This window comes from Coregonus clupeaformis, chromosome 17 (genome assembly GCF_020615455.1).
Source record: "Coregonus clupeaformis isolate EN_2021a chromosome 17, ASM2061545v1, whole genome shotgun sequence".
Taxonomy (NCBI): domain Eukaryota; kingdom Metazoa; phylum Chordata; class Actinopteri; order Salmoniformes; family Salmonidae; genus Coregonus; species Coregonus clupeaformis.
This window is the reverse complement of record NC_059208.1, coordinates 45,610,926-45,755,104: the sequence shown is the minus strand read 5'-3', so window position 1 is coordinate 45,755,104 and position 144,179 is coordinate 45,610,926. Positions and strand designations below refer to the sequence as shown.

General features: G+C 45.2%; 4 protein-coding genes across 44 annotated transcripts in view; all 4 read right to left on the bottom strand.

The window, feature by feature from the left end:
• Positions 1–482: 482 nt before the first annotated feature.
• Positions 483–18,268, bottom strand: LOC121586622 (programmed cell death 6 interacting protein). 3 transcript variants are annotated; one of them, XM_041903461.2, is made up of 18 exons: positions 17,943–18,268; positions 10,839–10,893; positions 10,572–10,641; positions 7,232–7,359; positions 6,761–6,914; positions 6,552–6,652; positions 5,780–5,911; positions 5,296–5,518; positions 4,505–4,628; positions 3,594–3,771; positions 3,409–3,520; positions 3,102–3,271; positions 2,766–3,014; positions 2,484–2,618; positions 2,173–2,267; positions 1,835–1,952; positions 1,152–1,339; positions 483–961 (listed from the first exon to the last, which is right to left on the bottom strand). In XM_041903461.2, the coding sequence occupies exons 1-18, from the start codon at positions 18,146–18,148 to the stop codon at positions 736–738; spliced, it is 2,664 nt and encodes an 887-aa protein (XP_041759395.1). In that variant the 5' UTR covers positions 18,149–18,268; the 3' UTR covers positions 483–735. The 3 variants fall into 3 exon arrangements, with proteins under 3 accessions (XP_041759395.1, XP_041759396.1, XP_041759397.1); XM_041903462.2 differs by having other exon boundaries at positions 1,152–1,336; XM_041903463.2 differs by having other exon boundaries at positions 5,780–5,896.
• Positions 18,269–23,823: 5,555 nt separating this feature from the next.
• ubp1 (upstream binding protein 1) lies at positions 23,824–44,719 on the bottom strand. 4 transcript variants are annotated; one of them, XM_041903467.2, is made up of 17 exons: positions 44,582–44,719; positions 43,735–43,950; positions 41,118–41,275; positions 40,850–40,926; positions 39,460–39,565; positions 39,277–39,383; positions 39,020–39,172; positions 38,780–38,890; positions 38,502–38,609; positions 32,649–32,752; positions 32,511–32,565; positions 32,289–32,382; positions 32,100–32,190; positions 25,356–25,474; positions 24,593–24,735; positions 24,109–24,160; positions 23,824–23,967 (listed from the first exon to the last, which is right to left on the bottom strand). In XM_041903467.2, exons 2-17 carry the CDS (start codon positions 43,848–43,850, stop codon positions 23,930–23,932), a joined length of 1,632 nt encoding a protein of 543 aa, XP_041759401.1. In that variant the 5' UTR covers positions 43,851–43,950; positions 44,582–44,719; the 3' UTR covers positions 23,824–23,929. The 4 variants fall into 4 exon arrangements, with proteins under 4 accessions (XP_041759401.1, XP_041759398.1, XP_041759399.1 ...); XM_041903464.2 differs by lacking the exon at positions 44,582–44,719 and adding an exon at positions 44,373–44,491; XM_041903465.2 differs by lacking the exon at positions 44,582–44,719 and adding an exon at positions 44,373–44,491 and having other exon boundaries at positions 32,289–32,379.
• A 3,125-nt stretch (positions 44,720–47,844) lies between these two features.
• clasp2 (cytoplasmic linker associated protein 2) lies at positions 47,845–112,666 on the bottom strand. Of its 34 annotated transcripts, XM_041903468.2 has the most exons (45): positions 111,775–112,666; positions 105,789–105,867; positions 103,840–103,943; positions 102,150–102,241; positions 101,279–101,354; positions 98,243–98,340; positions 95,721–95,791; positions 84,627–84,764; positions 81,060–81,136; positions 80,657–80,895; positions 80,328–80,463; positions 80,089–80,159; positions 77,993–78,052; positions 77,793–77,870; positions 77,533–77,700; positions 77,290–77,330; positions 76,019–76,168; positions 75,357–75,380; positions 74,883–74,900; positions 74,558–74,656; positions 74,243–74,269; positions 72,652–72,678; positions 71,241–71,420; positions 70,529–70,573; positions 69,513–69,620; positions 69,003–69,065; positions 68,209–68,315; positions 68,003–68,026; positions 67,706–67,861; positions 67,125–67,216; positions 66,893–66,956; positions 66,135–66,197; positions 64,867–64,869; positions 62,550–62,713; positions 62,350–62,428; positions 59,921–60,064; positions 59,659–59,802; positions 59,077–59,183; positions 58,708–58,849; positions 54,943–55,126; positions 53,159–53,355; positions 52,953–53,081; positions 52,517–52,723; positions 49,665–49,781; positions 47,845–49,475 (listed from the first exon to the last, which is right to left on the bottom strand). In XM_041903468.2, exons 1-45 carry the CDS (start codon positions 111,970–111,972, stop codon positions 49,398–49,400), a joined length of 4,668 nt encoding a protein of 1,555 aa, XP_041759402.2. In that variant the 5' UTR covers positions 111,973–112,666; the 3' UTR covers positions 47,845–49,397. The 34 variants fall into 34 exon arrangements, with proteins under 34 accessions (XP_041759402.2, XP_041759403.2, XP_041759406.2 ...); XM_041903469.2 differs by lacking the exon at positions 64,867–64,869; XM_041903472.2 differs by lacking the exon at positions 68,003–68,026.
• A 6,606-nt stretch (positions 112,667–119,272) lies between these two features.
• Positions 119,273–144,179, bottom strand: part of fbxl2 (F-box and leucine-rich repeat protein 2) — a 34,106-nt gene continuing 9,199 nt past the window's right edge. Inside the window, exons 4-14 of one of the 3 annotated variants that reach the window (XM_041903505.2) lie at positions 132,020–132,094; positions 126,754–126,848; positions 126,437–126,601; positions 124,481–124,607; positions 124,311–124,385; positions 121,050–121,180; positions 120,877–120,937; positions 120,713–120,757; positions 120,531–120,587; positions 120,197–120,409; positions 119,273–119,904 (exon numbers count right to left, since the gene is read on the bottom strand). In XM_041903505.2, coding sequence (XP_041759439.1) covers positions 119,797–119,904; positions 120,197–120,409; positions 120,531–120,587; positions 120,713–120,757; positions 120,877–120,937; positions 121,050–121,180; positions 124,311–124,385; positions 124,481–124,607; positions 126,437–126,601; positions 126,754–126,848; positions 132,020–132,094 — 1,152 coding nt within the window. In that variant the 3' untranslated portion in view covers positions 119,273–119,796. The remainder of the gene's footprint in view (positions 119,905–120,196; positions 120,410–120,530; positions 120,588–120,712; positions 120,758–120,876; positions 120,938–121,049; positions 121,181–124,310; positions 124,386–124,480; positions 124,608–126,436; positions 126,602–126,753; positions 126,849–132,019; positions 132,095–144,179) is intronic. The other 2 variants (XM_041903506.2, XM_041903507.2) reach the window with 2 other exon arrangements.

The window sequence follows — 144,179 nt, the reverse complement described above, 5'->3', positions numbered from 1 at the left end:
GGACTTAAATAAAGAATTAACGCAATAATTAGAAAAATAATATAAAAAAATACAACAGAGGAGCTGGTTAGTGGATGAGTATGTAGAGAGGGAGTAAGGGTAGAGGGAGGGAATGAGGGAGAGAGAGAGAGAGAGAGGGTAGAGGAGTGAGAGAGAGAGGAGAGAGAGAGAGAGAGAGAGAGAGAGAGGGTAGAGGGAGAGAGAGAGGGTAGAGGGAGAGAGAGAGGGGGTAGAGGAGGGAGAGAGAGAGAGAGGGGGGTAGAGGAGGGAGAGAGAGAGAGAGAGAGGGTAGAGGAGGGAGAGAGAGAGGGTAGAGGAGGGAGAGAGAGAGGGGTAGAGGAGGGAGAGAGAGAGGGGGTAGAGAGAGAGAGGGTATAGGAGGGAGAGAGAGAGAGGGTAGAGGAGAGAGAGAGAGAGGGTAGAGGAGGGAGGGAGGGAGGGTAGAGGAGGGAGGGAGGGAGGGTAGAGGAGGGAGGGAGGGAGGGAGGGAGGGTAGAGGAGGGAGAGAGAGAGAGGGTAGAGGAGGGAGGGACGGAGAGAGGGAAGGAGCGAAGGTGGAGTGCTAGAAGTGCAATGTAAGTAAGTAAGGGAGAGGAGATAAGGATGGAAGGAGGGAGAGAGTGATGGAGAGATTGAGGAGTTATTGCTGGGGGTAGTAGCATGGTTTCTGCTGTCGGTTTGAGTAGGGATAGCAGAGGGGAGGTATGGAGGAGAGAGGAGTGATAGATAAAGTAGTTATTGTTGTGGGTAGTATGGCTGTGGTGGTGGTTGCTGGGGCTGCTGTTGGTAGATGTAGGGGTGCTGCTGTGTGGGGGCGGCCCCGGGGTAGCTCCCTTGTCCGGGTGCTGGGGCCTGCTGATAGGGGACGTAGGGCTGCATGTTGGGCTGCATAGTGGGGGGCATGTTGTACTGGCCGTACGCTGCATACGGGTTATAACCCATAGGCATCTGGTAGGCATACCTGGAGACACAGAAAGAGAGGTTAGTGTGTATGTGAAAGAGAAGACAGGGAGAGTTAGAAGAGAGAGAGAGTTAACAGAAGTGAGACTGCAATGGAATTGAGACTGGAACAACGGACGGGTTACAGCTCTGCAACTCACACAGCCTGCCAACTGGGACAATAACGATATTGATTGATTTGATTGACTCACCCGGGGTATCCCTGGTATGTGGGGTAAGGCGGTCCCTGGGCCATTGAGGGAGGGGCCATGGGTGGGGGGTTTACTGGTTGAGGCTGGTTACTGGGAGGGTTGCCTGGTGCGGAGGCGGCCTGGGTAGTGAAGGCAGGGGGAGGGGGCCGCTCGGGTGGCTGGGCCTTCGCCTGGGGCTGCTGGGGCTGCTGGGAACGGGAGAGGAAGATCTGAGGTCAATAAAAATCATAATCAAAATAGATAAATAGTAAACCTTATGACAACTGCTGATAAACATTTAATTGATTGCTTGAAAAGGGATATTTTTACAACGTCACAATAAGAGACACTATTACAGTCATGTCTCTGTGGTGATTGAGGGAGTTGGATCAGGCTGAACCGGGGTGCACCGGGCTATGGCCCGTCACGACTGGGTAAAACTGCTCAAATCAAACAGTCATATCGTAAGTCATTACTCCACGTGCTTCACATACGTCACTCTGTTGAGCCAACTTCACCATCGGCTTTGGATGGGGCACCCGACACACCCGGGAGGCAGCCCGGTTACAATGCAATCACTTTCACCCGATGCAAACTCCGCCTACCCAGTGAACCGGGAAAGTTTAATTGAATTCTCTTTGGCACAGAGCTGCCCTCTGATTGGCTCCTCCCTCCAACCTACCGAGCTGTGATTGGCTACTTACGAAGACGGTCCTAGGTGCGGGGGTTGGTCCGGCGGCGGTGGGGGTGGGGTTAGTCTGGTAGGCGGGGACAGAGAAGGACGGGGCGCTGGGCTCCCTGGCGATGCTCTGCTGCAACTCCCTGGGTGGATAACCACAACAGCAGCAATGTCAGTCAGCGGTCACCACGGCGACCCCAACATCAGTTGCTAGTCATGGTCATTTCTAGTTCACATGAATCACCAATCACATAAAAACATGATGTAATCAATGATATTTCATTAATAAGACAATGCAGTGATTATTACAAATATTCACAACAATTGACGCATCGTTATAGAGACAACATCACCACCACATACTTCAGTAGTTCATCCCGTTCTGTCTTGCGGGCAAAGACGATGTCACTGCACTTGTTCTGGAACTTCAGCAGGATCTCTGTGAGGTCATTGTAAAACTACAGAGAGCGAGAAGGTGATTGGTCAGACAGAGACAACCAAAGTCAACCAATCATCAAGCCCTTGTCAAGTTCAATCGGTTGTGTTTTTCCGGTGTTAGAACAAAAATGTGTATTGTTGGGTGACACTGTCTTAGAAACAGCCCTCCTTTTCCCTGGACAACCCACCCATTCCCTAGAGACAACCCTCCCTGCCATTCCCTAGGCGACAGTTACCTTGGTGCCCTCTCTGAGGTTGTTGGTGATCTCGACGTAGCTGTCGTGGGCCGAGGCCAGCTTCTTCAACACCTCCTCACGATCATTAGCCTCCGAGTTGGACTGCTTCAGACTGGAGAACTCCTGGTGAGATGCCTGGGGGTGAAGACAATCAACAATTGGAGAAGGAGAGAATCAATAACGTAACATTTCTCGCCATCTGAAAAATGTTTTTGTGGAAAGTGTGTATAGGTGTGTTTAGGCGAGCGTATCTCTCTGTGTGTGTGTGTGTGTGTAGCCTACCTGCACATTGCCCAACAGCTCTTCCTGAGAGCGGAGGCTGGCCTGAACCCTCTGGCTGTAGCTGCCGTATGATTGGTCCAGCTGGCTCATTGATAGTGCCTCCTCATTGATGGCCCCGTCCTGAGCCAGAGCCGTCAGGAAGCTGGAGGACATATCAAAGGTCACGCCCTTAATCTCCGCCTCCAGCACCTCCCTCTCTCTCTTCACCTCCTCTAGCTGGGACAGCTGGGAACGCAACACACTCACAACCTAGAGGGAGAGAGGAGAATACATACTGTTAGAACACACACACGAAAAGGATGTACACTGTTAGAGCACACACACTCCATCCCTCACCTCGCTGCCCTGCAGTGTCTTAGCAGGGTTGGCTGAAGGTATGGCAGCGGTGAGTTCAGCCTCAGGTTTACAGAGCAGAGCGATCATCTCACAGTGTGTGTTATAACGCTCCTTGACCACCTGGTCAGCCTGCACTGCCTTGTCCAAAACACTACGGAAGTTACCACCCTCTGGCCCGCCGGAGGTGGAGGGGAGGTAGAGAAGAATAAATAAATATCATTTCATTCCAAGGTAGTACACAACACACCTATCAGTATGTTTGTTTTTGGATGTGTGTGTAGGCATGAGTAGGTGTGTGTGTGTGTACCTGCTCTAAGTGGTTTGTAGAGGTCTCCAGAGGGAGTTCTGTTCCAGCGTTGGCTGAACTTGGATCTCAGCTCGCTGTCTGTCGACTCCTCATCATCCAGCATCTTCAGAGACTACAAACAAACACACACATTATACAATACATATCATGGGTATATGAACATGTGTGTGTGTGTGTGTATATACCTCATCCAGGATCTCTCTGTTGCGTGTCAGTAGTTCCGGCAGGTCTCGGATCAGTTGTTCTATGCTCTGCAGCCCCCCCTGCTGGACGATGGCGTGGGCCTTTTCAACAATGGATTGTGGGATAGAATCTCCAGACAGGTCCTCCAGAGCCGCAGGCAGGTTCAGAGACGCCAGGACACTGTTGTTCAATTATGAATTCATTATCAATATAGACATGCCAACACACTGTTTAATTATTAACACATTTCACCACCAATAAAGACTACGTACACTGAGTATACAAAACATTAAGAACACCTGCTCTTTCCATGACAGACTGACCAGGTGGATCCAGGTGAAAGCTATGATCCCTTATTGATGTCACTTGTTAAATCCACTTCAAATCAGTGTAGATGAAGGGGAGGAGACAGGTTAAAGAAGGATTTTTAAGCCTTGAGACAGACATGGATTGTGTATGTGTGCCATTCAGAGGGTGACTGGGCAAGACAAAATATTTAAGTGCCTTTGAACAGGGTATGGTACTAGGTGCCAGGCGCACCAGTTTGTGTCAAGAACTGCAACACTGCTGGGTATTTCACGCTCAATAGTTTCCTGTGTGTATCAAGAATGGTCCACCACCCAGAAGACATCCAGACAACTTGACACAACTATGGGAAGCATTGGAGTCAACATGAGCCAGCATCCCTGTGGAACGCTTTCGACACCTTGTAGAATCCATGCCCTGACGAATCGAGGCTGTTCTGAGGGCAAAAGGGGGTGCAACTCAATATTAGGAAGGTGATCCTAATGTTTTGTACACTCAGTGTATGATGATGTAACAGTGCGCTGTCGTCTTTATTGATATATGTATTCAAATCAATAGAGTTGCCAAACACTATTCAATTGTTAAATGATAAAAGTAACATCCATACCCGTTGCAGAGGTTGGTAGCTTCCCTCATGGTTCCCACCAGTCTGTTGACAGTCTCAGCCTTCCTCTGGCTGTACACACTCATACTCTGCTGCACCGCCATGGGCACCATCTTCTCAAACAAGTCTATACAGAGAGACACACACACACACGTCAGAAACAAACCCACACATTTGCAAATTCTATTAGACATCTACACAAAAAGCAAAAGCGTGTGTGACAGAATGTGTGTGTCCCACAACAGTGAACTTGGTGCTGAGTGGTTGTGTGTGTACTCGTTCTCTCACCAGTTAACTTGGTGCTGAGTGGTTGTGTGTGTACTCGTTCTCTCACCAGTTAACTTGGTGCTGAGTGGTTGTGTGTGTACTCGTTCTCTCACCAGTGAACTTGGTGCTGAGTGGTTGTGTGTGTACTCGTTCTCTCACCAGTGAACTTGGTGCTGAGTGGTTGTGTGTGTACTCGTTCTCTCACCAGTGAACTTGGTGCTGAGTGGTTGTGTGTGTACTCGTTCTCTCACCAGTGAACTTGGTGCTGAGTGGTTGTGTGTGTACTCGTTCTCTCACCAGTGAACTTGGTGCTGAGTTGTTGTGTGTGTACTCGTTCTCTCACCAGTGAACTTGGTGCTGAGTTGTTGTGTGTGTACTCGTTCTCTCACCAGTGAACTTGGTGCTGAGTGGTTGTGTGTGTACTCGTTCTCTCACCAGTGAACTTGGTGCTGAGTGGTTGTGTGTGTACTCGTTCTCTCACCAGTGAACTTGGTGCTGAGTGGTTGTGTGTGTACTCGTTCTCTCACCAGTGAACTTGGCGCTGAGCGGAGGTGTGATTGCGGTAGCCTTGACCAGCGCTGCCTTGCCGATGTGTTCCAGGTCCTTGACCTCAGGGACGCGGTCGTGGTAGATGAAGTCGTTGTCCTTCTTAGCGGCGGTCAGAGCACGGCTGATCTTATCACTAAGGTCTTTCACACTGACGTACTCATCATAGCGAGATGCTACTGTCTTCACCAGCTCTGTAGCATGCTGCAGGGATGGAGGGAAGGAGACAAGAGGAGTGAATGATAGTTGGATCCGTCGCACTGTCAATCATAAAGGGAGGCTAGACTCCACTAACTAGTGTGATGAGGGATGGAGAGAACAAGAGAATAGAAAACAAAGTATGAAGACTTTGGTTGAGTGGTTGTGTTTATTTGGTCATAGGAAAATCACTACATTTTCAGGTCGGGTACACTGTAGGAACCACCGGGTTAGGGTTGCGCTGTGTGTGTGTGTGTGTGTGTGTACCTGCAGGCGAGCGATCTCCTCCCCAAAGTGTTTCTTCTGCTTGGCGAGGATAGACTGGTGCAGCTCAGCGTTGGCCTGCATGATGCAGTGTTTAGCTGCCAGCACCGGAAACACCTCCTGGAAATAAATATACTGACCAGGGAGAAGCAACCACAGAGCAGTGCGCACACATGCGCACACACACGGGGCAAACCATCCACACACGGGGCAAACCAAGGGCAAACCAAAGAACAACACAAACACCGCCAAGAGCAAATCACGAACGAGTTTCACGTCACGGAAGCCAATCAGGAACACACGCACACACACCACCATGCAGAGAGCGGAGGATAACGGGAGAGAGAACAAAACAGGACAGGCAGTGAGTGATTAACCTTTCTGCAACATTCACCCAAACTATAATACAGAGAAGTGTGTGCGTCTGCAAAGTCCAGCCCATGTGTTCCCACCCCAGACCGTGTGTGTGTGAGCGTCTTTTAGTTGTAAGACAGGTCAGTCAGATTTCAAACACACATTCAGAAGCCCATTATTAGGTAGTGAGAGACCAATAAGAACGGGAGTCAGACGGTGAAAGCGCCAATGAGAATACAGCCCAAGTAGTGAACAAGAACAACCAATGAGAAAACAGCCCAGGTAGTGATTAACAAATCAGAATGGAGACTGTATGGTAATCAACCAATCAGAACAGAGATAGTGAAAGTTCCACACCCTGAGTGTTATCCTTATTTGTCTAGTAAGAAGTTCACACACACACACACACACTTCTACATACCTTGGGCAGGTTCTCTTTGTACTGACACTGCTTGATGGCGTCGCTGTAGAAATCTGCTGCCTGATTGGCCAGTTTAGCGATGATGGCGTCCTTCATCTTATCTGTAGGGAAAATGATACAATGGTTACTCGAATCATGCACACACACACGTGTAAAGTGTGTGTATAGCATGTGTGTGACGTATGTGTGTGTGTGACGTATGTGTGTACCTGACGTAGCCTTGAGAAAGAAGACTTCCTGTGCCTGAGCCAGCATGATGAGACTGAGGGTTCCTACGGTCTCAGGAGATATGTCCATAGTAGGCTCTCTGTTCAGAGCCGACAGCACTGTGTCCTTAATGTGACCAAATGCTCCACTCGCCAACTGGAGGGGGGGTGGTAGAAAGAGGGAGAGACAGTATGACAGAGAGAGATGGATAGAGACACAGACAGAGGGGGGAGGGTATTGGTTATATTATTACTAAGTAGTATTTAAGTATTACTATAATAAAAGGTAGTAATTGGCTGTAATATCATTAGCAGTCCTGTAGTAATACCTGGTGGTAATATAAGTACTATATATTTTGGTAGTATTTGCCTGTAGTATTAGTAGTACTGTAGTAATTAGATGTGGTATAAATAGTAGTGTTACTATAGAACCTGGTAGTATTTGGCGGTATTGTAGTATTACTATAGTAGTACCTGGTAGTATTTGGCTGCGGCCTTCAGTCCTTCATCGCTGTCCAGGTTCTGTTCTGAAGCGATCTGACTGGCCAACGCTGCTCCATTGAACAACACACACGTCTTCTCATAGCCCAGACTGGCCAGGGCTAAAACACACAGACACACACATTATACAAATACACAGCCATTCCTGTTCATCATGCTTCAGGCATGAGGCTGACATACCTCACAATAGTGTTAGCGAGATACAGCGAGAGGTGCGAGACAAAGCTGGGCTGGCGTGTGCTACACACTGTATATATATATTTTCTGTTGTATTTTTGACTTTATGTTTTGTTTACCCCATATGTAACTCTGTGTTTTTGTTTTTTTTAATCGCACTGCTTTGCTTTATCTTGGCCAGGTCGCAGTTGTAAATGAGAACTTGTTCTCAACTGGCTTACCTGGTTAAATAAAGGTGAAATAAAAGAAAAAAAAAGAAAAAAGACAGGCAATCATTTAGGTATGTTGCAGGGTTTCCATTAGGAAAATTTGGCGCCGGACATAGTGACCTGAAATATTTAATTTCTCTGACATTCGAGAAATGTACCGGTCGTCCGTATGCATTGGGTGCGTAACCCATTAGGGTGTCCACCCACGCAGTCAGCGCCATCAATAAACAATGGATATTGACCAAATGAGCCACATTTACGTGTCCTTAAAACCAGCCTTTTAACAAATTACAAAAACACTATTCCTTGCGTTTTGATGTTTAGCATATGCAAAACTTTATAGTCTATTGTTTTTTTGGTTTTTACTTTCCTAAAATATAAAATTGTCCACCTTACAGTTCAGCTGTCGGAGATTTGAGCAACAAATGCATAACGACATTGCATGCATATACAGTGGGGAGAACAAGTATTTGATACACTGCCGATTTTGCAGGTTTTCCTACTTACAAAGCATGTAGAGGTCTGTAATTTTTATCATAGGTACACTTCAACTGTGAGAGACGGAATCTAAAACAAAAATCCAGTAAATCACATTGTATGATTTTTAAGTAATTAATTTGCATTTTATTGCATGACATAAGTATTTGATCACCTACCAACCAGTAAGAATTCCGGCTCTCACAAACCTGTTAGTTCTTCTTTAAGAAGCCCTCCTGTTCTCCACTCATTACCTGTATTAACTGCACCTGTTTGAACTCATTACCTGTATAAAAGACACCTGTCCACACACTCAATCAAACAGACTCCAACCTCTCCACAATGGCCAAGACCAGAGAGCTGTGTAAGGACATCAGGGATAAAATTGTAGACCTGCCCAAGGCTGGGATGGGCTACAGGACAATAGGCAAGCAGCTTGGTGAGAAGGCAACAACTGTTGACGCAATTATTAGAAAATGGAAGAAGTTCAAGATGATGGTCAATCACCCTCGGTCTGGGGCTCCATGCAATATCTCACCTCGTGGGGCATCAATGATCATGAGGAAGGTGAGGGATCAGCCCAGAACTACACGGCAGGACCTGGTCAATGACCTGAAGAGAGCTGGGACCACAGTCTCAAAGAAAACCATTAGTAACACACTACGCCGTCATGGATTAAAATCCTGCAGCGCACGCAAGGTCCCCCTGCTCAAGCCAGCGCATGTCCAGGCCCGTCTGAAGTTTGCCAATGACCATCTGGATGATCCAGAGGAGGAATGGGAGTCATGTGGTCTGATGAGACAAAAATTGAGCTTTTTGGTCTAAACTCCACTCGCCGTGTTTGGAGGAAGAAGAAGGATGAGTACAACCCCAAGAACACCATCCCAACCGTGAAGCATGGAGGTGGAAACATCATTCTTTGGGGATGCTTTTCTGCAAAGGGGACAGGACGACTGCACCGTATTGAGGGGAGGATGGATGGGGCCATGTATCGCGAGATCTTGGCCAACAACCTCCTTCCCTCAGTAAGAGCATTGAAGATGGGTCGTGGCTGGGTCTTCCAGCATGACAACGACCCCGAAACACACAGCCAGGGCAACTAAGGAGTGGCTCCGTAAGAAGCATCTCAAGGTCCTGGAGTGGCCTAGCCAGTCTCCAGACCTGAACCCAATATAAAATCTTTGGAGGGGAGCTGAAAGTCCGTATTGCCCAGCGACAGCCCCCGAAACCTGAAGGATCTGGAGAAGGTCTGTATGGAGGAGTGGGCCAAAATCCCTGCTGCAGTGTGTGCAAACCTGGTCAAGACCTACAGGAAACGTATGATCTCTGTAATTGCAAACAAAGGTTTCTGTACCAAATATTAAGTTCTGCTTTTCTGATGTATCAAATACTTATGTCATGCAATAAAATGCAAATTAATAACTTAAAAATCATACAATGTGATTTTCTGGATTTTTGTTTTAGATTCCGTCTCTCACAGTTTAAGTGTACCTATGATAAAAATTACAGACCTCTACATGCTTTGTAAGTAGGAAAACCTGCAAAATCGGCAGTGTATGAAATACTTGTTCTCCCCACTGTATATGCCTATTGGCTTAGGTGTCCACTGTATGATATTAATATTTAAAAGATAAATATAAAAAGAAAAGCTTAGGCCTAGCCCCAGAGACAGATGGAGATATGCCAGTGGCATAATACGACAGGACATTTCTTTATCCTTGTCAGAAAGGCTTCTGCGTCTGCTATACAGATATATACAGCTAATTCATACATTTTCTATCAGAATATTTTTTTATAAAGATCAGCATTATATTGTTAGATTATAGGAGTAACTCTGGTAGGCCTAAAACAGTGCAAGTCAGTTGGATTGCCGGTACACACTGCCTTCATCTCATAGGCCGGCAGTATAATAGGCTAATAGCCACACCAAAAGTAAGTAAGTCTAGCCGTTGTTTATAGGGAAAATACAAGCAGGATATTATTATTGCGGCAAACACAACATTACAGTTGGAACTTAATTTGGCCAAAGAAAATGGCTCAACAGAATGAAACAAAACACTTGCAAACGTTTTTCAATCTTAAAAGCTTTGAACAGGCTATGACAGCAATATGCTAATTATATTTATTTTACAACAGGCATACTTATAACCTAACTAAATACGGAGCACACAATTAAAAAGACAAATCGAACTGAAATTAGCCAATGAAAATGTCTCAACAGAATGATACAAAACATATTTTGCATATTTAAAGAACTGGTTTAGATGAATAAATAGGCCTAAAATAATAACAATGATATACAATAATAATGACAAAACAAATGATTATAAATACGAAAAACACACATCATACAATATTACTGGCTCCTACACCTACTGGAACAACCATGCCTGAAGGCCTCATTTGTGTGTGTGTGTGTGTGTGTGTGTGTGTGTGTGTGTGTAGCGTACCTAGTTTGACTGAGCCCCCGAACAGTGAGCCCTTATCAAAGGCATCTTTCCATGTGAAGGTTAGACACAGCTGCAGGAACACATAAAGAGAGATTAGCAACATTATCAAACAAACCTTACTTTTTTTATTAGCGGTTTCATGTGTGACGTAATTCTCTGTACCACGCAGACACATACTTTATTCTATTGTTGTCTTCCATTGTACTGTTGTGCATTCCCCTCAGCAACAGTGTGTATTTTGTATTGACCGGATGAGGTTATATGTACCTGGTTTTCAGAGAAGGGAAACTTGGGCTCCACGGCACACAGCTGATCATAGTACCTACAGGAGAAGAGGGAGAACACACTTTTAGTGTTTGGACCAAACAGAAAAGAGAGGTGTGTACACTGTGTTATTGACCAACTAGGTTTGGGCGGAATCCAGATTCTCATATCAACCTTGTGCTATTCCAGGATATTCGGTAATACTGGCACTGAACATAAGGGGCACAATTTCCAAAACCCACTGATACTCTGTAATCCGTTACCAATGCTAACAAGTACATGTAAACTTCCACAGAGAATGCTAACTAACTGCTAATGAGCGCATCGCAAACATTTTATTCGGTCTCTGACCTAAAGTATTTGCAGTAACTCAAAAAAGCTATCCACAGTTTGCTGCATGCCAAAACAAACAGTGCATTCGGAAAGCATTCAGACCCCTTCACTCTTTCCACATTTTATTACGTTAGAGCCTTATTCTAAAATTGATAAAATTGTTTTTCCCCCCCATCAATCTACACACAATATCCCATAATGACAAAGCAAAAACAGGTTTTTAGAAATGTTTGTAAATGTAATAAAAAACGGAAATATTACATTTACATAAGTAATCAGACCCTTTACTCAGTACTTTGTCAAAGCGCCTTTGGCAGCGATTACAGCCTCGAGTCTTCTTGGGTATGAAGCTACAAGCTTGGCACACGTCTATTTGGGGAGTTTCTCCCATTCTTCTCTGCAGATCTTCTCAAGCTCTGTCAGGTTGGATGGGGAACGTTGCAGTACAGCTATTTTCAGGTCTCTCCAGAGATGTTAGATCGGGTTCAAGTCCGGGCACTGGCTGGGCCATTCAAGGGCATTCAGAGACTCGCCACTCCTGCGTTGTCTTTTCTGTGTGCTTAGGGTTGTTGTCCTGTTGGAAGGTGAACCTTCACCTAAGTCTGTGGTCCTGAGCAGGTATTCATCAAGGATCTCTGTACTTTGCTCCGTTCATCTTTCCCTCGATCCTGACTAGTCTCCCAGTCCCTGCTGCTGAAAAACATTCCCACAGCATGATGCTGCCACCACCATGCTTCACCGTAGGGATGGTGCCAGGTTTCCTCCAGATGTGACACTTGGCATTCAGGCCAAAGAGTTCAATCTTGGTTTCATCAGACCAGAGACTCTTGTTTCTCATGGTCTGAGAGTCTTTAGGTGCCTTTTGGCAACCTCCAACTGGGCTGTTATGTGCCTTTTACTGAGGAGTGGCTTCCGTCTGGCCACTCTACCATAAAGGCCTGATTGGTGGAGTGCTGCAGAGATGGTTGTCCTTCTGGAAGGTTCTCCCATCTCCACAGAGGAACTCTGGAGCTCTGTCAGAGTGACCATCGGGTTCTTGGTCACCTCCCTGACCAAGGACCTTCTTCCCTGATTGCTCAGATTGGCCGGGCGGCCAGCTCTAGGAAGAGTCTTGGTGGTTCTAAACTTCTTCCATTTAAGAATGATGGAGGCCACTGTGTTCTTGTGGACCTTCAATGCTGCAGAAATGTTTTGGTACCCTTCCCCAGATCTGTGCTTTGACACAATCTTGCCTCGGAGCTCTACGGACAATTCCTTTGACCTCATTGCTTGGTTTTATGCTCTGACATGCAATGTCAACTGTGGGACCTTATATACACTACCAGTCAAAAGTTTGGGCACACCTACTCATTAAAGGGTTTTTCTTTATTTGTACTATTTTTTACATTGTAGAATAATAGTGAAGACATCAAAACTATGAAATAACACATATGGGATCATGTAGTAACCAAAAAAAGTGTTAAACAAATCAAAATATATTTTATATTTGAGATTCTTCAAATAGCCACCCTTTGCCTTGATTTTACATTTACATTTGAGTCATTTAGCAGCTTGATGACAGCTTTGCACACTCTTGGCATTTTCTCAACCAGCTTCATGAGGTAGTCACCTGGAATGCATTTCAATTAACAGGTGTGCCTTCTTAAAAGTTAATTTGTGGAATTTCTTTCCTTCTTAATGCGTTTAAGCCAATCAGTTGTGTTGTGACAAGGTAGGGGGGTATACAGAAGATAGCCCTATTTTGGTAAAAGACCAAGTCCATATTATGGCAAGAACAGCTCAAATAAGCAGAGAGAAACGACAGTCCATCATTACTTTAAGACATGAAGGTCAGTTAATATGGAACATTTCAAGAACTTTGAAAGTTTCTTCAAGTGCAGTCACAAAAACCATCAAGCGCTATTATGAAACTGGCTCTCATGAGGACCGCCACAGGAATGGAAGACCCAGACTTACCTCTGCTGCAGAGGATAAGTTCACTAGTTACCAGCCTCAGAAATTGCAGCCAAAATACACTGCTCAAAAAAAAAAAGGGAACACTAAAATAACACATCCTAGATCTGAATGAATGAAATAATCTTATTAAATACTTTTTTCTTTACATAGTTGAATGTGCTGACAACAAAAATCACACAAAAATGATCAATGGAAATCAAATTTATCAACCCATGGAGGTCTGGATTTGGAGTCACCCTCAAAATTAAAGTGGAAAACCACACTACAGGCTGATCCAACTTTGATGTAATGTCCTTAAAACAAGTCAAAATGAGGCTCAGTAGTGTGTGTGGCCTCCACGTGCCTGTATGACCTCCCTACAACGCCTGGGCATGCTCCTGATGAGGTGGCGGATGGTCTCCTGAGGGATCTCCTCCCAGACCTTGACTAAAGCATCCGCCAACTCCTGGACAGTCTGTGGTGCAATGTGGCGTTGGTGGATGGAGCGAGACATGAAGTCCCAGATGTGCTCAATTGGATTCAGGTCTGGGGAACGGCGGGCCAATCCATAATATCAATGCCTTCCTCTTGCAGGAACTGCTGACACACTCCAGCCACATGAGGTCTAGCATTGTCTTGCATTAGGAGGAACCCAGGGCCAACCGCACCAGCATATGGTCTCACAAGGGGTCTGAGGATCTCATCTCGGTACCTAATGGCAGTCAGGCTACCTCTGGCGAGCACATGGAGGGCTGTGCGGCCCCCCAAAGAAATGCCACCCCACACCGTGACTGACCCACCGCCAAACCGGTCATGCTGGATGATGTTGCAGGCAGCAGAACGTTCTCCACGGCGTCTCCAGACTCTGTCACGTCTGTCACATGTGCTCATCTGTGAAGAGCACAGGGCGCCAGTGGTGAATTAGCCAATCTTGGTGTTCTCTGGCAAATGCCAAACGTCCTGCACGGTGTTGGGCTGTAAGCACAACCCCCACCTGTGGACGTCGGGCCCTCATACCACACTCATGGAGTCTGTTTCTGACCGTTTGAGCAGACACATGCACATTTGTGGCCTGCTGGAGGTCATTTTGCAGGGCTCTGGCAGTGTTCCTCCTGCTCCTCCTTGCACAAAGGCGGAGGTAGCAGTCCTGCTGCTGGGTTGTTGCCCTCCTACGGCCTCCTCCACATCTCCTGATGTACTGGCCTGTCTCCTGGTAGCGCCTCCATGATCTGGACACTACGCTGACAGACACAGTAAACCTTCTTGCCACAGCTCGCATTGATGTGCCATCCTGGATGAGCTGCACTACCTGAGCCACTTGTGTGGGTTGTAGACTCCGTCTCATGCTACCACTAGAGTGAAAGCACCGCCAGCATTCAAAAGTGACCAAAACATCAGCCAGGAAGCATAGGAACTAAGAAGTGGTCTGTGGTCACCACCTGCAAAACCAGTCCTTTATTGGTGGTGTCTTGCTAATTGCCTATAATTTCCACCTGTTGTCTATTCCATTTGCACAACAGCATGTGACATTTATTGTCAATCAGTGTTGCTTCCTAAGTGGACAGTTTGATTTCACAGAAGTGTGATTGACTTGGAGTTACATTGTGTTGTTTAAGTGTTCCCTTTATTTTTTTGAGCAGTGTAAATGATTCAGAGTTCAAGTCACAGACACATCTCAACATCAACAGTTCAGATGGGACTGTGTGAATCAGGACTTCATGGTCGAATTGCTGCAAAAAAAAAAACACTAAACCACTACTAAAGGACACCAATAAGAAGAAGAGACCTGCTTGGGCCAAGAAACACGAGCAATGGACATTAGACAGGTGGAAATTTGTCCTTTGGTCTGGAGCCCAAATTGGAGATTTTTGGTTCCAACAGCCGTGTCTTTGTGAGACGTGGTGTGGGTGAACGGATGATCTCTGCATGTGTAGTTCCCATCGTAAAGCATGGAGGTGGTGGTGTGATGGTGCTTTGCTGGTGACACTGTCTGATTTATTTAGAATTCAAGGCACACTTAACCAGCATGGCTACCACAGCATTCTGCAGCGATGCACCATCCCATCTGGTTTGGGCTTAGTGGGACTATCATTTGTTTTTCAACAGGACAATGACCCAACACACCTCCAGGCTGTGTAAGGGCTATTTTACCGAGATGGAGAGTGATGGAGTGCTGCATCAGATGACCTGGCCTCCACAATCCCCCGACCTCAACCCAATTGAGATGGTTTGGGATGAGTTGGAAGGCAGAGTGAAGGAAAAGCAGCCAACAAGTGCTCAGCATATGTGGAAACCCCTTCAAGACTGTTGGAAATGCATTCCAGGTGAAGCTGGTTGAGAGAATGCCATGAGTGTGCCAAGCTGTCATCAAGGCAAAGGGTGGCTTATTTGAAGAACCTCAAATATAAAATATATTTTGATTTGTTTAACACTTTTTTGGTTACTACATGATTCCATGTGTTATTTCATAGTTTTGATGTCTTCACTATTATTCTACAATGTAGAAAACAGTAAAAAATAAAGAACAACCCTTGAATGAGTAGGTGTGTCCAAACTTTTGACTGGTACTGTAGACAGGTGTGTGCCTTTCCAAATCATGTCCAATCAATTGAATTGAACACAGGTGGACTCCAATCATGTTGTAGAAACATCTCAAGGATGATCAATGGAAACAGGATGCACCTGAGCTCAATTTCAAGTCTCATAGCAAAGGGTCTGAATAGTGAATACTTTTTATTTTTAATAAATTTGCAAAAATGTCTAAAAACCTGTTTTCGCTTTGTCATTATGGGGTATTGTGTGTAGATTGATCAGGAATGTATTTTATTTTATCCATTTTAGAATAAGGCTGTAAAGTAATAAAGTACGTACATACAGAGTTTGCATTTCCGGGGTACATTTCTATTTGTTCCATTACACTGGGGTAGTTAATGTGGAAAGTGCGCACCTCAAGTATTTGATGGAAAACAAATTATTTGTACAATTCTGTCCCAGCCAGGTCTGCTGGTGACTAGACTAGTGCTGCTGACACAATGGCTGTGTCTGCAGGGCTGTGAAAGGGATATGGAATACAAGGCCCGTTGCCATAGCTACTTGGCTCGCTCTGTACATGAGCTGAGAGCCAAGAAGAGGCTACAATGCTAAGATTCACCTCCTAGGCACCTACCAACTCTGTATAGCAAAGCATAGCCAGAATGCTAACATAGGACAGCAATAGCATGACCCTATACCACCTTGTAGCTAGCAAACCTATGCTAACATTGAATAAGTTCCTCCAGCAAACACTCCTTAGAGCAAACAGAGATGCTAAGGCTCTATTTTAACACACTAGTATTAAATAATGCTCTGTGGACAATACAAGGCTAAACTATTAGTCAATTGACTCTATACAGGGGAGCAAAGTCTAAATCCTGCTCATGTCACTTGTAGCCTACTGTATAGAATAGATGACTGGCTGGAGAAACTGAGGATAGAAAGTCAGAAAAGTAAATAGGTCATCACTCCAAAATGCGTGTGGTAATATCACAGGGGACTGGAGACATCTTCTTTGGTAGAGTAGAGGAGGTTTGTTAACCAAATAGCAGTCCCGTTTCCTCCATGGAACTCTATGCAAAACATCCCTACCATCTCCCAGTGTGGGTTGGGGGTATTCTTTTTAGATGAGATGGCTCGGATTTAGCTGAATAGTGCCTCCGAGGCAGGCAGGTGGACTATATTATATGTACATGATATAGCATAGCCTATTTCTATTCTGAAAGTTATGTCGTGTTGCATCCTCCCACCTAGATCTTGGTTCAGTTGAGTATCTATCAAGAAGCTATAGTGAGGGACCTTCCAAGAGGTCTGAGTCTTTATTGCACAGGAGGTAATGTTAGACATCCTGAAACCTCCCCCACATAACCCTCCTGAAACTAACGTTACTTGTATAATGTTGTAATAACATAACAAACACTAGCTAGAAACATGGAGATTTTGTAATTGGTCTTCATGGGTTTGATGAAGTTAGAGAATTTGACAATGACACATTGAAATTTGATATTGCCTGGTCAAACTGACTCATGCACTGTGGTCTGAACGCAATCATGGTTACATTAAGACACCGTGGAGCTGACAAAGTACCTCAATGCAGGGATGGGATATGCCACTGTAATCCACATGTTACCTTTATCCACACTGCTCCATAGAGAAGATTCAAATACTGCTAGTTTTCCCAGAAAACTGCCCTTTTCATGCTAGTTAGCAAAATGGCTGCGCATTGTTAGAATGAGGACTAAAGGGCATTTTTCAATCCTCTCGATGGAGCAGTGTGGATAAAGGTACATTTTGGAGTACAGTGGTATATCCCATCCCCATTTCTCGCACAGGCTTTATGGTGTCTTAATGTAACCATGATTGCGTTCTGACCCCAGTGCACCTCACTGTAAACAAGCGTAAGTGTAGGGTCGGTAACTTCTGGCAAGGAAATAGCCATTACTTAATTGTCACTGTTTTATGCTAACGTTTATTTGAATTGGCTAACATAAAAGTTAGCCAACTAGCTAGCTAAACAAGCTAGGTAGCTACTTTGCTAATTGACAGCAGGTTCATTTCACATGGGGAACTCGTTATTGAGCAATTACAGTAACATCATATGGACATTGATTGATTGTCAATGCGTTAACTTGTCATAAGTTGTTAAACACATGATTCAAAAGGAAAAAGTGCTTCCGAGAATTTCAGGGTGCGGCAATGGAGTTATAATTAGCAGCCTAGCCCTTTCCGCACAGGTGAAATAGCTAGCTAACTGTTAGGTGGTTAACTGGAGTTAGCTAGTTACGTTAGTCTGGTAGTATTTCTAACCTCATGAGGATTTCCAGCGAGCTTTCGTGTTTGTCGAGCGGCCTCCCCAGAGCACTCTTGCGCAGCTTGTTCAACTCCTCCACAGATCGGATGTACTCAGCTTGATCCTCGCCCGTCGGGTATGACGCCGTAACAAATTTCGAGAGCGGTTTAACTAGGTCGACTTCAGACGACTTCTTTAACGGGACAGAAATAAAAGTCGCCATTTTCGGCCAGCGAAAAGTAACAAATAAAATGTGAGAAGGCAGCTAGCTATCAATCAGCCAAAAACAACAAGCGACTCTTCACTTCCTGGATTCTACTGCGAAACGTCAGAAGACGTTGACGCATAGAGGGAGCTGCGCAGACGCAGTGAGGGCCAGACAGGGGCAAGACAGGTTTCTGATTATATCTCGATTTCAGATAGACAGGACACGCTCATATGCAATTGCATAATCAAATTATATTGTATGTTGTTGGAAGGGCCCAAAACATGCCTATTCACCCCAAAAAAATATCTAGGTGTGCATTTTCCCCCTTAATTATATGGTACGCTTACATTTATGGCTACATTTAGACATGAACATGACTAGGATTTTATTTTATTTTAAGGTGCAATATGCAGAAATCGCTCCGCCATTTCCTGGTTGCTAAAATTATAAAAGTTCACCTAATTTCAGTTATGTGGTCCTCTGTAGCTCAGCTGGAAGAGCACGGCGCTTGTAACGCTAAGGTAGTGGGTTCGATCCCCGGGACCACCCATACTATCTAAACTGCTGTGAAATATATTTTAAATAACCAAAAATATTGTATTTTCAGCTGGTGTACAAAACCAAAAGTACAAGAAGCAAAAAGACACTTAAGGGAAGCATAGAAATAGCACACATAGAACATATCTACTGCTTCTTAGACTTGCTATCAATGAGAATGACAGATTTATAACCCATGTGTATGTGAATTTGGTCTGGTTGCCCAAAAGTTACATATTGCAGCTTTAAATACATCTATTCATGTTTTCCATACAATCTGTGATATCATTCATAGCATGTTATGGTACGTGGCCCTTATAAATAAACACACACACCATCTTTATGAAATAACTTTATTTCCAGAACAGAAGTGTGTGTGCATCTCCAGTTCGACTGTAGGCTGTACAGAAACACAGTGATCACCTCCTCACTGACACACGGAGACAGGGAACACAGGTTGCTAGAACTGGGACCGGTAACACTGTATTACGTCTTTTTTTACACATTTCTGTGTGAAAGGCTCCCAGCATTCTGTTTTTGACCCAGGTCTGTAGAGCTGGGGTGTATATGTTCTGAACGTTGCAGATAAAAATAGAATGAATAGAGCTGACATGAATCCCTACTTTATCTGACAGACGATCATATCCGTTCAACACCATACATTTATATCTGAACGTTCTGTAACGATGCACCCTCCTGAATAGGCCCCTGTGCTCCTCAGTCTCTGGTGTTGTTGAAGTAGGTGACACTCAATGTTCAGTGTCACTTCTACATTATTAATAATATTCACTTTATTTCTCCCAGGTTCAGTGAAGAGCGTGGTTCACAAACTACACACTACATCAAGTTGGACTTCTGTGGTTTTCAGTGCAGACTTGGTCTTTTATTTCTGGGGGGGAAAAAAGGGAAGACTGGGCTACACTTTTTTTCGGACAAAAAAAAAAACCTTCCTACTCTCCCCCGCCCAACTCATGCTCTTGACTAAAGGCAAACTATGCAGGGTTCATGCCAAGAGGAAAAGCAGTGATAACTACTGAAATTATTAAACTAAGTTAGCCATTGCAATAATTGCTAGGAGATAAACACATACTCACACAGTCACACAGTTTCCACTGCCTGCAGTCAACGACTAACTATACAGCCAGTGACAGATCTAAGAAAACATACAGGGTTTCCAGCCCATCCTGTCAGGGGTGAAGGAAGGCCACACATTGGATAAGCCCCTGGTTTCACTACCAGACACACAACCTGGTTCTAACATCTACTTCTTCCCAAATCAGTTTGGTCCATTTCAGTGAGTTTATTTAAGCCATATAGTCTAGAGATGCTTCCTCCTCACCCCTCTCCTTCATGCCAATAGTCAGAGTATAGTCAGTGTGTGTGTCCACTCCCCTACATATTTATTTGGACAGTGAAGCTAAACCTTTTAATTTGGCTCTATATTCCAGCATTTTGGACTTGAGATCAAATGTTTTATATGAGGCGACAGTATAGAACGTCACCTTTTATTTGAGGGTATTTTCATACATATCAGTTTTACCATTTAGAAATGAAAGCACTTTAAGGTCTCATAAGTATTTGGACAAATTGAAATAGTGTATTAAATGTAATAAAACGTTTAGTATTTGGCCCCATATTCCTAGCACACAATGACTACATCAAGCTTGTGACTCTACAAACGTGTTGAATGCACTTGCAGTTTGTTTTGGTTGTGTTTCGGATTATTTTGTGCCCAATAGAAATGGTAAATAAAGTATTGTCATTTTGGAGTCACTTTTATTGTAAATAAGAATAGAATAGGTTTCTGAACACATCTATACTAATGTGGATGCTACCATTATTACAAATAATCATGAATGAATCATGAATAATGATAAGTGAAAAAGTTAGAGGCATAAATATCATACCCCCCCAAAAATGCTACCCTCCTGTGACTGGTAATGGTGAGAGAGCTATGCATGTTTTGGGGGCATGATCTTTGTGCATCTGTAACTTTCTCACTAATTCACAATTAATTCATGATTACCCGTAATCATGGTAGCATCCACATTAATGGTGTTCAGAAACATTTAAGATTCAGATAAAAAAAAATTAAAAAAGTAAGACTACAATACTTCTGACACCTTCAAATGGGGGGACTAGATACATAAAGTGCATGCATTTCTAAACGGCAAAACGTATGAAATACCCTCAAATAAAAGGCGACATTCTGTACTGTCGCCTCATCAAAACATTTGATCTCAAATCCCGGTGTATAGAGCCAAATTAAAAGTTTGAGCTTCACTGTCCAAATAAACATGTAGTGGAGTGTATGTGTGTGAGAAAAAGAAAACTGACCATAGCAAACAGTGAGAAGTATGGCATCAGAGACACATTATCTTACACAACAGCCAAAACAAAGAAACTGCCTTCCTCAAAAGACAAACTAAAAACGATAAAAGAGACAGTAAAAATATGAAATGTGTCATTTAAGAGACTTGAGTGGGGTGAAACAACTATCCATGATGCTTAGACATGTCTATGCAGGCTAGGTCTTCAGTGGAAATCCCCTGTCCTGCTCTGAAATATTGCAACGAAGTCTCAGTATTAATCTGTACATAAATCTGAGACACTTCATTTAGTATATGTTACGTTTCGTATGGTATGCATTAATTTGTGGATGTCTATCATCCATTTCTTATGATATGTTACGAATTGCAATTTGTTGTGGCTAACGTTAGCTAGGGGTGGTTAACATTAGCTAGCTTGCTAACAATATCTAGGCTAGGGGTTAGGTTTAGGGATTAAGGTTAGGAGTTGGGTTAAAGGGTTAAGGTTTGGGGAATAATTAGCTAAAAGGGTTAGGGTTAGGGGAAGGGTTAGCTAACATGCTATGTAGTTGCAAAGTAGCTAAAATGTAGTAAGTAGTTGAAAAGTTACTAATTAGCTAAAATGCAACAATTGTCCTTCAGATTCGAACATGCTCCTTTTGTTTTTGCTTTAAGTAACCTTCGGTCTTATGTAACACTATATACACAAAAGTATGTGGACACCCCTTCAAATTAGTGGATTCGGCTATTTCAACCACACCCGTTGCTGACAGGTGTATCAAATCGAGCACACAGCCATGCAATCTCCATAGCCTGAAAATTGGCAGTAGAATGGCCTTACTGAAGAGCTCAGTGATTTTTAATGTGGCACCGTCATAGGATGCCACCTTTCCAACAAGTCTGTCCGTCAAATTTCTGCCCTGCTAGAGCTGCCCCGGTCAACTGTAAGTGCTGTTTAAGTGGAAACGTCTAGGAGCAACAACGGCTCAGCCACGAAGAGGTAGGCCACACAAGCTCACAGAACAGGACCACCAAGTGCTGAAGCGCGTAAAAATTGTCTGTCCTCGGTTGCAACACTCACTACTGAGTTCCTGCCTCTGGAAGCAACATCAGCACAAGAACTGTTCGTTGGGAGCTTAATGAAATGGGTAGTAGAATGGCCGAGCAGCCGTACCCAAGCCTATGATCACCATGCACAATGCAAGCATCAGCTGGAGTGGTGTAAAGCTCGCCGCCATTGGACTCTGGAGCAATGGAAATGCGTTCTCTGGCGTGATGAAGGCTCTTTCCTGTTTCAGCAGGACAATGCCCCTGTGCACAAAGCGAGATCCATACAGAAATGGTTTGTCGAGATCGGTGTGGAAGAACTTGACTGGCCTGCACAGAGCCCTGACCTCAACCACATCAAACACCTTTGGGATAAATTGGAACGCAGACTGCGAGCCAGGCACAATCGCCCAACATCAGTGCCTGACCTCAGTAATGCTTGTGGCTGAATGGAAGCAAGTCCCCACAGCAATATTCCAACATCTAGTGGAAAACCTTCCCAGAAGAGAGGAGGCTGTTACAGCAACAAAGGGGGGACCAACTCCATATTAAAGGCTTTGGAATGAGATGTTCGATGAGCAGGTGTCCACATACACTACATGACCAAAAGTATCATACTAATTTGAGTGTCCCGGATTTACATTTACTATGTTATGTCTAGTCTATGAGAGCAGTCTGTATATTATGGTATCAGACCTGGTTCATATGATTCATGAACCAGAAGAACAGGCCCTGTTAGCATTCTGTTAGCCAGTGTCTAACACCCCCAACAGTCCACAAAATCATTACTTGATTGGCTAAGATGACCCCCATCCTCACTAGTTCTAGAATGTCTGGGAACAGATCTAGAATGTTCAGATCTAGACTATTGGGTTCTACACAACCACACAGAGACTGTTGTGTTCTAGATCAGGGGTGTCAAACTCATTCCTCGGAGGGCCGAGTGTCTGCGGATTTTTGGTTTTTCCTTTCAATTAAGACCTAGACAACCTGGTGAGGGGAGTTCCTTACTAATTAGTGACCTTAACTCATCAATAAGTTACAAGGGTGGAGCAAAAACCCGCAGACACTCGGCCCTCCTTGGAATGAGTTTGACACGTTTTCTAGACAGTTTGTTCTGTTTGAGTTTGTTAGTTGCCAGCTCTGCTTCCGTGGAAGTGGTCGAGTCTCATTCAAAGCGAATGAGACGCAAGACTCTGGAGCATTGGACTCTGGAGCATTGGACTCTGGAGCATTGGACTCTGGAGCATTGGACTCTGGAGCATTGGACTCTGGAGCATTGGACTCTGGAGCATTGGACTCTGGAGCAATGGACTCTGGAGCAATGGACTCTGGAGCAATGGACTCTGGAGCAATGGACTCTGGAGCAATGGACTCTGGAGCAATGGACTCTGGAGCAATGGACTCTGGAGCAATGGACTCTGGAGCAATGGAAATGCGACGCAAGTGGCTGGGTTCCGTCTGTCTGTCCATCAATCTGTATGTTCAAGTCACATGGAGTTACAGCATCACAGCACTGACTGACTAATGGCCCTGGCCTAGCCCTGGCTGAAGCCTATAGCACTGCCTCTATGAGCCTCTCTGTGGGGGGGGGGGGGGCAGCCTAACCATCCCCCACTTATAAAACAATAAAGAAATGGAGAGAAAAACACGCTACAAGCCTCCCTCTCTATCCCCTCTCCTCACCCGTCTCTCCCCCTCAGTAATAGTGTTTTCAATATGAAACAGTGGTCACACCCGCGTCAGATTCTAACATTAACATGGCTTCAGTTCAGTCCCTAGGTCCGTCTGCCTTACACATAGCAATCTGAACGATAGGAGAGAGTGTGAGGGAGGGAGGCTGCTCTGCTTGTCACGGAGGGAGGAGTGTTGAGTGATGTCATCACACTCACATCCTCCATCGCTACTTCAAAACCAGGTGGAGCCCCTCCCCCGTTTCATCTAGAGAGATAGAGAAAGAAAAAGAAAGGGAAAGAGGTAGTGTTAGCATGGAGGCCAAACAAAGAAAACATAAATAACTAGAAAAGGAAAGTTAGACCAGAAATGTCTCGGGCCAGACACACAGTCAGACTATCAACATACCTTTGAGTGTGCCAATGAGAAAGCAGCTCTCGTCAGGTAAGTTGTAAACCACCTGGGGAACAACATTAAATAACTTCATCATTAAATACTCATTAAAACAAGGGCTGTTACTGTTCATAAATCTTTAATAAAAATAATGTACAAAAAAAGAAAAATATTTTATAACTAAAACACAATGTAATCAGTCATGTGATAAAGAATTAAAACGGGTAGATAACTCCAATAGCTGTGATGCGCAGTCTGTTTGGGGGAGTGATTTGAATGGCACACTTCCTGAGTGAGCTGAAGGGGGACGGGTTAGGGTGGGACACAGCATTGTGTAACAGAGAGGCAGTATGTAAATGTAATGCAAACACCCGATCGACAGATCACTGATGGACAGAGAACATCAGCTCTTCCTGGTCAAAGATAACATTCACACAGGATGTATAGGTGTAGGTATGTGTGTGTGTACCTGTTTTCTCAGCAGTGTGTGTGTGTGTACCTGGTCACTCAGCAGTATGTGTATTCCTGTGGGTCCTTGTCGGTAGACCTGGTTGATCTGTCCCAGTGGAACGCTACACACACACGCCATCTTCCTGATCAACTCAGCCGCCGTCAGCTCCTCCAGGTATAGAGCATGGTACACTGCAGACACACACAACCCCATTAAAACACACACACCCACATTAAAACAGACACACACGCTGATGCTTCTATAATGGAGACACACAGATGAGTATACAGTATATTCCAAATGAGTCCTCCCAGAAAAGGTTGCTTTATCCACTAGGAAACAATTGTGGTCGTATAATGCCAAACTACTATCATAATTCTTTATGAAAAAGGGGAAAGCACACATGAACAGGAATATTTATTTCAGCTTTAGTTCATTTATTTTTTCCACTTTTAAGCCAGCAACATTTCTGGTTATACATATGCTTTCCCCTTTTTCTGAGGAATTATATTCTCTCTCTTTAAAGGGGCACTCTGTAGTTCAAACAATAAGAAAGCAGTCACCCCGCCAGTGTTGGTAAATAGCTGACTGACCATCCATGAGATCAAAACGACAAAGAAACCACAGGAGGCTGCTTAGGGGAGGATGGCTTATAATAAAGTCTGGAATGGAGTGAATGGAATGGTAGCAAACAAATGGAAACCATGTGCTTGATGCGTTCGATACCATCCCATTTATTCCATTCCAGCCATTACTATGAGCTGGTCCACCCCAATTAAGGTGCCACCGGCCGCCTGTGAGACAACCGTACCATATAAGTTAGGCGAGTCACTGTGCTCTCCGTTCTCACTGTCGCAGCGTCTCTCCAGCAAGGGGCTCTCCACATCACACTCCTGACACACATAGATTGTCAACCTGGGACGCACCGACCTGCAAGAATACTTACACGTTATACACACACACACACACACACACATTAAACACAGATAAACAGGAACATAATCGGAGATGCACACATTCACATATCCTGTCTAACAACCTCTCTAGGGTGTTCACCCACTCTGCCCAGGTATCAAACACTCTGCCCAGAGTGGGTGAAAACGCGCTTTGGTGATAATTTCACTTATACATTTTTAAAATACATTTTACCAAGACAAATATGATTATTCATGTTCTGAATCGTTCAGTGGGGTCTTCTTCTAACGTGTCATTGACATTATATGCAAAAAGTCGGATTTCGTAACCTAATACATCCGATAATAAGCACCGAGCTCTTTTGACATAATGGTGCAGGTTTCTCGAACAACTTTTGAGGATTTTACATTTTGTGGTCGTCGTCTTCAAAGTTTTTTCTGTGGGTCGCAAAAAATGCTAAATTAGCATTGTAAATGTAAAATGCTTTGACAGTAAAAAGCTTGGTATACAGTGCATTCGGAAAGTATTCTGACCCCTCATCAATCTACACACAATACCCCATACATGACAAAGCGAAAACATTTATTTTTATTTTTAATTGTGCAACTGTATAAAAAATTTAAAACAGAAATTCCTTATTTACATAAGTATTCAGACCCTTTGCTATGAGACTCGAAATTGAGCTCAGGTGCATCCTGTTTCCATTGATCATCCTTGAGATGTTTCTACAACTTGATTGGAGTCCACCTGTGGTTAATTCAATTGATTGGACATTATTTGGAAAGCACACATCTGTCTATATAAGGTCCCACAGTTGACAGTGCATGTCAGAGCAAAAACCAAGCCATGAGGTCAAAGGAATTGTCCATAGAGCTCAGAGACAGGATCGTGTCGAGGCACAGATCTGGGGAAGGGTACCAAAAAATGTCTGCAGCATTGAAGATCCCCAAGAACACAGTGGCCTCCATCATTCTTACATGGAAGAAGTTTAGAACCACCAAGACTCTTCCTAGAGCTGGCCGCCCGGCCAAACTGAGCAATCAGGGGAGAAGGGCCTTGGTCAGGGAGGTGACCAAGAACCCTATGGCCACTCTGACAGAGCTCCAGAGTTCCTCTGTGGAGATGGGAGAACCTTCCAGAAGGACAACCATCCCTGCAGCACTCCACCAATCAGGCCTTTATGGTAGAGTGGCCAGATGGAAGCCACTCCTCAGTAAAAGGCACATGACAGCCCACTTGGAGTTTGCCAAAAGGCAACTAAAGGACTCTCAGACCATGAGAAACCAGATTCTCTGGTCTGATGAAACCAAGATTGAACTCTTTGGCCCGAATGACAATTGTCACATCTGGAGGAAACCTGGCACCATCCCTACGGTGAAGCATGGTGGTGGCATCATGCTGTGGGGAGTAAAGTACAGAGAGATCCTTGATGAAAACCTGCTCCAGAGCGCTCAGGACCTCAGACTGGGGCGGAGGTTCACCTTCCAACAGGACAACGACCCTAAGCACACAGCTAAGACAACGCAGGAGTGGCTTCAGGACAGTCTCTGAATGTCCTTGAGTGGCCCAGCCAGAGCCCGGACTTGAACCCGATCAAACATCTCTGGAGAGACCTGAAAATAGCTGTGCAGCGACACTCCCAATCCAACCTGACAGAGCTTGAGAGGATCTGCAGACAAGAACGGGGAAAAACTCCCCAAATATAGGTGTGCCAAGCTTGTAGCGTCATACCCAAGAAGACTCAAGGCTGTAATCACTGCCAAAAGGTGCTTCAACAAAGTGCTGAGTAAAGGGTCTGAATACTTATGTAAATGTGATATTTCAGTTTTTTATTTTTAAGAAATTAGCAAAAATGTCTAAACCTGTTTTTGCTTCGTCATTATGGGGTATTGTGTGTAGATTGATGGGGGGGGGGGGACTATTTAATCAATTTGAGAAAAAGCCTGTAACGTAACAAAATGTGGAAAAAGTCAAGGGGTCTGAATACTTTCCGAACACACTGTACGCTGAGTGCTCCGTTGACATTTCAGAGTTTGTTTTTGTGAGAAATCTTTGAAAAAGAACAGGAATTTCGCATTAATATGAAAAGCGTATACTAAAATATGAAAATACTACGCTATATTGTTTTATGTCCTGCGGATTCGAGCCCCCCCCATAAAAAAAAAAAAAAAAAAGTGGTTGTCCCACGGACTATCCTAAGTTGAATGCACCAATTTGTAAGTCGCTCTGGATAAGAGCGTCTGCTAAATGACTTAAATGTAAATGATTTGACCTCAGTTCGAGTTTTCATAATTCTCGCACAGCATCCAGTTTAGCTGACGCAATGCTATTTTCCTGTATTAAAAAAACTATAATATCTGCCTCCATTGTTTTAGTCACCCTAATTTTGGCCATCCTACAAGGGTAAAAACTGCAATAGCTTTTTAACGGATTTGGAGCATTGGTTTTCTTAGAGGAGTACACAATTCAAATATAAGCAATTAACCAAAATGTTGGTTATTTTTGGTTTTTAAACAACTAATTAACCGATGTCCATTCAATTATTTGAATTCCATTTAGTTCGGGTTTTTTTCTGTGAGCACATTGCGCTGCAGTTTCTCTAGAGATAAATCAGATCATGCCCGAGCTGTGCAATGTAGTAGGGAGTTGTAGTTCCAACAGGCCAATGTTCTACATAGATTAGCACAGAAAAGGTGATAATTAACTACAATGATCATAGTTCATTGCGCCCCTCTCACACACCACCCCGTCCCCCAACCCATCTCTCACCCTCCCTCTCACCCCTCCCTCTCTCACCCCTCCCTCTCTCACCCTCCCTCTCTCACCCTCCCCTCCCCCCTCCCTGTCAAAAATTTTATAAATTGATTTGCATGTTAATGAGGGAAATAAGTATTTGACCCCTCTGCAAAACATGACTTAGTACTTGGTGGCAAAACCCTTGTTGGCAATCACAGAGGTCAGACGTTTCTTGTAGTTGGCCACCAGGTTTGCACACATCTCAGGAGGGATTTTGTCCCACTCCTCTTTGCAGATCTTCTCCAAGTCATTAAGGTTTCGAGGCTGACGTTTGGAAACTCGAACCTTCAGCTCCCTCCACAGATTTTCTATGGGATTAAGGTCTGGAGACTGGCTAGGCCACTCCAGGACCTTAATATGCTTCTTCTTGAGCCACTCCTTTGTTGCCTTGGCCGTGTGTTTTGGGTCATTGTCATGCTGGAATACCCATCCACGACCCATTTTCAATGCCCTGGCTGAGGGAAGGAGGTTCTCACCCAAGATTTGACGGTACATGGCCCCGTCCATCGTCCCTTTGATGCAGTGAAGTTGTCCTGTCCCCTTAGCAGAAAAACATCCCCAAAGCATAATGTTTCCACCTCCATGTTTGACGGTGGGGATGGTGTTCTTGGGGTCATAGGCAGCATTCCTCCTCCTCCAAACACGGCGAGTTGAGTTGATGCCAAAGAGCTCGATTTGGGTCTCATCTGACCACAACACTTTCACCCAGTTCTCCTCTGAATCATTCAGATGTTCATTGGCAAACTTCAGACGGGCCTGTATATGTGCTTTCTTGAGCAGGGGGACCTTGCGGGCGCTGCAGGATTTCAGTCCTTCACGGCGTAGTGTGTTACCAATTGTTTTCTTGGTGACTATGGTCCCAGCTGCCTTGAGATCGTGTAGTTCTGGGTTGATTCCTCACTGTTCTCATGATATAATATAATATATATATATATATATATATATATATATATGCCACTTAGCAGACGCTTTTATCCAAAGCGACTTAGTCATGCGTGCATACATTTTTAAGTATGGGTGGCCCCGGGGATCGAACCCACTACCCTGGCGTTACAAGCGCCATGCTCTACCAATTGAGCTACGAAGGACCTGATCATTGCAACTCCACGAGGTGAGATCTTGCATGGAGCCCCAGGCTGAGGGAGATTGACAGTTCTTTTGTGTTTCTTCCATTTGCGAATAATCGTACCAACTGTTGTCACCTTTTCACCAAGCTGCTTGGCGATGGTCTTGTAGCCCATTCCAGCCCTGTGTAGGTCTACAATCTTGTCCCTGACATCCTTGGAGAGCTCTTTGGTCTTGGCCATGGTGGAGAGTTTGGAATCTGATTGATTGATTGCTTCTGTGGACAGGTGTCTTTTATACAGGTAACAAGCTGAGATTAGGAGCACTCCCTTTAAGAGTGTGCTCCTAATCTCAGCTCGTTACCTGTATAAAAGACACCTGGGAGCCAGAAATCTCTGATTGAGAGGGGGTCAAATACTTATTTCCCTCATTAAAATGCTAATCAATTCATACAATTTTTGACATGCGTTTTTCTGGATTTTGTTGTTGTTATTCTGTCTCTCACTGTTCAAATAAACCTACCATTAAAATTATAGACTGATCATTTCTTTGTCAGTGGGCAAACGTACAAAATCAGCAGGGGATCAAATACTTTTTCCCCCTCAATGTACATCTGGCAGGAGGTTAGGAAGTGCAGCTCAGTTTCCACCTCATCTTGTGGGCAGTGTGCACATAGCCTGTCTTCTCTTAAGAGCCAGGTCTGCCTACAGCGGCCTCTCTCAATAGCAAGGCTATGCTCACTGAGTCTGTACATAGTCAAAGCTTTCCTTAATTTTGGGCAGGTATTCTGCCACTGTGTACTCTCTGTTTAGGGCCAAATAGCATTCTAGTTTGCTCAGTTTTTTTGTTTATTCTTTCCAATGTGTCAAGTAATTATCTTTTTGTTTTCTCATGATTTAGTTGGGTCTAATTGTGTTGCTGTCCTGGGGCTCTGTTTGTGAACAGAGCCCCAGGATCAGCTTGCTTAGGGGGCTCTTTTACAGATTCAACTCTCTGTAGGTGATGGCTTTGTTATGGAAGGTTTGGGAATCTCTTACTTTTAGGTGGTTGGAGAATGTAACGGCTCTTTTCTGGATTTTGATAATTAGTGGGTATCGGCCTAATTCTGCTCTGCATGCATTATTTTGTGTTTTACACTGAGGATATTTTTGCAGAATTTGGTGTTTGTCCCATTTTGTGAATTCTTGGTTGGTGAGCAGACCCAATACCTCACAACCATAAAGGGCAATGGGTTATATAGCTGATTCAAGTATTTTTTGCAAGATCCTAATTGGTATGTCGAATTTTATGTTCCTTTTGATGGCGTAGAATGCCCTTCTTGCCTTGTCTCTCAGATCTCTCACAGCCTTGTGGAAGTTACCAGTGGTTATGATGTTTAGGCTGAGGTACGTATAGTTGTTTCTGTGCTCTAGGGCAACAGTGTCTAGATGGAATTTCTATTTGTGGTCCTGGGAACTGGACCTTTTTTGGAAAACCATTATTTTTGTCTTACTGAGATTTACTGTCACGGCCCAGCTCTGTCAGAATCTGTGCAGAAGATGTAGGTGCTGCTGTAGGCCCTACATTTGACTTCAGATTCTAGTAGGGTGAGGCCGGGTGCTGCAGACTGTTCTAGTGCCCTTGCCAATTCGTTGATATATATGTTGAAGAGGGTGGGGCACAAGCTGCATCCCTGTCTCACCCCACGGAACTGTGGAAAGAAATGTTTTTTTTTTTGCCAATTTTAACCGCACACTTGTTATTTGTGTACATGGATTTTATAACGTCGTATGTTTTTCCCCCCAACACCACTTTCCATCAATTTGTATAGCAGACCCTCATGCCAAATTGAGTCAAACGCTTTTTTGAAATCAACAAAGCATGAGAAGACGTTCCCTTTGTTTTGGTTTGTTTGTCAATTACAGTGTGCAGGGTGAATACGTGGTCTGTCGTACGGTAGTTTGGTAAAAAGCCAATTTGACATTTGCTCAGTACATTGTTTTCACTGAGGAAATGTATGAGTCTGCTGTTAATGATAATGCAGAGAATTTTCCCAAGGTTGCTGTTGACGCATATCCCATCGTAGTTAATGTTGTCAAATTTGTCTCCACTTTTGTGGATTGGGGTGATCAGTCCTTGGTTCCAAATATTGGGGAAGATGCCAGAGCTGAGGATGATGTTAAACAGTTTAAGTATAGCCAATTAGATTTTGTGGTCTGTATATTTTATCATTTCATTTAGGATACAATCAATACCACAGGCCTTTTGGGGTTTGGAGGGTTTGTATTTTGTCCTGTAGTTCATTCAATGTAATTGGAGAATCCAGTGGGTTCTGGTAGTCTTTAATAGTTAATTCTAAGATTTGTATTTGATCATGTATATGTTTTTGCTGATTGTTCTTTGTTATAGAGCCAAAACGATTGGAGAAGTGGTTTATCCATACATCTCCGTTTTGGATTGATAACTCTTCGTGTTTGTTTCATGTGTTCCAATTTTCCCAGAAGTGGCTAGATTCTATGAACTTCAATCAAATTGAGCTGATTTCTGACGTGCTGTTCCTTCTTTTTCCGTAGTGTATTTCTGTATTGTTTTAGTGATTCATCATAGTGAAGGCGTAGGCTCAGGTTTTCTAGGTCTCTATGTTTTTGGTTGGATAGATTTCTTTCTTAGATTTCTCTCACACACCCCCCTCTCGCTCGCTCACACACACACCTCTCTCTCTGACACATCCTCCTCTTGCTCTCTCAAACACACACACACAGACCCCTCTAACCCCCCCCACTCTCTCACACACCCTCACCTGGATCTGAGTGTGTAGAAGAGTCTGATTCCATCAGCAGCTCCACAGATCTGAACCAGGTCTTCCCGGGTCAACTTCATTAAGTCACAACCTACACATTACAACAGGTTCACTTTAATAACTCCTACACAATAATCTACACAATGCAAAGAGTGGTGTGTGTGTGTGTGTGTGTGTGTGTGTGTGTACCTGAGAAGTGGGAGAAGAGTCGTGCGTATGTGTTGAAGCGGTTCTTGACAAGCCACTTCTGAGCCTCCTTGATGGTAGCTGTAGGACTGAGCTGCTTTAGAGGGGGAGATAGAGAAAGAGAATAATGTGTGTTGGGGTGGGGGGGGGGTGGGGGGGTAACAATGAATTTCAACAAACCTAAACTGGATTTGAGACACGTCCATGTGTGTGGTGTATACTAACCTCTGTGACAACTTGGCTGACAGGGTCTGTCTGGTGATTGGGTGACGAGGGGCCACTGGAATACAACAGTCATAGTCAGCAATCTCTCACTACGTCCACAGACTTTTCTCAATCTCTCACACACGCACACAGGCCTACCTGTCAGGTACAGAGGAGGCAGTGTATGTGGAGAGAGGTGTGGAGGAGAAGGAGGGGCCAGCTGTCTGGGGAGAGCTGATGTAGGCATCAGGCCACGGAGAACACTGACCAGAGAGGAGAGAGATGTGATTACACTACTAAGCATTACCGTCACCAACTACCAAGCATCAAACAACTCCACATATTATATTAACTTCCTTGACAGGACGATAGAGGATGTTTATATAATATATAGTGCCTTCAGAAAGTATTCACACCCCTTGACGTAACCCACATTTTGTTATGTTACAGCCTGAATTTAAAATTAATTTAATTGAGATTGTGTCACTGGCCTACACACAATACCCCATAATGTCAAAGCGGAATTATGTTTTTAGAAATTAATTACAAATGAAAAGCTGAAATGTCTTGAGTCAATAAGTATTAAACTCCTTTGTTATGGCAAGCCTAAATTAGTTCAGGATTAAACATTTGCTTAACAAGTCACATAATATGTGTGCAATAGTGTTTAACATTATTTTTTAATGACAACCTCATCTCTGTACCTCACACATACAGATAAATGTAAGGTCCCCCAGTCGAGCAGCGAATTTCAAACACAGATTCAACCACAAAGATCAGAGAGGTTGTCCAATGCCTTGCTAAGAAAGGCACCGTTTGGTAGATGGGTTAAAAAAATATATACAGTACCAGTCAAAAGTTGACACACCTACTCATTCAAATGGTTTTTCTTTATTTTTACTATTTTCTACATTGTAGAATAATAGTGAAGACATCAAAACTATGAAATAACACCTATGGAATCATGTAGTAACCAAAAAAGTGTTAAACAAGTCAAAATATATTTGAGATTCTTCAAATAGCCACCCTTTGCCTTGATGACAGCTTGGCAATCTCTCAACCAGCTTCACCTGGAATGCTTAAAAGAGTTCCCACATATGCTTTTCCTTCACTCTGCGGTCCGACTCATCCCAAACCATCTCAATTGGGTTGAGAACATACAAGAAGCCAGAAACATGTTGAGAAAGGATGATGAGAAAACAAACAGAAAGAAAGTGGACTGGTCCACGGGACCTCCGCCATACACCGGTGAACAACATCCACAGGTGTCCGGAGCAGTATTCCCGAAGGAGAGAAAAGGACCCGAAAGAAGCAGGAAGAATCAAACAAAGGGCAGAAACAAAGCCAAACAGATTGGACTGCTATGGAGAGCTAAGGGAGACCTTGGGAAGAATGAAGATGACAAAAGAAGACGACGGGGAATCTCCGGATGAAGATATGACAAATATCGAAGCAACAAACGAACTAATAGGAAGAGAAATATACAAAATGACGAGAAAATTGAGGGAAAAGGAAGAAAGGGAGAGAGAACAGAGCTGGGTTAGACAACAGACTGACAGGGAACTAGAAGAGGAGGAAGAAGGAGCAGCGGCTGAAATATGGGGGGGGGGGCCTGTGACCAAGAAGTAAGGGAGGAAAGAGTGCGGACTAGGAGAACACTGGAAAAAACCTAAAAAATATGAGGGGCAATATCCCATTTTAATAAAAGGTACCCAGGCACATTATGTTCCATGGGGATCGCAGGACCTGGAAGGATTGGTTGCCCATCTGCCAGATTTGCATGATGGGGCAGGAAAATGGATAAGGACCTTTGAGGAACAAACCATGGGGAAACTGCTGGCTGTGGGGGATCTGAAGGCACAGTTGGCAAGGGTGGTAGGAAAGGCAAAAATGGAGGATATACTGGGGAACAGTGACCTGAGGAGAGGAGTGACAGACCCGCAAGGAGACGGGATGGACTTTGACTCACATCGCCTTGAAGTCTCACAAGACCCCAAGTCACTACAAGGGTGGACACTGGGGGAAACGGAGAATCCAGCTGCCTATCTACACGAACAGATGAAACGATGGAGACTGGAAACAGAACGGGGACCCACTAATGACAACTATTTTCCGAAACTCAGTGATAGAGGCCATGCGCCAGCCAGTGAAAAGCAGGCTGGAGGATGTGGTAGGAATAACCTCAAAGTCACACAAAGAATTCTGTGACCATGTGATACATGCAGTAGAAAAACACAGAAAGGATGAACAGAGACTCACAGAACAGGGGAGAGACATTCAGAGAAAGCTGACTCAACTCCAACTGGAAGAGCTGACAAAACAGAGGGAAGAAGAAAATCCAGGCTCCAGTAACAGCACCTATGACTGAGACAGGAATGGTGGCTGCAGTCTCCTCCGGAGGGCCACATCTGATTCCCGCGCCACAGGCTCAAGTGCAACCCACACCACCAGTAGTGAATGTGTATGCACAACAACCCCAGCAATGGAACAATAGACAACAAAAACCTCTGCAAAACAATCAAAAAGGAGGAAACCGGGGCCCACAAGGGAATCTGCTGGGGATACCAACAGCCAGGGCATACCAGACGAAACTGCCCCACAAACCCCTGGCAACAACAGGGGAACAGAAACCAAAGTAATTGGAAACAAACTGGCGGCTGGCAACAAAATCAGAAACAACTCCAAGGTCCTGTGAATCCATGGGCAGGGCCTAATCAGGGGTACTAGGGGTGCCCAGAGAATCCTACAGGGGAGGGTCAGTTTCCAGTGTTATCTACGCGAGCTGATTAAGAACCTATGCTGCAGGTTCAAATAGAAAACAGAGGCACACCCATGATGATCGATACCGGAGCCACTTACACTTGTGTAAGTCCAAATTATGCCTCTCGCCTCCCCATGTCTGGCAAATATGCCAAAACTGTAGGATTCTCGGGATAAACACAGTTAATTCCAATGACAGCTCCAGAATTAGACTGGCTGTTGGCAGAAAAAGGTGGAGTTTGTGTTATGTTTGGGGATGAACGTTGTACCTTCATTCCCAATAATACTGCTCCGGATGGTTCATTCACTGAAGCAATGACTAAGCTCAAAAGGACTACATAAAGAAATTAAGGACAATGCTGGGCATGACGCTCACACTTGGGATTGGATGGACTTAACTTTGGGAAAGTGGGGAGCAATGTTTACAAAAATAGCAATCATGATAGGCATAGCACTTGTAGTAATGGGAATGGTATTTTGTTGTGTACTGCCTTTGTTAAAATCACTCTTGATCCAAACCACAGTAAAGCAAATGACTACAGACAATTGTTAATAATTCACCCAAAGATATACACCCTATTCAGGAAGCTCCAGGACAGTATGTTAATGAATATGGAAAGCCCTGCAATATTAAAGGAGGACCAATGGACTGCCCATTTGGGAATCCTGTGTCTGTATGGTGTTGTCCCTTGGGGTGGATGGGCCTGTCATGGTTACAAAGCTCAACAGCAACAATTGGAGGTTAGCGTAGAGTGAAACCTTCCGGACTTGTACCCAGTACCTGATTGGGCTCCTCGTCCTCATCGTGATGGGTCAGACAATGAGGAAGATACATTGGTCTGAATATTTGTTCTTCTAAAATGTAACCACAGATGGCAAGGCTAAGAATAAGTATATGCATATGCTTACACTCATTATGTTAACTTTTGTTTTATTGGTTGGGACTTATTTAAGTCCCAAAGGGGGGATATGTGGGACATTTTTGGTTAACTACTCTATCTCACTTAGGGGCGGACAACATAAAAACCAATTATATTGATTATGCATGTTGTAGAATGAAATGCCTATATGCCTTAAATGCTTATGGATTAAGAACCAATTAAAGGGTTAAAACAGAGCAGAGACATTTCTTTAGTGCAAATGCTGTGCTTCTGGTAATAGATGGTTCCCTCTAACTCCCTGCAGCTGGTCTGGGTATGTCAATGACATGTGATGGAGATAAAACGTCTTGTTGTAGCTGTGTGGAGATTGGAGTAACAATGGAACTAGTGTTATCACTTGTTTGTGCTTATGATCTGACACACATAGCCACATGCACATAGTCACAAGGAAAAACCATAACCACAAGGTCCTGGGAGGATGGCTGTTGGGGAAGGCTTAAATGTATGTGGTTGAGAATGAGTCACGCCATGACATGTTTAAACCATGTTTAAGTATTGATTGATATGTTTTATAATGTGTTATGAAATGATAAGGGTAAAACAGAATGAACATGATTGATACTTTGTACTTCAGAAGCATGCCTGGATAGTGAATATAGTCAATACAGAGTGTGATTGTTCTTTAACGTACGTATGTATATAATTATTTGAGTCACGCCACCAATATAATGAGATAAGTTAATGAGTTTTTGGTTACTACATGATTCCATTTGTGTTATTTCATAGTTTTGATGTCTTAACTATTATTCTACAATGTAGAAAATAGTAAAAATAAAGAAAAACCCTTGAATAAGTAGGCGTGTCCAAACTTTTGATTGGTAGTGTATATAGATATTGAAAATCACTTTGAGAATGGTGGCGTTATTAATTACACTTTGGATGGTGTATCAATACACCCAATCACTACAAAGATACAGGAGTCCTTCCTAACTCAGTTGAGAGGAAGGAAACTGCTCAGGGATTTCACCATGTGGCCAATGGTGACTTTAAAACAGTTACAGAGTTTAATGGCTATGATAAGAGAAAACTGAGGATGGATCAACAACACTGTAGTTACTCCACAATACTAACCTAAATGACAGAGTGAAAAGAAGGATGCCTGTACAGAATAAAATATTCCAAAGCATGCATCAAGTAAAACTGCTAAAAATGTGGCAGAGAAATGAACATAATGTCCTGAATGCAAAGCGTTATGTTGTTTGGGGCAAATCCAACACAACACATCACTGAGTACCACTCTTCATATTTTCAAGCATTTTGGTGGCTGCATCAGGTTATGGGTATGCTTGTCATCGGCAAGGAACAAGCAGTTATTTTTAGGATAAAAAGAAACAATAGAGCTAAGCACAGACAGAATCCTAAAGAAAAACCTGGTTCAGTCTGCTTTCCAACAGACACTGGGAGACTAATTCATCTTTCAGAAGGACAATAACCTAAAACAAGGCCAAATATACACTGGAGTTGCTTACCAAGACGACGTTGATCGTTCCGGAGTGGCCTAGTTACAGTTTTGACTTAAAATCGGCTTGAAAATCTATGGCAAGACTTGAAAATGGCTGTCTAGCAATGATCAACAACCAACTTGACAGAGCTTGAAGAATTTATAAAAGAATAATATGCTATTATATTGTACAATGCAGGTGTGCAAAGCTCTTTGAAATGTACCCAGAAAGACTCACAGCTGTAATCGCTGCCAAAGGTGATTCTAACATGTATTGACTCCCGGGGGTGAATACTTATGTAAATGAGATATTTCTGTATTTATTTTTCAATACATTTGCAAACATTTCTAAAAACATGTTTTCATTTTGTCATTCTGGGATATTGTGTGTAGATTTTCAATTCAGGCTGTAACACAACAAAATGTGGAATAAGTCAAGGAGTATGAATACTTTCTGAAGGCATTGTAATAGGATATACAGTGCATTCGGAATGTATTCAGACCCCTTGACTTTTTCCACATTTTGTTACATTACAGCCTTATCCTAAAATGGATGAAATGGTTTTTCCCCCCTCATCAATCTACACACAATACCCCATAATGACAAAGCAAAAACAGGTTTATATAAATGTTTGCAAATTTATAAAAAATTAATAACTGAAATATCACATTTACATAAGTATTTACATTAAGTATTTTATTTTGGTATACATTTGCAAACATTACAAAAAAAACTGTTTTCGCTTTGTCATTATGGGATATTGATGTTTTAATCAATTTTAGACTAAGGCTGTAACGTAACAAAATGTGGAAAAAGAGAAGGGATTTGAATACTTTCCGAATGCACTGTATAATATATAGGACGCTTACAGTGCCTCTCTTGGCCAGCGAGTCCCCACAGTCAGCCGGCAGCGTCCGCTTGCTGGACTTCTTCAGCTCATAGTCTCCTGCCTCCTCTATGATGGGCTCCAGCCTCATCTACACACACACAGAGTTTCACATAAACATTCACACTCACAATCTGACCACTAAAAAAACTTGACTACTGATACCGGTAAGTGGACTTTCAATACATGCAAACTCAGTTTAAGTGTATTCTAGTTTTCCAGTCCTGATTAAATGCCATTCAAACCCCCAGACTGACTAACCTCTGATAGTATGGTTGTGTCGTAGGAGGGCTGGTACTTCTCCTTTTCCTGAGACGGTCGTTTCTCCATCTTCTCTCTGTCAGTCTTCTGTTTCCTGTCTGCCCCCTTTGGCTGGGGGGAGGAGAGAGAGCGAGAGAGAGAAAGAGGGAACGCGGAATGTTAAATCAGGTGCAGCCATGTCATCTGCATGTCAAAGTGTTTAAGTGTGATTGACTGTGTTCAGAGAACATGTGTGTGTACCTTGAAGACTTTGATTTGGCAGGAGGCAGAGTGGAGGTGTTCAGTGTACTCTCCGTTGTCTCCCTGTCTGAAAGTGTCGATCTGGATCCTGAAGGGAACTCCCTTCTCCCCTCCATGCTTCCTAGGGGTGAACTCTGTACTGATGCAGTGGACCTACACACACACAGATGGAAAGAATAGAGACAAAGAGGAAAGTCAATGTGACTACAGGGAAGTGTGTGTGTGTGTGTGTGTTTGTGTGGATTGATGTGTGTTACCTGTACAAACACAGAGGCTCTCTTGTTGAGGTCCCAGAGGAATTCGGCAGCGTTGAGCTGAGAGGGGTTGGCCTTCGCCTCCACGATACCCACTGACAGAGGGATGTCTACACACACACACTACAAATTAGCATTACATACAGATACAGAATGAAAAACAAACACACACTTAAGTGTTCTTACCGATATCTAGGAGACGGTCTCCAGGGCGATTCCACTTCCAGCCCTCCAGCTGCTGGTGCTCTGTGTACTGGAGTCTCCTGTCATGGAACACCACCCTAACGATGCTCTACACACACCACACAGTCATGGAACACCACCCTAACGATGCTCTACACACACCACACAGTCATGGAACACCACCCTAACGATGCTCTACACACACCACACAGTCATGGAACACCACCCTAACGATGCTCTACACACACCACACAGTTATGGAACACCACCCTAACGATGCTCTACACACACCACACAGTTATGGAACACCACCCTAACGATGCTCTACACACACCACACAGTTATGGAACACCACCCTAACGATGCTCTACACACACCACACAGTTATGGAACACCACCCTAACGATGCTCTACACACACCACACAGTTATGGAACACCACCCTAACGATGCTCTACACACACCACACAGTTATGGAACACCACCCTAACGATGCTCTACACACACCACACAGTCATGGAACACCACCCTAACGATGCTCTACACACACCACACAGTTATGGAACACCACCCTAACGATGCTCTACACACACCACACAGTTATGGAACACCACCCTAACGATGCTCTACACACACCACACAGTTATGGAACACCACCCTAACGATGCTCTACACACACCACACAGTCATGGAACACCACCCTAACGATGCTCTACACACACCACACAGTTATGGAACACCACCCTAACGATGCTCTACACACACCACACAGTCATGGAACACCACCCTAACGATGCTCTACACACACCACACAGTTATGGAACACCACCCTAACGATGCTCTACACACACCACACAGTTATCAAACACCACCCTAACGATGCTCTACACACACCACACAGTTATCAAACACCACCCTAACGATGCTCTACACACACCACACAGTTATGGAACACCACCCTAACGATGCTCTACACACACCACACAGTTATCAAACACCACCCTAACGATGCTCTACACACACCACACAGTTATGGAACACCACCCTAACGATGCTCTACACACACCACACAGTTATGGAACACCACCCTAACGATGCTCTACACACACCACACAGTTATGGAACACCACCCTAACGATGCTCTACACACACCACACAGTTATGGAACACCACCCTAACGATGCTCTACACACACCACACAGTTATCAAACACCACCCTAACGATGCTCTACACACACCACACAGTTATGGAACACCACCCTAACGATGCTCTACACACACCACACAGTTATCAAACACCACCCTCACAATGCTCTAAAAACCACCGCAACAATCATAACACAACCACAAAGAAACCCCACAAACAGAAAGGCTGAAATCTTAACATTTCTGACCTTGACAGTCTTGTTGTTAATCTCTGGTAACTCTGCCAGCTTTCGGTTGTCCAGCATACGGATCTCATAAGACTGGCCTGAGAGACAGAAGGAGAGACAGAGGGGGTTAAGATGAGGTTTGAGTGATTGTGTATCTCTACTGTTTGAAAACAGACAACATCCCTTCTTGCTATTGGTGGGGAGCTATTAAACATTACCGCGTGAGTGTGTGTTTGTGTACAGCATCGTTAAGGTGGTTTCCCATGACAGGAGTGTGTGAGTAAGTCACCTTGGTTCAGGTAGGTGAGTGTCTCATCGTGTAGTTTGACAGCAGGGGAGGTGGCAGCACAGAGAACGTACTGGAAGGGAGGGTTGAGACTGCTGCTCTCACAGTCTGAAGGAAGACTGGAGTCCTCCTGTTTAAAGATGGGCAAGGCAAGCACATCACTGGAGAGACAAAGAGAGATGGCAGGAGAGAGAAGAGTAAGGGTAAGTAAGACTAAGTAGCCCTGTTGAAACAGTAACAGTTGGAATTGTCCCACTGGAAAATACTTTTCTGTTCTACAACACACGAGCCAGTCTGACATAACCTCCACACACACACTTGGCACCAGCTCCAGACAGACTGTCCTCAGCTCACCCCAATGGATCCTAGCGCTAGGCAGAAGTGTGTGTGTGCCCAGGCAACCAAAGTCTCCCCTATATGCCAAGAAATGTGGAGCATGCTCCCCGGAACAGCTCAGGTTAATTAAGTTCACTTTGAAAAGGTGGTGGGAGTTGGCAGTCTGAATTCAAAGTTCACATAATGCTCTATGGCCAAGTCAAGCTGTAGAACACCTTGGAGTAAAAACTAATAATCTGACAAGATTGGAGAGCTGAACATTTATCACTAAATAGCTTGAATAGCTTCCATTTATAGCAGTGATGTCAGATCAGTGAAAGGGGGAAGACAATATGCATTGAAGGGAGAGAAAGGAGGAGTGAGAAAGGAAACATTTTTGAACTATTGGAACAGACCATAGTGCGAATTACAGGGGGGTCTAAGCCCCCCTGAATGAGAGATGAGTAAAAAATGCAACAAAATGCAACAAAAGTCAAACTTTGAGGTGTCTCTAAAGCTAATTTAAGCACAAAAGATTATTCCAAATTAAACTAACAACTCCACCGCCATGTCATAGCTGGTAGAGCACGGCGCTTGTAAAGCCAAGATAGTGGGTTCGATCCCCGGGACCACCCATACACAAAAATGTATGCACGCATGACTGTAAGTCGCTTTGGATAAAAGCGTCTGCTAAATGGCATATTATTATTATATTATTATAAACAACAACAAAAAAAATCCATGTGGGTGCACTTGTCATCCCGGGAAGATCCCGTATTTCATTTGATATTCTAGTCATTTAGCAGACGCTCTTATCCAGAGCAACTTACAATATTGAGTGCTTATATTTTCATACTTTTTTTACTGGTTCCCTGCGGAAATCGAACCCACAACCCTGGCGTTGCATGCACTATGCTATACCAACTGACCTACAAGTTGGAATTTCATGTGTCCCAACTTTTCTTTCTACAAAAAAGGTCCCTATTGTCAGTAAGACACCAATTAATTAAGGTTACAAGAGTGTAGACCCAATGACAATCGGCAAATGTCATTACACTTTTGGGTGTTTTGTAACAGAGGTCTCATTCCATTAATCAAATGGCGCACATGCAGTTTGGATGCTGGAATTATTTTGCAGTGGATGAACATGCGCATGTAGCCTACTTTTTGAAGTGATTTGTTTGACAATACGATGAAAACGTAATGACTGGCTGTGTTCTTGCCAAAGTAAAAGGTAGGATTTTTAAAAACCGTTAAAACAACATGTCTTTACTGTTAGGCACATAAAAAACTATTGCACGCACAAGCACGTGCACACAAACAAGGTCCCACATTTAAAAAAAAAAAAGAGACCCCCGAATGTCATGGAATAATTCACACTCTGGAACAGACCCCTCTCATTAACACAGCTGCTGCAGACAGTGTCCTGTATTCTCCCTGTCCCACCCTAGCCCAACCCCAATGTCTCCTGCATGGCATGCCAGTCGCAGAGCCGCTGCCCCACTCCACATTGCTGCCAAGGAAACTGCATCTGCTTCCTGACACACGAGGAGCCGGCTCCACTGACAAACTGAGACATTCTGTTCCTACTGAGCACCACAGCTGCTCTCTAAACATGGGAGACACACACACACAGGGAGGATCCTGATAAGACAGCTGACAGTCCTGGGAACTCTTATCCCACAGAAACACAACCTCCTTCACAAAAACACATCTGTGGGGAAAACACACATGCACACTTAGGGCTGTTGCGGTGACACTGAAGTAAGGGGTGTGTGTGTGTGTGTCTTTTCCTGACTGTTCCATAGTGGATGATCTGACTGGTACAGTTACAAACTCCCCTGAGCATCCCAGCTCATTGCTGCCATAGCAACCCCACAGTTCCACCATGTTGTCATCACTCCGAGACATGCCACTGAGCCACCCAGAGAGAGGTGGTGGGGGAGAGCTTATCCCCACTCCCTCCCTGTGCTTAGGGGGTTTATGTTCCCTACATTCTGCCGCTGCCTCTGTCCACTCCCCACACACTCCCCCTTTGTGTCTGGTAGGTATTTAAGCCCTCTGTCCTCCGTGGCAACCTGCTGTGATGGCCCCCTCCATCCCAACACACTCCAAAACAAAGACCAACACGCACACTGACACAATACCACACAGAGGGGATGGGATACCACACACACAAAATGTAATTCCTCCGTATTGGGTAAATCCCAGGGTTTAGGACACAGAGTGGGAACAGTTTGTACCTTCCATCTCATATCCAGACACACTGATATATCTATATTGTATACCAAATGGTCTCTCTAACCTCATACTGTATGCGCCAGCCCCCAGCTCCTGCCCGATGCCCGACAGACTGGCATCGAAGTCGTGTACCAGCCCTGACTCGATGGTGGCATCGTCCATCTTCAGCACCCAGGCCATGGCCCCCAGCTCCTTCTCCTCCGCCTCCAGCCGAAGGGCCGCCAGCTTGCCTCCGGGGAAGGGACCGCAGTTAGCGGGCGAATAAACCGCTGCTGGTGGACTAGAGAAGATTTAAGATAAAGTTAACCAAAGTAGCTAGCTAGGTAGTTGTGTTAGCCACTACTGGCTATCTGCAAGCTACTGGTGGTTGGCTAAGAAGCTTGCTAGTTAGCTGCTATTAGATAACTACTGTAGCTAGCTAATTGAAGATCGAAGAACAGTGAATTGATAGCGCTCCACTAGCCCGATTATATATCGCCATAATTGGCTAGAATATGGCTGACAAGTGAAAGTAGAAATTTGGATTGATGTGAAGCCAACAACCAGACTAACTAGCTAGGTAAAGTTAGCAGATAGACGTTAGCTAGCTAGTTAACAACAGATCCACAACCATTACGACGCGTTGATTACCAGCATGCTAAATAACCCTTTGCTAGCGAAACCCTGCACCACTAGCTACCCAGCTAGCGCTAGTTAGCTCACTTGCGGTCCTCAAAAGTCAATTTCGCCGGCGACATGGCACACCGTCACATCCCAAGCCCAGCCATAGCTAGCCACCTAGTTAGCTAGCAACATTACGTAATTGCAGGGGGGATGTTGTTGACAGTCCACACACAGCATTCACACGCAATGTCCGTCTGAATTAACTAGCTAGCATTAACAGGCTAGTAGCATTAGCAAACTTCACTTGCTTTTGATTCACGGATGTTTGGAATCCTCCTATGCGAAGGTCGTAGCCAGCGCTTCCTGTGCCCTCCGAAATCTCTCTCCTTTTTTCATCGCGGACTTGTGTGACCAGGGCTACAGTTCCCGGCCGGTTAAATAAGACTCTTTAAACATCAGAAGAGTGGCGGTTGTCACAGAAGTAGCAAGCATAAACATGGCTTCTCAACAGACTATGCCCTCACAAAACCAAAAAAAAACTTCCAGCAGCAGGAGATGCCACAAAGTCTCTGGGCCAATCAGAGAGCCGCTCTGGTGCCAAGCGAACCCAGCTCAGCCAATGGGCTCCCTTAGAGCATTCGTCAACCCATCTACGTTATAACACGGATGTGACCAGTTCATACCAGGCACACGCAACCCATCACATACATTGACATAATCATAATACACAAATGCATAATTCAACCGAGACATAAATCAGTGAAAATACTCGGCTACTACAGACTAGCATGTTCACACCCCTCTGCTCCCAGAGAACAGTGTGTTCCTATTATAGAAAAGAGAGGAGTGGATAGATGCAGTGTTGGACCAAGGCCAACAGAAGTGAATTCAGAGGTATTTAGTGGGAATGATTGTAGTGTGTGTGTGAGATTTGGGATGGGGACACAGAGGCTCTTTAGTACACATATGTTGACCCCTAACCCTGTGTAGCGCAGTTGGTAGAGCATGGCGTTTGCAACGCCAGGGTTGTGGGTTCGATTCCCACGGGGGGCCAGTATGAAAATGTATGCACTAACTAACTGTAAGTCGCTCTGGATAAGAGTGTCTGCTAAATGACTAAAATGTAAAACGTGTCTGGATGTCATGCTGTCAGAGGTCAGTGTGCATTTATAGAGAACATAAATCACAGAGGTGAATCTTCACTCCTGCAATAGCAGGATTACCCACCCTTATCTTGAGTTAATAATCAGATAATGTCACATATTAACAACCTGTGAATACAGAAACTGCTATGAACCAATATTGTGTTATTCCAATATCCCATGCCTCACATACAGTGCATTCGGAAAGTATTCAGACCCCTTCACTTTTTCCACATTGTTACGTTACAGCCTTATTCTAAAATGGATTTAAATCTAGACACAATACCCCATAATGACAAAGCAAAAACAGGTTTATAGAAATGTTTGCACATTTATTAAAAATAAAAAACAGAAATATCACATTTACGTAAGTATTCAGACTGTTTACTCAGTACTTTGTAGAAGCACCTTTGGCAGCGATTACAGCCTCAAGTCTTCCTGGGTATGACGCTACAAGCTTGGCACACCTGTATTTGGGGAGTTTCTCCCCTTCTTCTCTGCAGATCCTCTCAAGCTCTGTCAGGTTGGATGGGGAGCGTTGCTGCACAGCTATTTTCAGGTCTCTCCAGAGATGTTCGATCGGGTTCAAGTTCGGGCTCTAGCTGGGTCACTCAAGGACATTCAGAGACTTGTCCCGAAGCCACTCCTGCGTTGTCTTGGCTGTGTGCTTAGGGTTGTTGTCCTGTTGGAAGGTGAACCTTCGCCCCAGTCTGAAGTCATGAGCACTCAAGGAGGTTTTCATCAAGGATCTTTCCCTCGGTCCTAACTAGTCTCCCAGTCCTTGCAGCTGAAGAACATCCCCACAGCATGATGCTGCCACCATTATGCTTCACCGTAGGGATGGTGCCAGGTTTCCTCCAGACATGACGCTTGGCATTCAGGCCAATGAGTTCAATCTTGGTTTCATCAGACCAGAGAATCTTGTTTCTCATGATCTGAGAGTCCTTTAGGTGCCTTTTGGCAAACTCCAAGCGGGCTGTCATGTGCCTTTTACTGAGGAGTGGCTTCCGTCTGGCCACTCTACCATAAAGGCCTGATTGGTGGACTGCTGCAGAGATGGTTGTCCTGGAAGGTTCTCCCATCTCCACAGAGGAACTCTGGAGCTCTGTCAGAGTGACCATCGGGTTCTTGGTCACCTCCCTGACCAAGGTCCTTCTCCCCCGATTGCTCAGTTTGGCCGGGCGTCCAGCGCTAGGTAGAGTCTTGGTGGTTCCAAGCTTCCTCCATTTTGGTACCCTTCCCCAGATCTGTGCCTCGACACAATCCTGTCTCGGAGCTCTACGGACAATTCCTTCGACCTCATGGCTTGGTTTTTGCTCCGACATGCACTGTCAACTGTGGGACCTTATAGACAGGTGTGTGCCTTTCCAAATCATGTCCAATCAATTGAATTAACCACAGGTGGACTCCAATCAAGTTGTAGAAACATCAAGGATGATCAATGGAAACAGGATGCACCTGAGCTCAATTTCGAGTCTCATAGCAAAGGGTCTGAATACTTATGTAAATAAGGTATGTTTTTGTTATTTTGAATAAATTTGCTAACATTTCTAAAAACCAGTTTTCGCTTTGTCATTATGGGGTATTGTGTGTAAATTGATGAGGAAAAAAACATATTTAATCAATTTTAGAATACGGATGTAACGTAACAAAATGTGGAAAAAGGGAAGGGGTCTGAATACTTTCCAAATGCACTGTATTATCATTGTACTGGATTAAAATAAACAAGAGAATTCCATAAAGTTCGAGAGGAAATGTGAAAGGGTCCAAGGGACACCACACACTAGGGCCTGATTCACATTAAAGGGACGACCCAAACTGTTCCCTGCTGCCTTAGATATTTTCTTTTCACATTGTCTTTCCAGGACAGTTCCAGTAACTATGGTGGATGCATAACCAAGCCAGCCCAGTACAGTTTGGTTCTGGCCCTATGGTGGGAATCAGTCATATGCGTCCGGTCCTAATGGTCCTACCGCCTGTGGCTGGAGATGCAGATGGTCCAGGGTGGCTCGGCGGAGGGACAGAAGTCCTCGGCGTATGACTGCCAGAACATTAGTCAGCCAGTTCCTGAATCCCAGTGCCAAACACTCACCCACCCACTCACTCACACTACCATACTACAACTACCAGCTTCTGCTACTACAGCCTACTACTGAACTTACCTCTCCCAACCACACATTCAGAGCCTAATACTAGGTTATAGTTCAGCTTCAGGTAGACTATATATTCTGCAGCTTTCAAGTTTAGACACATTCACACACACTGTCCAGCAGAAGTATCTTCCCTGTGCTGTGCTCTGGTCAATAATTACCAATTGATTCCAGTCAGTGTGCAAGGGGTAGGACTTGGGTTAATTGTAGAACGTGTGTGTGTGTGTGTGTGTGTTAGCAGAACGGTTGTCCCTCACAGTAACTGAGACAGAAACCATGTTTATTATGGTCTGTACAAGTTTGCTTTATTTTTCATTTTATTGTAAGCACAGCTTTGTAAATGCACTGAGGGAAACAACACAGTGAAAACTAGAATGTCACAAGAAGAGGGAGAGAATGACACAACAAGAGGAAGCAGAAGAGAGAAGAGGAAGAAGAGGAGGAGGGGGTGAAAGGTGACTTGACAGTTTCTCAGATCAGTAAATAATACATGTCTCCCCGAAGAGAAACCAACGTGAGAGACTAGGGCACGCGCAACAGAAAAGAAAAACAGATCAGGACGCAGAGCGCACACGCCCTTTAGGGACTCTCCTTAATGACGTCGTTATCGGATATTATTCCATTTTTTATAATATCATGTATAGATATATATCCACTAGGTGATAATAATAATAAGCCATGTCTGGTCATATTTTGATGTATATAAGCATTTCCCCCTCTTTCTGTTTGAAATGAGCTCATCGAAGACATGGCGGGAGCAGTGGAAGGTACCATGGAGTTCTCTGAAAGGGGCGGACATCATTAACTTAAATTTCACCCCCTCCCTTCTACAGTGACAGTTAATAGGTTCCGGATAAAAATATATTGTTAAAATCATCGTCATGCATAGCCAAGCACATTACGCCTCCTATACCTCACACTCACTGCCTACGTAGCTGCTAAGAGCAGTTATGATCTACTGTGACCCGCTTATGAGGGCTTATGAGCGTTAGTGCTGTGCAGGGAAGGTCGTACCATGTTCCCACTGCCACAGGGTGGAACCAGCACCATTCGACGGACAGAGAATGCTTAGAGCCGAAATTGCACCCTACTCCTTATAGTTTGACCAGAGCCATATGTGGTGGCACTATGTAGCTCTGGCCAAAAGTAGTCCACTACGTAGGGATTAGGGTGCCATTTCAGATTTGCCTTTAGAGTTTCAGGGGCTAAAACACACTCAACCACTATGACGAACAGGCTGACTGACCACAGATATACACCCCCCTCCACACACACACACACACACGTGCTCCTCTACCCACTTCCCTCCCTCTATCTATTCGTCCTGGCTGGGGTGTGTGGCTACATCATGCTGCTGTTCGGGCCCCTCCCCTATTCTACTCAAAGCAGGAAGTTAAACCGTTAGCGTTGAGGCTTCAGAGTGAGTTCGGGGTCAGAGGGCGAGGTGTGTCGAGGTCAGGGGTGAATCTCAGAGTGCAGGTTGGATCTTCAACGTTAGTGAGGGGAACTACAACACTCCTCTCCTCCCAGAGTGCATTGCAGAGTGCACTGCAGTAGGCGACTTGGAGGTAATGGGAGGGTGTGTCCAGGACAGTGTGTGTGTCTCAGAGAGCCTTCTTATCAGCATGTTTATGTGTAAGCAGATGTACGTATAAGCGTATGTGTGATCATGTAAGCGCGTAAGTAAGTGCACGTGTGTGTTCATGTATGCATATGAGTGTGTGTTTGTGCATCCATGTAAGAGTGTGTCCTTGTGTGTACGTGTTAAAAGTCTCCAGAGGGAGAGTGCAGCTCCATAGTTGTCCTGTGGGCTGTTCATCTGTTAGTCTGTTCTATAGGTTGTCTGCTGGGGGCTCACCACCACTGGAGCCGGACTGGGCACGCTTGATGTACACATTCAACAACTTCAACTTTAGAGAGAGAGAGAAGAGAGGCGGAAGAGAGTTACAGGGTTGTAGAACTGAAGCAGTTTTTCTGGAATCTTCCTGATCCAGTAATATAAAATGTACTGATTAATTTAAGAATGAAGTATGCTAGCGTGGATGTATTGGAACATAGATAATGGGTGTGGTTAGTAGAAAGTGGGCGTGGTCACTCACTTTGCTTACAGACAGTTGGTTGAGGTGAGGTTTTAGCTCCTCCCCTATGACTGCGTAGAGGGCCACCAGACAGAATACACAGGCCTTCCTCACACTGCTCTCAGAGTTGTCATAACCCTGCATAACATGACATGTGGGTTATATCCCTGATTAACATGACAGAGGGGTTATTAGCCCTGCATAAAATGATAGAGGGGTTATCACCCTTTATTACATGACAGAAGGGTTATAGCCCTCCATAACATGACAGTGGGTCATAACCCTGAATAACGAGGATGTGTGCTACCTTTATGTGTCTGTGTGACCTGTACGAGTGTGTGTGTGACCTGTACGAGTGTGTGTGTGACCTGTACGAGTGTGTGTGTGTGTGTGTGTGTGTATGACCTGTACGAGTGTGTGTGTGTGTGTGACCTGTACGAGTGTGTGTGTGTGTGTGACCTGTACAAGTGTGTGTGTGTGTGACCTGTACAAGTGTGTGTGTGTGTGTGACCTGTACGAGTGTGTGTGTGTGTGACCTGTACGAGTGTGTGTGTGACCTGTACGAGTGTGTGTGTGTGTGTGTGTGTATGACCTGTACGAGTGTGTGTGTGTGTGACCTGTACAAGTGTGTGTGTGTGTGACCTGTACAAGTGTGTGTGTGTGTGTGACCTGTACAAGTGTGTGTGTGTGTGACCTGTACAAGTGTGTGTGTGTGTGACCTGTACAAGTGTGTGTGTGTGACCTGTACAAGTGTGTGTGTGTGTGTGTGACCTGTACAAGTGTGTGTGTGTGTGTGTGACCTGTACGAGTGTGTGTGTGACCTGTACGAGTGTGTGTGTGTGTGACCTGTACAAGTGTGTGTGTGTGTGACCTGTACAAGTGTGTGTGTGTGTGACCTGTACAAGTGTGTGTGTGTGTGACCTGTACAAGTGTGTGTGTGTGTGTGTGTGTGACCTGTACAAGTGTGTGTGTGTGTGTGTGTGACCTGTACAAGTGTGTGTGTGTGTGTGTGACCTGTACGAGTGTGTGTGTGACCTGTACGAGTGTGTGTGTGTGACCTGTACGAGTGTGTGTGTGTGACCTGTACGAGTGTGTGTGTGTGACCGGTACGAGTGTGTGTGTGTGTGACGAGTGTGTGACCTGTACGAGTGTGTGTGTGTGACCTGTACGAGTGTGTGTGTGTGTGTGACCTGTACGAGTGTGTGTGTGTGTGACCTGTGCGAGTGTGTGACCTGTACGAGTGTGTGCGTGTGTGACCTGTACGAGTGTGTGCGTGTGTGACCTGTACGAGTGTGTGTGAGACCTGTACGAGTGTGTGTGTGACCTGTACAAGTGTGTGTGTGTGTGACCTGTACAAGTATGTGTGTGTGTGACCTGTACAAGTGTGTGTGTGTGTGACCTGTACAAGTGTGTGTGTGTGTGACCTGTACAAGTGTGTGTGTGTGACCTGTACAAGTGTGTGTGTGTGACCTGTACAAGTGTGTGTGTGTGTGTGTGACCTGTACAAGTGTGTGTGTGTGTGTGACCTGTACGAGTGTGTGTGACCTGTACGAGTGTGTGTGTGTGTGACCTGTACAAGTGTGTGTGTGTGTGACCTGTACAAGTGTGTGTGTGTGACCTGTACAAGTGTGTGTGTGTGACCTGTACAAGTGTGTGTGTGTGACCGGTACGAGTGTGTGTGTGTGTGACGAGTGTGTGACCTGTACGAGTGTGTGTGTGTGACCTGTACGAGTGTGTGTGTGTGTGTGACCTGTACGAGTGTGTGTGTGTGTGACCTGTGCGAGTGTGTGACCTGTACGAGTGTGTGCGTGTGTGACCTGTACGAGTGTGTGTGTGTGACCTGTACAAGTGTGTGTGTGTGACCTGTACAAGTGTGTGTGTGTGTGACCTGTACAAGTGTGTGTGTGTGACCTGTACAAGTGTGTGTGTGTGACCTGTACAAGTGTGTGTGTGTGTGTGTGACCTGTACAAGTGTGTGTGTGTGTGTGACCTGTACGAGTGTGTGTGACCTGTACGAGTGTGTGTGTGTGTGACCTGTACAAGTGTGTGTGTGTGTGACCTGTACAAGTGTGTGTGTGTGCCTGTCATTTTTTACCTGTACAAGTGTGTGTGTGTGACCTGTACAAGTGTGTGTGTGTGTGTGTGACCTGTACAAGTGTGTGTGTGTGTGTGACCTGTACGAGTGTGTGTGTGACCTGTACGAGTGTGTGTGTGTGACCTGTACGAGTGTGTGTGTGTGACCTGTACGAGTGTGTGACCTGTGCGAGTGTGTGTGTGACCTGTACGAATGTGTGTGTGACCTGTACGTGTGTGTGTGTGACCTGTATGAGAGTGTGTGTGTGTGTGACCTGTTTGAGAGTGTGTGTGTGTGAGACCTGTACGAGTGTGTGTGACCTATACGAGTGTGTGTGTGACCTGTACGAGTGTGTGGGTGACCTGTATGAGTGTGTGTGACCTGTACGAGAGTGTGTGTGACCTGTACGAGAGTGTGTGTGACCTGTACGAGTGTGTGTGTGTGTGTGTCCTGTACGAGTGTGTGTGTGACCTGTACGAGTGTGTGTGTGTGACCTGTACGAGTGTGTGTGTGTGTGTGACCTGTACGAGTGTGTGTGACCTGTACGAGTGTGTGTGTGTGACCTGTACGAGTGTGTGTGTGTGTGACCTGTACGAGTGTGTGTGTGTGACCTGTACGAGTGTGTGAGACCTGTGCGAGTGTGTGTGTGTGTGTGAGACCTGTACGAGTGTGTGTGTGACCTGTATGAGAGTGTGTGTGTGTGTGTGTGTGTGACCTGTACGAGTGTGTGTGTGACCTATACGAGTGTGTGTGTGACCTGTACGAGTGTGTGTGTGACCTGTACGAGTGTGTTTGTTACCTGTATGAGTCCGGGGACTATCTCAGGCAGCATGCTGACTAGTCCATCGTGGGGGACCCGCTCTATAACTTTAGTCTGCATCTTGATGGCAGCCAGGTTGATGGGGTAGTCAGCTGACTGGATGATGGGACACAACACCTTGATACACTGGTCTGGACTGATGGACGACGCCAGCATGGCTGCAGTCTCCTCTGCCGCTCGCACCACCTACACAGGAACAGGGTTATAGTACCAGATTTATAATAGCTCCTATACACACACAGGAACGACAGTGGGAGAGTGAATGTATGTGTATGTGTGTGTGTGTATGTGAATGTGAGAGATTATACCAGTGTAAATTTGTGCATGTGCAAGAGATTATATGGAGTGTGTGTATTATAAGGAGTGTGTGTGTGTACTTGTGTGTGCTATACAGAGAGAGAGTGTGTGTGTGTACCTCTTTCTGTGGGTCCTTGTGTGCCTCCAGGGCCTTCATGATGGTGAGTTCAGCATAGTTCTTAAACCTCCAGGGCTGGCGGCTCAGAATCTCCCTTAGAACACGCAGAGCTAATGCCCTAATCACATGCTGCAGAGGAGGGGAGAGAGAGTTTGGTCAAAGTGTGTTTGTATATGTATTGATGCACATAGTGTGTGTGTGTGTACCTCTCTGTCCCCCAGCGTCTCCAGTAGTAACAGGAGGATGGTTTTGAAGTGTTCATCCCAGGAGACCTGCAGGGTGTTTCCACGAATCAGCTTCAAGAGCTCACAAAGCGCTGCCTTCCTCTCCTCCACACGCTCATTGTGATTGGACAGCTCCTTCAACAGCTCAGACACTAGCTCCGATTGGTCAATGCTGCTGTCTGTCAGGGGCAATAGCCAATAGGGGTTGAGATACAGATACTGATTGACATCAATTTATCAATCACATATTACACTTCAATACATTGTGTGTGTGTGTGTGTGTGTGTGTGTGTGTGTGTGTGTGTGTAGTGTAAATGAATATACAATACCAGTCAAAAGTTTGGACAAACCTACTCAATCAAGGGTTTTTCTTTATTTTTACTATTTTCTACATTGTAGAATAATAGTGAAGTCATCAAAACTATGGAATAACACATATGGAATCACGTAGGAACCAAAAAAGTGTTAAACAAACAAAAACAAAAAAGTAGCCACCCTTTGCCTTGATGACAGCTTTGCACACTCTTGGCATTCTCTCAACCAGCTTCACCTGGAATGTTTTTCCAACAGTCTTGAAGGAGTTCCCACATATGCTGAGCACTTGTTGGCTGCTATTCCTTCACTCTGTGGTCCAACTCATCCCATACCATCTCAATTGGGTTGAGGTCGGGGGATTGTGGAGGCCAGGTCATCTGATGCAGCCATCCATCACTCTCCTTCTTGGTCAAATAGCCCTTACACAGCCTGGAGGTGTGTTGGGTCATTGTCCTGTTGAAAAACAAATGATAGTCCCACTAAGCGCAAAACAGATGGGATGGCGTATCGCTGCAGAATTCTGTGGTAGCCATGCTGGTTAAGTGTGCCTTGAATTCTAAATAAATCACAGACAGTGTCACCAGCAAAGCACCCCCACACCATCACACCTCCTCCTCCATGCTTCACGGTGGGAACCACACATGAGGAGATAATCTGTTCACCTACTCTGCGTCTCACAAAGACACGGCGGTTGGAACCAAAAATCTCAAATTTGGAATCATCAGACCAAAGGACAGATTTCCACCAGTTTCTTGGCCCAAGCAAGTCTCTTCTTCTTATTGGTGTCCTTTAGTAGTGTTTTCTTTGCAGCAATTCAACCATGAAGGCCTGATTCACACAGTCTCCTCTGAACAGTTGATGTTGAGATGTGTCTGTCACTTGAACTCTGTGAAGCATTTATTTGGGTTGCAATTTCTGAGGCTGGTAACTCTAATGAACTTATCCTCTGCAGCAGAGGTGACTCTGGGTCTTCCTTTACTGTGGCGGTCCTCATGAGAGTCAGTTTCATCATAGCGCTTGATGGTTTTTACGACTGCACTTGAAGAAACTTTCAAAGTTCTTGAAATGTTCCAGATTGACTGACCTTCATGTCTTAAAGTAATGATGGACTGTCGTTTCTCTTTGCTTATTTGAGCTGTTCTTGCCATAATATAGACTTTGTCTTTTACCAAATAGGGCTATCTTGTGTATACCACCCCATAACTTGTCACAACACAACTGACTGACACAACTCAAGGCAAAGGGTGACTACTTTGAAGAATCTCAAATATAATATATATATTTTTGAACACTTTTTTTGGTTACTACATGATTCCATATGTTTTATTTCATAGTTTTGATGTCTTCACTATTATTCTACAATGTAGAAAATAGTAAAAATAAAGAAAAATCCTAGAATGAGTAGGTGTGTCCAAACGTTTGGCTGGTACTGTGTGTGTGTTTGTGTGTACCGTCAGTTTGCTGGTCTGATTCATCTAGTGAAGTATCTATGACGCTGTGTTTGAAGGGGGAGTCTGTGAAGGGGTCACGGGACCCCCGGGGAGAAGAGGAGAGCAGGGGGGTGTTGAGGAGAGACGTCTTGTTGTCCAGAGCAGTACGACCTCCATCCACCTGGTCAGCACCAGCAGTACCACCCTGAGGGAGGGGAAGAGAGGGGGAGAGAGGGAGAGGGAGACACACACAGGGGTTAGTGTGGTATGATTTAGACAGACGTAGACAGAAATGTAAGCGCTGTCAAGTGTTGTCATCGCATGCACGTGTGTGTGGGTTAGGTTAGGATTTTGATCATTCTGTGGATGCAGTGAGTAGAGATATGAGATCTGTTACAGTTCCTGTTAAGATTTCCACTCAAACCAGAAAACCCCCTGACGGGTCAGGTGATGGAGTCAGTTGAGCTCTGATTGGCAGGTTGATGATTGTGGGGGGGTGGTCAGGTTTCAGACTGACCTATAGAGGAAATGTCAGCTTGGGCATAGCCCTTCCTTGGAACATACCATGGACAGGAGTGTTACAATAAATAACATCTCACATACTGTACACACTCGGACACACACACTACGATACTCCCATCACAACCTACACTATATATACAAAAGTATATGGACACCCCTTCAAATTAGTGGATTCGGCTATTTCAGCCACACCCGTTGCTGACAGGTGTATAACATCGAGCACACAGCCATGCAATCTCCATAGTCAAACATTGGCAGCAGAATGGCCTTACTGAAGAGCTCAGGGACTTTCAAAGTGGCACCGTCATAGGATGCCACCTTTCCAACAAGTCAGTTCGTCAAATTTCTGCCCTGCTAGAGCTGCCCCGGTGAACTGTAAGTGCTGTTATTGTGAAGTGGAAACGCCTAGGAGCAATAACGGCTCAGCCGCGAAGTGGAAGGCCACACAAGCTCACAGAACTGGACCGCCGAGTGCTGAAGCGCGTAGCTTCACAAGCTCCCAACACTCACCACCGAGTTCCAAACTGCCTCTGGAAGCAACGTCAGCACAAGAACTGTTCGTTGGGAGCTTCATGAAATGGGTTTCCAAGGCCGAGCAGCCGCACACAAGCCTAAGATCACCATGTGCAATGCCAAGCGTCGGCTGGAGTGGTGTAAAGCTCGCTGCCATTGGACTCTGGAGCAGTGGGAACGCGTTCTCTGGAGTGATGAATCCCGCTTCACCATCTGGCAGTCCGATGGACGAATCTGGGTTTGGCGGATGCCAGGAGAACGCTACCTGCTCCAATGCATAGTGCCAACTGTAAAGTTTGGTGGAAGAGGAATAATGGTCTGGGGCTGTTTTTCATGGTTCGGGCTAGGCCCCTTAGTTCCAGTGAAGGGAAATATTAACGCTACAGCATACAATTACATTCTAGATGATTCTGTGCTTCCAACTTTGTGGCAACAGTTTGGGGAAGGCCCTTTCCTGTTTCAGCATGACAATTCTCAGTGCACAAGCGAGGTCCATAAAGAAATGGTTTGTCGAGATTGATGTGGAAGAACTTGACTGGCCTATACAGAGCCCTGACCTCAACCCCATCAAACACCTTTGGGATGAATTGGAATGACGACTGCGAGCCAGGCCTAATTGCCCAACATCAGTGCCCGACCTCACTAATGCTCTTGTGGCTGAATGGAAGCAAGTCCCCGCAGCAATGTTCCAACATCTAGTGGAACGCTTTCCCAGAAGAGTGGAGGCTGTTATAGCAGCAAAGGGGGGACCAACTTGTCGAACAATGAGATGTTCGACGAGCAGGTGTCCACATACTTTTGGTCATGTAGTGTATTTTAACCTGTAAAAATACTGAATGTGGTATTTTTCCCCTGATATTAGCTTACCCCCACCAGATAAAAAAAGCTATTTCCTGTGAAATCCACATTGTTAGAAAGGTAGGGATGAGATGCTTTGACCCCAGACAGTGTTAGGGTCAGAAGGTTATGGGTTTCAGTGTCTCACACACACACGCACGCACGCACACATGCTACAGGAGGAGTGGCAGGACATACAGTGGGGAAAAAAAGTATTTAGTCAGCCACCAATTGTGCAAGTTCTCCCACTCAACTATGACAGACAAATTGAGCATTTTTTCCCCAGAAAATCACATTGTAGGATTTTTAATGAATTTATTTGCAAATTATGGTGGAAAATAAGTATTTGGTCACCTACAAACAAGCAAGATTTCTGGCTCTCACAGACCTGTAACTTCTTCTTTAAGAGGCTCCTCTGTCCTCCACTCGTTACCTGTATCAATGGTACCTGTTTGAACTTGTTATCAGTATAAAAGACACCTGTCCACAACCTCAAACAGTCACACTCCGAACTCCACTATGGCCAAGACCAAAGAGCTGTCAAAGGACACCAGAAACAAAATTGTAGACCTGCACCAGGCTGGGAAGACTGAATCTGCAATAGGTAAGCAGCTTGGTTTGAAGATATCAACTGTGGGAGCAATTATTAGGAAATGGAAGACATACAAGACCACTGATAATCTCCCTCGATCTGGGGCTCCACGCAAGATCTCACCCCGTGGGGTCAAAATGATCACAAGAACGGTGAGCAAAAATCCCAGAACCACACGGGGTGACCTAGTGAATGACCTGCAGAGAGCTGGGACCAAAGTAACAAAGCCTACCATCAGTAACACACTATGCCGCCAGGGACTCAAATCCTGCAGTGCCAGACGAGTCCCCCTGCTTAAGCCAGTACATGTCCAGGCCCGTCTGAAGTTTGCTAGAGTGTATTTGGATGATCCAGAAGAGGACTGGGAGAATGTCATATGGTCAGATGAAACCAAAATAGAACTTTTTGGTAAAAACTCAACTCGTCGTGTTTGGAGGACAAAGAATGCTGAGTTGCATCCAAACACCATACCTACTGTGAAGCATGGGGGTGGAAACATAATGCTTTGGGGCTGTTTTTCTGCAATGGGACCAGGACGACTGATCCGTGTAAAGGAAATAATGAATGGGGCCATGTATCGTGAGATTTTGAGTGAAAACCTCCTTCCATCAGCAAGGGCATTGAAGATGAAACGTGGCTGGGTCTTTCAGCATGACAATGATCCCAAACACACCGCCCGGGCAACAAAGGAGTGGCTTCGTAAGAAGCATTTCAAGGTCCTGGAGTGGCCTAGCCAGTCTCCAGATCTCAACCCCATAGAAAATCTTTGGAGGGAGTTGAAAGTCCGTGTTGCCCAGCGACAGCCCCAAAACATCACTGCTCTAGAGGAGATCTGCATGGAGGAATGGGCCAAAATACCAGCAACAGTGTGTGAAAACCTTGTGAAGACATACAGAAAACGTTTGACCTGTGTCATTGCCAACAAAGGGTATATAACAAAGTATTGAGAAACTTTTGTTATTGACCAAATACTTATTTTCCACCATAATTTGCAAATAAATTCATAAAAAATCCTACAATGTGATTTTCTGGATTTTTTTCTCTCATTTTGTCTGTCATAGTTGACGTATACCTATGATGAAAATTACAGGCCTCTCTCATCTTTTTAAGTGGGAGAACTTGCACAATTGGTGGCTGACTAAATACTTTTTTTCCCCACTGTATCTGGTGTCAGGGACATACTGTGTATGTGTGTGTGGGGTTGTGTATGTGGAGGCTTAACCCCCCCAGAATCCACCTGACAGACTATAAATAATCATTTCTAAGACACATCCCATCATGTCGGTTCTACATACACACACACACACTCTCTCTCTCCCCACCTCCTCTCCTTCTCTCCGTCTGACCGGTTCATTCATGTCTTCCTGGCTACGGACGGAGAAGTTCTGGATGGCCTCTGTAACTCCTCTCAGACTACTGTAGATGTCCTCTGAGTTCATGTTCTCTGTGTCGTATTCAAACGCACTGCACACAACAACACATCAGTCATATTACCATCACAATAGGTCAACATTATATGAGTGTGTGGGTGTGTGTGTTACCTAGGTGTGTTCTGAGGTCTGTGTGTGTTACCTGAATGTGGATGAACTTTGGGAGGTGTTTGTGAGTGTTACCTTGGGTAAGGGTGTTGGAGGTGTGTGTTTGTGTAACCTGGGTCTGCGTGTACATTGGGTGGTGTGTGTGTGTGTTACCTGGGTAAGGATGTGTTCTGTGATGTGTTGGTAGGAGAGGTGAGGGGGCTGGACCAGCTGGCAGGAGAGCGGGGGGTGTGGCGTGTCAGAGGGCTTCCTATCGGGGCCTGGGGGAGAGAGTAACACATAATAGCATCAATTCCTCAAGTACATACTAGGGCCTTTTAGTTTCCCACTGTTTTCTCGGGCCTGATCAGTTCTTATACGTCTATAACCAACTCCTAAGATCCTTCATCAGGCCAAGCTGGGAGGGGTACAGCCAAGGCCAGGTGTAGTTACCTGCTGGGAGGGGTACAGCCAAGGCCAGGTGTAGTTACCTGCTGGGAGGGGTACAGCCAAGGCCAGGTGTAGTTACCTGCTGGGAGGGGTACAGCCAAGGCCAGGTGTAGTTACCTGCTGGGAGGGGTACAGCCAAGGCCAGGTGTAGTTACCTGCTGGGAGGGTACAGCCAAGGCCAGGTGTAGTTACCTGCTGGGAGGGGTACAGCCAAGGCCAGGTGTAGTTACCTGCTGGGAGGGGTACAGCCAAGGCCAGGTGTAATTACCTGCTGGGAGGGGTACAGCCAAGGCCAGGTGTAATTACCTGTGCAGCGTTGCCTGTGTTCCTCAGGTGGTTCTGTAGCAGTTTGGTGGCGCCATCCTGGAAGGTCTTGGGCAGAGCTGCCAGCAGCATGGTGAACTCTGGAGTGTTCAACTGGAACAACGAGATCAACACTGACTGGGCAGCCTGGAACACACACACACACACACACACACACACACACACACACACATCAGAAACCAATCAAAGTTCGCTTCAACCAATAATCAACTAATTGCAGCATACAGAAATGTGTGTACAGTACCTTCCTGACGTCGGAGCTCTTGGGCTCTGTGGTCCAGGTGATGATGCGAGACACAGCCAGGCGCGTCTCACTGGAGTTGACAAAGTCCTGAGGCTCCATCTGCAGGGTCAAGGTCTCAATGTACTTCAGAATGGCCACCTTCACCTGGACACAACATACACACAGAGACACACACACATTCATAGTATAAAGGTTAGACAACCCACTCATACACACACACAAACATTTTCTGTCTGTGTGGATCATGGATCATCCCAGGAGTTTCCTAACTCTGGGCTGAAACTAGTTCTAGTTAGAGCCAGTTCAAGTTTGAGCTACTCAGCGATACAAAGTAAACATCCGCAACAACAAAGAGGGTGCAGTAAGATGCTAATCTCCTTCGCAGTTGTAGTCACGCAGCTATCATGGGGGGGAGAAACCAATAAAGACAAATGAGAACTAGAGGAAAAAGAGCCACCATTCACATTCGTTCTTCGTTCTCACATTAGTTATTCTCTTTTACAGTATTTTCATTCCTTTAAATGTATTTTTTCTCTCTCCATCTCTCAGTCTCACTCTTCCTCTATTAAAAACACCTCATCGACCGACCGCCTGCTCCTCAATGTGCGCGTCATAAAAATGCTCCCCCCTGAGCGCACTGACCTGGGAAGATTGGTTCCAGGCTGAGACCTGCTCGTTCAGAGAGCAGCAGGCGTGGTGCCACCTGGGGGCTCTCGTGGCAGGGGGGAGCAATTTAACGTTGCGCCGCATGGTTCTTGAAGCAGGGGGAATCAATTTAACGTTGCGCCGCCCACAACACGTTCCCCTCCTCCCCACAGGCTTAGAGAGAGAGAGGAGAGGAGAGCACCGCATCAGAGAGAGAGGGAGGGGGGCGTGGGAGGGGAGAGAGAGGGGGAGAGGCGGGGGGAGGGAGAGAGGAAGTGGGGGAGAAGAGGGAGAAAGGGAGAGGAAGGTTGGGAGAGAGAGAGTAGAGGTTAGAGGAGAAGTGAGGAAGGGTAGAGGAGGGGAGGAAGGGTAGAGGAGGGGAGGAAGGGTAGAGAAGGGGAGGAAGGGTAGAGGAGGGGAGGAAGGGGAGAGGAGGGGAGGAAGGGTAGAGAAGGGGAGGAAGGGGAGAGGAGGGAGGAAGGGGAGAGGAGGGGAGGAAGGGTAGAGGAGGGGAGGAAGGGTAGAGGAGGGGAGGAAGGGTAGAGGAGGGGAGGAAGGGTAGAGAAGGGGAGGAAGGGGAGAGGAGGGGAGGAATGGGAGAGGAGGGGAGGAAGGGTAGAGGAGGGGAGGAAGGGTAGAGGAGGGGAGGAAGGGTAGAGAAGGGGAGGAAGGGGAGAGGAGGGGAGGAGAGGAAGGGTAGAGGAGGGGAGGAAGGGTAGAGGAGGGGAGGAAGGGGAGAGGAGGGGAGGAAGGGTAGAGGAGGGGAGGAAGGGGAGAGGAGGGGAGGAAGGGTAGAGGAGGGGAGGAAGGGTAGAGGAGGGGAGGAAGGGTAGAGGAGGGGAGAGGAGGGGAGGAAGGGTAGAGGAGGGGAGGAAGGGGAGAGGAGGGGAGGAAGGGAGGAGGAAGGGGAGAGGAGGGGAAGGAGGGGGAGAGGAGGGGAAGAAAGGGGAGATAGGGGGAGGGAGGAAGAGGATGTAGGGGAGGGAGATAGGGATGGAGAGAGGAGGCAAGACAGACAGACGGACACACACGGAGACAGGGAGCAAGTGCATTGAGCAACGAGGAAGAGGGGAGTGAGGGAGGATGGGAGAATAACAAGGGATGAGAGGAGTGAAAACGACATAAGAAAATTGAGAGAAGGAAAAGCAAGGGAAGGTGAGGTGAAGAGTGAACGAGGGAGGAGAAGATGGAGGAAGGGGATGTAATGAAAGTGAAGGATGGAGGTGGGGAGGGGAGGGGAAAGGGGAGAGGAAAGGGAGGGAGCAAACAAGTGTAAAAGGGAAACACAAGGAGAGAGGAGGGAGGAGAAGATGGAGGAAAGGGAGGGGGAGGGAGGGAGGGGAGAGGATAGAGGGAGGCAGCGAGGAAGGGGAGGTGAGGCGGGCTCAGACTGCAGAGAGCAAAGCCAGTGGTTGGCGGATTTAATTGGAGGCATATCAGTCGCTATCCAATCAGAGTCCAGGGATTGGGTGGGTAGGGAGCGGAGCCAGTGTTAAACAGCCGTGAGGTCAGAAAAGTGGTTACCATGGTTACTGATACAATAGTTACCGTGGTTACTGAGACAGTTGGTGAGTCTGGCGACTGAGAGGCTGTCCCTGTCTTTCAACCCTCCCTACATCCCTTTCACTCTCCCTTCCTCTTCTCTCATTGTCTCTTCTCACTCTGTCCATCGCTTTCTTCATATATAGAACACACACACACACACACACATACAACATCTACCCCCCTACACAGACAGAGACAGAGACAGAGACAGACACACACACACACACACAGCTGTGTACCTTGAGGTTGGGTGTCTGAGTCTGGTCCACAGTGAACCTCATGAGGATAGTGAACTGGAGGTCATTGGGGAAAGACTCTCTGTAGGGGAGATAACACACACACACGTTATAGATACACACATTACAGACACACACACACACGTAAGATATACGCACACACAAACTGTACAAACACACACGTTATACACACACACACTGACCGTGTGATGTCCAGTGCTCTCTGGACCTTGGCCTGTACTGATCCCAGTAGGTCAGCTCCCATCTTCTTCAGCAGCTGGGTGAGCAGGACGAACAGCCAGTCCTGCAGGTCTTCTTTATGCACCAGGACAAAGTCCACTAGGGTCTCTAAGAACATACTGAACACCTGGGGAGAGACAGGGGACATTAGTTACACACACACACACTACAGTGAGGGAAAAAAGTATTTGATCCCCTGCTGATTTTGTATGTTTGCCCACTGACAAAAAAATGAACAGTCTATAATTTTAATGGTAGGTTTATTTGAACAGTGAGAGACAGAATAACAACAACAAAATCCAGAGAAACGCATGTCAAAAATGTTATAAATTGATTTGCATTTTAATGAGGGAAATAAGTATTTGACCCCCTCTCAATCAGAAAGATTTCTGGCTCCCAGGTGTCTTTTATACAGGTAACGAGCTGAGATTAGGAGCACACTCTTAAAGGGAGTGCTCCTAATCTCAGCTTGTTACCTGTATAAAAGACACCTGTCCACAGAAGCAATCAATCAGATTCCCAACTCTCCACCATGGCCAAGACCAAAGAGCTCTCCAAGGATGTCAGGGACAAGATTGTAGACCTACACAAGGCTGGAATGGGCTACAAGACCATCGCCAAGCAGCTTGGTGAGAAGGTGACAACAGTTGGTGCGATTATTCGCAAATGGAAGAAACACAAAAGAACTGTCAATCTCCCTCGGCCTGGGGCTCCATGCAAGATCTCACCTCGTGGAGTTGCAATGATCATTAGAACGGTGAGGAATCAGTCCAGAACTACACAGGAGGATCTTGTCAATGATCTCAAGGCAGCTGGGACCATAGTCACCAAGAAAACAATTGGTAACACACTACGCCGTGAAGGACTGAAATCCTGCAGCGCCCGCAAGGTCCCCCTGCTCAAGAAAGCACATATACAGGCCCGTCTGAAGTTTGCCAATGAACATCTGAATGATTCAGAGGAGAACTGGGTGAAAGTGTTGTGGTCAGATGAGACCGAAATCGAGCTCTTTGGCATCAACTTGCCTATGACCCCAAGAACACCATCCCCACCGTCAAACATGGAGGTGGAAACATTATGCTTTGGGGGTGTTTTTCTGCTAAGGGGACAGGACAACTTCACCGCATCAAAGGGACGATGGACGGGGCCATGTACCGTCAAATCTTGGGTGAGAACCTCCTTCCCTCAGCCAGGGCATTGAAAATGGGTCGTGGATGGGTATTCCAGCATGACAATGACCCAAAACACACGGCCAACGCAACAAAGGAATGGCTCAAGAAGAAGCACATTAAGGTCCTGGAGTGGCCTAGCCAGTCTCCAGACCTTAATCCCATAGAACATCTGTGGAGGGAGCTGAAGGTTCGAGTTGCCAAACGTCAGGCTTGAAACCTTAATGACTTGGAGAAGATCTGCAAAGAGGAGTGGGACAAAATCCCTCCTGAGATGCGTGCAAACCTGGTGCTAACTACAAGAAACGTCTGACCTCTGTGATTGCCAACAAGGGTTTTGCCACCAAGTACTAAGTCATGTTTTGCAGAGGGGTCAAATACTTATTTCCCTCATTAAAATGGAAATCAATTTATAACATTTTTGACATGCGTTTTTCTGGATTTTTGTTTTGTTATTCTGTCTTTCACTGTTCAAATAAACCTACCATTAAAATTATAGACCGATCATGTCTTTGTCAGTGGGCAAACGTACAAAATCAGCAGGGGATCAAATACTTTTTTCCCTCACTGTATATAAACACACACTCATGTACACACGCACAAATAAACACAGACTTAGAAGAGACAGAGGAACATTTTCATGCACACAAACATGAGTGACACACACAGGTACTATGGGATAGTCTGAGGGAAGCAACTCCATTCACTTATCAATTAACCAAATCAACCAACCAACCAACCACTCACTCACTCCAGTCAGCGTGCAGCAAGCAGAATGATGTTTTACCAATACACAATCAATATTCAGTATTCACTAAACACACATGCCGATTGGCTGTCACCTGCAAAACAGCAGGGACTCAGACACCAATCACAGGAGGGCGTGATGATGTCATAGTGACTGCTGTGAGCTATGACATCACCGGATCGGTGAGTGAGTCTGTGGTTGCCTTGGAAACCATTAAATTAGCCGCCCAGTCAGTTTACCATTCGCCAGGTCAATCAATGAATTCGAGATTAGTCTCCAATCAGAGTACCAGGTTAGTGTCACAACCACACAAGCGTTAATCAAACGTTAATTGAACGTAAAATAAACGTTGTCCAGACTTACTCTCTACAGAGAGTTCCAAAGGAGAGGCATGGAGGAGAGAGAAACATACAACAGTTAGCATCCTGGGAAGCACACACACACACACACACACACACACACACGTCCCGGATTTTGGCCCTTTGTCCCTCAACCAAACAATCTTGTCCCGTATTTTATCAACAAATCCAAACACCACAAATGTTCGATTTGTCCTATATTTCAGCCAGACATTCCAACTGGTCTCTTGCAGTCACGTTGCGCTTATGAAAAGATAGGCCTGTATATCATCAGGATGTGGTACTGGTGATGCTAAACTCTTCTCCAATCGTTGTTGAGATCTGATATTCTGCGCAGCGCAAGACGAGATGTAGGCCAATGTCATGGCCTATCGTCAACCAATGACATTTTTCAAATCCTTTCGGGCCAAATTCCAGCTAAACTTGGAGGACAGTTAGGCCTTACTACTTACAAAAAGCGTGCTTCTGATGAGGAGCTATAAAAGTAAGTAAATAGCCGTATTAGACTTGTGAGGCTCTCCAGTCTCATTAGTTGCTCATTCAACATATTTGCAGCTACTTCACTCACTCGTTTAAAAAAAAGTCTCTCTTCCTAACTATTTTAAATTCCCTGAGACCAACCAGAAATGTTTTCTTGGCTAAATATTCCCAGATTTTCATAAAACAGCCACACGTGGTCTCTTGTTTCTGCATCACCAGATGTTGCGCAAGGAAAAATAATAGGCTATGTGCGGCTGGTGCGCTTCAATTAGCTAGTTCAGTCTACACTGTCCCGCAAAATCATCCTGTGGTCCCGCATTTGGGTATTTTAAATGTGCTCACCCTAACACACACAGACACAATCATGCACACCCACGCACGCACACACACGCACGCACACACCCTCTCAACACATGCGCTCACAGATATGCGTGCAGTGCACACATGGTGCTTCCCGACTCGGACTGATGTCAGAGTACCTCTGAACTGAAACAGGTGGTATTGTGCATTCATATCAATGTGATACACTGTGAAGACAAGGACTACACTACAGCCCTCTTATAAGAACCACTCCTGGTTCTTATAGGAGTTCCTCTGTCTCTATACACACCAGAGAGAAAAGGGGAGAGAGAGAGAGAAAGGATAAAAGATAGTCAGAGAGAGAGAAAGAAAGAAGAGGGAGGGAGAAGAGATAGACATTCAGAAAGATAGAGAGAGATAAAGAAAGTGGGGAGAAAAGAGAGAGAGAGTGGGGAAGAGAGAAAGAGAGGAGTGTGTGACAGTGAGGTGTACCTTGAAGGAGGCTGAGCTTATACCGGATTCTGCCGTTCCATAGACCCTAGATCCGGATTCTCGCTGAAAGTCACAACCGGTACCGTCAGACGAGGGGCGGGACGGGGGGTTGGGGGCGGCAGGGGGGTGGGTGAGGGGGACACTCCAAACGCCGGCAGGAAGAGGGGATGGGGAGTGGCGTTAGAGGTGGAGGGGCGAACCGTAGAGGGCGTGGTTAGTGAGAAAGAAAGAGAGGCGGGGGAAGGGGTGCTGCAAAAACAGCAGAAGTGTGTGTGTGTGTGTGTGTTTGCGGTCAGTGTAATCTTATATAGATCACGCAGGGAAGAAGAGGGAAGGAGTTGCAGTGAACGCGGTGAGCACAACCAGCGGATTGGCTAACGAACAGTGCGAGAGCAATCCCATTGGCTAGCGGAGAGTGTGAGGTCACACGCAGACTCAGGCGTGGCATGCCGTTAGAAACCAGTCGGCTACCGCCGCACGCAGCACATGCCTGTGGGTGTGTGTCAGTGTGTATGGGTGTGTGTGTGTGTTTGTGTGCATGACTTTTTGTCTGATTCTATGAGTCTCAGTGTGTCTGTGTATATTTGTTTCCATGTGTGAGAATAAATGTGTGTTTGCAGAATCTAGTTTCGTGAGTGTCGTTTCGGCAGAATCCGGTATCCAGTATAAACACAGGTGTGTGTGTGTATATATACTGTATGTGTTTAAGGTGTCTGTGGATTGTGTGTGTGTGTGTGTGTGTGTGTGTGCATCCATACCTTACTATGGGGGTCTGCAAACATCCTGGTGAAGATCTCACACAACCTCTTCAACTCCACACGACTGTAGACACACACACACGCACACGCACACACACACGATTATAGAAAGGTGAATACACCTATGGTAGCATGTATTGCATTGGATAAACAGCTTCTCTGACTGTTTGAATAGTGAAACCCTGCGTTGTGATAGGCTGCCGGGTGAAACCCTGCGTTGTGATAGGCTGACCTGAGGGTGCGCTGGTTCTTCAGTAGAGCCTGTAGACCCAGTAGCCCTTCCTTCCTCTCCGACCAGTTAGCACTGGCACAGCGGTTCAACACCTGGGACACAAAGGGTTAAAGGACAGATGACAATCTCCTTTTAAACTGGGTGGCAGGTAGCTTAGCGGTTAGAGAGGCAAGCCAGCAACCAGAGGTTTGCAGTCCGATGGTAAAAAATCTGGCGGGAAGAGAGCCGGCAACCGGACGGTTGCTGGTGTCGAATCCTAGATGCTGTTATGCCCTTGAGCAATGCACTTAAACCCCCACAACAACTGCTCCATGGGCTCCCAGTGAGGCAGACCCCTGCTCCAACTTGTATGTCTCTCTTTCGGAGGGTTCGGATACAGAAGAAGTCACATTTTGTGTGTGTACAATTGATGAATAATCGTAATCTTAAAATGACTGGAACTATTCAATCTTCAGTCAGGAATCCACATAAGGCATGGGGAAATATGTGAACTGAAGTGCTTGAAATGATTGAAATAAGGGTTAATGTTATTTGCATATGTTGCCATCAATGATGAATCCAAAAACGGTATTGTTTCTGACCTCGGCCACGTCTTCAGTCTGTCTCATGTACGTAGGGATGACTCCTCCGTTCCTGGAGCTATAGGAGCGCTCTGAGCAGGCGCTGGACGCATCACTGTTAGCGTCATCATCCGAATACATCCCATAGTTCTCATAGCGCCGCCGTGCTGGCTTCTTCTACAGGGGGGAGGAGATAAAGAGAGAGAGAGAGAGAGAGAGAGTGAGAAACATACTTTCCCTTTACGTAACATGTACACATAAAATAACACGTATCAACCGCACGCACACACACACACAGCAGTAGGTAGAGACGCTGACCTTGGATCTCATGTCTCCCAACAGCTGAGAGCGTTAAACAGAGGAGGAACCAGGGGTTAGTCACAACACAACAGTAAGTGTGTGAGAGTGTGTGAGTACAGTGTAAGAGTTTGGATGTGTATATATGAGCCATGATGGATAGAGAGATAGGGAAGGTGAAAGAGGAGTTGCATAAATATTGTCTCAGTGTTTGTGTGTGCGTGTACCAGGGCGTCAGCGAGGGCCTCTTCTACATCAGATCCTGTGTTGAGGACTCTCATGGCGCTGACGGATGAGGACAGACGACTGGACTGACTGATACTGTACCCTGACCCTGGAGAGATGTAGGGTGGAGAGATGTAGGGTGGAGAGAGAGAGAGAGAGAGAGAGCCCGAGAGACGCACACATTACAGATGCAGTCAAACACACAAAATTGCAATCCCTTTCTCCCACCCTCATCCCATCAGACCTCCTTCCTTCCTCCTTCAATACTTTCCCTCCCTATCCCTCCCTATCCCATAACCCCTCTACCCTTAAATACCTCCCCTCCCCATCCCATAAGCCCTCAACCCTTCAATACCCTCCCCCTCCGGCTAGATGGCATGGTGAATAAATAACTAAAATATGACCAAGTGACCCTTGACCCCCAAGAGCTGTGACCTTCCAGGCAAAGCATGATGGGAGTAAACAAACAAACATGGAGGACGCAGTGTGGGGGCGTGTCCGTGTTGATGGGAGGCGGAACTAAAATCAGGAAATAGATGGGTGAGAGAAGAGAGCTACAAATGCCTCCTCTGAAATGGATGGAATGGTTGTCATGGCAACTGAACGGGGTGGAGGAAGCATGCGTTTCTGGCAGAAGCTTGAGGTCCAGGAAGAGAACGAAAAAAATATATAACGGAGGAAGAAAGAGTAGATCTAGAAAACTTTTAAAAAGAAAAGATGTATAGAGAACGTAAAATAGAAGGAATCAAGCGGATGGAGGGAGTGAAAGAGACGATAGAGGTACTCATCAATTCACCTGCGGCCCCTAAAGCATCGGCGGTGTGGAGAGCTCCAGTGGAGCGAGAGTAGTGCCGCGACGCTGCAACCATCAACCCCACACACACACACACGCACACAGAGAACCACACACAAAACAGCCCCCCACCGTTAGAACTCACTCGCACAGTGTGAGAGAAAGAGAGACCCAGAACCATGCAACAAAATGTCAATGTGTGTGATTAGTAGCCCTAAGAGTCCAGTTCTGCTTCCCTACAGTCTGACAGTATTCAATTTCTGTGGCAAAGACCAGAGTCATCTCAGCTAGCCCAGGCAGTCCAAATGGCTGGGAATAATCTTCCTTAGTGTTGGGAGGCACCGCTTTCTGGTTAAGCGTTCTATAGTGGATTGAATGTCATCCACAAAATGACAGCACATGTTGTTGTTAGATCAACTGTACGCAAGGTGGTCAGTTTTGTTGTTCCATATTGCTGGCTTGTGTCTGTGTTTTACTATGTGATATCTATGATGTGTTGTGTGTGTTACTCACCCAGGGGTGTAAAGGAGCGTACAGGGCTGGTGTCTCTGCTGCTCTCTCTGCTGGCCTCCCTGCTGCAGCCCTGACTCATACTGGGCCGAGGGATACGACTGCCCCGAGCTACAGTACCATGTTACCAGGGGCAGGGGAGGGGCGGGGGAGAGAAGGGGAAAGAAAGAAAGAAAGAAAGCAAGCAAGCAACAAACAAACAAATAAACAGAGAGAGTACATAGGAGAGAGAGCGAGAGAGCGCGAGAGAGAGAGAGAATAGTCATAAGAGTGACACACTGATAGAGACAGGACTGAAAAAGAGCACAGCTCTTCTGGCTCCATGGGTGAGTCTCAATAGTCTACAGTGGTTTAGAAGCCACAGTAGACTGTTGAGACACAGCCCTAGAGAGTACAGGACTGCTGGGCTCAGAAATGACATATATATAAACAATGTCAGCACTCACTCACTCACTGACGCACACACACATACACAGCAGGACAGGAGGAGGAAATTAGAAGCAGATGAAAGACAAGGGGATGGGGGGAGGATCTCTGTTTTCATCCAATAAGCATCAAGCTCATCCTGACTGTTCATTGGCCAGAGCCGGCACCCACGCACCAATCAGAGTTAATCACAGCCTAAGGAAGTGTTATGGGGGAACCAATGAAGCTTCACCGATCCTATGACGCTTCATTCACACCTGTGGCCAATTGGTTAGTGGGAAGATACAAATTGTCACCATGATTACCATGGCAACCCATCACCATGACAACACGCATGACAACACACAGCCATGCTTTCGGCAGTTAGAGGAGGATTCTGGAATTTTGAGGCGGCGAGCGACAGCCTGACGGAAGGCTGAAATGGTTTGAGCGAGAGAGATGGAGAGTGAGATAGAGAGACGAAGATAGAGGGATAGAGAGAGTGAAATGGAGGGATGGAGAGGAGGAAGAGGAAGAGAAAGAGAAAGAGGGAGAGATTGAGAGATGCGGGCGGAGGTGGAGTTGTCAGAGGGACAGAGTCAGAGAGTTCTTACCTCCTCTGCTTGCTCCGTTGTAGATGGAACTAATACTGGAGGGAGCTAGAGACCAGATGAAAGAGGAAGGAGAAGGAAAGAGGGAGTAAAATAGAGTTGAGGTCAGCTTTAAATTAGTTCTCGCTTTATAATAATAATAATAATAATAATAATATGCCATTTAGCAGACGCTTTTATCCAAAGCGACTTACAGTCATGCGTGCATACATTATTATTTTTATTTTTTTGTGTATGGGTGGTCCCGGGGATCGAACCCACTACCTTGGTGTTACAAGCGCCATGCTCTACCAGCTGAGCTACAGAGGACCACGCTTTCAAAGTTGTTGGAGAAACGAATGGACTGATATGTGACATCACGCAACGATGCGGTGGCAAGGGCAACATGCGATTGGTGCGGATTGATCAAGTTGTTGGAGGCCAGTGGAGATGCAAGTAGACCGCCCTGTGTGTGTGTGTGAGACCTGTCAATCTCTGGGCCTTAGCCAATCAGACGTGAGCAGGAACAAACAGAAGCAGGCCAATGGAGGAGGGGAAGAATTTATTGGTTTAGAAATAACAAACAAAGATACAAATCCATGCATCCTGTCGATGGAGGGAAAGGAGGAGGCTTGGGGAACTGCTTGGTGTGTGTGTCACCAAGAAGAAATCAGGCAGGTAAGACAAGGGCCTGGGATGGTTCACAATAATGATTACTGTATGTGTGTGTACTTACCAACAGACAGGCGTGTAGGGGAGGAGTCTCGTGAGCAGCCCTGGCTGCGGGGGATGCGGCTACGTCTCCCTCCTGTCCCAGCCCCTCCGGCCCCAGCTAGGACCCTCTGGGCTCCGGAACCAAGCGTACTCAGAGCTGTACTGGTCAGGACGCGGCCCGGGGAACCACTCCGACTGCCGGCTAGAGAGAGCGGGAGGGGAGAGAGTTAGAGACATACACACAGACCACACACTAGTCATGCGTGGGACCCTATTGTCTAAGGAATAATAACAATATCAACAACCTCTAGCCCCTACCCCTTCAGTGTCTGCAGCAGACCTGGGTTGAATACATATGTCAAACACTTAAAAGTATGAGGTGCGCTTGACCTAACTAGGAGTTTTTTCTTTTAGGAGTATTATTCCCATTAGTTCAATAGTAAATCAAGTGCAAATAAAGTCTTTGAAAGTATATGACTGTATTATTGACCCAGGTCTGGTTAGCAGATCAGAAGAAACTATATATGTGTAGGAACATGGTGAATGGGCTCAATGGAACTGAAGCCATTTTGATTTCATGGTTAGGGGTTGTTTTCAACCGGACTCAGGGGACCAGCTTTGGCGGCCATCTTGGGACTGTCATCATTTCAGTGGGTCGTTTGCTTATTCCCAAATAATGACATGGAGTACAATATATGTTTTTCATTCTTCCAGTCTCCAATCACACGGCCCATAATGCATTGTGCTGAATGTCACAGATCTACACATGCCTTTGTGATCTTTTAACTCAAAGACAGAGACGTGAAGAAGTGCTGAAAGTGAAATGTGGACATAGAGGGTTATGTGACATGAGTGAGAAAAACACTTTACCACACAACTGAAACTTATCACATCAATCTATTTCACCACACAAACGCAGAATACACAAACCTTACATACTACACACAGTCTAGGCTACACACAGTCTACACAGTCTTCTACACACACACCACCATGATTGACCTCTAACTGCTAACACCAAGTGAGTTGGAGCTAACACTATGTGACTAAACAAGGGATAGATGGGACTACCCTACTGTACCTACAACCCCACCTCAGAGTGGTCTGGTCTGTCAGAGCATGCTGGTCACATGGCATTCTACATCCCATGCATCAGAATCATCAATGCATCTCTCTCCCTAATCTTCCGCATCTATCCCCTCATCCTCTCTGCTCCCTCCTACCGGTAGACACAGGCCTCAGCTCAGAGCGCAATTAGTCATAAGAAGGCAGGCAGCCATGTTTTAGTTTGAACTACAATTCCCAGCATGCTTCAGCCAGAGAGGGTGTGGAGCTTTAGGTGACCAGCTTTGTTGATGGGTGAGGAGGGTGATAAGAGGTGAGGTGTGAGAGAAGGGGTGATGAGGGTAACATGTAGTACGTTAGACTCTTACCACCAATGGGGGTAGCAGACTGAGATCCTGCACCAATGAGAAGGCAGGATTGGAGAGGGGAGCGGAGCGGGGACAGGAACAGGAAGTTAAACCAGATGGATTATGGGTGTTAGAGCACAAAGCACCATGGGAGTTAGAACACAGAGAGCATCATGGGAGCGTTCCGAGACAAGAGAATGAGAGCGACAATGGCCACGCTTCAAACACGGAAATACATTTATTAATTAAATGTAAATAAATATAGAATAAACTATGAATGCTGAGACACACGGAGCCAGCTGTGATGCTCGATGGAAGAACGGTAGAGCACTGCATGATGGGTAGCTGGTGTGTGATGCAGCAGTATCACTGACTAAGCAAAGCAGCTTTACAATGGAGGAAATAAAAACGCCTCAAAGTAAAAATGCTCTAAAAACACAGACACACTCTCTCACACACACACTGCCAAAACCTGCACTGCCCAACCACAGCTCTATATCCCAAAGATATCTCACCAGCATTCTTAATTGTCTCTCTCTTAATCCTTAAGTCATTTGACGCACCAGTACGTCAATCTAAGCTAAGTAACATAAAAATCCTTTAGTTTATTCTAGAGATATCAGAATAATGCGTCTCAATCCGCTGCATCTGCCCGCCCATGTCGGCCTTCCGCATCTGCGGTGGAAGGTGGCCGATCTGCATCTGTGTTTGTCAGACCATGAGACATCGCAAAAATCGGTCTTCTCACAAAAACATCAGTAGCGTCATAACGGTTTTTCCCTACAAACTAACGTGGAAAGATGAGACCACTCTGTGGAAAGGGGAGACTCTCACGAACATGATGGTGTTCTCTGTTTTGCTCTACAACCCCCACAAGTTTCACGGGATTGTTCTGAAGGTAACTCAAACAAAACAATTTTGTGGCAACAAAAATAAGGGGTTAAATGTGTCCAAAAAAGCTTAAATATTTCCTGAGCTTTCTTATATCTACTAGATATAGGACAGACACTTCAAAAATGTATTCCTTATGATAGATTTTTTGACTGTCTTTGCCATTTATGAATGTGTTATTCAATGCATTACTATGGGCTATAGTAGAAAGACCAAATTCAATATTTTATCAAATTTAAATAAAAAAAATAATTCCCCCCCCCCCAACGGCTTTGACTTTGAAGTTAATCTCTCGTTCCTAGAATCTGTTCTGTTTTTATTCTGCCAGGTTGAGCCTCAGAGAGATCCCATTTTTCACATTCAACCCATAATCTGGATTATGATTTGGGGGCTTCATCGTCACAGTTTATGTAATAACAAAACATAGGCAGGTTTTCCTAAGAGGTCAGACCAGTCGACACTCTTGATTTGAGAGTGCTGCACCAACTTTATTTGCTGAGTTGGCTCCTGTTTTTGTCATGTTTTGGTATTTCTTAATAACTATTGGCAGAACTGGACTCTTCACACCAACCAACACACCACTCTCAGTGATGAGACAACAGAGCATGCAGAGAACACACACACACTCTCATACCCACTCCCACATTCACAACAAACAACGGTGACCATGAGAGCAACATAATGGGTCCGTCTACCCCACTGCAACACACACACAGAATACCTGGCGTGCAATCTGATTCGTCGGAACCTAAGAGGTATAAAAAACATTTGCAGGAGCTTATTGTCACTGTGAGGGTTACCAGCAGTGACTACAGAAAGAGTACGTATAACTCATCTAGCAAACACACACACGCTCAAATACACATACATTCAGAGTAATACGGCAGTGGAACATTGTGTGTATGTGAGGGGTGTGGTATTTGAGGCTCAAAAACTGTGTGAACGTGTTGTGTATGTGTTTAAGGTGTGTGTGTATATATGTGTGTGTGTGTGTGTGTGTGTGTGTGTGTGTGCGCGCATGTGTGTTTCTTATTACGTTGTGACTGGGACACCATCTTGGTGCGGGTGCGTCCCCGGGAGTCCACCTGGCTGACGCTGGTTGCCGTGGTGAGAGGCTGCTTGGTCCTCAGACGTCCTGAGGTCAGAGGTCATACTGTTAGACTGGACACACACACTTTCTCTTGTTCTCACACTTTCTGAATAGAACAGAGCCCTCCACCACTAAGCAATAAGCACTAGTTTAGAGGTAAGAAGCACTACTGCTGAATACTACTTAGTCTATATACAGGTATATACCTAACTACAGGCTACACAGTAACTAGTCTTACAGTCTAGACCTACAGTAACTACTATTGTCTTACCATTGACTGACCTGGCCCCTAAAATCAGATACAGAGAGGGGGGAGGGATGTGTCAGGGGTCAAAGGTCATATAATGTGATGTAGGGTGTTTAAAGTGAGAGGTTTTTTTTGAACGGCTCTTTAAATCCCATGTATTATTATTATGTAGCTACATGGACTAAACATGTGACTGTTAATAAACAAAATAACATTCAACATTAAATCAGAACTTCCTTATTTCATATGCTCTGGTCCCAGATATGAGATACTGTATGATTAATGGAATATGAGAATGTGAGTGTGTGAGAGACCAGACGAACAGCAGAGGGTGCCATGGTTACAGACTGGCTGGGGTTACAGAGTTGCTGTCCAGGGCCACCACCCAGAATACACAGGAAGGAGGGATGAAGGGAAGAATGAAAAAAACATGTAGAAAAAGAAAAGCGTGAAGTGTTTTTGAGCGGATGAGAGTGAAGCAGGAGGAGATGATCTTACCATCCATTTTATCAGAGGCATCATCTTTAGTGGCAGAGAGAGAGAGAGAGAGAGAGAGGAGAGAACAGTAACGGTCAAGTGAGACGGAGAGAGGGTGGAGAAAAGAAGAGGAGGGAAAGAGAAAAGAGGACAGAGAGAGAGTGGTATAGTGTCTGTGTTAGTAAGAGAACATGGTTCAAACAGAGAATCAAGAACTAAAACACCTAACAAATACACACTGACAGACCATGGCTACACAAACACACAGCCATACAACACACAGCCATACAACACACAGACAGGCAGCAAGCAGACACAGACAGACAAACAGCCCCTCAGACAGACAAACAGCCCCTCAGACAGACAAACAGCCCCTCAGACAGACAAACAGCCCCTCAGACAGACAAACAGCCCCTCAGACAGACAAACCTAGGTTAGGAGAGAGATGCAGGCAGTGTATTCAGAGAGATCGAGAGGAGTTCAGCCCAGGTCTTGAAAGCAGCAGGAAACCATCATAACATACAGCACCGTGACTGTGAGTGTGTGTGTGTGTCTATGTCGGTGATTGATTGATTAATTGATAGACTGATTGACAGACAGCTGACTGATGTAGACAGATGTCTAAACTGCCTGTCTGGTTGGTTGGTTGGTTGGCTGTCTGGCTCGATTGACAGCTGCCTTACCCAATGACGAGTAGGAGCCGGGGGTCAGTCTCCCCGCCCCCACCTGCCCGATGTGCCGCTGCTTAGCAACTGTTGCTGCATTAACATCCACATCGCTACGGGAACGCTGCAGGGAGCCTGGCGACGCCCCACCCTTATGACCCGCTGGGACTGGGAAGGGGTGAGGGGGGGGGAAGGAGGATATATATACACACACACACACACACACACACACACACATGCAAACAATACATCACAATACTGTACAAACACCACCAACATCACCACCATGTATACAATCACTTGCTTGGACATAAACACACACATACATACATGTACAGACATACACACATGACTACACTGAACAAAAATATAAACGCAACATGTAAAGTGTTGGTCCCATGTTTCATGTGCTGAAATAAAAAATCCCAGAAATGTTCCATACGCACAAAATCTTATTTCTCTCAAACGTTTTGCACAAATCTGTTTACATCCCTGTTAGTGAGCATTTCTCCTTTGCCAAGATAAATCCATCCACCTGACAGGTGTGGCATATCAAGAAGCTGATTAAACAGCATGATCATTACACAGGTGCACCTTGTGCTGGGGACAATAAAAGGCCACTTTAAAATGTGAGGAGTATTGCTGTCTGTAATAAAGCCCTTTTGTGGGGAAAAACGAATTCTGATTGGCTGGGCCTGGCTGCCAAGTGGGCCTATGCCCTCCCAGGCCCACCTACGGCTGCACCTCTGCCCAGTCATGTGAAATGTATAGATTAGGGCCTGATGAATTTAAATTGACTGATTTCCTTATATGTACTCCTGAGTGGCGCAGTGGTCTAAGGCACTGCATCGCAGTGCTAGCTGTGCCACTAGAGATCCTGGTTCCAGGCTCTGTCGTAGCCGGCCGCGACCGGGAGACCCATGGGGCGGCGCACAATTGGCCCAGCGTTGTCCAGGGTAGGGGAGGGAATGGCCGGCAGGGATGTAGCTCAGTTGGTATAGCATGGCGTTTGCAACGCCAGGGTTGTGGGTTCGATTCCCACGGGGGGCCAGTATGAAAAATAAAATAATGTATGCACTCGCTAACTAAGTCGCTCTGGATAAGAGCGTCTGCTAAATGACTAAAAATGTAAAAAATGTAAAAATGAACTATAGCTCAGTAACATCTTAGAGCATGTTGCGGTTAGATTTTTGTTCAGTATAAATGTGTGAATAGTCAAACATAAACAAATAACGTACACACCACTTGTACAAGATCAGGAATGATATTTGTGTGTGTTTGTGTTTCACCTCTTCCAGGAGCAGCTGACCATTTAGACGACAGAGGACGACTGGGAGAGGTAGAGAGATAGAGGTAGAGAGATAGAGGTAGAGGTAGAGAGAGAGGTAGAGAGATAGAGGTAGAGAGATAGAGGTAGAGAGAGAGAAAGAGCACAATATTACTTTTTGGGTAGTTCTGAGCCCCTCCCCCAAAAAAACCTATTAGGTTAAACACTGCATGGTTAAAGGTCAGGGGGGGTCAGGGGTCATTACTTGAGGCTCTCCTGTGAAGAGGAAGAGGAGCGGTCGCTCTGAGGAAGCGACGCCACGCTCCCGGCATTCCTGAGTGACGACTGGAGGCTCCTCTGATAGGAAGGTTCTAACGAGTTGAACAGAGTGTCCGCCTCTCCCGGAAAATGGTTCCTCAGACCCCAGTATGCCCTGAGAGAGGGAGGGAGAGAGAGAGAGAAGGTGTGAGAGAAGATAGAGAAGGTGTGAGTATGTGTGTAGGCAAATGTGTGTGTGTGTCTTACTTGCGGGCCTCTACTCTGGCCTCTGCGTCGGCATCTGCGATCCCCTTCTTAATGCTCGCTACCATCACTGCTGTATGTCTGAGAGAGAGACAGACAGACAGACAGAGAGAAGTTGAACATGTGTACAACATTCAACCAAGATTCCATTAGCTTTTGAACGGCCCTATATTTATTTGTCCGGCTGTGTGTTCAACTCTCACCTCTCCAGAGTCTGGGTCTGCCACTCCTGCAGCAGCAGGTCCAAGAAGTCAAAACATTTCCTGAGGGAGGAAGAAACAATCTTCATCATCATTACTACAATCCTCTTCATTTTCTACAGACAATCACAGACTACAAAAGGAAAACCAACAACGTCGCCGACACCGATGTCTTGCTTCCGGACAAGCTAAACACTTTCTTCGCCAGCTTTGAGGATAACACAGTGCCACCGCGCGGCCCACTACCAAGGGCTGTGCGCTCCGCGACGTGAGTAAAACATTTAAACGTGTTAACCCTCGCAAGGCTGCCGGCCTAGACGGCATCCTTAGCCGCATCCTCAGAGCATGCGCAGACCAGCTGGCTGGTGTGTTTACGGACATATTAAATCTCTCCCTATCCCAGTCTGCTGTCCCCACATGCTTCAAGATGGCCACTATTGTTCCTGTACCCAAGAAAGCAAAGGTAACTGAACTAAATGACTATCGCCCCGTAGCACTCACCTCTGTCATCATTAAGTACTTTGAGAGACTAGTCAAGGATCATATCACCTCTACCTTACCTGTCACCCTAGACCCACTTCAATCTGCTTACCGCCCCAATAGATCCACAGACGATGCAATCGCTATCACACTGCCCTATCCCATCTGGACAAGAGGAATACCTATGTAAGAATGCTGTTCATTGACTATAGCTAAGCATTCAACACCATAGTACCCTTCAAGCTCATCATTAAGCTCGAGGCCCTGGGTCTGAACCCCGCCCTGTGCAACTGGGTCCTGGACTTCCTGACGGGCCGCCCCCAGGTGGTGAAGGTAGGAAACAACACCTCCACTTCGCTGATCCTCAACACTGGGGTCCCACAAGCGTGCATGCTCAGCCCACTCCTTTACTCCCACCCAAGCACGCCTTCAACTCAATCATCAAGTTTGCAGACGACACAACAGTGGTAGGCATGATTACCAACAATGACGAGACAGCCTACAGGGAGGAGGTGAGGGCTCTGGGAGTGTGGTGCCAGGAAAATAACCTCTCACTCAACGTCAACAAAACAAAGGAGATGATCGGGGACTTCAGGAAACAGCAGAGGGTGCACCCCCCTATCCACATCGACAGGACCGCAGTGGAGAAGGTGGAAAGCTTGAAGTTCCTTGGCATACACATCACTGACAAACTGAAATGGTCCACCCACACAGACAGTGTGGTGAAGAAGGCGCAATAGAGCCTCTCTTCAACCTCAGGGAGGCTGAAGAAATTTGGCTTGGCACCTAAAACCCTCAAACTTTTACAGATGCACAATTGAGAGCATCCTATCGGGCTGTATCACCGCCTGGTACGGCAACTGCACCGCCCGCAACCGCAGGGCTCTCCAGAGGGTGGTGCGGTCTGCCCCACGCATTACCGGGGGCAAATTACCCGCCCTCCAGGACATCTACAGCACCCGATATCACAGGAAGGCCAAAAAGATCATCAAGGACATCAACCACCCAAGCCACTGCCTGTTCACCCCGCTATCATCCAGAATGCGAGGTCAGTACAGTTGCATCAAAGCTGGGAACGAGAGACTGAAAAACAGCTTCTATCTCAAGGCCATCAGATTGTTAAATAGCCATCACTAGCACATTAGAGGCTGCTGCCTATAGACATAGACTAGAAATCACTGGCCACTAAGAAATTGAACACTAGTCACTTTCATAATGTTTACATATCTTGCATTCCCACGGGGGGCCAGTATGAAAAATGTATGCACTCACTAACTGTAAGTCGCTCTGGATAAGAGTGTCTGCTAAATGACTAAAATGTAAATGTAAAATCTCATATGTATATACTGTATTCTATAATATTCTACTGTATCTTAGTCCATGCCGCTCTGTCATTGCTCGTCCATATATGTATATATTCTTAATTCCATTCCTTACTTAGATTGTGTGTATTGGGTATATGTTGTGAAATTGTTAGATATTACTGCACTGTCAAGCTAGAAGCACAAACATTTCGCTACACCCGCTATAACATCTGCTAAACAGGTATGTGACAAATAAAATTTGATTTGACAATCATCATCAATTATTATTTTTATCATCATATGCTTCATGCGCACCTTCTGACGGCCACAGACTTGCAGGTGCAGTTACTGGTGATCAGGGGAATGAGTCTGGGAACGTGTGTGTGCTGCAGAGAGAAAGAAATACAAACTCAGTCATTTTATTATCTGTGTTACGTGTGTGCGTGTAAGGTGTGTGTGTGTGTATGTGTGTTTGTGCATGCTAGATGTGTGTCTGTGTTACATCAACACGTGTGTGTGCGTGCGCGTTAGGTGTGTGTGTGCGTCTAACTCACCCGTATGATAAAGCGTATAGCAGACACCCCTGACGTAGCCATAACCTTGGCACAGTTAGGGATGAGGTTGAACAGGATAGGAAGAATGCCCTCGGCTCCATGGTCAAACTTATTACCCAACACTGTCGACAGGTGGCTGGAGAGAGAGAAAGAAAGAGGGAGAAAGGGGGAAAAAGACAGGAAGTGAGAAAGTGTTACTTCCATTTTCAAATCCATTTTTAGAGAAGAAATGTAAAAAGAAGAAATGTAAAAAGGAGATGTGGAAAAAAGTGTGTGTGTGTGCATTTGCGTGTCAGTGTGTGTGTGTAGTGTGTGTGTGTAGTACTCACGCCACAGTGATGCAGGCCTCTCGTACCACCTGTGATCGGAGGTCTTTAGCTGACAGTTTGAACGCTCCGTCCAACAGCCTCAGGTGTTGGAAGAAACACTCATACTCAGTTGCCCCGGCAACAATCAGTGAGCGGATCTTCTTCATTGCGGCGGCTCTCTGGTCCCAGTCATGTTTGTCATCAGAACAGATCTCTCTGATCTTATTCAGGTTATCCTCCAGGTCACGAGATGAGTAGATCTGACAGAGAGACAGAGACAGAGAGAGAAAGGGGGACAGAGAGAAAGAGAGAGTGGGAGAGAGAGACAGAAAGATAATTAGTTCACACTAGTGTTATCTACATCGCTTGCAGTCCTGCTACTAATGCATACTAGCGTGTTTGTGTGTGTGCGTGTGCATGCTACCTGTACTGTGGGGACATCAGTGAAGGCTTTGATGAAGTCTTCCTCATCGATGCCTCCGGCTCCATCCTTAGACGCACCTAGAGACAGAGAGGACGGAGAGTTCAGAGTGCGTGTGTATCCCAGTCTGAGTGACAGTAAGTTGCCTCAGCCTAGCACTATACATTGAGTGTACAAAACATTATGAACAAAAGGTATGATCCCTTATTGATGTCACTTGTTAAATCCACTTCAAACAGTGTAAATGATGGGGAGGAGACAGGGTAAAGAAGGATTTTTAAGCCTTGAGACACGGATTGTGTATGTGTGCCATTCAGAGGGTGAATGGGCAAGACAAAATATTTAAGTGCCTTTGAACGGGGTATGGTAGTAGGTGCCAGGCGCACCGGTTTGTGTCAAGAACTGCAACGTTGGGGCATCCAGAGTGGCGCAGCGGTCTAAGACACTGCAATGCAGTGCTAGAGGCATCACTACAGACCCGGGTTCGATCCCGGGCTGTTTCACAACCTGCCGTGATCGGGAGTCCCATAGGGCGGCGCACAATTGGCCCAGCGTCGTCCGGGTTAGGGGAGGGTTTGGCTGGGGGGGGGGCTTTACTTGGCTCATCACGCTCTAGCGACTCCTTGTGGCGGGCCTGGCGCCTGCAGGCTGACCTCGGTCGTCTGTTGAACAGTGTTTCCTCCGACACATTAGTGCGGCTGGCTTCCGGGTTAAGCGGACGGGTGTTAAGAAGCGCGGTTTGGCGGGTCATGTTTCGGAGGACACATGACTCTACCTTCACTTCCTGAGCCCGCTGGGGAGTTGCAGCGATGAGACAAGATCGAAATTTGGGAGAAAAATTATTATATAATAAAGAACTGCAACGCTGCTGGGTTTTTCACGCTCAACAGTTTCCTGTGTGTATTAAGAATGGTCCACCACCCAAAGGACATCCAGCCACTTGACACAACTGTGGGAAGCATTGGAGTCAACATGGACCAGCATCCCTGTGGAACGCTTTTGACATCTTGTAGAGTCCATGTCCTGACGAATTGAGGCTGTTCTGAGGGCAAAAGGGGGAGTGCAACTCAATATTAGCAAGGTGTTTTTAATGTTTTGTACACTCAGTTTATAACCTGATTCAACTATACCATTGAAGCGCTACAGTATGCACAGAATATTCCCCCTCTCTCTCCCCTCCTTACGTGCATTAACGGAGTCCCTAATGGACTTTCTGTTAGTAATGGGCCTGTCAATCAAAACTTCCTGAGGGGTGGCACTAAGTAGCAGGCCACGCCCCTTTAGAGGAGTAGGATATGGAGGGTGAATGCAGTGGAAAAGGGAGAAGGAAGAGACAGGATAGATGGCGAGAGGGGAGAGAGAGAAAAGGGGAGGAGATGGAGGATGAATTAATGCAGTGAAAATCCAAGCGGCTAGTTTCCATTTCCGACTGCAGTAGATGGGCAGTTCTGCTACAATACAATCCATACCGTTTTCACAGGCTAGCTGCAACAGGCTAGCTGCAGCGTGGAGATGGCTGCTGGCTGTGCTATGCTATGTGAGTGCCAAAACCAGGGTTTGCTAACTCTGAGAACTATGGTCCTGGAGAGCTACCGGGTAGTGCAGGCTTTTGCTCCAGCCCTGCTCGAACACCTAGCTGCTAGCCTACCCAGCTATGGTGTGTAAAACGGACGCTGGGTGTGCTGGATGATCCTATATCAGCAGATTGTATGTTGCATAGATATACATGTTCCATGGTGTCTCAGAGATACAAGGCTCTGTGGTCTCTGTAATACCACGGCTCTCTGTTCTTTCAGCTCGCTCCATTTCTTTTCCCTCTCTCTCCCCCCCGTTTCTTTTTCTGTTCTCTCCTCTCTCCGATTCTTTTCTCTCTTGGTTTCTTTCTTCTATCTCAGTCTTGTCTCTCTGTGTTCTCTCCTCTCTTCTGTTCTATCCTCTCTATGTGTCTGTGTGAGCGGAGTGCGTGGGTGGAATGTAATATAAATGCTAATTTAGCCACACAGGGAACTAGCCTAGCACGCTAACATGCTAGCAGCACCAGAAGTTACACTAACATGTTCCACATATTCCAGAACCCTCAGTCACACACGTCGCTCATATTTCCTGTTTGTCTCCTGATGTCTGAACCATCTACCTGAATGAACACAGACAGGGTTGCTGTTACAGACAGAGCGCGAGAGGACCAGGGCAGAGTTGCTGTAACATTAGCCTGAACTGTTACAGACATATACCAGATAGATCAGCCCTGGCCTACATCGCACGCCTGGACGTGGGAACGCTGCTACCTTCCTCCCTTACAGAGAGAGAGGAGGAGGAGAGAGGGGAAACATAGAACGCAGACTAGGATGAAAGAGAGAAAACAAACAAACATACACAAAAAAAATTATGCACGCATGACTGTAAGTCGCTTTGGATAAAAGCGTCTGCTAAATGGCATATTATATTATATTAAAACAGAAAATAGAGAGATGGAGTGATCTACAGGGGATATCATCATCGCTATCATAGATGTCATCTCTTTCAAAGGCATAACTAATCAAGCCTGAGAGATCAAGCCTGAGAGATCAAGCCTGATGACTGATGACATATAGAACTTCCTGTGACGCAGCAATAATATAAAAGACATAGAACTTATCGAGCACAGATAAAAACAGCAAAGATCAGTGAGGATAGAGGAAAAGCTCCTGTGAAGAAGCCAGAAAATCTCCCCTCCCTCTGTCAGTCTGTTCGGCTTACTCATCTAACCGACCTGCTTAGAAAGCTAGTTCATCTCTCTCCGTCTGCATCATTGTTTATCTGACCATTATAAACTGGGTGGTTTGAGCCCTGAATGCTGATTGGCTGACAGCCGTTGTATATCAGACCGTATACCACAGGTATGACAAAACATTTATTTTTACTGCTTTAATTACTTTGGTAACCAGTTTATAATAGTAATAAGGCACCTCAGGGGTTTGTGGTATATGGCCAATATACCACGGCTAAGGGCTGTGTCCAGGCACTCAGTGTTGCATTGTGCATAAAAAACAGCCCTTAGTCGTGGTATATTGGTCATATACCACACCCCCTCTGGCCTTATTGCTTAATTAGCCAGCCCAACTCAATGGCCTTGTGGTTAGTGTCCGCCCTGAGATCAGAAGGTTAGGAGTTCCATCCGGCTGATTCATACCAAAGACTATAAAAATGAGACCCGATGAGTCTCTGCTTGGCACTCAGCATTAAGGAGATAGATTGCGGGTAAAGCCTTGTGATAGACTAGCCTAGCGTCCTGTCCAGGGGGTGTACTTGTACACCCCCTGGCCCCTGCTCCTATATGAGCCAAGGCTCGTGCAAGGCTACTTACCCAGCCCATGAGAAAGGGATATAATGTGATTAATAACAGCAGTCGCGTTTTGGCCATCAAGACAATGACACTAATGATATGAAATCAATCGAAGGAACTTTATTTGCAAATGTGTCTTTTTTATTAAAGTGTGATTACTCCTGGGTCACACAACGCCCAATGAATTATCAATATATCCTAAGAGGTGAGCAGGCCAGATTGGTCTTGAATAGGAGCTCGACTCTTACCGCCGATCTTGGATCCTGTAGCGCTGGGTCTGCGTGCAGTAGAAGACTCCGCCGGCTTTTTGGGGATTTTGGGGACTTTGAAGGCAGCCTGAGCACGGTTCCCATCCGTACTGTCCGCATCATCCTCAAAACTATGGTCTGAGAGAGAGAGAGAGAGAGAGAGAGAGAGAGAGAGAGAGAGAGAGAGAGAGAGAGAGAGAGAGAGAGAGAGAGAGAGAGAGAGAGAGAAAGAGAGAGAGAGAGAGAGAGAGAGAGAGAGAGAGAGAGAGAGAGAGAGAGAGAGAGAGAGAGAGAGAGAGAGAGAGAGAGAGGAGAGAGAGAGAGAGAGAGAGAGAGAGAGAGAGAGAGAGAGAGAGAGAGAGAGAGAGAGAGAGAGAGAGAGAGAGAGAGAGAGAAAAGAGAGAGAGAGAGAGAGAGAGAGAGAGAGAGAGAGAGAGAGAGAGAGAGAGAGAGAGAGAGAGAGAGAGAGAGAGAGAGAGAGAGAGAGAGAGAGAATAATTCATAATACTGTAGTAACATTGTTATTAACATCGTTATCATACATATCTTTGACATTTTTATTATTTCACCCTTCTGTCATTAAAGTAGTTAGAGAAAAGAGAGAAGAGGAGGAGAGGTCTTCGCTGACGAAAAGAGCAAGGTCAGCGCTGATCAGGTGATCAATAGTAACGACAGACACAAAAAGAGGCCACTGGCTGCAGGGAAAGCAGCTAATGCAGGCAATCTCTCTCCAACACACACACTGACCGCCTACACAACAATCACTAACAGAAAATGCCTTCTAGCTGATAGACCCTGAGATCATGATGGCATACAACAGATAAATTCACACCAAAACACACTGCACACACACACCAGCAATCCACAGCATGGGAAATACACCTCCATCTGCCTCAAAGCATGCATCAACCTGTGTATTATTAGAGCCACCCCACCCCCCCAACACACACCTCCAGCCGCACGGCAGAGATGAAAGCGCTGGCAGAGAAACGCAGACACACACAGTTGCTTTGACAACCACCGCACAGCGCTGAGAAATGCGCCAAAGCCACCACCCTACACCCCAACATACAGACGCACACAATATCACAAAGACGGACACATATACACACAATCACATCAACAGACTACATGCAGATTATGCACACACCAACAAACACAACCAACCCAGCCCTTATTCACACAAAGATACACCAGCTAAAACCAGCTCTAATTTATACTCCTGCAGAAACACACACACACACGGTGGGCCCAGCCCTGCACTCACAGTCACAGATGCGTTTGCAGATGAGGCGCCTCATGCCTCCAGGAGGGCGTGGTTTTGGGGCGCCCCCCTCTTCTCAGACCCGTACCCCAACACACACAACCCTCAAAACGGGGCTAGACACACACACACACACACACCTTACTGCCACCCGAAAAACCCTCCACCCATACCACTGCCGGCATTTTCTCTGTCCTACCTCTCTCATTCGCTCGATCTCTCTTCTCCCCTCCTTCCCTCCACGGCCAGGCAGCCAATCAGTGCAGAGATGACATCATGGTGAAGCAGCCAGTGCGGAGGAAGGAGAGTGTGTGTGTGTGCGCGTGCGTGACGCCCCCAGAATATTAACATGGTTTCTCTAGCCTCCCTCACAGCAGCTAAGTTCATTACCATCGACACACACACCCAAACACACCGCGGCATTGACAGCTTAACACACATTCTACAGTGTCTTATCATATTTCACATATTCTGATATCCATAGAACACACACACATACAGATAGAGAGAGAACAAAGGCTGAGTGGGCCGTGGTGGCTGTGGAGGTGTAGAGATGGACAGATCAGGGGGAGAGGAAGGCAGAGGGGAGGAGTGGGGAGGATGGGGGGACCACATCCCTCCAGCTGAGACCTGCTCTTTGAGTGTGTGCAGAGATGCTCCACACACACACACACACACACACACCTCAATCACAGTTCCATTTCAGGTCGGAGTGTGTTAGGGTGTTGGGGTCAGAGGTCAGGGTTCAGTAACCTAACACTTAATGAGAGAAGCTGCAGAGACACTGCAACAACCCTTATTACACCCCTTTGACAACTATATTAACCCTTTTCTATAACCCTTTCTTTAAAAAAGTATTAATCTCCAAAATTGTTTGAGTAATGGATTCTGGATGAAATATCCCAGCCAGGAGTCCTTGTAAATAAATCAGCTATTGAATTTAGAGTGCTATCCTTTTGATTTTCTACGTAAGTGGTTACAACCAGTCAACTGGTGTTTAATGAGTAGATTGGGGGACAGACTCGAAGTTAATACATCACATTAAGTTTCTGCCTGATGTATTGCAAAAGGAAATAGCAAAATGGCATTAGACTGGGAAAGATGGGTTGATCTGTGGACATCGGAGGGTTGGAGTTAAAATCAGAATGAATGGTGGATTGGCCGCTGTGGTTGAAAATCCAATTAGGAATGTATAAATATTTAATTACAGGTACCATAGATGTGAGCGAAATATCTGTAAGAAGAAGTATTGTTGTCCATTAGTTTACTCCAATTAGTGTAGGGATGGTAGGGTGGGGGGGGAAGTACAGAGAAAAAAATTAAAATAAAGAACTAAATAAGGGGGATTAGAAATTATGCAAACAATTACAGTGATACAACCTACAATATCAAAGCTGATCTACTCCCCCAATTGTTTTTGGTAGATTCAAATAAATCTGCCTGAGTAGTGCTTTACCAGTGACACAAACATGATCATATTAAGCTTTTGTCCAGTCAGCCCCCTTAGGAGGGCGAATCTCTGTCAAGGACGGAGCAAAGACGAGAGGGAGAGATGGGGAAAGGGTGCGAGATGGAGAGGAGAGAGAAAGATTCGTAGAGAGTGAGAAAATGGAGGAATAGAGAGAAAGGGAGGGATAGAGAAGAGATAGAGAGAAAAATAAAAGAGGGAGGGATCATTCATGGTGAGCAGACTGTTCAGGCTGTTGCCATGACAACCTGGAGAGACGTATCCTCAGGGGAGAAGAGCAGTGAGACACAACCATCACTAACAATGCGTAGGGCTCTGTAAAGCTCTGTATTGACATGATTGGGTGACGGTAGGTGGGGGCGGGAGGTCCTGTATAAACACCAACTCACTTCCTTGACAACTTCCTTCACAACAGCTCTGCTCAACAGCTACGTGAAGCACAAGAAGTGTGAATACCCTGTGCAGACTTCGGATTGACCATACAGCGCCTTTAACCAATTTTGTTTTTGAAAACACAAAGACAGAAATTAGGGGATTTTCTCGTGTGAATCAGCTATTATGAGAGTTTCGGCTGGCTATCGTCCAATTTAACAGCTTTAATCAAGGCGTGAACTGTGACCAATGTCAAGGTGAACCGAGGACCAAACGAACCCGCCACGGTTGTTGCCTCTACCTGTTGGAGGTGGAGTTCCAGAGCTCACAGGTGTGCCTGGCATGGAATGTGACTCCATCATCTCGCCCTCTTCAACGCGTGACTATCCGCAAATGTGGCCTAGCACTCCACCAATGCGGCCTGGCTCTGGAGAGAATAAATCTATTGCTAGTCTTTACGGTTTGCTGCACATTTTTACATTGTATTCCATTTCCAGTGAGACTACTCAAGCCATCGACTCACTGATGTGAGATGATGATGAGCGATCGGCAAAGGCCATCAGGAATCTGCTGGCATCACGGCACAACATCGCTCTAATCACAGTCAGAAGACAGTTGAAGAAACTTGAGTGGATTTATTCTATTTTATTCTGTTATAATTTATCTGTGCTTAGTAGCCGAGGCTATTTAGCAGACATCACTCTCGTATATTCTGTCAACACACAAACGGTATATTTTACAGTAAGAATATCATGGAATATAACAGAACATTTCCGTTTCTCTTACAATAAAAATATTACAGTGTAACAACAGTTAAAGGCGCTGCATGGTCAATCTGACGTCTGCATTGGCCGTGCAGCATTTACGGTGATACAGTCTCTGCAGAAGTCAGGGCATTCATACTTATTGCGCTTCGTGGAGCAGCAGCAGAGCTGTTGTGAAGGAAGTTGTCAAGGAACTGAGTTTGTGTTTATACAGGACCTTCCGCCCTCACCTACAATCAACCAATCATGTCAATGCGGAGCTATACGGAGCCCTCCACATTGTTAAAAAATTTGGGATGCGTACAGCGATGCGGTACGGAGATCAATTTAGCCTCTGCATGCCTCCGGAGGCTCCGCAATTGCGTCACACCCTCCATACGGAGCCTCCTACCACAGTTTTCAGATCAAGCATGAATTGGCTTTTATGGTACATAATAGGCTACAGTCCAGTTACAGCTTCTTCTGACAAAGTATGTATTTTTTCAGGTGTGGTTGTGCATGCGGGACAGAGGAAGAGCAATTCTTACACTAATGCTCTAAATTCAATCCCCCTCTTCTTCTTCATCCTCATCATTCAGTTCATTCAAATTCAATCGTGAATTATCAGCACAACTATCAGTTTCTATCTGGTTATATCGTCCGTTCATTGATGTCACTCATTCAGTGAGGAGAGAGAGGCACATTAGCGTCTGGGTACCAACAATTTACACCGAATCCAAAAGCATAATCAGCGTTCTAACTCCCCCTTGCGGTGGTCTGGTGCAATGACCCAGTGACGCAAGGTACTATACCACAACGTGCTGTGGTATAACCTTTCAACTTTTAATTGAGGAACCACTGCACACGTGGGTCTGTCTATCTATTAGTGCTTTCTCCATCCTCTCTGGGTAGATTTCGAGTCACGCTACAGTAGCTATGGTGGAATCTCCCTCTAGCATGCTTACACCAATCCAATGCTTTTAAAGTGAGGGGATGGGCAGACTTCAGAGAATCAGCTCTGGGCAGAGAGGAATGGGAATAGTGGTTTGGCGTCAATATGTAAACCTTAAAAGACATGGTCCGATACTTTGGCGACTAAGTAAGTATTTTTTTAAACCTCCCGCTTTGGGCTGGATGTGTCAATGTGTATTTCATTCATGCATAATCTATGAGCAGAATTATTATCTTAACTCAATTAGCCATGAAATCCCTAGTTTGAAAGTGAGACTGTTTTTCTTGAAGCTGTGCCACACCATTTTCCCTACATTTCCCCCCCACGTGGGCCAGCCCCCTAGCAATTTGAGTACTAGCCAATGAGCTTCCTCCCCTCGCATTTGAGTGACAGCTAGAAGAGGCCCAGCGTTATCCAATGAGGTTGCAGGGCAGGCCCAATGGCTCAGTGGACACAGCAGAGAGAGCGAGCAATGACGTGATACACATACACTAAATGGCCAGAAGTATGTGGACACCCCTTCAAATGAGTGAATTCAGCTATTTCAGCCACACCCGTTGCTGACAGGTGTATAAAATCAAGGACACCGCCATGCAATCTCCATAGACAAACAGTGGCAGTAGAATGGTCTTACTGAAGAGCTCAGTGACTTTCAACGTGGCACCGTCGTAGGATGCCACCTTTCCAACAAGTCAGTTCATCAAATTTCTGCCCTGCTAGAGCTGCCCCGGTCAACTGTAAGTGCTGTTATTGTGAAGTGGAAACTTCTAGGAGCAACAACGGCTCAGCCACGAAGTGGTAGGCCACAAAAGCTCACAGAATGGGACCGCCGAGTGCTGATGTGCCTGTCCTCGGTTGCAACACTCACTACCGAGTTCCAAACTGCCTCTGGAAGCAACGTCAGCACAATAACTTTTTGTCGGGAGCTTCATGAAATGGGTTTCCATGGCCGAGCAGCCGCACACAAGCCTAAGATCACCATACGCAATGCCAAGCGTCGGCTGGAGTGGTGTAAAGCTCGCTGCCATTGGACACTGGAGCAGTGGAAACGCGTTCTCTGGAGTGATTAATCATGTTTTACCATATATCAGTCCGAAGGACGAATCTGGGTTTGGCGGATGCCAGGAGAACACTACCTGCCCGAATGCATTGTGCCAACTGTAAAGTTTGGTGGAGGAGGAATAATGGTCTGGGGCTGTTTTTCATGGTTCGGGCTAGGCCCCTTAGTTCCAGTGAAGGGAAATATTAACGCTACAGCATAGAATTACATTCTAGACGATTCTGTGCTTCCAATTTTGTGGCAACAGTTTGGGGAAGGCCTTTCCTGTTTCAACATGACAATGCCCCCGTGCACAAAGCGAGGTCCATGCAGAAGTGGTTTGTCGAGATCGGTGTGGAAGAACTTGACTGGTTTATCTGAACATAGGTGACGTAGTATGCAATTTCAGGGGACCACTTTTGGCTCGGGAGTGCTACTTTCAGAACTACTGGCTAAAAAGTATACAAAAGTACCGGAGAATCTCTTTAATGTGAGAAATCGAGGATGTGAGGTCAGTAGGCTACATCAGAATTAATCACATCTCTGTCACATCAACAAAACCACCCATAGCACGCAACATGTGGGCGCACACGCACGCACACTCCACTGACGCACACTCCACTGTGCACTGAGGAGTGTTGCCATGGATACGGCTGTAAGGTATGCCCTCCATTTCAGAGTCAAATAGACAGAAGGAAAGACAGGCAGAAAAAGAAAGAGGCCAAGAGACAGAAAAGTAGAGAATGAAATGACAAAAAGGATGATATAGAGCAGAGGTGGGAAAACTACGACCAACAGGCCGCATCCAGCCCGCGAAATAAAAAAATAAAAAAAAAACACTCCAGGCCACAATTGAACATCTACAACTTCATAAGAAGTATGTAGAAATGATCATTTTGACCTATATATTTTCAAGTAACTGACCCTTTTCTGGCATGCAAATTAATTTAGACGAGGCAAAACCTTTGCCCACCCCTGATATACACTGAGTGTAAAAAACATTAGGAACACCATCCTAATATTGAGTTGCACCCCCTTTTACCCTCAGAACAGCCTGAATTCGTCGGCGCATGGACTACAAGATGTCGAAAGCATTCCACAGGGATGCTGGCCCATGTTGATTCCAATACTTCCCACAGTTGTGTCAAGTTGGCTGGATGTCCTTCGGGTGGTGGACCATTCTTGATACACACAGGAAACTGTTAAGCGTGAAAACCCCAGCAGCGTTGCAGTTTACATTTTAGTCATTTAGCAGCCGCTCTTATCCAGAGCAACTTATAGTAGAGTGGATACATTTTTCGTAATTGTCCTCCGTGGGAATCGAACCCACAACCCTGGCATTGCAAGTGCCATGCTCTACCAACTGAGGCAACTGACACTCAAACCGGTGCGCCTGGCACCTACTACCATACCCCGTTAAAATATTTTGTCTTGCCCATTCACCCTCTGAATGGTACACATACACAATCCATGTCTCAAAAAAAGTATTCTTTAACCTGTCTCCCCTTCATCTACACTGACTGAAGTGGATTTAACAGGTGACATCAATAAGGGATCATAGCTTTCACCTGGATTCACCTGGTCAGTCTATGTCATGGAAAGAGCAGGTGTTCCTAATGTTTTGTATACTCAGTGTAGAATGTGACTGAGGTGATATGCTCAGTTATAATCCACCTATCTACTGGCTGCTCAGGCAGAACTAAAACCATTTTAAGAGAAAACCTACACACACTCCCCAGTCCCCAATCCGAAAAAACATTTGGGTTTCAGATCCACAAACCAAACACGCGCTATCCAATCCCCAATACATGTGAGAATTATCCCAGAGTTATTCCAATGCAGGGTAGAGGCGGAAACATAATCCACATTCTGAGAACGTCACACACACAGCCAAAAAATACATCCATAACAAAACCACCCAGCAAGCAAAACAAATTTGGTGGAGCACTGTAAATATTTTTTTAAACAATAACTACATGCGAGCACACACACACACTTTCTATCCTCGTGGGGACCTAAAATGTATTTCATTTCAAAATCTTATTTTCACTAACCCCTAACCCGTAACTCTAACCCAAACCCTAAAGCTTAAAATAGCCTTTGTCCTCATGGGGATGTGGGAAATGTAGTCACGAGGGAGAATTTTCCTTGTTTTACTATCCTTATGTACCTAAAATCCTTGCGCGTGTGGGGGATTTTAGGTACACACTAGAATAGAAGAACAAGACCACACACACGCATCTCACAGACACAGATACACACAAAACACAGGCATTTTTACAATGCGCTGCAAAAATGTGTTTGTGTCCACAGGGGGCAGCACTAGCCTTTATCTGTGAAACAACAAAAACAAGAAGACTCTTGGAAGGAAGACTCATGTGACTCATATTTGTCCTATTTCACTCATGTACTAATTGTATTAATACACACTTGTGAATTGGAAATGTGTTTTTCATATCCAACTCTCCCTGAGACACCCTCGGAGAGTGGGGTCACGGCCAGGCTCAGCCATCAACGGATACCCTGGAGGGTTAAGTGCCTTGCTCAAGGGCACAGACAGATTTTTCACTATGTTGGCTCGGGGATTCGAACTAGCGACCTTTCGTTTACTTGCCCAACACTCTAACCGCTAGGCTATGTGCCGTGTGTGTTTACTGTGCCCGTGTGTGTGTCAGGTAGACTAGCGGTTAAGAGCGTTGGGGCAGTAACCGAAAGGCCGCTGGTTTGAATCCCAGAGCCGACTAAGTAAAACAATAAAAAATAAGGTTGATATGCCCTTGAGCAAGGCACTTAACCCTAACTGCTCCAATAAGTCACTCAGGATAAGAGCATCTGCTAAGTGACTAAAATGTCAAATGTAAATGTGTTTAGTGTGTGTGTGTTGTGATGAATCATTACATCCCGTCTAAGGCAGAGGAACAGCTAATGATGTCATGACTGTTCTGAGTGGAATCTATAACATTAGCTAGCTAGGAACAGGATTAGTACATAGAGGCCCTTCTGTACCGAAAATCACGTGTGTGTGTATGGTAATCTGTTCTAAGCTGCAGAAGCACACGTTATAAACAGCAGAATAAGTTCCTTATTGTCAGGCCCATGTGACACAGATCCAATCCACACAAGCCATCTGTCTAAACACATGCCAACACAGTTACACATATGAACAGCCAATACATAGTATGTGACGAGGATATAAACAAATACCCAAAGTGGAGTCGGACATGCCTTGATAGCAATACTGCCGTAAAATGCCATAACAGTATGTTTAAATACAGTACTATGATGAAGGATGATTCTCCTTGGATGTCTTCGTTTTGGAGATGGACGCAATACGATGGAAATCTGTGAGACTAGGAGACAAGGAGATGAGGAGAGGAGACAAGGGTATGAAACAAGGAGACGAGGAGAGGAAACAAAGATACAATGATATGAAACAAGGAGTAGAGGAGAGGAAACAAGCAAATTGAACAAGTAGATGAAACAAGGAGACAAGGTGATGGAACAAGGAGATGGGGAGAGGAAACAAGGAGATGGGGAGCACAGACACTGAACCGTTTCATTTCCAGGTCAAGAAGAGGGATAGACTATAATAATAAAATGGCAGCATAACCGTGGAGATGGGCTACCCTGGAAACAGGGTCATGCTATTCTCTGCAGAGACGGAGGCATTGAGGCAGAATGAGCTTGTCTGTGTGTGTGTCACTGTCAACAATGCACCACTAAGCAGCTGATGGAGCTACTGAGGGTCAGTTTGCAGTGCACTCAATTCCTCTGGGCTACTAGGACTACTGCGTAGTGCGTGTGTTCTTACATTTGAGTGAGGCACAGATAAACTCTCATAAAAGGGACAGAGAGAGAAGCCAGCAGCAGTGACACGCATTACCTTCTCTCTCTCACACACACCTACCTTAAAATGTGAGTTTCAGTCCCAAAGTCTAACAGTCTTAAATAAAGCCTCTCTCTCACCTACACACACCTGACCTACAAACTAATACAGAGAGAGAGTTGGGAGAGAAGAGGGAGTAGGGAGAGAGAATGAGAGAGTAGAGAGGGAGAAAGCGAGAGAGAAAGAGCTAAAACAGAAAAACAACTCATACATTCTAAACACTCATACAAGAACTCAATCCCACTCACATACACTCAAACTATCCCCAGACAAACAGACATTTTAAGGAACTCAGAGGAACTCCCTAAGCTGATTTCACTCCAGAGCCAAAGATTACACACACACACACACACACTCACCATATCCCTCATCCCCTCTCTGTCATAATTAATTAGGGAAAAGCAGTGACAGGCACAGCTCTGAGGCCCTGGCTTGTACAACTGCAGATCTCTCTCCCTCTCTTTCCCCCTTCCTTCCTTCCCTCCCTCCCTCTCTCTCTCTCTCGCTCTCTCTGGCTCCCCCTTTGCCTCCCAGCAACAGCTGTGTTGATCCTTCAGAATAAAAGCTCCACAGTCAGTTTGTGTGTATGTGTGTTTGTGTGTCCTCTTTGTCCCTGACAATGCAGTCTGGCTGCCTCTTGCTTTTGTTCTAAATGTGTGTGTTGTGTTTGGCTGATGGTGTGTGTTCTGTCCTCCGGTTGGAGCTTTGGGTTTACTGTTTGGGGGGAAAACAGAGTCTGGTTACTCAAGTTCCCCTCCTCCACATCAGAATGGGACAGAATGAGAGCTACGTCTGACCTTCCAGTGTCTCTGCAGGTAGACTAGGAGCCCAAAGCTCACTGCCCTCTCTGAACTGAAACCCCTGGGAGTGCAGGGGTTGAACCCAACCACCCCATACTGCCACTGGAGACGGTATCATAGCAACCTTACACCCCCACCCCCCACCATTCCTTAACCCCTTCTGTGATCCCCTAAGGATAAAAGTACCTCAACAGACTGCGTGTAAAGAGACTGACTAAGGAACAGACAAATTACAATACAACGAATACAATACAAACTGTAGACAACTGAAAACTTTACATCCAAACTACAACTCCACAAAAATACAACCAACATTCCAACTGCCAGATAACAGCAGCAGTTCTGGTGTTGCTGGGCAGGGATTTGATCCAACCAGACATCAGATATCTGAAGTCTGGAGATGGAAACTCCTGAGAGATTAAACTGGTAATCCTATTGCACCCTCTGACAGACTTTCTAGACACACACGCACACAGCCACCGCTACAAGACCAGCCAGACCACAGCACTAGAGGGACAAACAGCAGAAAGACAAAAAGCGAAGATGAAAATGAGGGATGGAGGGACTCACCGTGACTGGGGCTGAGCGCCATGTTCCCAGAATTCAACGCTTCATCAAAACGCCCGTATATTGTCTGTAACCTGGAGACAAGAGACGGGAAAAGGTCGTCAGAATACACACACCAGCACACAGACACACACCAACATGAGTAATCTGGATAGCATGACAGGAGAGAGAATACAGCAACACGTGTTGTCTGAAGGTGGGTGTGTCTCACATGCTACTAACATGACTCTCACAAGCAAAAGTGAAGCATCAACATCTGAACCTACCTCTGACCCTAACTCACAAACACACTGAAATTTCTATTATTACTGTGGGAAAACATCCTTCCCTGCTCTACTTCTATTGAGGACATTATTAGTGACAGCATGATGATCATCCAGACATCTTCTCATTGATATTAATGAGAGTATTTGGGTAGGAACAGAAGACTGTGTTCTGAGCTTCAGGCTGAGCGTCACTGCCTCAATAACACAGCACAGCAAGAATTCTAACAAAGTCTGCGACATCACAAACACACAGACAGACGGTCTGTAACATCTCCTACACAGTCTGTTCACGTCAGCTACGACATAACACATACCGGTATGTCTGTTTGCAACAAAACACACACACATTATTACTTACACACACACACACACACACACACACACAATGTCAAAGGATAAGGTTGAGATTAATAACGATAAGACCAGAGCAAAAGTGTGTGTGTATATATACACACCGTCCACCTAGCAGTCAAACCCCCAGACAGCTTAGCTCTCCTGATTACTGACAATTAGCGATAGGCTCCTCAGCTACGTAGCATTTACACACCGCTCAACAATTAGCCAACATTAGCATTTCCATATTGATTTACGCTCCGAATTAGCATAGCGTAGTGTAGTCTAGCCGTTATCCAAATTAGCGTAGCGATATCATTTCCATATGGGATGATTAATGGGTCGGCGTGTTGCTACATAGCGTAGCGGTAGCTCCTATGCTACTGTCACGCTGGAGTCCTCTGCTCTTTGTATCCAACATGGTGCAGTGGCTCAGAGACAGGAGGGAGTGAGGGAGCAAATGAAAGAGGGAGGGGGCAAGAGAGGTAGGGAGGAGGAACGGGAAGAAAGAAACAGCAGGAGACAAATGCATATTACGCGGCACGCGACAAAGCACCACCCATCATCTCTCAGACACATACACCATCTCAGTGAAAGGCTTTGTGTGTGTGTGTGTTTTGTATGACATGGAGCGACAGTGTATAACGGAGCAGGGCAGTGTTTGTGTGACAGTGCGGATATGCTGTTCCCCTTCACATAACCTCCCCGACAGAACACACACACACACCAGACAGATTTCAGAGGGGGAGGGGCGTTGGCACTGCCAGCACAGGGAGAGAAAAGATGCCCCTCCCCCTCTCTTTCTTTCTCCCTCTCTCCCTCTACTTCTCATCACATTTACTCCCAGTCCTTTCGTTTACTAAGAATCTGTCACATTTATCATAGATATCCCTTCGTCTTATCCTCGGCTAAAACACACATATGTAAAGACTTCTTTCTTTCTCTCTCACCCTTTACCCAATCCTTTCTCTTTCTCAAAATCATTCCCTTTCCACCTCTCTTTTTCTCATCCTCCTCTCTCCCTTCTCTCTCTTTGTCCATCTCCCTTCTTTCTTCTCCCACTCCCCCTTCTCTTTCACCTTTTCCTGATATGTGATCTGGTCATCTAGGCCTCAGGCTGCACACACATTCCAGTAAAACACATACACTCACACACTCACTTCTCTAAAACAGGCCTAAGCAGACACAGCGCTCACAGAATAGAATGTTCTCTCCCAGACAGTGTTTGTCTGTATCAGTTAACATCACAACATGTGACAGACAACACACACGCTATTTATTCTTATAGGCGAGAGACAGAAAGAGAGAGAGATAGAAAGGGAGAAAGAGAGAGAGGAGACTGTGCTCAGAATGACAACACTCTAGACTCCTTATTACGGTAACCACGGTGACCAAAGTCACTCAATGGAGCTCTTAAGAGACGGCACACACTCCTCCCCCTCTCTTCCTCTCTGTATTGTTCAGTGCCCTCTCCCACTCTCTCTCGGCCCCTCCTCCCCTTTTCCTTTCTCCCTCTCTTTCTTTCCTCCCCCTCGCTCTTTGTATTGTCTAGTATAAAGTGTCTCTGTGTATGACTGTGTGAGGGGCAGAGTGGAGCATGGTGTGGACAGGGACAGAGACCAAGCCAACACACTTAGTATTCCCAGTCAAAACCACTTTGACACTCGTCATTCACTAATAAAGTACATAGCAACAAAACCCACGGAGACTAGCCAGACAGAACAGCCACAATTTTTTTTTTTACAGACTAGCATTCGCAACAGTTTTCTCGTAAAAGTGTCAACAACAATGGCATGACGACCAATACATGGCACCTACAGAGTAAATCGTAGTATACACACACCACACGCACAAACACACCGCACGCACGCACACACCACACACACACACACACACACACACACACAAACACACACACACACTCACCGTGTGGCAGGCAGGCCTCTCTTTCCCAGGTCAGCTCTGACTCTCTCTCCTATGTGGCGATACACATCCACCAGCGATGCTGTGGCAGCCTCACGCACCTGCACACAGGATACACAATATTGATTATCTCATCTTTGGATTTTATCTTTATTTATCCAGTATCATTATTATCTAAATACTTAAATAATATAATATTTCATATTATTCACATTTTAGTCAAATAGCAGATGCTGTTAAACAGGGAGATAAGAATTACTGTAGCATTAAACATCTATTGGCCCTTGACTCTAAACAGGAGCATCATAACTCAAACTCGTGGATAGTAGCCAGATGAGTTAACAGGACAGGCAGCCAGGGACTCAAAGGGGAGTCAGTGAGTTCTACCACTGTAGGGTCAGTGTCAGGACTGTGTGTGTGTGTGTGTGTGTGTGTGTGTGTGTGTGTGGTCAGGACAGACAGGATGAGTGGCCTCAGATAACTGATAGGCCTAGCAAAGGATAATGCATTAACTTTCCCTCGCTCACCCCCACACACACACACACACACACACACACACACACACACACACACATCTTACCCCCCAGTGAGATGTGACTTTACAACCTTCATTCTCACTGGGCTCGCAGGGCTTGGCAGGATGGTATTCATATATGGTGCCAGTGCGTGTCTGTGTGTTAGCACTGTGCTAAAAGAAGTGGGATTTTCTGTAACACAGATTAAGTCCACTCCTCTTTGAGTGGGATTAAAAACACTGGGAGGGGGCGGGGCACACACATACATATGAGCCATGCGACGTGATTGGCTTGGTGTGTTGTAAAGGGTGCTGTGACTGGCTGAATGCTGCAAGTGTTAAATTCTGATTGGCTGGGAGCAGGGCTGTGTGTGGGCGGGACTGCCATGGAATATGAGGGATGGTGATTGGTTGGGACAGCGTGTTGTAGGGGTGTGAACGTTTAAACGAAATTGGGATCCTAGCAAATAGCGCAATGACTGGAAGTCTATGGGTAACGCTAGTTAAAATTGGCTCAAGAAACTACCTCCAACTTCCTTCATACTGGACAGTGACATAAAAATGATATCCACGAGTTTCTGACTCTGGGGAAGTAGATGAAGGGCCACGTTGCCCACAAAAAAATAAAAAAATCACAGTGCAGCTGGCTCGCCTGCTCTTTCTCTTCGCTAATGATGCCAGTGTGTGTTCAGTCTTCGGTCTGTTGCTAGTAGAATATCCTAGCCTATTCATTGATGCTGTGGTCCTCTGTAGCTCAGCTGGTAGAGCACGGCGCTTGTAACGCCAAGGTAGTGGGTTCGATCCCCGGGGCACCCATACACAAAAAAAAAAAAATGTATGCACGCATGACTGTAAGTCGCTTTGGATAAAAGCGTCTGCTAAATGGCATATTTATTTATTTATTTATGCTAGGCCTTGCTTTACTGATGTTGCGAGAAATTGCAGGCCAAGAAATTGCGAGATACAGCTTTTCATTGCCGATAGATAGGCCTAGTGCACGGTTCTGACTTTCTGCCTGGTGGCCGACCTGCCAATACTGTGCACCTCCCCTCTCTCTCCATCCCTCGCTAGCACGCTATGAAAGATGCAAGTGTTTGTGTTCTTGGAAGTACGGCAACTAATCAGTCTCCTCCATTCCAAAAATACTGAATCTTAAGTCGATTCCTAGCGGAAGATGGGTTTTCTTTCTACTAAATGTCTTGGTAAGTCACAGTATTTAATTAACTTTAAAGTACTTCTTTAGGAGAGAACGGTCTACACGCAGGCAGCTCAAGATTATTTGATTGACAGTTCTGGTCGCCTAGTGATGGACGTTAGTCCCGCTTCAGAAGCAGCATTCCTTTACAGACAAGTAAAATGCCTGTTCAGTGGCGCTTCCAAACTATCTCCAGAGAAGGTTTTGTGTTGGCATTTAAAAAGCCGTAGTGTACCCTTACAGACAAACAAACATGCTGTAGCCGAGGCTCTTTCAAGGGTATTTGACTGCGTTAGATACAAGTTCATTGCCCAGCGCTAGCGGTCATACATAATAGGACAGTTTTTCTGCATTGTGAATAGACATTTTAACGGAAAACCAATAAAAAAATGGCTGTTTAAAAGTTAAGCAAAATTGATTATCCATTTGTCACATCCCTAGAGTGTAGGAGGATAATGATTGGGTAGCTGACAGGCACAGATTTCAACCCTGGGGTAAACACAGACAGAGACATAGACACACACCCAGACACTAATGCTGGGGTGGGAAAAAAATTGATAGTTACATATCAGGATATAATCTTTTATGATAAATCGCATCGTTTTGATAATACTGCAATATAATTTTTCCGCTAGTTGGCTGTACCTGCAGTAAAACTCCTGTATTTTTCCTTCATAGCTTGTTCTCAATCTTTAAAAAAAAATATGGCACCAATTTGTTTTCAGCACTTTTATTTCCCTGACTGATCAAAACTCGTTCTAATGGCTCTCTCTTGTCCCTCTGCAGCAGACATATGGTGAGCAATATGTTTGGAACGTCGAATCGCAATAAAATCACAGTATCGAATCGCAATTTATATAGAATCGTGAGAATCGCAATACATATCGTATCGGCGCCTAAGTATCGTGACAATAACGTATCGTCAGGTCCCTGGCAATTCCCAGCCTTAACAGACACACACAATAATCACTCTGTGGGTGTGTGAGGGGGTTGGGGACTCATGTTTCAGTGGTGAAACCAGGGTTCTCTCTCACCCAGCTATTTAACAGTCTCCCATTGACTGGCTAATAACAGGGTAAAGGATTAGAATAAGAACCTCCAGCACACTGGCATTCCTGTATTGTCGTATACTCCACCATAGAAACACAATGATTAGAACTTCTGTGCGCTCCACAATGTGTTTAATGGAACTCAAACCTATAGCTGGTCTGTAACAGGGCTTCCTCTCTATGTTACATTAACACTCTAGACATTAGGCTTTAAATACAGACAGGGACAGAGACTGGGGACAAAAAGGGATTCAGGTTCACCCTCACGCACACTCTCTTACCTGTGGGTTCTGGTCTCCAGTCAGAGTGCAGAGGTACGGAACGATCTTACTGAGACTCAAAGGCTGAGCACCATACCTGGGGGGTTGGAGAGGGAGAGAGAGAGAGAGAGAGATGGTATGAGTTTAGCTGTGGAACTGACCATTCAGTAGCATTCACCAGTAGGCTATAGAGAGGGACCTTAAGCTATGTAGCAGCTTAGAATTTACAACAACGGTGGTGCTATTAGCAAGATGATGCTACAATTAGCGAGGAGATGCTAAAGGCTTTAGCTTTAGAGTGTGTGCATGCCTTAGAGCAGGGTTCTTCAATTCCGGTCCTGGAGGGCCGAAACACCTGTTTTTCATCCTCTCCTTCTAATCAGGGGCTAATTCAGACCTGGGACACCAGGTGAGTGCAATTAACTACCAGGTAGAAATAAAAAACAGAAGTGTTTCGGCCCTCCAGGACCAGAATTGAAGAACCCTGCCTTAGAGGAATAGTGTTAGCAGCATAAACTAAACCTGTAAGTCAAGTACTTTCTCCAGAAGTGTGCAACTTCACTTCCCTAAATTCCAACACCAGTCCAATACTTCTAAATGTGTAGATGAGTGCGGAAGTGGACAGATTATTGGGACTCAGGGTAGGTCACTATAGAGCCACCAACTCTGACCTCTAGTCACTTACACAGGTAAGAAGATGAATTCTGGAGAGAGAGTGGGTTGTGTGGGTCTTTATCCCTTTCTCTCACACACAAACAAATATGATTATGTTCCATGTAAGCTGCAGTAGGGGATTCATATTGTCCTGTGGTATATGACCCTCTCTCTACTTTCCACTCCGTATGACCTGTGACCTCAGGAAGTGATTGATGGGGAAAGAGGAAGTACTCACGTGTTGAGGGTGGCACAGAGAACCAGACACACCCCCTCTCTGCTGCGGAAATTCTTATGTTTAAAACCAGGAAGCAACCTCTCCCACACATACTACAGAGAGAGATAGAGAGAGTTAACACTGAATGAGTCTATTGGAGGCAAACTGCAGGGGGGCTCAGCAAATTATTGATTAAGAAGGTTACAGTCTCTGTGTGTGTAAGTAATTTTCCATGCAGTTCAGGTTATGTCCAGAAGAGGGAGCTGCTATCCTGATACGGTCTCTGTGTTATTCTAGAGCTAGGCAGCTGTGGTGAATGATGTATTATTGACAGAATCAGAGAGAGAGAGGCTGGGGTTTGGTTGCTGTAAACTCTCACTCTCTGAGGTGAGCTTCTCACAGTTATATGCCTGAACTCCTCTACCCAGCAGGCAAAGCTGGGTAAAATATCCTAATTAAAGCCAGTTAGTTGTAATCAGGTTTTAATGTAATATAATCTGGCTGTAATTATGTAATTTCAACCAGTTCAGCTATCTGATCTACAGAAAGATGAGAAGCAATAGCTGCAGACCTCCAGGCCTGACATGTAACTTAACGTAATGTAATACTCCTGGAATACAGGAAGGGACGATCTGTCTATTTGCCCCCCTCTCTCACTTTTGAGAGAGTATAACGTATGTGTCATGCTTGTGTGTGTCTGTCTCACCATTGGCGATGCTGTGTGTATATGACGTGCGTGCTGTGTGAGTGTCTCACCATAGGCGATGCTGTGTGTATATGACGTGCGTGCTGTGTGTGTGTCTCACCATAGGCGATGCTGTGTGTATATGACGTGCGTGCTGTGTGTGTGTCTCACCATAGGCGATGCTGTGTGTATATGACGTGCGTGCTGTGTGTGTGTCTCACCATAGGCGATGCTGTGTGTATATGACGTGCGTGCGTGTGTGTCTCACCATAGGCGATGCTGTGTGTATATGACGTGCGTGCTGTGTGTGTGTGTCTCACCATAGGCGATGCTGTGTGTATATGACGTGCGTGCTGTGTGTGTGTGTGTCTCACCATAGGCGATGCTGTGTGTATATGACGTGCGTGCTGTGTGTGTGTGTCTCACCATAGGCGATGCTGTGTGTATATGACGTGCGTGCTGTGTGTGTGTGTCTCACCATTGGCGATGCTGTGTGTATATGACGTGCGTGCTGTGTGTGTGTCTCACCATAGGCGATGCTGTGTGTATATGACGTGCGTGCTGTGTGTGTGTCTCACCATAGGCGATGCTGTGTGTATATGACGTGCGTGCTGTGTGTGTCTCACCATAGGCGATGCTGTGTGTATATGACGTGCGTGCTGTGTGTGTGTCTCACCATAGGCGATGCTGTGTGTATATGACGTGCGTGCTGTGTGTGTGTCTCACCATAGGCGATGCTGTGTGTATATGACGTGCGTGCTGTGTGTGTGTGTCTCACCATAGGCGATGCTGTGTGTATATGACGTGCGTGCTGTGTGTGTGTCTCACCATAGGCGATGCTGTGTGTATATGACGTGCGTGCTGTGTGTGTGTCTCACCATAGGCAATGCTGTGTGTATATGACGTGCGTGCTGTGTGTGTGTCTCACCATAGGCGATGCTGTGTGTATATGACGTGCGTGCTGTGTGTGTGTCTCACCATAGGCGATGCTGTGTGTATATGACGTGCGTGCTGTGTGTGTCTCACCATAGGCGATGCTGTAACTTCCATACAGCGGAGGATGACAGTCTGACTCTGGTCTCTGACCTGGTCCTTACTGTCCCCCAACCTGTCCACTAATGCTGGGACCACTGGGGAGAGGGAGAGAGAGAGTCAGTATTTGACAGCACATAACGTAATACAGAACCATGTACCCTTTTTATTATGTATATTAATCACACACACACACACACACACACCAGACCTTAGTGCCCCCTAGTGGACTTGAAGAAATCAACAATGTCACAAATCACAGTCACAATCACACACTTACTCAGACAGAGACATTCAAATGTCATATTTGAATACTTGACTTCAATCTAGAATTAAACATTGGGAGTACAGCGGCTACTAGACAGACTTAATTAGACAGTGGGTCTCTACGGGACAGAGTTACTGTCGAGTTCACACAGTTGTCTGCTAGCAGAGAGACAGACGGGAGTCAGAGTTTGGACCAGACAGACAGGCAGAGGAATCAGAGTTTGACCAGACAGATAGAGACAGGCTGAAAGAGGAATCAGAGTTTGGACCAGACGGACAGACAGGCTGAGGGGAGTCAGAGTTTGGACCAGACAGAGTTGAGATTTTCCTTAGAGGCACTAGTTTCTCTGCTACTGTTTTACGCAATCCTCAGATTTCCCCTTCGAACCTCAAACATAAGCACATGCACACACACCGAGGGCGAAGAAGGGATGCAGTCGGATCACCCTGTCACTCCCCCGCTGATGTTTTCAGGGAGGAATGCCTCTGTGTGTGTGTGTGTGGTGGGTTGTTGCTACCACAACAGCTGGTTTCCTAGGCAACAGGGACAATAAAGGTCCAGCACACAGTGTCGGGGGGCATTGTTGCAGAGACGGACACACGTCATCATCTGATGTTAGCATCAAACACACACGCACGTGAACATATGTGCGAGTTCATTGTGGTATTCCCCTGCTCTCACCAGCAAACATATTTTTACATTCATTGTCATTTTATTTGAGCTCTTTAAACTGAGGAAATTGTTGCATTAGAGGACTGAGGTTTCACTTCCTCTGAACACTGGACACACACACACTCGTCAGAACACTGTACAAGATGGCCGCAGCCGATCATCAACGAGAGACAGGAGAGAGATAAACAGGAACAGAAATACACAACACAGACACAGCCAGTGAGGGGTGAGTCAGTTCTGTGTAGATCACTAATGTCCCTCATTAATCACTATGTGGTCCTCTGTAGCTCAGCTGGTAGAGCACGGCGCTTGTAACGCCAAGGTAGTGGGTTCGATCCCCGGGACCACACATACACGAAAATGTATGCACGCATGACTGTAAGTCGCTTTGGATAAAAGCGTCTGCTAAATGGCATATTATTATTATTATTACTATGACCTCATCTCCCTCTCCTCTGTGTTTGTAGAGAGAGGGGAGTGAAATTAAGGGAGGGGTAGAGTGAGAGACGATAGAGCTTGTTTAGAGGACATTTTTGCCCTGAATGCCAAGAGAGATATTAGACTAAACTTTTCCATTAAGGACATTACACACACACACACACACACGACAGAGAGAAGAGTGTGTGTGTTTTCAGATAGTTGGGTTCAGGCGATGTCACAGACGGTTGTTTTCCCTTTGGAGTCTGACAGCCTGTCTCCTCCTAGAGCTAGATTGTGTGTGTGTGTGTGTGTGTGTGGCCAGCCTGGGTGACAATGACAACTGGTGACACCTGCAGCAGTGGTCTGACAGGACAGAGTTATATAAGTACACCACACACAGACCAAAGGCAGACACAGGAGCAGTCCATGAGGGCTGTAGTGTGTGTGTGTGCAGGGGGTTAGATGGGGTGGTCCTACAGTAAGCCAGACCATTTGCAGCCTAAATATAGAAAATAGGATGAATCGGGGGAGAGAGACAGAGAGACAGAGAGACAGAAGCGGTAGAGGAGTGTACGCATCTCACCTGTTCCCAGGTATCCTCTGAAGCGCTCCCCCAAGCGATCGACGAACGCCCCGGCAATGTCTATCCCCAACAACGCCACCTACAGGACAGACACAGAAACACATTACTGTCAACACAGGGTGACACACACACAGTTAAAACACACAAACACACCCTCAACACACACAGTATCAAAGTTAGAGTTATGTCTCTCTCTGTAGTCTAGTTTTCCAGTGTGTGTGTGTGTGTGTATGTGTGAGAGAGAGAGAGAGATTAGGATCTGATCTCATGCAGAGGGAGCTGTGCGTCTGGAATGCTTATGTTGGCAGACCACGATGGAAGCAGAACATTCCAGAGAAAATCTGTAAAAATATTCCCCCTTTCCCAGAGAGAGGGATCCTGACTGCTGTTATTCCCTATTTTAGTCAAACAGATTGAGTGGAGCCAGGTAACCACAGAGAGAGGGAGGGAGAGAGAGGATGGGAGAGAAAGAGGGAGTTCTATCGTATGTCTTAGATTATGCTCTTGTGGAGTATTGAGACCAAAGGCGTCATGACATCATAAATTGGACCAGGTCCAGAGGTCTGAGGAGGAGAACAGAGAGAAGAAAGGAGAGAAGATGGCTGCTTACAGGACAGAGGACGAGAGAGAGGGGGGAAGGAGACGGATGAGAGAGGGATGAGAGGCGGAGAGAAATTAAGAAGAGAAAACAGACAGCAGAATAGAGGGAAGGGAGGACAGAGAAGAGAGAGAAGGGAGGACAGAGAAGAGAGGACAGAGAAGAGAGAGAAGGGAGGACAGAAGAGAGAGAAGGGAGGACGGAGAAGAGAGGACAGAGAAGAGAGAGAAGGGAGGACAGGGAAGAGAGGACAGAGAAGAGAGGACGGAGAAGAGAGGACGGAGAAGAGAGAGAAGGGAGGACGGAGAAGAGAGGACAGAGAAGAGAGAGAAGGGAGGACGGAGAAGAGAGGACAGAGAAGAGAGAGAAGGGAGGACGGAGAAGAGAGGACAGAGAAGAGAGAGAAGGGAGGACAGGTGAGAGAGAGAGATGATTACAGATCGACCCCCAGTCCTGCCTGCCTCCCCCCTCTCAGCCATATGGCAGTTGAGAGCGATTGAGGGGGCTGTGTGTGTTTGTGTGTGTGTGAGTTTACCTGGGGGTGACAGTGGGGGGGGGAGTCTGCAGGCTAGCTGAGCAGTAAACACAGTCACTGAGACTAGAGGGAGGAAGGGGAGGGGAAGAGGGGGAGCGAGGACCATATGTCCACTCAGGTATTCTCAGGCCCCTCTGATATTAACACACTGAAAACAACACACCAACCCTTGGCTGTCAGCCTGTGTGTGTGTGAGTTTACCTGGGGGTGACAGTGGGGGGGAGTCTGCAGGCTAGCTGAGCAGTAAACACAGTCACTGAGACTAGAGGGAGGAAGGGGAGGGGAAGAGGGGGAGCGAGGACCATATGTCCACTCAGGTATTCTCAGGCCCTTATGATATTAACACACTGAAAACAACACACCAACACTTGCCTGTCAGCCTGTGTTTGTTCATGACTCACTGTGTATGTCGTCTAGCTGGTAGTGACCTTGCAGAAACACACGATAAAGATGACGTAGCATCTTTACCAAAACTGCATGGTCAACTGTCAGTCCAGCCATCCCAACCAGAGGAAAAGCCCAGCCTCCATCTGAGAAGGGGAATCCCATTCTGACCATGTTCAATGGACTGGGATCTAACAATGCATACTCCTCGCATCCTCTCTCCTCTCCTTCTCAAAACCCATTGAGAAGGAGGAGAAGAGACGCGAGGAGTATACAATTGAGATTCTCCAATTGTCTGAGACCTAAAGACTATCCCAGGCTTTAGCTCAGCGGGGTAAGTTTAGTAGAGCGCAGTTAACCCGGGTTCAAACCCAGTCGACCATATATGCAGCTCTAAAACATTCAGAGAGCGCAGAAAAGGCAATCTGCAATATTAATGTGGCTGCTGTGGAGCGTGCGTGTGTTGCATATGGACTGGCTGTACTGTTACAGTGAGGGAAAAACGTATTTGATCCCCTGCTGATTTTGTACGTTTGCCCACTGACAAAGAAATGATCAGTCTATAATTTTAATGGTAGGTTTATTTGAACAGTGAGAGACAGAATAACAACAACAAAATCCAGAAAAACGCATGTCAAAAATATTATAAATTGATTTGCATTTTAATGAGGGAAATAAGTATTTGACCCCCTCTCAAGCAGAAAGATTTCTGGCTCCCAGGTGTCTTTTATACAGGTAACGAGCTGAGATTAGGAGCACACTCTTAAAGGGAGTGCTCCTAATCTCAGCTTGTTACCTGTATAAAAGACACCTGTCCACAGAAGCAATCAATCAATCAGATTCCAAACTCTCCACCATGGCCAAGACCAAAGAGCTCTCCAAGGATGTCAGGGACAAGATTGTAGACCTACACAATGCTGGAATGGGCTACAAGACCATCGCCAAGCAGCTTGGTGAGAAGGTGACAACAGTTGGTGCGATTATTTGCAAATGGAGGAAACACAAAAGAACTGTCAATCTCCCTCGGCCTGGGGCTCCATGCAAGATCTCACCTCGTTGAGTTGCAATGATCATGAGAACGGTGAGGAATCAGGAGGATCTTGTCAATGATCTCAAGGCAGCTGGAACCATAGTCACCAAGAAAACAATTGGTAACACACTAAGCCTTGAAGGACTGAAATCCTGCAGCGCCCACAAGGTCCCCCTCCTCAAGAAAGCACATATACAGGCCCGTCTGAAGTTTGCCAATGAACATCTGAATGATTCAGAGGAGAACTGGGTGAAAATGTTGTGGTCAGATGAGACCAAAATCGAGCTCTTTGGCATCAACTCAACTCGCCGTGTTTGGAGGAGGAGGAATGCTGCCTATGACCCCAAGAACACCATCCCCACTATCAAACATGGAGGTGGAAACATTATGCTTTGGGGGTGTTTTTCTGCTAAGGGGACAGGACAACTTCACCGCATCAAAGGGACGATGGACGGGGCCATGTACCGTCAAATCTTGGGTGAGAACCTCCTTCCCTCAGCCAGGGCATTGAAAATGGGTCGTGAATGGGTATTCCAGCATGACAACCCAAAACACACGGCCAAGGCAACAAAGGAGTGGCTCAAGAAGAAGCACATTAAGGTCCTGGAGTGGCCTAGCCAGTCTCCAGACCTTAATCCCATAGAAAATATGTGGAGGGAGCTGAAGGTTTGAGTTGCCAAACGTCAGCCTCGAAACCTTGATGACTTGGAGAAGATCTGCAAAGAGGAGTGGAACAAAATCCCTCCTGAGATGTGTGCAAACCTGGTGGCCAACTTCAAGAAACGTCTGACCTCTGATTGCCAACAAGGGTTTTGCCACCAAGTACTAAGTCATGTTTTGCAGAGGGGTCAAATACTTATTTCCCTCATTAAAATGCAAATCAATTTATAATATTTATGACATGCATTTTTCTGGTTTTTGTTGTTGTTATTCTGTCTCTCACTGTTCAAATAAACCTACCATTAAAATTATAGACTGATCATGTCTTTGTCAGTGGGCAAACGTACAAAATCAGCAGGGGATCAAATACTTTTTTCCCTCACTGTATGTGAATGAGCATGAGGATAATTTTCTGCAGTGTGTGTGTGTGTGAGAGGCAGAGAGAAGAGAGAGAGAGATATTTAGTCCATAAATAAACGAGGAACCAGCAACAATACAAGTCTCCTCTGTGCAGCAGCTCTCTGAGTCAGTCTCAGTCTGACTGGGCTGGGGCTTTACACTTATCCTGTCTCTGACTCCATCACTCTTGCTCTCCCTCCCTCCCTCCCTCCCTCTTTTATCCCACTCTCCAACCTCTCCTCCTTTCCTACTCTGCAGCCGTTCATATCTCCCTGTCCCCTGCCCTCGCTTTTGCTATTCCTGAATTCCAGTCCTATCTGCTGTCGTCCTCCCTCTCATTCTCAGTCTCTCTCTTCTGTCCTCCCTCCATCTCTCTCATCTAGGCTGACTCAGCATCTTCACAGCAGCCGGCCCCTTCCCTTCTCTCCTCTCGACCAATTAGGATATCTTATTTGGAGAGCAGGGTAAAATCATGCCTTTAAAATCATGATGAATAAAAAATATATAAGGACAGGCGGGACCTGATCCTAGACTTGTTATTTTGAGATGCTTTGTGAATACAGGCATGTACTGTACACACCAAAGGAGCTCGCTAGGGGATAGGGAGTTCAGTTGTAATTGGACCAGGCTCATATTACTAACTCAATCACACCCTGGTCAAAGTGATTATCCTGCTGATGTCACATCTGTGTTTCTGTCAAACTATGTCATCCTCTTATAATAACATAAAACCCTAAGGGAAATTATAGGATACTTTTAGGGCTGATTTCAGTTTTATTTCACTGGATCCTCTAGTCTAGTGACCTTTTTCTTTACACCCCGGTCCAGCCTGAGACTTTCCATGGGCTTAACCACTGGTGTTATACCAGGGAAGGTATAGAAACATCTAAACTTAAGTAGTTCTAATAGATTCACCTCCAGTTGAATGTAATCAACACATCACCTTCAGTGTCTGCTGCAGGGATTCATTCCATGGTTCAGACATAACTGTCTGGGTTTAGGAGATAATTTAGCAAAGAAAACAAGGGCCACATTCCAGTATTTTCCACAGATACCGGTTTGAGATATTGGGCTAGTTCGTTTTGCATGGCCCGGTGCCCATGGTGGGTGGAGATTTCACTTACGGACCAATGGAATGGCCTAAAATGTTCAAACTCCGCTCACCCAGGTCACCGGGCCATGCAAAACGAACTTGCCAATTGACACACACAATGGGTGCCCTGACCCCTCCCCCATCTTCTGTTCTAGTCTGGGTGCTCCTCTGACAATGGGCTCCTCCTCCAAGCATACACACAGCCCACTACTAGCGCTAGCCGTCTGTCTAGGCTAAGAAAACAACCAAAAACTGAAGGATCTCTAACTCAATCCCATCACATTGAGAGTCACAAGATAACGTAACACTTGTATTAAACTTATTAGTACAATATTATTAGCTGTTTATTCTAGCTAAATGGCTGAACAATCATGGCTGGCTAGCAGAGTTAGCTAGCGGCAGCTATTATTTTACATTCAAAAGATAAGAACATTTAACACTTAAACTTCATGCCTAGTTTGGAGGACATTAGTGGGCTGTTTGAATCAGATTAGCTCAGTTTGGTAAAATTACAGCTAGAAAATACAGGTAACTACCAAAATAATGGAAACACTTGAATAAATGAAGGATACAAAGTATATTGAAAGCAGGTGTGGTTCCTGAGGTAATTAAGCAATTAACATCCCATCATGCTTAGGGTCATGTATAAAAATGCCCAGTTGCCCATTATTTTGCTACCATGGCTAGAAGAGATCTCAGTGACTTTAAAAGATGGGTCTCAATGGAGTATAGGGGGTTTAAATGGTGTGTGCGTGTCTCAGTCACCAGATCTCAACCCAATTGAACACTTACGGGCGATTCTGGAGCAGCGCCTGAGACAGCGTTTTCCACCACCATCAACGAAACAACAAATGATGGAAATTATCGTGGAAGAATGGTGTCGCATTGCTCCAATGGAGTTCCAGACACTTGTAGAATAACCCAGGAGCATTGAAACTGTTCCAGTGGCTCGTGGTGGCCCAACGCCCTATTAAGACACTATGATGGCGTTTCCTTTATTTTGGCAGTTACCTGTACATCTGTTACAGCGGGACTGCCCCCTGCTTCACAAGAAGACTGCGGTGACAGTTCGTTATCCAATGAGTAACTTCTCCCTTCCTAGCCATTTATTGTCCCCACACTGATAATCCCTGGCTCGGGATCCCCATATATCCCTGTCTACATCCTATCACCACAAACATTTCTCTCAAACTAGTTAGACAACGATTACCAAAAACAGGATAGGTCGGGGGACAATGGATCTCTGCAGTGTACACCGCAACGTTCCCATGCGCTGCGGTCTCTCACCTTGTAGTTGCTGGAGTTTACCCATCCCGTCAGCTCGTCTACGGTTTTATCCAGCCGTGGTTTGTCTTGCTCCACATCGGTGGACCTCTGCGGGTCGTTCAGGTAGTCTATGAGGTCCTGCCCGACCTGCAGCCTGCGGGTAACGTCTTTCTGCAGGACCTGCTGGTAAAAATAATCCATGTTGTCATGTTCCTCCATTGGGCAGGCAGTGCCGTGTGGCCAGCTCCTTCTGGGGCCAGCCGCAGACGAGAGTGGGTCCTGGCGGGTTGGGTATGGAAAAAGGTTCGCTCCGGTCGGTGGTCTCTTTCTTCTGAGCCGATGACAGTTGCCTGGACGCTTGGGTGACCGCTATTTGACGTTTGATCAACAACAAAACAAACGCCTGTCAAATTAACTTGGCTAGCGCAATCACTTTGTCCAAAACACACACTGCTGCTCAACTTTGATTTCAGCGAAGGATAGCAGAGAATGTTGCTCTCGGATAACTACTTAGCAATAACTTTCTAAAACTTTTGAAAAATAAGACACATTTGCAGTAAAACTAACAGGGTCTGTATCAACACAAAGCTAGCTAAGCTAACGAAGTTAGTCACGCACGGTGGCAACACCTAGTGGATAGCGAGCTATGTGAAGAAAGCAACGTTAGCTAAACTAACAGTTTGCTAGCTAGTTGGCCACAGGCCTGACGCCTAGTTTCGCTTTGTTTTTGTATTCCATAAACTGAAAAACCTCTCCAGGGAGGTGTGTTGTCGAACCCTTGAAAATAAAGTTGCGCCAAAACTTCGAGGGCACGCTCTCAGTTTTCCTTCCGCAGTTCCTGCCTACTTTTAATCCGGGAATAATCGCCCCTACTAAACCGTCTAGCTAAACCCTCCCCCGCTGAAAGCCAGCGCCAACCGGTGACTGCAGTTTACTAGTAGGCGCAGCCGACTAAGGCCGATGAGGTCCTTCGCAGGGTTGCCAGGTATTTGTTATCCTGATAAAACATTACACTTTCTTCTAAAAACACCATTACTCCGTTTACAATTAAATATTTATCATGTCTCTTTCTTGACACAAAAAAATAACTACTGTACATTTAATTTTGTCTACGTGTTGCATGAAAAGTATTAATATTTAAAGCTGTTTTCTCAGATGTTCCCAATAAATAACATGTAAATGTCATACTCAGGTGTAGCCCAATATTGGACTAATGGAGCCTAATGTTACTTAGTCCACGGACCTTACATGTTCTATTTAAAGGGCAAATTGGCTCTGGAAGCAAAAACAGCCAAATACTCCAACTAAACTAATTCGTTCTCATTTGCAGTACGGTTATAGAAACATAAATCCTTCTACTTTACTATATCACATCAAAATCATTTCACAGATGCAAAATACACACTTAATGTACACTGTTTCAACCTGTTAAACTATAAAGGTGTGTATCAATTTAACCTTTTTAAATATTATAATTTCTCGCCAAAATGAAAGATAAGGTCCAAAACTGCACCGCAAGCGATGCATATTAATGTTCAGACCCGAGCGTTGCGGCTCTTAACAGAACTCCCCCCTACAGAAGACGCCTTCTTCCAACAACTCTTATGTGTAATGTGATGGAGCTGAGAGTCATGACCAAGGGCTAACTCAGGTGCACATGCAGTAGCTACCTTACATACACTACATGACGAACATCTCATTCCAAAGTCATGGGCATTAATATGGAGTTGGTCCCCGCTTTGCTGCTATAACAGCCTCCACTCCTCTGGGAAGGCTTTCCATTAGATGTTGGAACATTGCTGCAGGGACTTGCTTCCATTCAGCCACAAGAGCATTAGTGAGGTCGGGCACTGATATTGGGCGATTAGGCCTGGCTCGCAGTCTGCGTTCCAGTTCATCCCAAAGGCGTTCAATGTGGTTGAGGTCAGGGCTCTGTGCAGACCATCCAAGTTCTTCCACACCGATCTCGACAAACCATTTCTGTATGGACCTCGCTTTGTGCACGGGGGCATTGTCATGCTGAAACAGGAATGGGCCTTCTCCAAACTGTTGCCACAAAGTTGGAAGCACAGAATTGTCTAGAATGTCATTGTATGCTGTAGCATTAAGATTTCCCTTCACTGGAACTAAGGGGCCTAGCCCGAACCATGAAAAACAGCCCCAGACCATTATTCCTCCTCCACCAAACTTTACAGTTGGCACTATTCAATGGGGCAGGTAGCGTTCTCCTGGCATCCGCCAAACCCAGATTCATCCGTCGGACTGCCAGAAGGTGAAGCGTGATTCATCACTCCAGAGAACACATTTCCACTGCTCCAGAGTCCAATAGTGGCGAGCTTTACACCACTCCAGCAGATGCTTGGCATTGCGCATGGTGATCTTAGGCTTTTTTGTGGCTGCTCGGCCATGGAAACCTATTTCATGAAGCTCCCTACGAACAGTTCTTGTGCTGACTTTGCTTCCAGAGGCAGTTTGGAACTTGGTAGTGAGTGTTGCAACCGATGACAGACGCTTTTTACGCACAACACACTTCAGCGGTCCCGTTCTATGAGCTTGTGTGGCCTACCACTTCGCAGCTGAGCCGTTATACTCCTAGATGTTTCCACTTCACAATAACAGCAATTACAGTTGAACGGGGCAGCTCTAGCCGAACTGACTTGTTGGAAAGGTGGCATCCTATGACGGTGCTACGTTTAAAGTCACTGAGCTCTTCAGTAAGGCCATTCTACAGCCAATGTTTGTCTATGGAGATTGCATGGCTATGTGCTCGATTTTATACACCTGTCAGCAACAGGTGTGGCTGAAATAGCCAAAACCACTCATTTGAAGAGGTGTCCACATACTTTTGTATATATAGTGTATGTTAAGTAGTATTCTGTCTTGGTCAAGGAGTTTTACTTTTGTAATTAAATATTTAAAATTGTTGTTTGTTGTAGCCTATTGTCTAATATGACAACAAAAACTCTACCAATGGAACGATTGGTGCTTAGTTTAAAAAATAAATCAATTGTAAGCTCATGAAATACTATTCAATATTCTTCCAAAATCAAGGGGCATACATTGGCTTAAATTGCATTTGAACAGCAGAGCAGCATTAGGTTTTATTTCCCTAGGCTTTAGATCAGCGGGTCGGTCTTGTCATGCAAAAGAGACTTGAGCACATACACACAGTACATCCACTGCAACTATCATGCAGATTTGAGTTGCACCAGAAGCAATTTAAGTTAAATGGTCCTAGTACTTTCTTCCCCTTACAGCCCTTGTGTTACTTTATTGAACACATCCAACCTTATCTCCCTTCCCATCAAATTCTCCCACATGGAAACCTAGACCCTCACGTTCGTCCCCATATGTAAATGTATCCAACCTGGCAACCCTTCTTTTTCGGCACTGCGCACAACTATCCAGTTTACTGCCTGACGGAAAATCACCAGCCCCGTTACTTATTCATAAGCGAGAAGACATCACGAATTAACTGCAACATCTGGACAGACCCGAAAAATAATAATAGCTTTATAAAAGTTGAATAGTTAATCTTATTTGAGAAGGAGAGTAGAACATCTTTTCAATATGCTCCATGCCAGGGCAAGCTAAATAACAACCCCTCCATTACTTTTTCTGAATGTGAAAACTGCGGTAATATCACTGCTGCTAAGGGCTATTTCCTAGAGATGGTCAGATTGTGGTAGGTCTATCCCATGGGTATATCCCTAAAGTAATAATTTTACAGTTTATAATTTTTCCACTTATTGGTAAAGGACATTAAACCATACACTCATTTTTATGGAAGTTGGCGGTTTGAATATATTTGATCCTTATTGCAGCCTGGATGAAAATAATCATACTTGTATTTTAAAATATTTTCTCAAAGTAAAATGACCTGAACATGAAGAAGATATAAGATATTGTTGATGGGGGTCCAGATTTGGGCGTGCATCTCAACCATTGATCAACCTACATGGCTCTCCAGCGACATCTGCTTGGCAGGGTGAGGATTTTACACACACACACAGCCCTGCTCAGAACATTTATTTGAACAAATTCCAATGTAGAGACAGTCAGAGCACGTTTACTATCAGTTACTTTTATTTATGTTATATTTATTTATTCATTTTCTTCAACCTAAAACTCCTGTTAGACCATCTGTCAAAGATAGGCCATTCGTATCACTGCCATGCAGTGAGGTCAGCAGGGTTGGGATCAATTCCATTTTTGAAAAGGAATTGACCCCAACCCTGGAGGTCAGTCAGCTTTACAACCCAGCACCAGCAGCATCTGAGTCAAACACCTATATTATATACTATACATCTCTGTCTGTCTGAGACTCTACACACTGACAGGCCTCGTCCCAAACCCACCGCTGGCCCTGACCCCTTCCCTTAGCACTGGAACACCTGAAAGCACATGGTAGGTAACATGGGTAACATAGCAGTAACATAGCTGTACCTTGCCCTCAAATTGATCTCTAGCCCCGACCTCCTTCCATTAGCCCCAGATCTCAAGGCCCACTTCTGGTAACCACTTCTTAACTCTCCCTTGAACATCTGAAACTACAGTGTAATTAACAGTAATATAGCTCTACCGTACCCTCGATCTCCATCTTGTAGACTGTGTGAAGTATCTGCCATGTTGCTTGATTCCACTACTCCTGATTTTTTTTTTTAAAGACGCATGATCATCACTTAGGCTCAAACCTCTCGGTTTCATTTCTTTGAGGGAGACTCAGGAGTTGCTCAGTGGTCAAGGGGCTAGTGGTCAGCTTGGAACCAGGCCTGTGTGTTCCACAGTCACACACACTGCACAGGAGGCCCTGAGTACACATGTTCCAGTGATGTAGCATACAAAAACAACCTGATGCCATCAGATGCTGTGCTTCTGACAGAGACAGTCCATTTCTGTCCAACAGTAACAGTTTGCTTTCATTATTTTCAAAAGGAGAGATACACAGATCTGATCTCCCTCTGGATAGACAAGCATGGACAATTACAATAAGCACTGCAAAAGAGGGAAAATAATAACAACAATTTGTTACTTGCCAACTCCAATCCGAAAGTGAGTTGCCATATTGTAATATTTTTTTTGCCATCATTGCAAAACATTCTCTTTACAAACAAAAACTGAGTCTCAAATGGTAAGTTCTCAGAAAAAACATCAAATGTTCAGTTTTGTACTTCTGGTTTAGTGGTGTCCCCTCCGTAGACCTGAGTCACAGAGGGCTATCCCAGCATCCTCTCTGCTCACACCCAGAATCACTTCACTTTCCAGAATCCTCCTTTTGGCATCCACAGAGCTGGGTGTCCATTGGTCGAAGCAGGTTGACTTACAGCACGGTCGCACAGAGGTGGCGTGTGATTGGTTGAGATGAAGTTCCACCCAGAGTAATGCGTTGTCCAGGGGTGTGGTTAGAAGGGCAAGACGGTCGAAACCTTGCAGATAGAAATGTAACGTATGGAGTTGACACGATTACCAATGCTCGTCGTCACGTCTGTTCTACACAAGTACTTCCATGTGCACGTTCTGTACCATTGCACCTTCCTGAATAACACTGTCCACCATTTTGTGGTTTGTAGTCCTCTGCCTCTTTAGGATCGTCCCCCCTCATCCTCTAGTCCAAGTGTTGGAGAGGAGGGGTCTGGGCTCTGGAAGGGGAGGATAGTGTTGGAGAGGAGGGGTCTGGAAGGGGAGGATAGTGTTGGAGAGGAGGGGTCTGGAAGGGGAGGATAGTGTTGGAGAGGAGAGGTCTGGAAGGGGAGGATAGTGTTGGAGAGGAGAGGTCTGGAAGGGGAGGATAGTATTGGAGAGGAGGGGTCTGGAAGGGGAGGATAGTGTTGGAGAGGAGGGGTCTGGAAGGGGAGGATAGTGTTGGAGAGGAGAGGTCTGGAAGGGGAGGATAGTGTTGGAGAGGAGGGGTCTGGAAGGTGAGGGTAGCTAGACTCACAGAGTTCTGTCAGAGAAAAAAGACCCCTCACACTCCCCTCCCTCCACCCGAGTAGGAGACTGCGTTGCAGATCAGCAAGAATCCAACTGATCAATTATCAGTATTGAACAATCAGTCTGTATTGATCAGAGACCAGTGGTGACCAGTAGGTCCAGGGTGTTGACCAGGGTCGTGTTCAGGAAGTCAGACTGTAGAAAAACATTTCTCCACAGAATTATATATATATTTTTTATCATTGGAAAAGTTCAGAACCTCTCATTTTTGAATAACCTTCTTCTGTTTACTGCCTACTGAACAAGACCATGTGGTTATAGGGTCCAGGGTGTTGTGTTGTAGTCATGGTGGTGTTCAGAGTGTTGTGTAGTAGTCATGGTGGTGTTCAGAGTGTTGTGTTGTAGTCATGGTGGTGTTCAGGGTGTTGTGTTGTGGTGGGGTCCAGGGTGTTGTGTTGTGGTGTAGTCATGGTGGGGTCCAGGGTGTTGTGTAGTAGTCATGGTGGTGTTCAGGGTGTTGTGTTGTAGTCATGGTGGTGTTCAGGGTGTTGTGTTGTGGTATAGTCATGGTGGGGTCCAGGGTGTTGTGTAGTATTCATGGTGGGGTTCAGGGTGTGTGTTGTGTTGTAGTCATGGTGGTGTTCAGGGTGTTGTGTTGTAGTCATGGTGGGGTTCAGGGTGTGTGTTGTGTTGTAGTCATGGTGGGGTTCAGGGTGTTGTGTTGTGGTGTAGTCATGGTGGGGTTCAGGGTGTTGTGTTGTGGTGTAGTCATGGTGGGGTTCAGGGTGTTGTGTTGTGGTATAGTCATGGTGGGGTCCAGGGTGTTGTGTAGTATTCATGGTGGTGTTCAGGGTGTTGCGTTGTGGTGTAGTCGTGGTGGGGTCCAGGGTGTTGTGGTGTAGTTGTGGTGGGGTCCAGGGTGTTGTGGTGTAGTCGTGGTGGGGTCCAGGGTGTTGTGGTGGGGTTTAGGGTGTTGTGGTGTAGTCGTGGTGGGGTCCAGGGTGTTGTGGTGTAGTCATGGTGGGGTCCAGGGTGTTGTGTTGTAGTCATGGTGGTGTTCAGGGTGTTGTGTTGTAGTCATGGTGGTGTTCAGCGTGTTTTGTTGTAGTCATGGTGGTGTTCAGGGTGTTGTGTTGTAGTCATGGTGGTGTTCAGGGTGTTGTGTTGTAGTCATGGTGGGGTTCAGGGTGTTGTGTTGTAGTCATGGTGGGGTTCAGGGTGTGTGTTGTGTTGTAGTCATGGTGGGGTTCAGGGTGTGTGTTGTGTTGTAGTCATGGTGGGGTTCAGGGTGTTGTGTTGTGGTGTAGTCATGGTGGGGTTCAGGGTGTTGTGTTGTGGTGTAGTCATGGTGAGGTTCAGGGTGTTGTGTTGTGGTGTAGTCATGGTGGTGTTCAGGGTGTTGTGTTGTAGTCATGGTGGTGTTCAGGGTGTTGTGTTGTAGTCATGGTGGTGTTCAGGGTGTGTGTTGTGTTGTAGTCATGGTGGTGTTCAGGGTGTGTGTTGTGTTGTAGTCATGGTGGTGTTCAGGGTGTTGTGTTGTAGTCATGGTGGTGTTCAGGGTGTGTGTTGTGTTGTAGTCATGGTGGGGTTCAGGGTGTGTGTTGTGTTGTAGTCATGGTGGTGTTCAGGGTGTGTGTTGTGTTGTAGTCATGGTGGGGTTCAGGGTGTTGTGGTGTAGTCATGGTGGGGTTCAGGGTGTTGTGTTGTGGTGTAGTCATGGTGGTGTTCAGGGTGTTGTGGTGTAGTCATGGTGGGGTTCAGGGTGTTGTGGTGTAGTCATGGTGGGGTTCAGGGTGTTGTGTTGTGGTGTAGTCATGGTGGGGTTCAGGGTGTTGTGTTGTGGTGTAGTCATGGTGGGGTTCAGGGTGTTGTGTTGTAGTCATGGTGGGGTTCAGGGTGTTGTGTTGTAGTCATGGTGGGATTCAGGGTGTTGTGTTGTAGTCATGGTGGGGTTCAGGGTGTAGTTGTGGTGGGGTTCAGGGTGTTGTAGTTGTGGTGGGGTTCAGGGTCTGTCTCATCATGCGGGGATCTGGTGGGTTATTGTTGTGTTGGGGGGGTGGGTCACAGCAGTAGGACCTGCAGGCAGAGCTGACCCCCCCTGGCCCTCCACTGTCAGAGGATGATGCAGCAGCGACACATCCTCTGGCCCCCGCCGTGCACCGAAGGAGGGGGTGTCACCGGGGCAAAGTAGGCATGGACTTTTATCTCTGGGAGATGAGCCTGTAAGGAGACGGAGGAGCAACGTCATTCCCAATGTAGCATACACATCCAACAATATTTCACACTGTTGTATATTCTCCCATGTATTTCATATGACAGCCTGCAACGTTGCAATAAACTATATAGGAGTATAATACAACAGTGTGCAGGTAATTCTATTATTTCTATAGGAGCAACATCAGCCTCAGTAAACTACAACTCCCACCAGGCCATGCAGGAGCTTTGACATTACAGCCACAGTGATGCAGCTTGGGAGATGTAGTGCAGTAAGGGAGTCATGGTGATGACTGACCCGTATGCGTTTGATGCCGGCCCTGGTGACCTGCTGGCAGTCGTAGAGTTCTATCCTCTCCAGACGGTGACAGTTCTTCAGGTGCTCCAGAGTCACATCTGTGATCAGAGGGCAGTTATCCAACTCCACCACTGTGAGGCGCTCCTGTCCACACACACTGCTGCTCAGCGCCCTGATACCATCGTCTGTTATCAACTCACAGTGGGAGAGAGACTGGTGGAGAGGATAGACAGTAGAAACTATATTACATACTGTAATGTACACACGCGCACATGCACACAAACTTTGAGAGGGGGAGTTACGAATGAAGACACACACACACACAAATAAGTACCAGTGCTTGCAGGCGAGGGCAGTGAATAGCGAGCTGGACTAGGGTGTTGTCAGTCACCTGTGAGAGGAGAGAGACTAAATCAAACCCAGTTACAGTACATAAAATCAGACAGGCTCAACCAATCTCTGATTGAATACAACTGTAGATTGAGTCTATGAGAAAAGAACCCCATGAAATCTTACCAAAATACATTCTTCTAAATCCATTTTTTCCATCTCATGACAATTCTGTTGAAACAAAAGACACATTGTGTCAGCATTTCAGGGTTCGAAACACACAGATCAAGACATAATAAAAGTGACGAAGGAGAAAGAGAGGAGACAGAGACAGAGAGAGAGGCACTTACCCTGGCCAGTACAGTAAACCCAGCGTCTGTAACCTGTGAACATCGCGCAGCCTCCAAGATCCTGACACACAGACCCAAGCATTGGTTATGCATTGGTTTAGTGTATGTATTGGGTGTTTATCAGTAGACCTAATCCACAATTACAAGAAAGGGACACATTTCCCATTTCTTACTTGAGTCGGGGGCAGTTGAGACCCAGAGCAGTGAGAGAGGCGTCTGTAATGTTACTGCAGCCAGAGACACACAGGATCTGCATCTTGTGGCACCCTCGACACAGACTGACCAAGCCATCATCGGTTATCTGCTGTTAACAAACACACACACCACACACACATTACGCGCGCATGCGCTCTCTCTTACTACACATTACACACGCACGCAATCACTAATAGTGCCTTCAAAAAGTATTCACACCCCTTGACTTCCACATTTTGTTGTGTTACAAGGTGGGACTAAAATTGATTTAATTGTCATTTTTTGTGAACAATCTACACAAAATACTAATGTGAAAGTGGGAGAAATATTCTAACATCTATAAAACATTAAAATAAATTTAAAAAACCCCACTAATATCTTGATTACAAGTATTCAACCCCTTGAGTCAATACATGTTAGAATCACCTTTGGCAGCGATTACAGCTGTGAGTCTTTCTGGGTAAGTCTAAGAGCTTTGCACACCTGCATTGTACAATATTTGCATACTTTTTAAAATTCTTCAAGCTCTGTCAAGTTGGTTGTTGATCATTGCTAGACAGCCATTTCCAAGTCTTGCCATAGATTTACAAGCCGATTTAAGTCAAAACTGTAACTAGGCCATTCCGGAACGTTCAATGTCGTCTTGGTAAGCAACTCCAGTGTATATTTGGCCTTGTGTTTTAGGTTATTGTCCTGCTGAAAGGTACGTTTTTCTCCCAGTGTCTGTTGGAAAGCAGACTGAACAAGGTTTTCCTCTAAGATTTTGCCTGTGCTTCGCTCTATTCCGTTTATTATTATTATGCTAAAAACTCCCTAGTCCTTGCCGATGACAAGCATAACCATAACATGATGCAGTCACCACCATGCTTAAAAATATGAAGAGTGGTACTCAGTGATGTGTTGGATTTACCCCAAACATAACACTTTGTAGTCAGGATATAAAGTTAATTTCTTTGCAGTTTTTCTTTAGTGCCTTATTGCAAACAGGATGCATGTTTTGGAATATTTGTATTCTGTACAGGCTTCCTTCTTTAGTTAGGTTAGTATTGTGAAGTAACTACAATGCTGTTGATCCATCCTCCGTTTTCTCCTATCACAACCATTAAACTCTGTAACTGTTTTAAAGTCACCATTGGCCTCATGGTGAAATCCCTGAGTGGTTTCCTTCCTCGCCGGCAACTGAGTTAGGAAGGAGGCCTGTATCTTTGTAGTGACTGGGTGTATTGATACACCATCCAAAGTGTAATTAACTTGCTCAAAAGGATATTCAATGTCTGTTTTTTTGTTTTATTACCCATCTACCAATAGGTGCCCTTCTTTGCGATGCAATGGAAAACAATGCAAATAATCCGGGAAGCCATGATTAGCTGTTCATGTGTCTTATGGCTTGGTTGTAGAAGCTGTTAAGAAGCCTTTTGGACCTAGACTTGGTGCTCCGGTACCGCTTGCCATGCGGTAGCAGAGAGAACAGTCTATGACTAGGGTGGCTGGAGTCTTTGATAATTCTTAGGGCCTTCCTCTGACATCGCCTGGTATAAAGGTCCTGGATGACAGGAAGCTTGGCCCCAGTGATGTACTGGGCCGTACGCACTACCCTCTGTAGTGCGTTGCGGTCGGAGGCCGAGCAGTTGCCAAACCAGGCGGTGATGCAACCAGTCAGGATGCTCTCGATGGTGCATCTGTAGAACATTTTGAGGATCTGAGGACCCATGCCAAATCTTTTCAGTCTCCTGAGGGGGAATAGGCTTTGTCGTGCCCTCTTCACGACTGTATTGGTGTGTTTGGACCATGATAGTTTGTTGGTGATGTGGACACCAAGGAACTTGAAGCTCTCAACCTGTTCCACTACAGCCCCATCGATGAGAATGGGGGAGTGCTCAGTCCTCTTTTTTTTCCTGTAGTCCACAATCATCTCCTTTGTCTTGATCACGTTGAGGGAGAGGTTGTTATCGTGGCACCACACGGCCAGGTCTCTGACCTCCTCCCTATAGGCTGTCTCATCGTTGTCGGTGATCACGCCTACCACTGTTGTGTCGTCGGCAAACTTAATGATGGTGTTGGAGTCGTGCCTGGCCATGCAGTCATGGGTGAACAGGGAGTACAGGAGGGGACTGAGCACGCACCCCTGAGGGGCCCCCGTGTTGAGGATCAACGTGGCAGATGTGTTGTTACCTACCCTTACCACCTGGGGGCGGCCCGTCAGGAAGTCCAGGATCCAGTTGCAGAGGGAGGTGTTTAGTCCCAGGGTCCTTAGCTTAGTGATGAGCTTTGAGGGCACTATGGTGTTGAACGCTGAGCTGTAGTCAATGAATAGCATTCTCACGTAGGTGTTCCTCTTGTCCAGGTGGGAAAGGGCAGTGTGGAGTGCAATAGAGATTGCATCATCTGTGGATCTGTTGGGGCGGTATGCAAATTGGAGTGGGTCTAGGGTTTCTGGGATAATGGTGTTAATGTGAGCCATGACCAGCCTTTCAAAGCACTTCATGGCTACAGACGTGAGTGCTATGGGTCGGTAGTCATTTAGGCAGGTTATCTTAGTGTTCTTGGGCACAGGGACTATGGTGGTATCCGTCTGGCCCTGCGGCCTTGTGAATGTTGACCTGCTTAAAAGTCTTACTCACATCGGCTACGGAGAGTGTGATCACATAGTCATCCGGAACAGCTGATGCTCTCATGCATGCTTCAGTGTTGCTTGCCTCGAAGCGAGCATAGAAGTGATTTAGCTCATCTTGTAGGCTTGTGTCCCTGGGCAGCTCACGGCTGTGCTTCCCTTTGTAGTTTAATCGGTGTTTGAAATTCACTGCTCGCCTGAGGGACCCTACAAATAATTGTATGTGTGGGGTACAGAGATGAGGTAGTCATTCAAAAATGTTGTTAAACACTATTATTGCACACAGAGTCCATGCAACTTATTATGTGACTTGTTAAGCAAATTTCTACTCATGAATTTATTTAGGCTTGCCATAGCAAAGGGGTTGAATACTTATTGACTAAAGACATTTCAGCTTTTAATTCTTAATTAAATTTGTAAATATTTTGATAAACATAATTCCACTGACATTATAATCTCAATTTAATCAATTTTAAATTCAGGCTGTAAAACAACAAAATGTGGCAAAAGTCAAGGGGGTGTGAATCTCCTGCTTATAAATAACACACACTACACACACATTTTCTGTCTTTCAATGCCTACTAATGTATACACACACTCTCTCCATCTCTCTCTCTCTCCGTCTTACTGAGCAGGACTGCATGTTGATAGTGGTTAGTTCAGGACAGTGTTTCTGGAGGTGTTTCAGTGCTCCGTCCTCCAACTGTAGAGAACACAACACAAAGAAACCAATCACTACCGATAATCAATACAATCATATGTATGTGTGTGTGTGTGTGTGTGTGTGTGTGTGTGTACCTGTGTGCAGCCGCGTAGGAACAGGCCTCGTAGGTTGTTACAGCCTCGGGCCAGAGCCTCGATGCCATCTCTGGTGATCTGGTCACACCACGACAGGTTCAACATCTCCAACATACGACAGCCATCACTAAAGGGGAGACACACATTTACACACACACACCAGTGGAGGCTGCTGAGGGGTCAATGGCTCCATTGACTCCATTCCAGCCATTACTATGAGCCGTCCTCCCCTCAGCAGCCTCCACTGACTCACACCCTGTTTTCTAACTATACTAAACAAAAATATAAACGCAACATGTAAAGTGTTGGTCCCATGCTTCATGAAGTGAAATAAAAGATCCCAGAAATGTTCCATATGCACAAAACGCTTATTTCTCTCCAATTTGGTGCACAAATGTATTTACGTCCCTGATAGTGAGCATTTCTCCTTTGCCAAGATAATTCATCCACCTGACAAGTGTGGCATATCATGAAGCTGATTAAACAGCATGATCATTAAACAGGTGCACCTTCTGCTTGGGACAATAAAAGCCACTCTAAAATCTGCAGTTTTGTCACACAACACAATGCCACTTGTCTCAAGTTTTGAGGGAGCATGCAATTAGCATGCTGACTGCAGGAATGTCGGTCGGCCAGAGCTGTTGCCATCCAACCGGCCTCTCAACCGCAGACCACGTGTAACCACACCAGCCCAGGACCGCCACATCCGGCTTCTTCACCTGCGGGATCGTCTGAGACCAGCCACCCGGACAGCTGATGAAACTGTGGAGTATTTCTGTCTGTAATAAAACCCTTTTGCGGGGAAAAACTCATTCTGATTGGCTGGGCCTGACTCCCCAGTAGGTAGGTCTGGCTCCCAAGTGGGTGGGACTATGCCCTCCCAGGCCCACCGATGGCTGCGCCCCTGCCCAGTCATGTTAAATCCATAGATTTAGGCCTAATGATTTTATTTCAATTGACTGATTTCCTTATATGAACTGTAACTGAGTAAAAATGTTGAAATTGTTGCATTTATATTTTTGTTCAGTATATTTGGATGTATTACACTGCACGTTACTGTTTCAACTGGGATTTATTTACCTGGTATTTACTAGAAAATGATATGGTGACAATGGGTAATTTGTGTTTCCTGGTACTAAATGATGCTTGTAGTGATGAATCCCAAAGAAACAAACATGTAATTTATTGGTGATTACTATGTAATTACCATTTGACCCTTAGAGTAAATACCTTGTAATTTCTGTACCGTAAAATAAACTGCAACCCTTGGCCAAAAGTAGTGCACTATATAGTGTGACGTCACGAGAGGCTACACAGCTTTCAGCGGGATTGCTCAAGTAGTGCAAGGAGACAAGGTTCAAACAAAACAAGGATTTTATTATAGGTCTTGGGAAATTAACGAAAATATAACAAAATTCTGTTCTCTTGTGGCTCTTTAAGGGTTAACAGTTCAGGGATGTCTCTTCCACATCCAAAGTCATAATTCTCACTCGCTCAGATAACTTTTCCCCAGCCTTACTGTAGTCCACGTTGCAGCTAGTGGCCAACCCAGCAAAAAGTCCTTCCAAATGTCTCTCACGTATTTCCACAGGTGCATATATCCAAAGGTGAGTATTTCCCAAAGGTAAGTATCTCCAAATCCTTATATTCCTCATGGAAGTGGACGTGCAGCACTCTTGTCCTCCAGAGAGCCCAGGTTGGAGACTGTGTTTCTTCACAACCCACACACCCTCTCAGTGTGTCTCTTCCCTTCCCAAACCTTCAGCTCATCAGCTCCTCATTTGTTTCAGCTGCGTGGGAAGATTGTCCATAGAGGGGTGGAGTTCCCGACCATACCAGCAGATGGAGCCATAGCTGTCTGGGTTTGCAGCCACCTCAGGGGGATGTAACGTCCCTCCAGGACACAGCCTCTCGTGACATCACAATAGGGAATAGGGTGCCATTTCAGACACTTACCTGAGAGCTTTGAGGGAGTTGTTGGTAACAGACACACAGGAGGTGAGGTCCAGCTGTTTGAGTTTGCAGCAAAACTTGGAGAGGCTGAGACAGGTGCTGTCTGTGATCTTAGTGCAGCCGTTCAGGTTCAACACCTCAATGTTACGGCAGTTCTGGGAAAACGTCCTGACAGGTGACAAATACCACAGTCATCATAGATAATCAAATCATAGAGTCATTGAGAAGTAACTGAATCAGGGAGCTAAATAACATTCAGAGTTGAAAATGTGAACGGAACGCAACATTGATTGTACTAAGAGTTTAAGAGAAAGACTCACTTCATGGATGCGTCTCCCACACTGAGACAACCCCTCAGGCTCAGCTGCCTCAGGAAGCCTCCACATCGCTTGGAGATGTTCTCCACTACTCTACCCTGGAGAGAGAGAGAGGAGGAGGAAGAAGAAGAAGAGTCAGTGGCGTGTACTCATGGATGCCAAGGGAAGCCAGGCTTCCCCCAAAAATTATACAGTGGGGAAAAAAAGTATTTAGTCAGCCACCAATTGTGCAAGTTCTCCCACTTAAAAAGATGAGAGAGGCCTGTAATTTTCATCATAGGTACACGTCAACTATCACAGACCTGTAACTTCTTCTTTAAGAGGCTCCTCTGTCCTCCACTCGTTACCTGTATTAATGGCACCTGTTTGAACTTGTTATCAGTATAAAAGACACCTGTCCACAACCTCAAACAGTCACACTCCAAACTCCACTATGGCCAAGACCAAAGAGCTGTCAAAGGACACCAGAAACAAAATTGTAGACCTGCACCAGGCTGGGAAGACTGAATCTGCAATAGGTAAGCAGCTTGGTTTGAAGAAATCAACTGTGGGAGCAATTATTAGGAAATGGAAGACATACAAGACCACTGATAATCTCCCTCGATCTGAGGCTCCACGCAAGATCTCACCCCGTGGGGTCAAAATGATCACATGAACGGTGAGCAAAAATCCCAGAACCACACGGGGGGACCTAGTGAATGACCTGCAGAGAGCTGGGACCAAAGTAACAAAGCCTACCATCAGTAACACACTACGCCGCCAGGGACTCAAATCCTGCAGTGCCAGACGTGTCCCCCTGCTTAAGCCAGTACATGTCCAGGCCCGTCTGAAGTTTGCTAGAGTGCATTTGGATGATCCAGAAGAGGATTGGGAGAATGTCATATGGTCAGATGAAACCAAAATAGAACTTTTTGGTAAAAACTCAACTTGTCGTGTTTGGAGGACAAAGAATGCTGAGTTGCATCCAAAGAACACCATACCCACTGTGAAGCATGGGGGTGGAAACATCATGCTTTGGGGGCTGTTTTTTCTGCAAAGGGACCAGGACGACTGATCCGTGTAAAGGAAAGAATGAATGGGGCCATGTATCGTGAGATTTTGAGTGAAAACCTCCTTCCATCAGCAAGGGCATTGAAGATGAAACGTGGCTGGGTCTTTCAGCATGACAATGATCCCAAACACACCGCCCGGGCAACGAAGGAGTGGCTTCGTAAGAAGCATTTCAAGGTCCTGGAGTGGCCTAGCCAGTCTCCAGATCTCAACCCCATAGAAAATCTTTGGAGGGAGTTGAAAGTCCGTGTTGCCCAGCGACAGCCCCAAAACATCACTGCTCTAGAGGAGATCTGCATGGAGGAATGGACCAAAATACCAGCAACAGTGTGTGAAAACCTTGTGAAGACTTACAGAAAACGTTTGACCTGTGTCATTGCCAACAAAGGGAATTACAAGCCTCTCTCATCTTTTTAAGTTGGAGAACTTGCACAATTGGTGGCTGACTAAATACTTTTTTTCCCCACTGTATGCAGTACCAGTCAAAAGTTTGGACATACCTACTAATTCCAGGGTTTTTCTTTATTTTTACTATTTTCTACATTGTAGAATAATAGTGAAGACATCAAAACTATGAAATAACACATATGGAATTATGTAGTAACTAGAAAAGTGTTAAACAAATCAAAATATATTCTATATTTTATATTCTTCAAAGAAGCCACCCTTTGCCTTGATGACAGCTTTGCACACTATTGGCATTCTCTCAACCAGCTTCACCTGGAATGCTTTTCCAACAGTTTTGAAGGAGTTTCCACATATGCTGAGCACTTGTTGGCTGCTTTTCCTTCACTCTGCGGTCCAACTCATCCCAAACCATCTCAATTGTGTTGAGGTCGGGTGATTGTGGAGACCAGGTCATCTGATGCAGCACTCCATCACTCTCCATCTTGGTCAAATACCCCTTCCACAGCCTGGAGGTGTGTTGGGTCATTGTCTTTTTGAAAAACAAATGATAGTCCCACTAAGCGCAAACCAGATGGGATGGCGTATCGCTGCAGAATGCTGTGGTAGCCATGCTGGTTAAGTGTGCCTTGAATTCTAAATAAATCACTGACAGTGTCACCAGCAAAGCACCATCACACCTCCTCCTCCATGCTTCACGGTGGGAACCACACATGAGGAGATCATCCGTTCACCTACTCTGCGTCTCACAAAGACACAGCAGTTGGAACCAAAAATCTCAAATTTGGACTCATCAGACCAAAGGACAGATTTCCACCGGTCTAATGTCCCTTGCTCGTGGACTTGGTCTTTTACCAAATAGGCATATCTTCTGTATACCACCCCTACCTTGTCACAACACAACTGATTGGCTCAAACACATTAAGAAGGAAAGAAATTCCACAAATTAACAAGGCACACCTGTTATTTGAAATTCATTCCAGGTGACTAACTCATGAAGCTGGTTGAGAGAATGCCAGGTGTGCCTTGTGTGTGTGTGTGTATATATATATATATATATATATATATATATATATATATATATATATTCGCAAGGCGCTGAATGTATCTCACCGGAGAACGCATCAGAGCGAGCGAAACAGAGCCCCTCTTTCTCAGTACAGTGAGGGAAAAAAAGTATTTGATCCCCTGCTGATTTTGTACGTTTGCCCACTGACAAAGACATGATCAGTCTATAATTTTAATGGTAGGTTTATTTGAACAGTGAGAGACAGAATAACAACAACAAAATCCAGAAAAACACATGTGAAAAATGTTATAAATTGATTTGCATTTTAATGAGGGAAATAAGTATTTGACCCATCTGCAAAACATGACTTAGTACTTGGTGGCAAAACCCTTGTTGGCAATCACAGAGGTCAGACGTTTCTTGTAGTTGGCCACCAGGTTTGCACACATCTCAGGAGGGATTTTGTCCCACTCCTCTTTGCAGATCTTCTCCAAGTCATTAAGGTTTCGAGGCTGACGTTTGGCAACTCGAATCTTCAGCTCCCTCCACAGATTTTCTATGGGATTAAGGTCTGGAGACTGGCTAGGCCACTCCAGGACCTTAATGTGATTCTTCTTGAGCCACTCCTTTGTTGCCTTGGCCGTGTGTTTTGGGTCATTGTCATGCTGGAATACCCATCCACAACCCATTTTCAATGCTCTGACTGAGGGAAGGAGGTTCTCACCCAAGATTTGACGGTACATGGCCCCGTCCATTGTCCCTTTGATGCGTTGAAGTTGTCCTGTCCCCTTAGCAGAAAAACACCCCCAAAGCATAATGTTTCCACCTCCATGTTTGATGGTGGGGATGATGTTCTTGGGGTCATAGGCAACATTCCTCCTCCTCCAAACACGGCAAGTTGAGTTGATGCCAAAGAGCTCCATTTTGGTCTCATCTGACCACAACACTTTCACCCAGTTCTCCTCTGAATCATTCAGATGTTCATTGGCAAACTTCAGACGGGCCTGTATATGTGCTTTCTTGAGCAGGGGGACCTTGCGGGCGCTGCAGGATTTCAGTCCTTCACGGCGTAGTGTGTTACCAATTGTTTTCTTGGTGACTATGGTCCCAGCTGCCTTGAGATCATTGACAAGATCCTCCCGTGTAGTTCTGGGCTGATTCCTCACCGTTCTCATGATCATTGCAACTCCATGAGGTGAGATCTTGCATGGAGCCCCAGGCCGAGGGAGATTGACAGTTATTTCTACAATCTTGTCCCTGACATCCTTGGAGAGCTCTTTGGTCTTGGTCATGGTGGAGAGTTTGGAATCTGATTGATTGATTGCTTCTGTGGACAGGTGTCTTTTATACAGGTAACAAGCTGAGATTAGGAGCACTCCCTTTAAGAGTGTGCTCCTAATCTCAGCTCGTTACCTGTATAAAAGACACCTGGGAGCCAGAAATCTTTCTGATTGAGAGGGGGGGATCAAATACTTATTTCCCTCATTAAAATGCAAATCAATTTATAACATTTTATTTTAAAAAAAAATCTGGATTTTTTTGTTGTTATTCTGTCTCTCACTGTTCAAATAAACCTACCATTAAAATTATAGACTGATCATTTCTTTGTCAGTGGGCAAACGTACAAAATCAGCAGGGGATCAAATACTTTTTTCCTTCACTGTATGTGTAGCCCAAGCCCATCTATCTGATGCTGTCTGGTCAAAAAGAGTATGATATTGTTGCCACCCGTAGCATTGGGAAGCTAGTGAGCATTTGTCCTCCCATGATAATTAAGGTCTTTTTTTCTGGATCTTTTGACCCATTTTGAGTCACACAAAATCGTGTGTCGGGGAAATCTAGTTCGTTTCTAGTAATCTCTCCTGCTCCTCCTCCTCCTCCTTCTTTGGACTTTATATGGTGGTTGGCAACCAACTTTAAAGGTGCATTACCACCACCAACTGGACTGGAGTGTGGACCTCAGTTCATATTTCAATCACCCACATGGGTATATGCTCCTAAAAACCAATGAGGAGATGGGAGAGGCGGGACTTGCAGTGCATCAAGCATCAAAAATTGATACAAGTTCTATTTTAGCGCCTGGCTACGCAGACGCTCGTTGACGCGCGCGAGCAGTTTGGATGAAATGATTGAATAACATGTATGTGTTCATTTATTTTGCAACGCTCGCGCACGCAACACGGGCGGTGTGGTCAGCATGTTATTGTCTCAGCCTTAGGCCTATATATCACGGTGGCAAGGCATATGAATTAATAGGTTATAGAGCAAACAACGCAATTATCACAACACATAGGATGTAATATGCCTTTTTCTCCCCTTTTTTTTATTTTTTTTATTTCACCTTTATTTAACCAGGTAAGCCAGTTGAGAAAAAGTTCTCATTTACAACTGCGACCTGGCTTGGCTTCCCTAGTGATTTTACCCACCCACAGAGGGGGGAGAATTTTTTATAATTCTTTGTTGATACAATTCAACTTACACACACATTACAAGAGATAGAGACAGAGAGAGCGAAAGAGAGAGAGAAAGAGACTGGTGTGACCTACGTGGCTCAGAGAGAGGATCAGTGACGTCACCAGACATTCACCAAAGCCAACTGACACAGTACTAAGCCCTGGGCGAGCAGCCTCATAATACTGCTCAACACACACACACACAATATGCTAAATATAATAATATATGCCACTTAGCTGGCACTTTTATCCAAAGTCACTTACAGTACAGTAAGTGCATCCACTTTCAGAATGTGTATATGTAGGATCACCTCCCTCACCCCCTCACACACACCTCACCCTGACCTCTCACCTCTATGTCTGTCTGGAAGTTGAACAGGTCAATCTTCTGCCAGTTACTACCATCCAAGGCCAGGACATTCCACGCCTGAGAGGGGGGAGACAGGAAACGAGAGAGAGCGGGAAAGAGAAAGAGAGAGAAACAGATAGAGAAGAGAGTGATGGTGTTATCAATCATATACCACACACCAGGGTTGTGTTCAGTAGGGCAGGTTGGGCCCGAGGGGGTGTGCTATATGGCCAATAAACCACGGCTAAGGGATGTTCTTATGCACAACACAACACGGAGTGCCTGGACACAGCCCTTAGCCGTGGTATATTGGCCATTTATCACAAACCCCTGAGGTGCCTTATTAGTTTTATAAACTGGTTACCAACGTAATTAGAGAAGTGAAAATAAATGTTTTGTCATACCCGTGGTATACGGTCTGATATACCACGCCTGTCAGTCAATCAGCATTCAGGGCTCGAACCACCCAGTTTATAATCGAAGATCAACGAAGTTTGACAGATATCATCAATGGCGACGACATTATTATTCGACAGACAATAGTTTGAGTATTATTATTGTATTTCTTTACAGTTTAGCCTATTTGAACATGACTGGCACCGCCGGAGTTGGGCAGCACACAACAGGGCAGCGCACAGCCGGGCGACATGCCAAATTACCTACATATTATACCTAACATAATGCAAGAGCAGATTGTAGACGGAGCGGAGAGCGCCAAAAGCGGCACAAAATGTCATAACATTTCTCTCTCTCACTTCTCCAATGTCGGTTGATCATGGGCCTTTTGCAGCGGACACTACGTTGTCTGGCTTGTTGTTTTAAAAGCTTAAATTTCCCTTGTCCCAATCCCCATTCGATTTGAATGTGACTTGTTGGCCTAAGCATATAGCCTACTCTTTCATGATCAACCATGGAATGAATTCAGGAGTCAGTAACAGCATTCTCAGAAAGGTTGATGTTGTTTGTGAATGGCCTAAATAAAAACATGTTAAGGTCATAATGAGACTGAGAGAAACAATAAGATAGAATAATCGAATGGGAAGTTTAAACAAACCTTTAAGTTTCTGGTCTCCACCTCACCAAAGCTTTAGGAAAAAAACAATTGTGTGCTGCTGGAAAATTCACCCTTGCAAACCAAACAGCCCAAAATATAGGCCTACACTAGACTACTATTGTCAATAAAAGTTGCAGTAAACGTTAATTGAACAAGTTAAACTTATAAACTAACCAGTGCTTGACTTAGACTGAAATTGTTTCTGATACTCATTTTGGGTGCCGGTACTGTTTATATTTAGGTGCCGGAGCTCCACAATACTTTTGAGCTAATATTCTATAAAAGGAACAGGAGCTCTAGCAGTAGAACATTTGAGGTGCCGGTACTCAGCTCTGGTGAGCTCCTGCCGAAGTCAAGCACTGAAACTAACATTTCAATTATTGTCTAAGTGTTTATTCATATCCTTGAATTGCGCAACGGGCATTAGCCTACATCAGCTCCCACAGCAGCACTTTAAAGAGCCGGAACAACAAATAAATGAAAAATTGTGTCAGGGTTGTCTCACAATCAACTTTATTTTGAATAGCTATTACGAATAGTGCATTTATTTCAAAGCCAACAACAATCACATAAAACATTTGTTTATAACACCTGAATAACGAATGAACCTTATATAAAAACGAACATATATTGAACTAATGCATTTTTGCCTATCGAATAAGCATGCAAAAAAAATGCGCCTATAAAAAGAATAACCCACATTTGGCTACAAATGTATAAAGCAAACAAAAAGGACGAAATTAACAAAATAAATTACAAATAAGTAGTATTCAAAGACACACTGGCACAATTAACATAATATTTTTAGCCTAAGCTACATTTCTTTCTAATAAGATGCATCTGTGAATAGGCTTAGAAAATTAAACAAATAAAAAGTGCAATGAAGAACCATTCAGCCTTTTTTTTTTTTCACCATACCTTACCTAAAGGTTTCGGAACACAAGCATGTTCACCTTTTCTGACTTTAATAGACTGTGGAGTTGGGTAACAACAGCCTATTGCCTGCTGCACTGAAAACACGCTCAGACGGAACGCTTGTTGCACAGATGCAGAGGTATTTGCGGGCGTCGTTGGCCAAGAGCGCAAAGCGCCCCTTATTCCCTCTTCACCATGCCAGTGGTTCGTAATCTCCTCCGAAGAGAAGACATCTTCGAGTAGATAGGATGTGAGCTCTGCGCTGGGCAGCTGTTGCGCGCTGAGTGTGATTGTTTGCTACGCACTCCCAAGAAGACTGCCCAGTGACGTCTTCTATGGTGAACATGTGCACTCGGTCTCAGTTGAAATTATTCAAAATCACCATTGACAGGGTCTAGTATCCGTCATCCGTAGTCCGTCATTGTAAATAAGAATTTGTTCTTCACTGACTTGCCTGGTTAAATAAAGGTTAAAAATACAGTGGGGAAAAAAAGTATTTAGTCAGCCACCAATTGTGCAAGTTCTCCCACTTAAAAAGATGAGAGAGGCCTGTAATTTTCATTATAGGTACACGTCAACTATGACAGACAAATTGAGAGAAAAAATATCCAGACAATCACATTGTAGGATTTTTAATGAATTTATTTGCAAATTATGGTGGAAAATAAGTATTTGGTCACCTACAAACAAGCAAGATTTCTGGCTCTCACAGACCTGTAACTTCTTCTTTAAGAGGCTCCTCTGTCCTCCACTCGTTACCTGTATTAATGGCACCTGTTTGAACTTGTTATCAGTATAAAAGACACCTGTCCACAACCTCAAACAGTCACACTCCAAACTCCACTCCAATGGCCAAGACCAAAGAGCTGTCAAAGGACACCAGAAACAAAATTGTAGACCTGCACCAGGCTGGGAAGACTGAATCTGCAATAGGTAAGCAGCTTGGTTTGAAGAAATCAACTGTGGGAGCAATTATTAGGAAATGGAAGACATACAAGACAACTGATAATCTCCCTCGATCTGGGGCTCCACGCAAGATCTCACCCCGTGGGGTCAAAATGATCACAAGAACGGTGAGCAAAAATCCCAGAACCACACGGGGGGACCTAGTGAATGACCTGCAGAGAGCTGGGACCAAAGTAACAAAGCCTACCATCAGTAACACACTACGCCGCCAGGGGACTCAAATCCTGCAGTGCCAGACGTGTCCCCCTGCTTAAGCCAGTACATGTCCAGGCCCGTCTGAAGTTTGCTAGAGTGCATTTGGATGATCCAGAAGAGGATTGGGAGAATGTCATATGGTCAGATGAAACCAATATAGAACTTTTTGGTAAAAACTCAACTCGTCGTGTTTGGAGGACAAAGAATGCTGAGTTGCATCCAAAGAACACCATACCTACTGTGAAGCATGGGGGTGGAAACATCATGCTTTGGGGCTGTTTTTCTGCAAAGGGACCAGGACGACTGATCCGTGTAAAGGAAAGAATGAATGGGGCCATGTATCGTGAGATTTTGAGTGAAAACCTCTTTCCATCAGCAAGGGCATTGAAGATGAAACATGGCTGGGTCTTGACAATGACAATGATCCCAAACACACCGCCCGGGCAACGAAGGAGTGGCTTCGTAAGAAGCATTTCAAGGTCCTGGAGTGGCCTAGCCAGTCTCCAGATCTCAACCCCATAGAAAATCTTTGGAGGGAGTTGAAAGTCCGTGTTGCCCAGCGACAGCCCCAAAACATCACTGCTCTGGAGGAGATCTGCATGGAGGAATGGGCCAAAATACCAGCAACAGTGTGTGAAAACCTTGTGAAGACTTACAGAAAATGTTTGACCTGTGTCATTGCCAACAAAGGGTATATAACAAAGTATTGAGAAACTTTTGTTATTGACCAAATACTTATTTTCCACCATAATTTGCAAATAAATTTATTAAAAATCCTACAATGTGATTTTCTGGATTTTTCTTTCTCATTTTGTCTGTCATAGTTGACGTGTACCTATGATGAAAATTACAGGCCTCTCTCATCTTTTTAAGTGGGAGAACTTGCACAATTGGTGGCTGACTAAATACTTTTTCTCCCCACTGTATATATATACAAAAATAAAACACAGTAGGCCTACGACGTGTGGTTCCAAATCACCATTCAAAGGTATCGGGTACCACATATCACCACATGATTTGTTTATATGTATTATTTGCACAAAAGAAAATACAATATTGGTAAGATGATTTCCACACTGTAGACTAATGATTAGACTCTAATCGGGTGGTTTGTGCATGACACAGAATCTGCGTGACAGATTGTTTACTAATTTTCTAGGCAACGATGTATCCCCGGGGATGATACAATCATATATCAACGGTGTTTGGACCCGTCGATGGGACGATGTGCCATTCCAGACATTGCCAGTGTTTGACTTGGGATGAAATAAGTGCAGGAGCCGTCTTTTTCCAAGTCGGTCCAATAGACTATGATCACCGAAATACACAAATATGCTATACAGTGGGGAGAACAAGTATTTGATACACTGCCGATTTTGACCAGGTAGGTCTTGACCAGGTTTGCACACACTGCAGCAGGGATTTTGGCCCACTCCTCCATACAGACCTTCTCCAGATCCTTCAGGTTTCGGGGCTGTCGCTGGACAATACGGACTTTCAGCTCCCTCCAAATATTTTATATTGGGTTCAGGTCTGGAGACTGGCTAGGCCACTCCAGGACCTTGAGATGCTTCTTACGGAGCCACTCCTTAGTTGCCCTGGCTGTGTGTTTTGGGTCGTTGTCATGCTGGAAGACCCAGCCACGACCCATCTTCAATGCTCTTACTGAGGGAAGGAGGTTGTTGGCCAAGATCTCGCGATACATGGCCCCATCCATCCTCCCCTCAATACGGTGCAGTCGTCCTGTCCCCTTTGCAGAAAAGCATCCCCAAAGAATGATGTTTCCACCTCCATGCTTCATGGTTGGGATGGTGTTATTGGGGTTGTACTCATCCTTCTTCTTCCTCCAAACACGGCGAGTGGAGTTTAGACCAAAAGCTCTATTTTTATCTCATCAGACCACATGACCTTCTCCCATTCCTCCTCTGGATCATCCAGATGGTCATTGGCAAACTTCAGACGGGCCTGGACATGCGCTGGCTTGAGCAGGGGGGACCTTGCGTGCGCTGCAGGATTTTAATCCATGACGGCGTAGTGTGTTACTAATGGTTTTCTTTGAGACTGTGGTCCCAGCTCTCTTCAGGTCATTGACCAGGTCCTGCCGTGTAGTTCTGGGCTGATCCCTCACCATCCTCATGATCATTGATGCCCCACGAGGTGAGATCTTGCATGGAGCCCCAGACCGAGGGTGATTGACCGTCATCTTGAACTTCTTCCATTTTCTAATAATTGCGCCAACAGTTGTTGCCTTCTCACCAAGCTGCTTGCCTATTGTCCTGTAGCCCATCCCAGCCTTGTGCAGGTCTACAATTTTATCCCTGATGTCCTTACACAGCTCTCTGGTCTTGGCCATTGTGGAGAGATTGGAGTATGTTTGATTGAGTGTGTGGACAGGTGTCTTTTATACAGGTAACGAGTTCAAACAGGTGCAGTTAATACAGGTAATGAGTGGAGAACAGGAGGGCTTCTTAAAGAAAAACTAACAGGTCTGTGAGAGCCGGAATTCTTACTGGTTGGTAGGTGATCAAATACTTATGTCATGCGATAAAATGCAAATTAATTACTTAAAAATCATACAATGTGATTTTCTGGATTTTTGTTTTAGATTCCGTCTCTCACAGTTGAAGTGTACATATGATAAAAATTACAGACCTCTACATGCTTTGTAAGTAGGAAAACCTGCAAAATCGGCAGTGTATCAAATACTTGTTCTCCCCACTGTATAGACCTCTGATTATTCACTGTTAAAGGTTCATACACATTTTCACGACTATAATTATAGCCTACATGAAAAAGTGTTTTTTAAATGACACTGTAAGGCTGCTGTGTCTGATCCCTTGTAGGCCTACCATCTCCTACCGTTGTGCCCTTGATCAAGGCACTTAACCCCCCACAAAGTAGAACTGCAGTTTTAGTCACATATTGTCAACATGTGGTCAACCCTCCATCTGGAGAGCTCCTAGGTGTGCAGCATTGGATTTTGATCCAGCCCTGAAACACCCAAGTCTGCTTATCAAGGTCCTGTTGAGCAGCTGATGTTTAGGCTACAATGTGGTTAGACCAGGGCTTGAACAAAAGCCTGCACAACCAGTAGCTATCATGTAGGATGGTTGCTACCCTTGATATAAAATATTGCAACATTACAAACAAATACTTTTGTCTTTATAGAATGATTCCCTCATTCAATGAATCAGGGATCAAATGGATAAGGTAGGCTACTTGAAAGCAATGCATCTAACTAGACATGTTTATATAGAAGGCTAAAATATTAATGTTTCAGGAAATAATTAGGCTATTGTCAATTAGGCTATTCTTATTTTATTTTTATTTTTTTATTGGGGGGGTAGATCAGCTTAATATTGCAGATAGATTGTAACTTCCATCAATGTAATTGTTTGCATCACTTCCAATCCCCCATGTAAAAATATATATATATATATATATATATATATATACATATATATATAAAATATACACACACACAGTGGGGAGAACAATTATTTGATACACTGCCGATTTTGCAGGTTTTCCTACTTACAAAGCATGTAGAGGTCTGTAATTTTTATCATATGTACACTTCAACTGTGAGAGACGGAATCTAAAACAAAAATCCAGAAAATCACATTGTATGATTTTTAAGTAATTAATTTGCATTTTATTGCATGACATAAGTATTTGATCACCTACCAACCAGTAAGAATTCCGGCTCTCACAGACCTGTTAGTTTTTCTTTAAGAAGCCCTCCTGTTCTCCACTCATTACCTGTATTAACTGCACCTGTTTGAACTCGTTACCTGTATAAAAGACACCTGTCCACACACTCAATCAGACAGACTCCAACCTCTCCACAATGGCCAAGACCAGAGAGCTGTGTAAGGACATCAGGGATAAAATTGTAGACCTGCACAAGGCTGGGATGGGTTACAGGACAATAGGCAAGCAGCTTGTTGAGAAGGCAACAACTGTTGGCGCAATTATTAGAAAATGGAAGAAGTTCAAGATGACGGTCAATCACCCTCGGTCTGGGGTTCCATGCAAGATCTCACCTCGTGGGGCATCAATGATCATGAGGAAGGTGAGGGATCAGCCCAGAACTACACGGCAGGACCTGGTCAATGACCTGAAGAGAGCTGGGACCACAGTCTCAAAGAAAACCATTAGTAACACACTACGCCGTCATGTATTTAAATCCTGCAGCGCACGCAAGGTCACCCTGCTCAAGCCAGCGCATGTCCAGGCCCGTCTGAAGTTTGCCAATGACCATCTGGATGATCCAGAGGAGGAATGGGAGAAGGTCATGTGGTCTGATGAGACAAAAATAGAGCTTTTTGGTCTAAACTCCACTCGCCGTGTTTGGAGGAAGAAGAAGGATGAGTACAACCCCAAGAACACCATCCCAACCGTGAAGCATGGAGGTGGAAACATCATTCTTTGGGGATGCTTTTCTGCAAAGGGGGACAGGACGATTGCACCGTATTGAGGGGAGGATGGATGGGGCCATGTATCGCAAGATCTTGGCCAACAACCTCCTTCCCTCAGTAAGAGCATTGAAGATGGGTCGTGGCTGGGTCTTCCAGCATGACAACGACCAAATACACAGCCAGGGCAACTAAGGAGTGGCTCGTAAGAAGCATCTCAAGGTCCTGGAGTGGCTTAGCCAGTCTCCAGACCTGAACCCAATAGAAAATCTTTGGAGGGAGCTGAAAGTCCGTATTGCCCAGCGACAGCCCCGAAACCTGAAGGATCTGGAGAAGGTCTGTATGGAGGAGAGGCCAAAATCCCTGCTGCAGTGTGTGCAAACCTGGTAAAGACCTACAGGAAACGTATGATCTCTGTAATTGCAAACAAAGGTTTCTGTACCAAATATTAAGTTCTGCTTTTCTGATGTATCAAATACTTATGTCATGCAATAAAATGCAAATTAATTACTTAAAAATCATACAATGTGATTTACTGGATTTTTGTTTTAGATTCCGTCTCTCACAGTTGAAGTGTACCTATGATAAAAATTACAGACCTCTACATGCTTTGTAAGTAGGAAAACCTGCAAAATTGGCAGTGTATCAAATACTTGTTCTCCCCACTGTATATATACACACACAATATATACATACATACATACATACATACATATACATATACACACCCACATACATACATACATATCCTTTCAAATTTTTTTTATATATATATATATATATATATATATATATATATATATATATATATATATATATATATATATATATATTACCCTTTATTACTTTCCAACCCTGCCACCCTTTCCCCACTTGGAGTAAACTAGTGAACAACAACGCCTAGGCCTCTACTTCCAGCCCATACCCACTATCTACATTTTATGGACACAGTCAATTTTACAATAATTACATTTTGTTTGTTCTTTCTCCTGAACTACTTCTACTCTCAACCTCTCCGATCATGTTCATGATGTCCATCCGGTTTGCTTCTATATGCCATATCTTTCTAACTGTGCTCCTTCACAAAAGCTCCCAACCTACAACCCATACACTTATTATGGACACAGCGTGCCTACATTATTAGTTATCTTGTTATTGTTTGTTGTTAGTTGTTATTAGTCCCATCCTTCAATTCCATTCAACACCTCCCATCTATCTTTTAACACCATCCATATAGGATTTCTATTTGCCATATACATTTCAACTGTACTGTGATGTCTTACAAAAGTTCTGAACCTTTCTATTCTCATTGTTTCTACAGATTGTGAATTGAAAATAAACATTTTTGCTAATAGTATTATTATGTTATTGATCGATTGACTATGACTTTTCAGATCACCCAGTAGTGCTATCTGCAGGGTTAGCTCCAGGTAAATATTGCAATCCTTTAGCCATTCCTGGACCTGTGTCCAAAAACAAGCTACAAATGGACAGTACCAAAACAAATGATCTAATGATTCTATCTCTTCGCAGCAAAATCTGCAGAGCTGGGAAGATTGTATCCCCCATATAAATAACATTCTATTGGTAGCAAGAATTGTATATAATAATTTAAATTGAAAGATTCTAAGTTTTGAATCCGGTGTCGTTTTGCGTATCAGTTTATAAACACTATGCCATGGGATCGGTACGCCAAAAATCTCTTCCCAACTATTTTGCAATCTATATGGGACGGCTGTCAATCCTTTGGTCCTTAAATGAAACTGATATACTTTTTTATTTATCACAGTTTTCTTTAACCAATTATGTTCTTTAATGCAAGGCCGACAGACAAGTTCCTTACTTTCTCCTCCTTCCACTTTCCTCTTCCATTTTTGCGGTAAGGCTGCAATTATTTGGTTGTAATTTTGGGTAGAGCAGACATTTCCATATGTTTTCGTTAGCTGCATGTGCGACATAACTCCACCAGTTCTACCGATTATATCATTTACAAAGATTATACCTTTTTTAAACATTTTGTCAAAAAAAAAAGTTTTGTTTGTCAATTCGTATATTTGAGTTTAACCACAATATTTGTTGCATTATTTGTTCTGTTGTTTCTGGAGGATTAAATTGAAATTGCAACCAACTTTCTATGGCTTGTTTTAGAAATAGTGATATCTGGGAGATGACTTCCTTTTCAAATAACTGAAAGTGAGTGTTTGTAATCTGAATAAAGGGAAAAAGGCCATTCTTGAACATTGGGTGAGACAATCTTACTAATTTGCTAGAGAACCAGTTCGGATTTCAGTATAACTTTTGTATGACTGAAGCTTTTAGTGATAGGTCTAATGCTATAATATTTAATAATTTCTGTCCTCCGAATTCATATTCATTATATAAATAGGCCCGTTTAATTTTGTCTGGCTTGCCGTTCCAAATAAAATTGAATCTTTTTTTCTCATATAATTTAAAAAACTGTTCGCTAGGCATAGGCAAGACCATAAGCAAATAGGTAAACTGGGATAATACTAAAGAGTTAATCAGGGTGATTTTTCCACAAATTGACAGGCACCCACCTTTCCATGGTAGCAAGATCTTATCTATTTTTGCTAACTTTCTATTATAATCTATTGAAGTGAGATCATTTATTTCCTTTGGGATATGTATTCCGAGTATATGCACATCACCATCAGACCATTTTATTGGTAAACTACATGGCAATGTAAAAATTGTATTTCTTATTGATCCAATACGTAATATAGTACATTTGTCATAATTTGGTTGTAATCCAGAGAGGTTAGAAAATGTATCTAGATCCTCTATGAGGCTGTGGAGTGATTCTAGTTGTGGATTTAAAAGAAAACATGAATCATCAGCGTACAATGACACTTTTGTTTTTAAGCCCTGGATTTCTAATCCCTTGATATTATTGTTGGATCTGATTTTAATAGCTAACATCTCGATGGCCACAATAAATAGATATGCCGATATTGGACAACCTTGTTTCACTCCTCTTGACAGTTTAAAACTTTCTGAGAAATAGCTATTATTTACTAATTTACACCTAGGGTTACTATACATTATTTTGACCCATTTTATAAGAGATTCCCCAAAATTGAAATGCTCCAGGCATTTATATATAAACCCCAGTCGTACTTTATCAAATGCCTTTTCGAAGTCTGCTATGAATAGCAGGCCTGGTTTCTCAGATTTTCCATAATGTTCTACTGTTTCCAATACTTGCCTTATATTATCTCCAATGTATCTTCCATGTAAAAAAAAACCTGTCTGATTAGAATGAATAATATCCGACAATACCTTTTTAATTCTATGCGCTATACATTTTGCATTTTTTTTTGCATCACAACACTGAAGTGTAAGGGGCCTCCAAATTTTTAAATGGACTGGATCTTTATATTTTCCACTTGTATCCTGTTTCAGTAATAATGAGATCAGACCTTCTTCTTGAGTGTCAGATAATCTACCATTTACAGTGGGGGAAAAAAGTATTTAGTCAGCTACCAATCGTGCAAGTTCTCCCACTTAAAAAGATGAGAGAGGCCTGTAATTTTCATCATAGGTACACGTCAACTATGACAGACAAACTGAGAAAAAAAATCCAGAAAATCACATTGTAGGATTTTTAATGAATTTATTTGCAAATTATGGTGGAAAATAAGTATTTGGTCACCTACAAACAAGCAAGATTTCTGGCTCTCACAGACCTGTAACTTCTTCTTTAAGAGGCTCCTCTGTCCTCCACTCGTTACCTATATTAATGGCACCTGTTTGAACTTGTTATCAGTATAAAAGACACCCGTCCACAACCTCAAACAGTCACACTCCAAACTCCACTATGGCCAAGACCAAAGAGCTGTCAAAGGACACCAGAAACAAAATTGTAGACCTGCACCAGGCTGGGAAGACTGAATCTGCAATAGGTAAGCAGCTTGGTTTGAAGAAATCAACTGTGGGAGCAATTATTAGGAAATGGAAGACATACAAGACCACTGATAATCTCCCTCGATCTGGGGCTCCACGCAAGATCTCACCCCGTGGGTCAAAATGATCACAAGAACGGTGAGCAAAATCCCAGAACCACACGGGGGGACCTAGTGAATGACCTGCAGAGAGCTGGGACCAAAGTAACAAAGCCTACCATCAGTAACACACTACGCCGCCAGGGACTCAAATCCTGCAGTGCCAGACGTGTCCCCCTGCTTAAGCCAGTACATGTCCAGGCCCGTCTGAAGTTTGCTAGAGTGCATTTGGATGATCCAGAAGAGGATTGGGAGAATGTCATATGGTCAGATGAAACCAAAATAGAACTTTTTTGGTAAAAACTCAACTCGTCATGTTTGGAGGACAAAGAATGCTGAGTTGCATCCAAAGAACACCATACCTACTGTGAAGCATGGGGGTGGAAACATCATGCTTTGGGGCTGTTTTTCTGCAAAGGGACCAGGACGACTGATCCGTGTAAAGGAAAGAATGAATGGGGCCATGTATCGTGAGATTTTGAGTGAAAACCTCCTTCCATCAGCGAGGGCATTGAAGATGAAACGTGGCTGGGTCTTTCAGCATGACAATGATCCCAAACACACCGCCCGGGCAACGAAGGAGTGGCTTCGTA

Coding starts and splice junctions, on each gene's coding strand:
- clasp2 (XM_041903468.2), bottom strand. CDS start 111,972: ATGGAGGAACATGACAACATGGATTATTTTTACCAGCAGGTCCTGCAG. Junction 59,803..59,920: donor AGAGCTCCGACGTCAGGAAG/GTACTGTACACA, acceptor TGTGTGTTCCAG/GCTGCCCAGTCAGTGTTGAT. Junction 53,082..53,158: donor AGACGCTGGGGGACAGAGAG/GTACACACACAC, acceptor CCTCCTCTGCAG/CATGTGATTAGGGCATTAGC.
- LOC121586622 (XM_041903461.2), bottom strand. CDS start 18,148: ATGGCGACTTTTATTTCTGTCCCGTTAAAGAAGTCGTCTGAAGTCGAC. Junction 2,619..2,765: donor AGCTGTTGGGCAATGTGCAG/GTAGGCTACACA, acceptor CTTCACCCCCAG/GCATCTCACCAGGAGTTCTC. Junction 2,268..2,483: donor ACCTCAGAGAGGGCACCAAG/GTAACTGTCGCC, acceptor CGCTCTCTGTAG/TTTTACAATGACCTCACAGA.
- ubp1 (XM_041903464.2), bottom strand. CDS start 44,407: ATGTCGCCGGCGAAATTGACTTTTGAGGACCGCAA. Junction 41,276..43,734: donor GCTGGCGCATACAGTATGAG/GTTAGAGAGACC, acceptor TTGTCTCTCCAG/TGATGTGCTTGCCTTGCCCA. Junction 39,173..39,276: donor GAGCCTCTGTGTTTGTACAG/GTAACACACATC, acceptor GTGTGTGTGTAG/GTCCACTGCATCAGTACAGA.